Here is a 144,179-nt window from a genome sequence, read left to right on the forward strand (position 1 = left end):
CACAGAGGATCGAAAGTATCATTACAGCGTGCATACGATTTCAACAAATGTATTGGCATCAGAAAAATGGTGACTAGAATGTTGATAAAACGCATCAAGAACTCATTATAAACGTCCTTTAAATTTATGCAAGGAATCACCCATATCAAATGGTGCCCGGACGACAGAATTTAACCAGGAACTCCATGTGCTCTTTTAAGAGTTATAAACGGCTGGGGAACAAAAGTTCGACTAAAATTTTGTCAACCAGTCGCATGTCCCTGTGTGTGCCCTTACTAGAATAAAGAGGCATCCTAGACCCTCTGGCCATATTTGAAGATAATTACGACACCAACAAGTAACCCCTAGCAAGAATGCCTGCGCCCCCACAATTCCGACACGCATGCTTTCTTCGACCACAGCGGCGCCTAACAGGAAAGCACGCTTTCAGTGGCGCAAAAGGGAGGTGTGCGGTACGTCTCGCGCAACGTGACGTCATGTTCCGCCTTTTCTTCTTTTTGAGGCAGAGTTAGCAGCGCCAGAGCTGAAAGCAAGAAACTAATGAAAGCTTCGTGCTGAGGGGTGCATTTATAAGCGCACGCCCCGAACCTTGGGCTTGCCTCTCTTGTCCAGGTCCCCGGATGCGGCGTCAGGCAACTTATACAATCTGGCGGTCGCCGTCTGACCAGCCCCGGTGTTTCAGCAAGCCGTGATGTGATTAGGCAAAGTGCTCGTACCCATGTTTTTGTTTCTTTAACACATAAAAACTTCCCCAAATAAGGCACGTAGTTGAAAGAAATGGTCACTAGCTGATGTTTTTACGCCTTGTTGCGGAGAATGAACCCGTCTTGAGCAAGATAGTGTGTTGAAAGAAAAGGAAATAAATAACATACGTAGAACCATTGCTGTTGTCATGACTCCTCTTTTTTTTTTTTACCCGGTAGTCTGTTTGTAGTTAGAGAACCTATGTGCTGGCGACATATCAGATTCTATTTGATTGATCTAATTTTTGGTGAAGGACACGTAATAAGAAACAGAAATAAAAGTCCTGAAAACAGAAACCTTAGTCTCACTTCCTGATTAGTGAATAATAACTAAAAGAGGCAGCTACAGAACCACGAAAAAAGCAATTTTAAATATGAATTAGAGCAAGGAAAATGTCTCCCCATTCTCATAACAATAGTGAAGTAGCAGTAAAGAATTCGTTTCTCGTACCAAATACAAAAAATACAGTAAGGCTCCAAAAAATGAAGGAAAGTTATGAAGGGACGTAGCCGCCCGGTGGAAGCTATTGTGGCGGAGTGAAAGATGACTGTATGAGTAATTTCTCTAATATATATTTAATGTATACGATACTAATATGCTTTTTTTATTGTATAAGATTTTATTTCACTTGAGGCAATAATATATTTTGAGGCACAGTGCTTGATCAGAAAACAAACAGAATTAACAGTTATAAACGTAACTTGAAGAGAGATATGCAGAATACCGCAGTCTAGAAAGGTCTTTCTTGTTTTTTCGAATTCCACTTTTTTTTCTTTTGGTAAATGAAGCATGAATGAATTGCAAACGACTCTGCAGCGACATTCGAATGAAATCTTTGAGGTTACGTTTGTTACAGAAGGGAAAGCTTTGCCTTTGTCTAATTTTCTTCTGCAGGGGTCAGTTTTAAAATAAAAAGATACATGCGTTTCCTGATTCTTAAGATAAGAACTCATTGAAGAACCACCTTAGAATCATTGTCTGTAATCTGGCGTTGTGATCGTCTGTCCCAATCATTGCCGATAATGACGTGTTATAGGTTATCGAAAAGAAGAAATTACTAAAAATAGAAACACAACTGTGAATAGGTACTTCGAAAAAAGAAATGACGCACTATACGAGAATTTATATTCACAGGTTGCATGCGAAAACAACGACAACCTGTGCGATTCTCTTGGATTCTTAACAATGAGGGGAACAATCTCAAGAAGTTGCTTACCACAGAGGGGACTTCAGATGATACAAGATGTTCGAAACAGCTAATGGCCGCGTTCTAAAATGATGGTGCAGTCTCGATTCTATTTGTGGAAGCATTTGTTTGCTATATCTATTTCGTGTTCAGAATTTCTGTTCCTTCCCTATCATCATCATCAGACTATTATTATGACCACGGTAAGAGCAAGGCCTCTCTTAGTGATTTACAAGTACTAATGTATATCGCAAGGGTACTGATGGAGGTAATGGCCGAACACAGTACCAAGGATACCAACTTATTTCATGATGAGAGAGTGTTCTTGTTGAAGCTTAGTAGGCCTTGCTAGTTTGGTTGCACCTGGATTAGTATAGCCCCACTGGCTCTCGGCGTTCTTTCTTTCTTTGCCGGTGTCAGGCGTCACTTCAAGCCTGAAAAATGTGGTGTACAGGACGAGAATTCATACTTACGACCTTCAGGTTAGAAGCCCTATGTTCCTCCTTAGCTCTACGCCACAACTACCACCATGTACAGTAGTTTTACTTTTTGGAGGGCCAAATCAGAAATTTCAGCCATATAACATACAAGCAGTATACCTCAATCAAACAAATTGTCCACCCTACCTCTGTTTTTCAATGTGTGGACTGTGGAAAGAATGTTATTTTTGAGTTTTGCAGAAAACTTATTTGAGCATTGCAGAAGTACTACTGATCCAATCAATTTATCAACTGAAAAAAGAAACAGACATGTAATTGCGCTAACACTGTCAGTGAACGCGGTATAGTGATAACTTAATGAAACATATCAGAGAACGCTATACTGTTCGGATTGAAGTTAGCGGAGTCATTCTTACTGTCTGTACGTGAAATGGCACCGCAGTTAAGGAGGAGCAAAGGAAAGCAGCGTTAGATGCTAGTGCGAAAATGTACGTTCCTAGTATCAGGAATAACTTTTTTGGCACAAGTTCCTGCTGACAGCCTGTTTCTAGTCGTTGCAGACACCACATCAACACATTTTCGTTAAAAAGGCGTGTCTCACTTTTTCACATTTCAATTTCGCATACTGATTTCAGTTTCTCGATTGCCGTGCTCCATTGAAAATAAAGAATAATAACCCAGGCTGCGCAAGATATTCCTTTCCACATTTTGCAACATTCTACAACTTTTTGCAACTGAAGAAGATTGAATGCTAAATGCAAAAAGATGCGTATTTTAAATTTTTTGATGAGCACATTAGGCGTCATCATTCATAGACGACGCAATCAAGGCAGAGCTCAAAGGAACACTGTTTGTTTTGTTTCGTTTTATTTTTTCGTCGGGCAGACAGCAATTTTTGAGAGTGCGGGTATTTGTTCTCAATCTTCTAGGTTAGGCTTATCACGAAAATACGGTGAGTAAAGGCGCCCCTTAATAAAGAGCGGCAAAAATGTGACATATACTGAAAGTAGGGTTTCTGCCTACATTCATTCGCAGCGCTGGAGGTGGTATAGAAATTAAATTAAGCATTCTACTGCGAAGAATAGATTCATAAACTCCCCAGCGAATAAAGGCCTGAAACATCGAGAATGTCTGGGTAGCCCGAGACATGCCAGGCCTCCTCGAGGTTCTCAAACCGAGGATCTCAGCTTGTCCGAGATTCTGTCTGCCTTCACTCGGAGAGCGTCGTTTTTACTCTTCCTTGATATTTTCTTCCAGAAGGGGTAATTTTGGAGAGGTTTGGGAGAAAATCGCTGGAAGACCCAGCGAAGAAGTGCGTGAGGGACTAGAAGCAGAACCACAAGTAATAAAGACGAACTGACTTACAGCAAAAGCGCAGTTTTATTTTTGCGTAAACAAATAAATATGAAAAAGAAGAACAAGAACGACGATTAAAAAAAAAAAAGCTGTCATCTTTTCGAAAGCCGCCTACGCGGGATCTGCTGAACTCGAAAGCGTCATTTCTAACGTAAATCCCAGTGAAATGCAAAAACCGTAAATTAAGGTCCTCATTGCGTTCTGTGCTTGAATACAGCTTCCGTTTCCACACATCGTTGGTGCGTATTAACATGTTTTTGCTGGGCTTATTAAAAAAAAATCTTTTATTCACCTTAGTGCAGTGCTTTCTGCCACGCTGCATGACCTGTCACAGTGGTTTTGGCGGGTGCTGGTTAGGCCGCCGCCAGGTGTCGTGTTAGTAAACCATCACTAGCCTATGAAATGTGAAGCATTCATATGGCTAACTCCCTGGATGGACTTCATTACCTTCACTTTATGCGTTCTCTCCCTTGGTCTCTAACGCAAACAGCAGGTGATGCATCTAGTTCAGCGTAGATCGCGTGTCGTTTTTTTCGGTCTGATTGCGCTGTGTCGCGCGTTGCACTGTTTTACTACACCGTACTACACCATACTACACAAAGCGCTGGGGAAATTCACGTCACAGTTGCGGATTATATAACCGGAAAAGTAGAAGGTATGCATATCAGATCTGGTCTTGTGCCTCCTAAGCATATCTCAACAGCGGAAGTGTAAAAGACACAAAGCGTCACGTTAAAACGTTGCACCGCATGCGTTGCTTGGGAAATGCTGCGCGTTGACGGAGTTGCGACAATGCATGGGATGATGGTACCTTGTTGATTTGGTTTTCATGCGAAAACACTACTTGTTTATCCCGCTTGAAAACAAGAAATGCGATTACGGGCGAGCCAGCCAGTGCAGTGTTACGGTTTAGGAGGTCCCCATGCACTCGTAGCTGGATCGTGTGCCCCGTTGAATATCGATTATACGTGCCCGCCTAAATGTGCGCTAACATGCACGCACAAGGTAGGAAGTCCCGGAAAATATGCCCTTGAGGAGTGCGAAAAGTAATTTTCGAGCCTGAATCAACTACGGATCGAACAGTGCCAGAAACGAGCCGAATAACATATAATACTTCGTATAATTTTCGAATGGAGAAGTGCCCCATCCTCACAATTAATATAAAAAAATCTTCACGCCTAAGGAGAGTTAGCAAGTTGCAGTCATCGCTGCTATGAAGCACTGTTTGGCAATACGAATGCAGTATATTAGTATGAACTAAACATCTCATTGACATAGTCAAGCCCCATCGGTGAATGCGAATGGTGGTGGTCTAGCCAGAGAAGCATGACTCCCTGTGTGACGTAAAGTGCTGTACTGCATAACTTCTGGTCTTCTATGTCTAACATGTATGACTACCAGGCTTACAGTTATAACACTTCTGCCCCATTTTCATGCTTGATTGGGCGTGGTGGTCATTTAAAATATTCGTAATCTATTCGAAATACATTTGCATTTACGAATATTGTCTTTTCTATTCGAAGTCTAAATCAAATAAAAAATTATTTGATTCGTTATTAAAATGTTTCAAATATTCGCACACCTCTAATCTGCTCAGAATAAGTGAAAGCAATCTAACTGCTTTACTGAAATGTACGCGGATAAATATAACCAAAGGGATCCGCCAGAACTCTTCTCACGATGAATACCGACGTTAGTGCTATTATCATTCGAGCAATGTAGAGACACATCGTCATGCCAACGCCGGAGCGCGTATGCAGCCGGGTTTCCTCTCTCACCTATCCCACTGCACAGGCTGCACCATCCAGCGGCGCCGCCGCAAAGTTCACGCGTAGTGCGGGTTCGATACCGCTGACCACCGAAGGAATTTAAAGGACAGAGACATCGAAGAAAGAAAAGATCCACGCGAGATAGAAAAAAAAAATGTTAGACTGCGATACACGCAACAAAACTTTATCAGAACAAACAGACTAGGTGACTATTTGTCGCAACCCCGATTGAAAGATGATGAAAATAAAAACAATAATTGATCATGACGGTCATAACCGAAACGCGAGAGAAAAGCTAGGCCGCAGCACACGCTTCGCACAGGGCGCGCTTCTCAGCGTTCGCACGCAACAGCGCACCACGCATTTCAGAGGCCACGCGGGTTCTTCGTGACGGCGCCTCTAGATTGAGCAGCGTGTCCATAGAGAAGCGGCGAGAGAGCTGCCCGGTTTAAGTACACGGCTGATACATTAGGCGTTTCCACTGTGCTGCGTGGCTAATAAGCTTCAATGTTAAGCGCATTACCATCTACAGTCATCGTGAGATGGGCTATGCCAAATTCTTTCTTTTTTCTCTGTGACCATCCGGGCATCTAAATGTTAATCCGACGTCATCAATCAAATAAAAATTAGAATGAATCCCATGCTTCGCGAAAGCACCTACCCACGACTCTTGGGTACTTAAAGCGCCGCTGCCCAAGACGTTATCGGTTATCGGTCACTCGGTACGTGCTAATTTATATGCAGCCAGAGAAGGATCGATTGTCCGCGTTAACACAAACAAGCGCCCTACGAATCTCGGAGGCCATGTGTGGTGTTTCGGGCAGCGCCGCTAGGGGGCGCAGTGTGTCCAGAGGGAAGAGCGAAGAGGAGTCCTGCTGCAGCACAGCCTTATGCGAGAGTCATCATGAAATTTGTTCCGCAGGACTTTTTTTTTCTGCCACGTTGCTTTCACGGCGAATAACGCTGCATGCTCCCCAGCATTCCATGCATGAGTGTCCAATGATGTTGGATACGAAGTTCCCTACGGGCGCTTAATGTACCGACATGGAACAAAGAAAGAAACAAGGGGTGCTATAACGTAAAACTATTCCAAACTTTTCTATTCCAATTCTGCTATCAGCCCTCCACGATTGGTCAAAAACTTTTTACGACTACCCCCACTTCACCTGTCTGTCACGCGACGTCACGAAAACCGCGATACCTCCCCATCTGATATGATGTGTACACACTGATTATGCATGATTTGAGAGAAAAAATAAAAACAGTTATTTCTGATTCGACCCCTTTTCGCCATTAGCCCTCGGCTATTGGTAAAAAGTTTTCGGGCTGCACCCACTTCACCTGCCTGCCACGCGACGTCACAAAACCGCAAGAACTCACCGCGTCAAAGTGACGTCTATGCGATAAAGATGCATTAATATGCCGAACAAAACGGATTTTTTTTCGGAATAGCCGCAGGCTGCCCCGTTCCGAAAGGAATAGAAGATAGCTGCCGCCGATCACTCAGACGCTGGCTACTCGCACCTGCCGGAGAGCATGGGTGTATTTGCGCACAATAAAACTTCTTGCGTGGCCGTGTAACGTTTTCGAGCACTTTCGGCACGTTTACCCCCTCATTCTGCCAACTCTTCTTTGCTGAAGGTCCGTTTTAGCGTCACTCGAGCTTTCGTTGCATGCCGGCGCGATTTTGGACCAGCCACCGCAAGTTTTAAGTAAGGGAAAGCCGAACAATCGCAGACGCCGGCACCACCCTCTTCATCTGGTTATCGACTTTCAGCGCAGTGGCTCGGCCCCATCGAATCCCTCTCCACTTGAGCGTTCTCCTCGCCTCTTGTCAGCCAATTAGATACGACAAGCCACTCAGTGTAGGCAATGTTATTCGTTTTTCAAGCAAACAAAAGTTACCTCCCATGAAAAAGGAGAGCGTTTGATTGGTCTGTTCAGACAACCCGGTGGGTGACCGCCCGGTGCTTGCGTTGGTTGTTACGCAAATTTGACGTCAGCAGATTGGAATAGAAACATATTGGAATAGTTTTACGTTATAGGGCCCAAGGTTGAAGCATTTCGTCACGCCGCCAGCCTCCGCAAGCCAACTCTCTGAGAAGCCATCACCTTCAATAGTTTTCGGTTCCCTGCACGTTTTATTAGTTCAGTATTTGCTCTCGTGCTTCGTCTACTCCTCTGTGTGCAGTTTCTCCCTATGTGGTTGCGCAACTCCGGTCGCTTGTTGTTCATGATTACGTTGCTGAGATGTACAGTGGTGAAAAATGTTTAACCATTATCAAATTCAGCGCACCGTAATCATGAACGTACACCAAAAACATCACCTTTCATTGTTGTTGTTGTTGTTGTTGTTGTTGTTGTTGTTTTGATTGCCTCTACTGCACGGCACATACCCACGCGGGCTGTTTGGACAAGGTTCGTAATGAAAATATAATTGTATGCCTTCCTTTCCTGTAACTTAATGGCTTGTATTACCTATATGTAGTATTATTTAAGCGGGGATGGTACCCGCGGACAGACAACTTTAACGTTTTTGGTGAATATCTCGACTTTCACTCGCGACAAACAATTCAAACTTTGCACAGCTACTTAAAAGCGTTTCTGCTTCTTTTATATAAAAATATGGGCGAAAATGTGGAGTAATCTGGAATTTATTAAAACATAAATGAAACACACACTTGTTGCTTTGGTAAGGGAACATATAAAAAATAACGATTCCTTCTAGAGCGACGAAAGTGTTCTCACATCTCTACTACAAAGCAGGTTTTAGTGAACTAAAAGGAATAGATTTCGTAATTGCAGTCCTGAAATACAACTTTCTTAGAATTTACATTCAATCTAGGCGGTTTTTCCGATGAAGAAGCTTGTAAATAAACAAAAGGTATTAATTGAAAAATTTTGTTTTTAGTTCAGTCTCTGCAATGACAACTTAGCAATTATTGGGCAAAATTTCAGAGAGAAAGCGTTCATTCATTGCGAAGAAAATGTTCCTTAAACGAGTGAAAACAGCATTTTCAGAAATATTGTTTTAAGTTTTAGCTGTTCGACCATCCTAGTACGCGTTTGGGGCGTACTCTGCAACATCATGTGCATCAGATTTCTTTACGATGCCTTTTCTGGAACTTGCCGTGGCCTTCCTTCGTTTTTCGAATTGGTGTTGCACTGGGTTATTTATTGTGAAAATTGCAACGTAAGCAACCTCTTTAGAATACACGCCCACTTTCACGAGTGGCTCTGCATCAGAAGCGCACTTATTTTTTAATTGCTCGTGGTGCAGCCACAAGCGCACCACTTGCTAGAAATGTTCTCCGTAAGACAAATTATTTATCGGTCCTACGTCCGAGAAACACTGTTTTGGACAGATTTGGGTACCATCCCACCTTAAAATACAAAAATAACTGTCAACTGATCATGCCCATATTTGAAGCCACTAGAGAGTTAAAAGAAATGAAAAGAAATGTTAGTAATATGAAAAAAAAATGTGCAACAATCTCCCTGTAGAAATAATGCACCCATGTACAATCTGGCATACTTCCTTTCGGGCACGACCAAGAGTACTCGCACCCAAAAGATATACAGCAAGTGCTGAGAGACCAATGCCAATACGCAATAGGGGTCGCTCCAATGATCTCTAATTTTAGGACGTATTTTCGGCCAAGGAGGAGGAAATGGTCCAGTCATTCTAAGTCACAGCGTGACATACAGAAGTTCGATGAGGCGAATCCGCACCTACTCGAATAAAAGGTTGCTTTCGGGATTAGACACCTGTAGCAGGGTAACTGGTACTCAACATTATATGCGCACCGTGGCGCGTAATACGCGTAGCGGTGCGCGTTGTACGCGGATTGTCATTTGTGAAGTGCCTGGAGGTTCTTCCAGGGCTTCGTGCAGCGCTTCACGGACAGCCAGCAGTTCGACCATGAGTACGTCTGGCGGTTCTTCATCACCAAACACGTAACCTTGGGCGCGGATGGTCCCAGTCTAGAAGCGGTGCATTCCAACTGCGGCTCGCGCACCGTCGGGCGTCGTGTGGAAGGCAGCGCCCATGTAAGAGTGGCTGGCACAAGAGCTGGCTGGGCTCTTCATGTGCCGATATGCGGAGTAGTCCCTGCGCTACACGTGGCGGCGCGGGTCCACGCGGCCTGGCAGAGGTCGTGAGTCGAGCGGTCGCGGATGTGTCTCCCTCGGTGGCGTCTGTAGTGTGGGCTCCTAATCCGTGTCCGGGGATCCGCCAAGAGCACCTCCCTGGCGAGTTCAGCAGCGTCGTAGCTGGTGTACGTTGCACCGGCGTTCGATAACTGGTCGTAGTGGTGACAAGCGTGCATAGCATAGCCCGTCGTCCAGCCGTGCGTGGCGCGGCAGGCCATGGTGAAAACGAGGAGTACTTCGTTGTACTGGAACTCCAGCTGCCGGACGTGTTGCTTCGTCATTCTGTACACCAGTGCTCCGAATGTTGCACGGAACGTAAGCGTAGATAGGACAAGCTGGCCGGCTGTCTTGGTTTTTAAGCTTCTACTTGCTCGGCCAAGTCCATCATGGTGGGCGAGGGAATTCGCTGCGAGTCTCTCGTCGTACGGTGGCGTTCTCACGAGTTTCCACCAGGGTTTCTTTGTTTCTCCGGCGTCCTCGATTAACAATATAAGCCAACTTGTTTAGATTCAAATAAACTAAAGCGGATGTGTTGGGTAATGTGTACGCAAAATTAAACTGTGTGCGTTAATGACGCCCTTAACAATAAATTACCTGTGCAAGTGCTCTGGTGCATTATGAGTACGTTTTTCGAGCAGCGCAAAGTTTGGCGAGCTGCCCTGGCGTAACTTCATATGCCCAGCAGGACTATGTTCCGTGAGGGAATATTATCACTAATTTCTGTGCCAAGCAAACGTATGTACATTATGTACTGCCTTTGTCAAATATTCCTTGAACAAATGCTTTAAATGTCACGCTACCGTTTCCAGCTACATTTTAGTATATCTACAGAGAACACTTGCGTTAAATAAAAACACATTTAAAAATGCGTGGCATAATGACTCCTATGACTCTGGGAATTTTTGAGTTCGTAGCATAAGTAGGAGAGTTACAAATAATTAGTGAACCCTCGTTTACTCGACTTTTCTATCCGTGATATGGCGTTCGCCTGGTGTGGTAACAACAACGAATGAGGTAGGACCTTAATGTTCGGTGACAGTAAAGACCAGATAATGGGTCATGTGCATGCAAAGTTGAAAGTAAGTAGGTTAAATGAGGCCTAGGCAATAAATTACGCGCGCAATTGCTTTCGAGCGTTATGAATGGTTCTATTCAGAGGCGCGGAATTTAGCCTATTGCTCTGACAGAACTGCAATTGCTACTCAGATTACATTTAGTAAAAATTCAAGGAATTATATGGTAAACCTCTGTGGGAAGTAAAAGCGGATTAAATAAAGAGTTTGTAAAAGAATCTTTTTATAGTATTAGGAAGTGTCGTGCACCTGCTATTATCAATGCTTTCAAATGTCCGGACGTAACTGCAGGTTCACCGTGTTCATATTTCTCAGAAACGGGCACCAGGCTAAGTGCAAGGTTGTGAGAAAATTTTTCACGTTCATGGTCTACTTAGAAGCATCGCAAATAATTACTGAACCCTCGCTTTGTCCCCTCTATTCCTATGAGATAATGTCACTTTCGTAGTTGGTGTGCCCGGCTCGGTGAACTAAACAAGCTATATGTTGTTTATATTTGCCGGAAATAAGAGGCACGTTGTAGGGAATGCGTAGGCAAAGTTTCAAGTGTGCGGACTAAATACTCCTTCTACAGTAAATTACATATGCATGTCGATAAGGAGCTTCATAAGTGTAATGCTTCACGAACAACGCCGATTTTACGCCGCAGTCGTCGGAGACCTGTGAACGCCACCGCAATCAAACTGAGTAATTATCGAAGCGGGGGGGGGGGGGGGGGGGTTCGCTGGAGGGGCCATATGGCCAACCTTTAGGAAGCAAATTATGTGTGCATGAATTACAGCCTTTCTAAGTATTCCTTAACAGGTGCAGGAAAGCAGTCTTTGTAACGAGAGAGCTCTGGGCGTCGCCATAGGGCTCTCTGCCCTGTGATAATTGCGCGTGAACCCCCGCGCAAGAGCATTGCTGACGATGCCTTGCATGTCTTTGTGCTTCCGCGCCACAGTCCCGAGAGAAGGTTCTCGCCCTCCCGACGAAAACATCTTTACGTACAACATTTCAAGTAAGTTATTTAATTGCTGGCAAGTGCAACCGTTATTGCGCTTGCTCGAAATAAACAGCTTCGCTGAAAATTAGATTACAATTCTGCAAAGTCGCCAAATTCTACACTCATTTTCTTTTGTTTCGGTAACACATGAGCAAACATGGTTGCCATGCACTTTGAACGACAGATCGAGGTAGTAGAATCAATGTCATTCTGCAGTCTTAACTAGCAGTGGATCTGAAAGAGTCCCCCGAACGGGGAATGCTCTATTGCAGTTACTCAGTTTTTTGTATTTGTAACATCTAATAAAGAAGGATTCTGGCAGAAAACGCAGATATAGCTTGTGCAATAAGTGTGGTTCTTAAAAAAAGATTCTCTGTAGCAAACATTATGGTTGCTGGTTCTTAACGTAGCACGCATCATGCGTTACATAGCAGTGTTTATAACTAGACTCTAGAGTGGCGCTTTTAGTAGCGAACTGTTGCATGAAACACCGTTATGAATTTTCCTCGTCCAAAGCCGTGCTTTGCAACGTTTCACGCGTTAGCCGCGTCGCGTCGCATAGCTGCAATTTACTATATACTGGCCGTGCATCCATTCATTCATTCGGGCAATTGGCGACGTTAATGCGATTAGCAAACTACGTGCGACGGATGTGCAATTAGTGACGATATGTTTTATAGGTTATGATGACTAAAATGAAGTGTGGCACACACCAAGTCACACACGTCGCAAATACCTAAAACGAACGGTTAGATCAGGACACAGATATCAGGAATTACATGAAGTCTAAGAATGATAATCTCATTAAAACGCTCGTGCAGCTCAATTTAGTGGCACTTCAAAAGCAGCCCAGGTGGAATACTTTATCCGGATCCCCAAACTATAATGCACCCGTGTGTTAGTTCTCTATGTTAAACCGGCCCGATCTGACTTCCTTTAGGGCGAAGCTTTCCAAGTTTGAGTCACTTCCTTGTACGTATCTGGCCTCTAAAACGCCCAACGCGCTTAACGGGATTGGTGACGCCATTTAAAACAGTGCAGCGAAAAAGCAGTTTTCGAGTTTACCATTTCAAGCATAGAGCTTCATGAAAAAATTATTAGACAGAACAGTGGCGCTAGTGTCTACGGGAGCTGCAAGCAGGGCGATTCAGCTAACATGGGAATAACGGGAAGTACATAGATTTGCCTGTACCTTCAACCTTTTAGCTTCAAATTACTTTCTTACTTTGCGAACTCATCCGTTCCAACAAAGTGCGGCTTTATAAATAATTAAATATACATAGCACACAAGCCTAGCTAATATGGAAACCTTTGCGGCACGGACGCCTGCGTCTACAACCGGTATATAACGGCCTTTCTGTGCGTTGAGACTTTTGGCGTGTTTCCATCTGCAGTTTCACTAGAAGAATCCGACGCATCAGAAACACCACGATTGCAACACGACGCTACGGACACCAATGAGAGTTTAAAGAAATAATATGCATATGATGCACTGCAGGTGACTATGCGTATATAATACTGAGCCTGTCTATAATTTACTGCCAATAAAATTTTTGCCTCGTGTAAACATGCTGGTTTTTAATACTGACATTTATACCTCGAAGGCCCCACTTCATGTGCATAACACGCATGATTCATGGGCAAATCACACAAAGAATGCTTCGCTCTATGGAGATGTCAACTGGAGTTGGGTCTGCCTGCTCTTGATACGCCGGAGCGAAGTTTCAGTTGCGGATAGTACACAAAATCAATCGCTAATTAATTGTTACACTGAGTTGAAATTCTTTCCATTGCTCTTTTCGTCTTACTTGGAATTTGCATACTACAAGATTACTGTGCTTCGACGTTTGGTGGTCAGCTATAGTGGGTTTCGACCATGCAATTAAAACATTGCCTCCTTTGCTTAGATATTTGTTTTCGCTTTCGCTATTTTGTGCCCAAGACCATAATAGATGCGGTTTCACACGCAGTGTCAAACGGGATCCCCGGCGTCTGGCGGGACGTAATGCATAGTGGATACGCTGAAATGGCTAGCGCATTCTAATCCATGTTTCCGGTAAGGACTCATAAAAAGCTGACCCACCAGCCCGGCCCTGCGAAAGTGGATGTCCAGTGAAGCTGCTGTGCAAAACCATCACTAGAATTATTGTGCGGGGGTACGTAATGCTTTATTGGTGGATCGGATGCTTATATTGAGCTTGTTCCTTATTGAAACATATGCTATTCTGTGTGATTTCAATGGTTGATTTCAATGAATGTATGCAATGTTCGCTTAACTTTGCTGAGCGCTGGTAGCCTCTGCCTTACGGGGGTATGAGCCATTGCATTTTTCCTTGCTTACGGGGGTATAAGCCATTGCTGACGATGAAAGATGCTTGTTTGCTTCACCCGGAGCTCTATCCGAGTGGGCTGTGCGGTGTTTGTGCAGCGGGCCCGGTGGACCGATGGCACATCATGTGGGACTGTGCCAGGTTCCCGACGGCAGCTACCTCCAGGACTTACCCGCCCGAACTTCAAGGTGCACTGCAGTCTGCAGACAAGGACTCACAGCTATGGGCCGTCCAGCAGGCCCGGGGTGCGCTCGAAAAGCACAAGCCTCATGACCCACTACAAACGGGCCCACCTGAGCTAGTGCAGAGTAGGGTATAAACCCGGGTCGACGCTTGGCCAGCGTCACGGCGCGTAAAACCGTCGTTTGCCGGCACTTTATTAAAGTTATCCCTATTCTATCCTAAAGATGCTTGTTTTGAGCTTGTTCTTTATTGATACGTAGGCTGTACTGTGCGTTGTACGCGTGATTCCAATGAATACATGTACTGCTCGCTCCACTTTGCTGACTGCTTCTAGCTTCTGCATTACGGCGGGGATGAGACATTGCATTTTTTCTTGTTTAGGGGGCTATCAGACATTGCTGATGATCGTAATTTCTGCTCACGGATGGACACCGAAAATGGCGACCACTGAGAGGCTAACAGCTTCGCTGTAAAAACTGCTTCCCTAAGTATGTTTTGGCCTTCGCACCCAAGGTCCTTGTAGCTGATTTTTGGTTGGAAGTAATTCACGCATTCTAAATCATAAATAAATGCGAGTTTTCAAGTTGAGGAACGCCAGCGTTTCCGAAATCTAACTAAATGCATTGTCATGTCGAAATGTGGCAACGCGTATACGCCAAATCTAGTGACGATGAAGTCTCACCTGGACAGTGACGCGAAGAGAAAAATAAATTTTCAAGAAGTAAACAAAAAGTGTTGTAGAAGTTTGGGCTTGTTAGTACATGATCTACGTATGGAGTATCACAGGGTCAACACAGACGCAAAAAAGGCACGCAAAACACGAAGGGCTAAGCCTTGTGTAGTCGTATGTCTCTCATGTGTATGTGTTCGCTCTGTGCTAGTTCAATATGACAAAAACAAAAACAAGCAGGCACTGCCACATCGATCAATGTTCCATGCCATCGAAAGCAGTGTCCTAGAGTAAAATATTCATAGCAGTGGGTTCTTCACATGTACGATTTTTGCTTGTATTTCAAATCACCTGTATTCGCTCGCTTTAACACGGAGTTCTCGTCGCTTCAGTGTGACATCGCAGGAGGAGATTGTGAATCAGTGGTTTTGGTGGATCTCAGACTCGCATATACTGCCTATACTCTGGGCTACGCCTACCTTAAAACGATCTCTCTTCGAATCGCTTTTATCGCCATAGCAATCACACGCTCCGCATTCGTCCCGTCGGTGACATGTCAAGCTCGCCTGCAGCCCGTTCCGCGCACACTAGATACAGCGTTTGCTTCGCCAAAACAACACGTTAAGCTGAAGCCATCGCACGTGAACGCGGGATGTTTAAGCAGTATATTTTGCAGCATGGGCAACGTTTCACAATATGTCGGCCGCAGCTCATCAGTTGGTATAAGCGGATGTTACCCGATGGTATTTGAAATATAAGCATAGGTGCAGGGAAAGTCAATATATCGGCGTATCTCTCGTCTCGACACACGCCGAGACTGAAGGCTACCTACCGAGCTCACTCTGACGCACGTACATGCGGAACGGCGGCGCTCACACACCCATGCCATTAAGCGAAGCTCACCAGTAAATATTCGAGCGGCTTGCCGTCGCAGATCGACAGGAAAGCTTTTACTTGACTTTCACAATCAACCTCGTATAGTTTCTGCTGAACTTAGGTTGTCTGCAATTTGCACCTCCAGTTGCCTTTCAGTAACATGCAGTCGAATCTGAAGTGACCCCACCAGAACTGCGAAGGGACTCGGACTTAGGACTGCGAAACATTCTAGACCCGCGGCAGAGATCCGCGCGTTACGCGGCACGAAAGCGCCGCTCATGTTCTTGCGGGCCGCAAGCCTTAGCAAAATTATGTAAATATGTCGTTGTGTATTTGTGTCTGGGCTTGTGACTGCATGTTATGTTTATGTGTTTTTCTGATGACAGTCTACACCATCATTATCATGTAGCCTACTTACTAGCATGCCAGGTGATCAGCCAGCGAACATCTCCAGCATATCATTAAAGTTTGCATGTATATCGCTCTGAACATATCATATAGGGATGCCTCAGTATTTTCCTCTCATTAAACCAGAGCCCAAGGCCATACCCAAAAGAACGTCAAACATTTTGCGTCATATAGTTCGTGCTTAGAAGAAATAAGTATGTGATCATTTCGATGTCAACAGGAAGAACTCTAATGTAGAGACGATGCTATTAACATAGCGCTTTAACACTATCTTTCATGACTGACATTTTATTAATGTCCAAAGGCGCAGTACCCCCAAAAGGAGCCTGGAATAATATAACTGTTCTTGCCTCTCTCATTAAGCAGAATTAAATGGTCGACAATGAGGCAAACAGGTAAGCTGGGAAAAAAAATTGTCGGACTCAACTGTAGTTTACACCACACGCAATGCGAAGCATGCATGTTTGTTGAGGATGGCTGTATGAATAATGCAGCTCATATGTAGTGAACGGATGTGTAGATATCATATGCTGTAGTGTATTATATTCATAATAAGTGAGGCAGAATGTCTCTAATGAGAACATATAATATTGAAAACATAATAATATCCAGTGGCCCACACCCGGTGGCACCAGTGCACATACTCAGTCGCACTAGTCTCACGTATCCACTCACCCCTGTTGCGCATAAGTCTAGGCTGCACAATCACCAGGATCGGTCAACGAAAGCGAAGAGATACACAGCCTACCTGCCTAACTGTTTGCAAAAAAAAAGGGGCTGCACCAGAAAAAGATTGCTTCGCAATAAAATGATGTGCACAACCTGAGCGACGCTAGGTGGTTCAGCATACTTCGCGTTCATTTTTAACACGGGAAGAGAGAACAGTGAGAGAAGTGTTGTGCCTTTTGTTTCCCTTTTATCGTAATTTGAGGTGCGCATCTCGCAATCAAAGACCACGTAAGGTGGGCGATAACCGCACAAGCTAATCTATATGCCGCGGAGACGCAACGAGGCTTGACTTCTTGAAACCCCAACGCCATATTGCTGAACCAAATCTCCAATGCCCAAGTCTGACGTGACAAATGTGAACGCCGTAAAGCTCCACCAATTGCTTCTCGCTACCCTCCCTAGTTTCCACGAACTTTCGGTGCACTGGACAATTGGCCGCTGTCCGGGTAGTCATTCCCCTTGGTCGTCAGCCAACGAGGCTGTGCAGGCACCTTTGTGTTTCTTGAAGTTGGCTGGTCTGTTTGAACGCCTTTGACTTTGTGGTTCCCATGAATTTTTCTCCCCCCCCCCCCTCTCTCTGTCTCATTTTTCTAATCAACTTTTTCTGTTCCCCAGCGTTGGGTATCCAGCCTTATTCTTGTTAACACTCTGCCTCCTGACTGTCTTTCCCCCTCCTCCATCTTGGTCCACTACGTAACAGGACAAATGCTCGGTTTTACCCATGTCCAGGTTCTGAATTCATCAGCATTCTGGGGGAAGTCGTGAATCCAGCAGAGTGTCAATCTAGAGAAGAGCTACTATGCAAATGTGCGCCTGTGGTGACGCATGCGCCGCGACAGATTCTGATTCTGGCAGGCACTTAATCAAAGATCCACAAAAAAAAAAGACATGCTTCGCAACTAAAATAATGCGGCGGCATCTAATGAGACAAGAAAAGAAGCATCAGAGGAATTAGATCTGTTGGAAGGGGAACCAGAAAATAGTGTTGCCGATACGTTGTTTTTTTCTTCTTTGCTTTCACGCACTTCAACACCACGAATTCCCGACCCTGTCATGCAGGAACGTCAGGCAGGCCACTGCCAACGCTCGCCCATGCATGCCTTCGCTTTCGCCTGTTCGAGCTGCCCAGAGGGCGCCAGTCAAGCGTGCGGAGAGCGCCATGGCAACCAGCAGCGCATTTCAGCCGCCACCGTTGAAGTTGCGGCACACTGCCTGGTGAATAGAGTGGCGGCTCTCAACGCGGGGCTGAACGAGAAAAAAGCCAACGAGCGAGCAGAATTAAAGCTCAGCTGCAATTCAGCAGCGCGCTCAATTGAAGAAGCTCGAAGGCTTCACCATTCCGAAAAGCTTGTGGCGTATTGATATTCAAGGTTTTTCAAGAATTTTCGTCAATGATCTATAGTAAACGAATAACAGCATCCTCAGCATCGAGCCAACGCTGTGACCAAGAAACTTGTCAGCTCTTCGTCCCCTTCTCGAAACGTTGACTCCATTTCGAGGCTTCCCCTGTTCGGTGTGGGTCGATCGCGCCAAATTATCTTCACGCGAACCAGATTGTTCTAATGACATCAGTAACCAAAACAATTACATTGTGGTAGAAGCTCTATAGAAACAGGCTCTATGGATAACTTCGCTAGGAGGAGTACCTGATAATGCACCCAAAGCATTACACATTTACAAAATATAGGCAAATGACTAATGACATCAGTATAAATTTTAGCCTGATATTAGAAACCAGAGGCCATCGCAAAATAGAGCGTAATATTTAATATAGTTTAAGATACAATCAATATAACGCAAGACTAGTTGACGAATGAAACAGCACACTAAACGGAAACACCCAAAAGTGCGACCTAAATTGTCTAGTGCATGTACAGAATGAATGCAGCAGTACTCTGGCAAGTGCAAACAACACGAACAGTTATATATGGTTGTTTGAAGATGTTTTAGGGATAACTTGTTAGAAAAATATTTATTGAGAGCGTTTTCTAAGAAACGACTCAAGAAGCACCATCCAAGTTGCTAAATTTAAAAGCCACTTAAAATATGGAATCGACTAGATGAAACCGAAGCAGTCAAATATTTTTGAACCCCAAAAATGTTCACCTTGATGTTAAATTTATGCGCAATGCAGAGACCAGGATTAGTTTTCAGTAGCCTCAAAGCTCAAGGCCAAAGTCCTCGTCTCATTTGCTTTAGACGCTAGGCCAACAAGCTTTAACCAACAGACAAATATATATTAAGGGAAATAAAATTTGGAGGAGGCTTAAACTTCACCTTTAAGAGGTGAACCCGGTTGCAATCAAAGATCTCTGACTGATTCTCACGCTTACCGGCAACTACAGCTTATGCAACCGTAATGTTTACCGGGAAACGCTGGTGGCGAACGCTTTGCATGAAGGCAAGCCTTCTGGTAGAAACGCGCCCTCTTGCGTGGCCTGGTCCCGAAGGTAGTGCACAGGCGCGCCAAAAAAATTACATCATTTTCAGGTTTCTGGTATCGTTTCGCAGTTTTATCATTTATGCCTCAGAAGATTTAACATAAAAGCCATGTGCTGTCGGGGTTTTGTTTCAAGATATTTGTTTGTGGGCTGTCATTCTCAAAATTCCGTGGAATAACTTTGTCAAGAATGTAAGACAAGGTATGAGCAACTTTAGAGATGGAATGGTGTGGCAATATAACCTGCATATACAGCATGTCATATACCAAGGCGCGGCATATACATATACCTAAATATATACGGAAATTACATAACCTTTGTGTGCAATGTATATATGAAACATCATCTTATACATGTGACAATTAGTTTATGTGTAACTTTGCCTTTCCGTGGGTCTATGTGGTTATATGCTAGTGAGTGAGGAGTCGGACACTACTTTGAAAACGTGCCATATATGCAATGCTTCATTTTTTGTACATGTTGTGGTCCTGGTGGAGTTGTGGGATGATTGTGACTCAGTGTTCGTATCGTCTCTTCTTGAAATAAATTTTTTGTAAACACGGAATTTCCTCTCACGGACAGTTCCGCCAACGCTGCCGCCGATCACGGATTTTCTGCAATACAAAGGCACGCAGTTCAACCAGGCTATTCATCCTGTCTGACTACCCTTTGCTCAGAGGGATAGTGGCGACAGAAAGGGAAAAAGAAATAAGAGTGACGTGTGATTGATGGCGAAAGAGGTGATAGGCGTGCAGACACGACAACGTTCACTGCGCATTCAAAGGCTATTGCAGCGATGAGGTGTGCAGTGACACTTTGAGAAATTTTGTGCCAGATCATACTCAAAATCTAACTCCTAGATCAAAGACATCTACCTGCGGCCTCAAACGATCTGACCACTCAAACAGACAACTCACACAACAGACGGTAGAAGCGAATACGAAGTGGAAGTAAGAACGATTGGAACTACCAGATAGTGAGATTCGAACGCTGGCAACTTGTGCACCCTGCAACAGGGCCATCGATGATAACATGTAGATGTTTGAAACTGCTACACGTCTGCGCAGATAGTGCCCGATGGTTCACATACCACCTCAACAGTGAGTAGTTCGCCAACTGGATGGCGGTGCCTCTTTTAAAAAAGAAATATCAGTTTTCCTCAGTGCTATTCTGCGATCGCGGTTTTGCTTTTTGCAAGAAAATGCCTGGGAATACCACAATGAGTGTGGATTCCTTTGCGAAAGGTGATTATTGCTAGCGCTGATAACCATATCGGTGTGAAAATTGTTAGATAGGGGCTGTGTTCTAAAGAACAAATGTGAAGACACGCGTGTGTCTTGATTCTGCTTACTGCATTATGCAAAATTGGTTTCTCTGTTCTGAACCAATACGTCAGTGCACTAGATACTAAATGCTAATCACGATATTGCGTCAGTGATTTTTCTTATAAAAGGTTGGGGTAGACCGTAAACACGCTTGCGTATTGAGATATTCGATCACAATAAAAAGCCACAGTAGGTATCGCATTGGTGTCGTAAAGCCGCCTAATTTTAGTAGCAAGTCAACGGAATGTAACGGAATGAAAGCCTTGACAAATACCGGCAAACGAAAGCGCAACTTCATGGTATGATCATGGCGAAGGTTTGAGGTCCCTGGGAAGTTGCGCGTGTGAAAGAACAGTCGGACAGTTGTTTCTGAACACACAGAGGCGTTCTCCCCGCCACACTCAGGCCAATCCCGCATCTCGGGACACTGTCTTGGAACCAATCATGGTAGCTTTGGCGTCACGTTCACGAGAACCCTCATTCCGCCTTGTCCATTAATCTACACGGGCCGTCTAAGGTGATAGAGAGGGCGGGTGCAATCAGTTCCTGCACTGGAACACACGCCCTGAGCAGCGTTCACGCAACGCGAAGCGAAACTTTTGCAGCCTCTCCGAAGACGCCGCTGATTATCGGCGTGGCAGGGTTGCCCGGAAAACGTAGACGAAACTTTATTTCGTATCGTTTCGTATATCGGTGGCTTTGCCTCCCCCGATTTCGTACCTCCGAACAAGCGTTCCAACACAATGCGCGGTGAAAGTACATCGAAAAGTATGAAAAGCGAAAAGGGGCGTCAAGTATTAGCGCGGGTCCCCGATGCTGCTGCGATAAGACTGGCACGATAGATCCCGCCTTTCTCGCAACGAGGCTAAAACCGTGGTTTGTCCCTCTGAAAAAAAAAAAAAGGCTGGCTCCCACATTTCTTTTCTTTTTCACCTGTCTCTCTTTGTTGCAATGCGTTTGGCTCATTTGTGGGGGACAACGGGACTGTTTTCAGAGCAGGCGCGTTCCGGGAGGAACGTTCATTTTGTCCAGATGACCGCGTCAGGGGGAAAATGGTTCCTGTCCAGATCGAAACACGGCTGAGAGCATTTGGGGACGGGCTCCCATTGTTCCTTTTTTTCTCGCAGAGTGAAGAAATGGAAGAAACTGACGAGATAGACGTAAGGATAGATCGCGTGAGGGAAAAAAAAGCGAGGAGGTAATCTCGTCTGATCCCACCGGCAAACTTCCATCAAGCTTTATCAGCAACATTCGCTCCATATAGGGGCGGTGTTCCGGGTACGAAGTGCTCAGCTGAGCCCCTTGCTCTGTATTGTACTCCTGGGTGCTGCCCCAAAGCCACAATGCCCGAAAGCAGCTCTTTTACGTTTCTTTATACTACCCGTGGCTGCATGCTCCACGTGAATGCGCCGCATAAGACAGAAAAGTGTGCACCAAGTAAAAACAAAAGCATGTAACACAAAAAAGGTAAAAGAAAACTGTAGTATAGCTTATGTTCTTTATTACATAATGTTTTTTTTTTTTTTTCTATAAAGAAAGGCTTGTTTTAAAGTAGTAGCATTCTTAGAGTTGGCAACATTTATGTGCTTGGCGAAACAGGCTCGACATGAGGCGTTTGGCTTTAGTTATATTTCTCTAACGAATATAGTGCTTTGCAGCTTTGTACTATGTTTGCGTCATATATTACATTGCGTTATTAAAGTATTCGAAGCTTGTTTATTCACAGCCGATAAGACTTGTTGAGCGAGAACGCCTATAATGAATCAAAACGATTCCTGTTTGTAGAAAATTTGTTTATCAGAACATTGTTTATCGTTGGATTTTTTTAGAACGAGATTTTATTACAGTGACAAGGCGTACAGAGAATGCTACGGCGAGGTCCAACAGAAGTAAAAGTCGTGCGAATTTAGAGCTAAAACACCATAATTTTGGCAGCTGCATTCCTAGTGCACATAAATATATCATTTACTAATTATGATCTGTGGACGTGCGCGCGATTGAAATATTTGAACCTTAAGTGCGCGGGTGCATTAGTACTCTTCCTGTTATTCGCGAACGTTACGTTCAACTATTTCACTCGTTCGCACGGCTGAGATCTGATGACGTCACTGAATGTGACGTCATCATTAGCAGAAGCTTTGTTTACTCGTATGCGCACTTAATACAGGACGGTAACTAAGTAGCACCAGAACAGCAGCTATCAATATTATGCGGATAATGGAACCTTGGTATAGTACATTACAACAATGCTGTTGTTTCACATCCTTGTAAGTACATCAGCCTTGATTGACCATGGGGATCTTGTTTTATAAAACTTGCCATCGCTGGTTTGTTATTCCCGAGAATAACTAGGCCTAGGAAATGTGGTTGTCCTTTCCCACTTTTCAACACATGGGAAAGCACCACACGTATCGGCTTCTCATATGTGCAACTATTTCATTAGGGTCCCTGATGAAAGCTGCGCATATGTAATTTGTGGGTATGTTAAATATGGTACTGTCTGGCAGGTTTACACTTTGCTGAAAACCTACTAAGGTTGGTTCACATTAATGGTCGTGAACTTGCTTCCACATTACTTTAAAATGTGATCCGAGTTCCAAGTACATTATAATTTATTTAAAGGTTGAATTCGTAATTGAATTGGGTCACATTGTTGTGGAGGTAAAATTCCAACAAAATCTGAGGGCAGTACGTGCCAAAACCAAAATCTGATTATGAGGCACGCCGTAACGGGGCATTCCGGATTAATTTTAACCTATTGGGCTTCTTTACCACGTGCTTAAATCTAAGCCCATAAAAGTTTTTTTGCACTTAGACCCCCCTCGAAATGTGGACGCCGTGGCCGGGATCGAACCCGCGACCTCTCACTCAGCAGCGCAACGCCTGAGCCACGAGGCTACCACTGCGGGTTTGAACGTAAGTATGGAAATCGGTCCGTGACTCTGCATCCATACCAGATATCGCAGTCCTGTAAATAGCGTATATTCAGATAGTCGGAAGCGGACAAGTCGTATAGACAAAGATACGTATTACTTGAACTCGCTACAATATCATTACGCAGATCTAACACAAATTTCACAATATATGTGAAGCGATGCTTTCCCGACGCGGTTAGTTAAGTTCTAAAGAACTAAACGTTACATGACGTCGCACACGTGCCACTTGTCTGGAAAGGCTGTTCGACGTAGGCCCGATATAAATATGTGTGATAGAGCTCGGGCTCTTTGTATGCGACATTTATGCTGGACTGGACTTCCTGGCATTCGATTTTCTTTTTTCTTTTTGCGTGAGATGTTCAGGTAGACAGCAGTAGCAAACAGGAGCTACTACTCCATGGTGTTGTAATCGCACCGCTGGCACGAGTTGTTGGAGTCTCGGTGCTGACGCCCGTTATTGCCAATGGGTCGCAAGCCCCAAGGGTAGCGTTGGCCTGGCGGCCTGGGGCACTGGAAGCATCTGAAGGTCCCGGCAAAGCAAGAGAAGACTGGTAACAGAACAACTTGTTTATTCTAACATAGCAAAAGAGCGGCCGGTCAGGTCGACCGAAGTGGAGAGACGGGAGAGCACGCAACTCAACAGTACAAATCGGAGCCTCTCTCCTGGCGTCCGGGGGCAGCTGCTCTTATACCCTCGGCGTCGCGGTCCAAAAGAGAAGGTCACGGGATGAAGGTCACGGGATGAAGGTCACGGGACGGCGGAGCATGACCCCACGACGGCGCGAACTGTCGAGCCGAGAGACCTGCTGAACCGAGTGTAGTGACGCATCGCCAACCTTCACTTGGGGAGCTCCGCTCCCCTGATGCCGCGCTTTGACAAGCGTGGGCACACACACACACACACACACACACGAAGACACGTGGCACTGAAACACGCCTGGACACGCTTGGCGGGTAGGCGTTGCGGCGGCGTCGGACGGGCCAAAATGTCCGCCGCTTTGAACAAAGCCCCGGCGTCCGTTGCATCCGCGCCGGCATTACCGCGCGTTGTAGGCGAAACGTAACAATGGTCAGCAATGTCTGCGACCGGTCACTAAGGAAGCTTCATTTATTAGGCAGCTTTATAATACAGACACGCAAGCTTAGAGTGTCCCTAAATGTGCAGGATCTCGTTACTTCTATTCGCAATTAGGTCGGCAATATATTCGAATAAAACGGAGTTCGAACTAGGGGAAGACCCTCTAAGTATAGCGCCCGATCAATTGTGACGTAGAGTGCGCAAAGCCAAAGCCGTCACGTGTCTCGCATTCAAAGAGTATTATCTCTCGTACATGAGAGCGCGATGACATGTGTGGGAAGAAGCATAATAGATTCCGTATAAAGTCCAAGTGCGATAAGATCACGCCGTGCGCGCCGTTTGCTGTGAGTGAGAGAAAACGCGCGAAGGTGAGCCGAGCAGGATGGTGACGTGATGCGCGCCATCCTCCCGCGTGCCCAGTGTTGGAGGTGACGTGGTTTAGCGCTACGCGTCGATGAGCGCCTGGCAACGTGATCAAACACGCGCTAAGAGGAAGGATGGGGGGGGGGGGGGGTCAGGTGAGCGTGCGGTAACGTGATCAAGCGCGCACTAGATGTGTGTTTGTGAGTGTGTGTGGGGGGTGGGCGCGGGGGGGGGGTGACGTATGTGACCACCTGGGCACGTGACCAAGCGCACGCTGAGGGCTCCTTCCGGCTCGTTTTAAGCCGAATGGGAAAGGAGGTGGCAGGCGTTTCTGCTTCCTCCAGTTCGGTCTCGGCGCCCCATGCGTCTTTTCTCGTCATTTGTACGGCACGCGGCGTGCAATATTACGATAGCTAGCGACGCATCGAACCTTCACCTTTTGGCTCGGGTTCGTCCGAAAAGCAGTCCACGGTATACCGAGAAAGCTAGTTCGAAATCACCGTTGGCCATTTCTTGTGTACGAATTCGCGGGAGCTTTTCTCTGTTCAAGCACATTGGATTTCGCCAGGGTCAACAAATCAGCTCGACTTATCCGTCGTTTCAAATTAAAAAATCAAATTATTGGGGTTTCACTGAATTAGCGTCTCACCGCTGCGCATGGACTTATCCCAAACTTGTTCGTTGAATTTGAATATTGACCTCAGGTTCCCGTAATTTTTGCGTACACAAACATTGCGGTATTTCTTACCTCTTGGTAACTGGTAACACTCGTGACAAACAAAGGCTGACAACTTGACTGCTTCCACTCTTCTCACGCACATCAGAAATATTCAGCCATAGTACACCGCAGTTTTCGCAGTCCTTTGTCGATCGAGAGGCCGTAGGCCTCAAGCGGAATATTGCCAATTTACGTAGCCGAATTTGGATTTCTTTAGCTGAAGACGGCAGCTGCTTTCGATTGCTTCCGATAGGAAAAGCAAGATCACCTATGTTGCAAAGGTCCCAAAGTCAAATTATTTAGTTAAGCTAAACCTAATCGCCGATTATTACTTAAAGAGCCGTAGCGTTAACCCATCGTACCCAAGAAGAGCGACAGGAGGAAATCTTAACTGCAGCAGCATTCGTCTTGTAACCTATTTTGCGTCTGTTATGTTAACACGTTATTGTTTTGGCTCTTAGTTTTGACCTTTAGCCTAGTGTTGCGAACATGTAACACAAGCGCTTATTGCACTAATTTGCGATTTTATTCACGGCTAGTCATCATCAAGCAACTCTTGCTGCGCATGTGTAAGAAACGTAAAACTATAAAAATGTAAAATACACAATATGTACATAAACCAAACTGATTAACTTCTAAGGAACTTAAGTTCCTTATCGCAGAGAGCTATTGAAGGGCCGTTTACGCAAGTGGCTCTTAACTGACGCATTAAAAAGGCCGCAAAGATTTCCCTTCCATCTTATCGCTGCACCTCCTGAACACAGGTGTGTATTCTAGGCGGGGTGAAAAGTCCCCCTTTGCACAGTCAGATTACTACCAACCAGTCTTAGTCTTGACACTCTGCTCATGCTCACGCATACGTTCATTAAAGCACCGTCTGGCTTGGCCCTATGTAAGTGCAGCCGCAGGAGTTGTGAATGGTATAGACTACATTGGTTTTGAAATCTACAGGCTCGGCGGCATGAGGCTTACTACACAGTCCAGGTGTTTTTCGATTCACGTTGACTTTCTTGCACAACCTTACCAAATTGTTAGGTGCGATAAACACCACCTTAACCCTGACCCGGCCCACGGCTTTCTTGATGCGGTGGGGCAGACTCACTCGCCTTCCCTTTCTACATTTCAGCCCTTTGCAAATGGTATCTATTTGCGCATGCTTCATTAAACATCTTGTTGGCAGTCAGTATTGGTCCTGTGTTCTTGTTTGTCCATGTTTCTGGCGCTGTTGAAAATAATTGAGGCCTCTTATTGTAAACACCCTAATACTGAGCTACTATATCAACGGAAAAACCCTAGGTCACGGGCGCGCTGGCCAATAAAGAACACAGATAGAAAAGAATCATTTGCCGTCGGCATACGCACAAGAGTATACGGGTTTCGGCGAGGAACGCGCTCCATGTCCGTCAACGCAGGCGACAAAGAAACGCGTCACCACCGACTTCAGTCTAAGCCTTCAGGCGACACAAGCAAGACATCTCGCTCGATGAGCGCGGAAACTCGCTGTCATAATTCAGGAGTGAGGCATCTTGGCAGAAGCAGGCGAATTGACCTCCATGCATCTCTCGCTTCAATGCGAACGAAACTTCGAAAGCACAGCACACACGAGGCTGCCGGCACTACGCGCACTCTACAATCATTGCAGATCGCTTTGACGATGGGGCCCGCGCGAGCGCGCACGTTGGCCACGTCGCAGATCGCTTTCAAGAGACACGAGTTCTACGGCGTCTACTACGGCATGCGCGATTCACGTGGCCACGCCGTAGTAGACGATGCAGTTGTCTCGACTCTGCACGGAGTGGCAGGTGAGGAGGACATCGAGGCACCGCGTGCGTCTATTTGTCGTACAAAAATCCCTCACGTGACCTGATCCTAGGTGCCTAGGGACAGTATCATTTAGGGATTTTTGAGAAGGCGCGATGCTGGCGCCGAGCGTGTTCGTCCTCGGCGTGATCGTTCTCTGGACCGCGCGTTGTTCAACGTTGCTCATGTAATCGTGCGTGCGTTGCTTGTGTGTTGGTTGTACGTTCTGTGTTACTTGGCGGAAAGCCGTGAATAGTGGCGGTGCGGCAATGCGGCTTTGGCCTCGATGAGCTCTGGCACTACAGAATCTGCGTTGTGTGACCCGTGCTTTCTTGAGAACCCGGCGGTGGTGACAATTGAAATATCGAAGTGGCCTAGCGCCTCGGCAGCGAAGTTCTGCGAACCGCGATGTGGCGTCGCCGTGTCCGACTTTGCTGAACGGACATCGAGGCATGTGCTGCTCGCTGCAAGTCATGTAAATGCAACTGCGTCGACCGCCCACTGTTCAGCGCTGAATGTGTGTTTGGTGTGCTGTGCTTGAAACGATTGATGCAGCCGTGCAGCGGGGGTGGCGGAGGAGCAGAGTGGCTTAGGGTTTGCGCGTTCACAGACATGTGCTCCCGCCTTGGTCTCATTAGCGGCTGTCGCGGGATTGTGGTGCGCTAGCTCCTTGCCTAGTATGAAGTTTACGACGCTAACACACAGCATGTTCACGTTTTTCCGCGCTATATGTCATTTGCATGACGGCCGAGTTCAAAACGAGACATATAGTGTTCTTTGCGTTTGTGTGTTGTAAATTACGTTCTATTGTGGAAGTTCTGGGAGTCTTATTACGCAATGAGTGCGAACGTAAACATAAACACATATATGTGTCTGAAATTTTGAATTACCCATAATACCCTTTACGACTGATAAGTGGACTACACGGCCTCTGTGAATCAGCTACCGTATATTGCGACGCTCTTCCGTGTGGTAGACTGATGCATGGTGCGCGTTTCTTACTGTTGTAAAAACCACTTGTTTATTCACTCAATACAAATGTACGGCTTCTTCGCCGCAGTACATTTTAGTTACGCGGTGAAGCATACTAAATGTGGGAGGGGGCCGCTATCAGCCAGCATAGTATGTCCACTTAGGTGACCTGAGAGGCGGCGGGTGCGCGAGTGTATAATTAAAGAAGTCTTATTATGTCCAGTGACAGTGGCCCCTTTTCACTTTTAGTATGCTTCACTGCAGTACATTGCTTAGGCTTCACCGCGAAATAATAGTGTATTGCGAGAAAGATAATCGTAAAAAGCCTAATTATGCAACATTTCTTTTGTAGCTTGCTACACCGCTATACAGGGGTGTAAATAAGCATCGTGCAGTAAAGCATACTAAGAGTGGAAAAGGCACATAGGTTTACACTGTCTCGTTACTTTCAATTGTGACATAATTTGCAAGTGCATCTGTGCTAGTGGTAAGCTTCATTGACAATTCTTTGTACATTACAAATTAATATTGCAATGAAGCTTACTAAAGCACATTCGCCATTATGGCACGTGTTATTCACCTTCAATGCAGGAGCACATTGCGGATTCTTGCCCCTGCTTTTGGCTGGACTGCACATGCTCTTTGAGAATTGATTCATTGTTCATAAGCGCACTGGTACTTTACTCTAAACTGGAGGGCTCAAGTTGATATGAAAGCACAACTTTTATTAAGGGGACAAGATGTTGCCAAGATGGTTGCAGCACAGCTTTTTTTTTTCTTCCAGGCACCTTTTCTACTTGAAGCTTCCATTGCAGTGTTTCGAACACCATTGAACCAGCACATAGTGTATATAAATATTGGACACTAAGTTCATGCCTATATATAGTAAAAAGTAGTAGCACGACCAGACAAAATAAAAGAAGGGGGTGGGCTGTAGCAATACTAAGTGTTAAATGGTGCTTTATCCTTTCCCTTGAGTTTTCTGTTTTTGTGCTGTTTATGAATCCTCCGCAGTAACCATGCGAGTGCTGAGCTTGAGCTTGTTCGTTTCAAGTCTCATGGTTGTTACTAACAGAACAGTGTGATAAACGAACAAGGGCTTGGAGGCATCCATTCACCTTGCTTGCCTCATGGTGCTGCTTCATAAGCACCGTGAGCATCCAGGCCAATTTGGAAGGGAGGTTTGTTGCAATTGCTTTTGAACTTTATTGCCACCAAACCAACAGTGCTCTCAATGACAGCTTTTGGACAGTAGAATGCTTGCACCCAGCAAAGTCTTAAGAAGGAAGCATTCAGGATGTGCAAAATAGGCTTTTGAAGCTGGCAGCATTACTGAAGGGGCTTTGCCCATCTGCCCTCTTTATGGATACACAAAGATGATTTCCTCTTTAAGAGGGATTGTTTCAGAGGTCGTTACATGGCAACAGTGTTGGGTATTTAGTAGCTTGTCTTTGTCCACTGTTAATAACCTGTTCCTTCTCCAGTGCCCCTGTGAAGTGCCTACTTTTTGGACACAATGTGCTGTCCATGCATTCATGCATTTTTAGCTTGTAAAGACGTCTATTACCCCTTGCCTCAAGCTGGTCTTTGCTGATGTCACCCAAGAAGGCATTGGGGAGTATGGCAATGTACGCTTACAAAACACTGTCGATACCAGTGAAACTAAATTAATGAAGCCGCTGTTCTTTTTTTGTCCACTCCATCCTTGTTAGTTACAATGAGCAATGTCCGAACAGAAGGCATATGTAGTTGGTCGTGCATAGCCTGCGCACTAAGACTTGTTGGCATGTTATGACCTTAGCACATTGTTTATATGTAAAAACCTTCTGATGTGTTGATGACTTCCTTCTCTTTATCATACTTTGCCTGGTGGAGCCAGCAAGTGAGTCAATCAGATGTTCAACAGGCTTCCCACTAGTTTTCCCAGAGTCTCCTTACCAGGGTGCTGCTCATAGATATCTTTTTTCTTGACCTTGCACTGCACTTCAACCATGGCCACACCTGCTAAACCTATAGCATGCGATCAAAAAAGTGCTATACATCATGTTGCTCCAAACTCGTGTAACATGTGCTACAAGGCCTTGAGGAACACCCTCATTTATTTACGCCCTCATCATACTGTATGAAGCTTCGCATGATAAGTGCGACAATTAAGATCTGCTGGTTTTTCAGTGTTATTCCTGTCCAGCTTGCTGAAAGCTATCCTGAGTGTTTCAAAAAGCAAACGACCGCTGCTAGACAAGAAGTGCTTAAAACAAGGGTCGCTATAACCACATATGTCACACGAAATGAAGGCCACTCAGTATACAGGCCGTTTACTTCATATCCGACAAGCTTGGTTCTCCCTTTGCTAGTGAGTGAACTCAACTTGCCCCGAATACATGGCCTGTGACAAACTATGTGCCAGATGCTGTGTCCCCTGCAAAGCTGAAGATGTGTATGAGATCATGACACCCTGCAGCGGCTTCTACACTGGGCAAACAGGCTACTATAAAAACGACTGCCTTTACTAATATGGTAATAACATGAAAACGGGCAGAAATTAGGCTATTTATTGGACCCAACTGCAGGTGCAAGCCACCCTTCCACCAGATGTGTGTTGTTCACAGAAACTGGAGCTATACAAATGCAGATAAAAACAATGATGTTTGAAAGTAGTAGAGCTGCACTATATTCTGCACAAGCAGTGCTATCTGCAGCGCTGGCACCTTATAGCCACAATTCATGGCTGCACCACCATGCAAAGGCACTATTCTTGAATTATTTACTTCTATGATATTTATGGTGGCCATATATTGCAATTACATATCATCCACATTGTGTGCAATATGGTTAAATGTCAATTATGATAGCCATTCCTAATCTGAAATGCAACAAAAGAGCAAATATAGGCAACAAATTGCAATTCGAAGAGACAAAAGGCAACCAGTGCACAGGATAAGTGACAGACTTCCTTTTATTGAAAAACAAACGTGACATGTGTCATGCCACCACCAGTGGGTAGCAATCTTTCAAGCTTAGGTGACAGAGGCAAAACTTAGCAAAATGCTACAATCACGCTGTAAAACGGCCTTGGACACAAAAAAAACGACATCATATTGTACAGAATGAAAGGGCAAGACTTCATCTAAGAACAGTCTATGGCACCACATACTTGAAATGGTGTAAAAAATGTTGACATGCCCTACCCATAAAGAAAAAGCAACAAACACAGAAAACATACCTTAAAATGCAATGTGCAGAGTCTGAAACCAAGAAAAAACAACCCGAAAAAGGTTTCGCTAAGTCTTTCAATGATTAAAATTGTCAAACTGTATCATCACTTCTTAATGAACCTGCACAGCTGAAAAGGAAGGAAGGAAAGCTCAATAGCAGGGCTGCAGAAAATGTCACCGAATAAATATACTTTGCTTACCAACGATACCTGTGGTTTAGTTGTGGTCTGTGTATAAACTAATTGTGTATAAACATTTCTTGTTTAGAATGGCTGACCGGATAGGGAAAAAATGACCATAAGAGCACCAGGTGTATGCATAGTCTACGCACAAAAAGCCACTGCTTTCTTACTTTTTTTTCTCTGTATTACTATTCATGAGTATTTAGGTGCCTTATTAGCACTGCTAACATCCCACTGCAAAACACAAGATTGGGCAAGTTGTGGCATAAAGAAAATTGCAGTTTCACTCATAATGTGAAACAATGATGCAGTAGCTGGTGAAATATGCACAGGAAGCTTACTTCATGCAGTGTTTGCTGAAGTGAACACTTGCCAATGCAAGTCGGTAATCTCCTTAAAAAAGTAAAATAAGTAAGAGTCCTATTTATTTGTGGGAGTTGTGCCTCAGTGTTGAAGTGGAAAGACTTGGCTTTTCTTCCTCCTCTTTCATACCCGGACTTAGCCACTGATCTACACCAAAACAACCCTTTAGCTTCTTACTGCTGAATTCGCTTTGGTTTTCTCAAATCTATATTTGGGCTACGCATTGCTATGTCTCGCGCTTTGCTTGAGGAAAACAAGACACCAACAGCTCCATCCAGTAAATCTGAGAAGCCAAGCACTAGAAGAAGATTAATGAAGCAGATGCACCCAATCATTGTCATCACATGCAAGAAGAAAACTTAACATAGGACTGCCTTCACAAGTGGGAAGGTGATGTGTAAGAACTTGAAGGTGTGGATGCCAGCTTTATATACAGTACGCAGACATTGAGCAGGTGTTAGCCAATCTAGGCACCTGTTGGCTAGATCACGCTCTCCGGGATCAGTATTCACCCCGACTGTACCTTCAGAGTGGCTGAAATGCAGAATTGTGGACTGCCACTCTTTTGATCGTATGTTTGAATCCTCGCAGCACAATGAGAACATTATTTGCAATATTCTAGCAAGAAATTCGGGAATTCCAGTGACAACACCAGTAGACATCAGAACAACCAGGGGAGTTAGCCCATAGCAGCTATTGCTGTAAAAAAGAAGACTGGCATAAGCACAAGAATTGAGATGGGCATACTACATGCCTTTGTTCTGGTAGTGGTCCACTACTTTGGTGCTACAGTTAATGATCTGCACTGTCACTGGACATAATAAGAGTTCTTTAATTATACACTCGCGCACCCGCACCTCTCAGGTCGCCTAAGTGGACATACTATGCTGGCTGATAGCGGCCCCCTCCCACTTTTAGTATGCTTCACCGCGTAACTAAAATGTACTGCGGCGAAGAAGCCGTACATTTGCATTGAGTGAATAAACAAGTGGTTTTTACAACAGTAAGAAACGCGCACCATGCATCAGTCTACCACACGGAAGAGCGTCGCAATATACGGTAGCTGATTCACAGAGGCCGTGTAATCCACTTATCAGTCGTAAAGAGTATTATGGGTAATTCAAAATTTCAGACACACATATGTGTTTATGTTTACGTTCGCACTCATTGCGTAATAAGACTCCCAGAACTTCCACAAATCAACGTAATTTACAACACACAAACGCAAAGAACACTATATGTCTCGTTTTGAACTCGGCCGTCATGCAAATGACATATAGCGCGGAAAAACGTGAACATGCTGTGTGTTAGCGTCGTAAACTTCATACTAGGCAAGGAGCTAGCGCACCACAATCCCGCGACAGCCGCTAATGAGACCAAGGCGGGAGCACATGTCTGAACGCGCAAACCCTAAGCCACTCTGCTCCTCCGCCACCCCCGCTGCACGGCTGCATCAATCGTTTCAAGCACAGCACACCAAACACACATTCAGCGCTGAACAGTGGGCGGTCGACGCAGTTGCATTTACATGACTTGCAGCGAGCAGCACATGCCTCGATGTCCGTTCAGCAAAGTCGGACACGGCGACGCCACATCGCGGTTCGCAGAACTTCGCTGCCGAGGCGCTAGGCCACTTCGATATTTCAATTGTCACCACCGCCGGGTTCTCAAGAAAGCACGGGTCACACAACGCAGATTCTGTAGTGTCAGAGCTCATCGAGGCCAAAGCCGCATTGCCGCACCGCCACTACTCACGGCTTTCCGCCAAGTAACACAGAACCTACAACCAACACACAAGCAACGCACGCACGATTACATGAGCAATGTTGAACAACGCGCGGTCCAGAGAACGATCACGCCGAGGACGAACACGCCACGGCGTCGCTCGGCGCCAGCATCGCGCCTTCTCTAAAGTTCCTAAACGATGCTGTCCTTAGGCACCTAGGATCAGGTCACGTGAGGGATTTTTGTACGACAAATAGACGCACGCCGAGGCACCCTAGCAGCCGCGGAAGAGTAACGCTTCTCCTCCCCCGCCTAACCCCCTGCCTCGCGCGCGACAGGAGAAGGCACGCATCCGGGCCGCGTTCCTCGCTCGCGCACGCGAGATTGAACCGCGTTCGCCGGTTCACCCTCACACGCTTTCACTCATGGAACCTCATGGCGACACCGACGGCAGGAATGCGCCTGGAGTGTCCATATAATTGATATCGCAATAAAAAGAATTAACGCCCACAACCACTTAGAATTACGTGGAAAGTAGGCCGCAAACATTCGAAGCATCGCTCGGAACATGTTCAGACGCCGGTCTACCTCAACATGCCTAAGCATGTTCACTTCGCTTAGTCAGACATCGAAACGAGTGTGGCGGCACGGCAGGAAATTCCGCCTGATTTCATAGCGCGAGCATTCAGAAAATGCGATATCTTGACGATGTTGCATGTTCTTTTCTATTTCTAATGCCTTTCTTCGCGCCGTTCGCGGTCAAGAAAGGCTTTTCATTTTTACATCTGTGGGTTGGTATCTCATAGAGACCGCCGTAGATTCAAATAGGTATGGTATGTAGCCCCATCCGTACTATATCCTGTGACGTCCCGGTAGCCGGCTCTGTTCTCTAAGCAACGGTACCTAAATATCCTCAATGCAGCAAGTATACGCATTGAAGTGCATTATTACTTTATTAAAACGAAGCTTCCTTTGTCTTCTTTACCGGGGTACGTTCTCGCCGAAAAATGTGGGCAGATCATGAATAGTGCAGCAGTAAATTGCGCCCGCCCTGGAAATGGCGTCATAGCAAAGTTGGCCAATCCCGGATATAGCGGTATTCGCGGTCACGTGACGGGTCACACGAGGGCTCTCCGCTTCTTGACATATTGCCTGAGAGCTACTGAATCTCGCTGACTGAAAAACTAAGCACAAATAAATTAAACAAATACGCGTGGAATTGACGGGGGCGAGCGCTAAAACCGACTGCTTATTCTTGTCAACACATTACCGACTTTTAAGGTCGTCGGAGCGCGTGCGTCACGCCACTTCAAGCGAAAGTGGAAAGTCTCACCAGCAAGGAATTATGGCATATGTAAGATGCGATCCTTTAGGAAACAAAGCTTGGCCTTCTGCAGAACAGTAGACGTTATGCAGATAGCTCAATGCTCAGTAATAAATGTTAACAAAATGTTACAGGCCTGCGCGGCACACGCGGCAAAGTCACTGCGTAAGCTGGAGGAGCGGCTCCATACGAGATAGTCGCATTGCTTCGTTTTCACGAGAACGAACTCTCCACCTGGCGTCGACGTTGAGCTGCGGCTTGTGCTGCTGTCTGCGCAGCGGGCTGCTGAGCCCGACGATGCCTGGCTGATGCTGCGCGCGTAGCTCAACGATTCGCTTCTTCAGAAGCGGTTCGTACCTTGCGAGGAGGCGCCATAACGTGTGCCGAAGTGTAAACACAGGTATCCAGACTACGCGCGCACACGTCACATCCCTTGAGACGTGGCACTACACGATACAAGTGCAACATGCCGTGACACCTGATGGAATAAAAAGCAAGTGCAATGCAAAATGTGCATCTATCGACGCTACGCGGCGCGCATGATACATCGCCTAACTCCTTGCATGCTAGGACGCCTGTATAGGGCATATTTCCGCATCAGCTAGCACGAGCTGGCGTGGCGCAGTGGTAGAGTAGCTGAGTCCCGCGCAGAGTACCCGGGTTTGATCCCGGGGGGACATGGTCTTTTTTTTTCTCACCCCTGGTGATAGCTGCGACAGACATCGGTGGCGGCGGGCAACATTGTCAACCGAAACCGCTATTCGATTAAGCCCATGACAATTTACGCTGTGAAACTGTAAAAGAGGCAGACTCCTTTTAAGTTGACATCTACCTGAAGCGAAGCATTCTTCGTGTGAGTGGCTCATGATTCATGTGTGCGTGTATAAGATGATTGGTTTTCCAGGTAGAAAAATTAGTGGTGATTCAATAGTGATCCACTGAAAATTTCCACTTATGTTGTTTCCGATGCGTCGGTGTCTACCAGTGCAACTGTGGAACAAAACATGCCAAGCGCCTCAACCCGCTGGCTTGCCCGCGAGAAGGAGTGTTATATGTCGTTTGTCCACGCATGGCCTCCGTGGCGTAATGGTTTCCATTGCAGTCTTTTGTCTTAGAGATCGTGTGTTCGAATTCTGTTATCGAACAATTATAATAAGGTTTACTTAATTATTTATAACGCCATGCTTTGTTGAAAATGATGAGTTTGCAAAGCCACAAAGCCGTTTGAAGCCACAAGGACGAAGTTTAGGTAAATCCATGCACTAACCATCATAGCCATGCTGTCTAAATCGGCCTGCTTGGAGTTCCCATTACACTAGCACCACAGTTATATCTGGTAATTATTGTGTGAAACCCAATGCTTGAAACTGTAGACTCATAAATTACTTCGCTGCACCGTTTCGAGATGTCAAGGGCACTTAGATATCGCTACTTAGAGGAATGCCAAAGCGTTGCGACGTCTTCCCAATGACGACTCGTTTAACGAAACGCAATGGTATTATTTTCACGTGGCCTTGTATCATTTATCGCATCACGTGCCTCGGCCTCGTTCGTGTCCTCGCGTGGGCGTCCAAAGAAGCCGGGCGCAGCTACGGACCGAGAAGTCGAAATGAAAGGTTCGCCCATTGGAGCGCATGACAGAACTCACCGAAATCACTGCACCGATCGACAGTGGCCAGTGCCTTCGCCGAGGGAGGAGCAGTACGGGAACGCTGGCATGACGTGCGGCATCGGAGCCAGCTGTGAAAGAAGACGACAATGAACGCGTGAGCTGTGGCACGAGCACGTCATTGTTATCACGTAGGTTCTTGTATCACGTCCAGCCACGCCGCCGGTTAATTTTGATCAACTGTGAAGGGCACGTAACCTTAACTGTACGTGAGGCATTTCTAGCGCTTCGGAAGAAACAGAAAAGAATCACCAAATCCGTGCCCTGTTCTCTCGTACTTTCCTTTGTTGTTTCTTTGGAAGCACTGGCAATGCTTCAGTTATCCGACATCCAACTATCCCTGTTTCCTGCCTTAATTATACGATCATCTTTTTTCTCATTTGGCACCTTCGATATGCGTCCACCGCAGCCGGGAGTCTAACCCGAGACCTCGTACTGACCAACAGAGTGTCATAGCTACTGGACTACTGCGGCGGGTTCACTCGTTGCATGATAAGATTAGAGCTAAAGCGAGACAATGACAGCTAAAGAAATGTGAACGGTGACACCGGCAGTTCACGTTTCCTTTGCTGTCATGGTTTTTATTTAGCGGTAAAAATGTCATGCAGTAATAATAAACTAGGTAATGTTCAACTTCTTCGATCACTGCGTCCACAAAATAAGGTCACTGAAGCAAGAAACGCTTCATAGCGCTACAGGGAATTGCGACTGGTTGACTCATTCATTCATTAGTCTACCGTCCCCAAAGCAACATTAGGGACACTGGTAAAGCCGTAGTGGAGGTCTACGGTTAAATTTTAGCCACCTATCTATCTATCTATCTATCTATCTATCTATCTATCTATCTATCTATCTATCTATCTATCTATCTATCTATCTATCTATCTATCTATCTATCTATCTATCTATCTATCTATCTATCTATCTATCTATCTATCTATCTATCTATCTATCTATCTATCTATCTATCTATCTATCTATCTATCTATCTATCTATCTATCTATCTATCTATCTATCTATCTATCTATCTATCTATCTATCTATCTATCTATCTATCTATCTATCTATCTATCTATCTATCTATCTATCTATCTATCTATCTATCTATCTATCTATCTATCTATCTATCTATCTATCTATCTATCTATCTATCTATCTATCTATCTATCTATCTATCTATCTATCTATCTATCTATCTATCTATCTATGCGTGCGTGCGTGCGTGTGTGTGTGTGTGTGTGTGTGTGTGTGTGTGTGTGTGTGTGTGTGTGTGTGTGTGTGTGTGTGTGTGTGTGTGTGTGTGTGTGTGTGTGTGTGCGTGTGTGTGTGTGTGTGTGTGTGTGTGTGTGTGTGTGTGTGTTTACGGAGAGAGAGAGAGATTTTTACATAAATTGTCACGTTGCACTGAGGGTGAAGAACCACAGTGGCACTACTGCAAGTCACGGAATTAAATGTTTATTCGGCGTACTTGGGCCCGGAAAAACAATTATCATGGAATCGCTGATGTAAGAAGCTCAGTATAACGCTGGCGAAGTTTTTTTTTTATGGATGGTTGCGCTCTACCACCGCCTTCGAATGCACAGTCAACACGCACATCACGTGCCCACGTGCCCACGTGCCTACGCACGTGCCCACGCACAACACATGCCCACGCGCACATCACCTTTTTAGTTCGCATTTCAGTTTGTCACGTGCCTGTCAGCAAGCCGGGCGCCACCTTATTATGCCTTCCCTGCATTTCCTTCTTTCTCTGCTTCTCTCTTAGCAGGCCCCACACGCACAGGCATATCCGACTTACATCAAGGGTTACTTTGGCGTGATTCCAAAGATTCGATGCCCGTGCACACCACATCTTATTTAACGTGATTCTTCTTTTGCACACTTACGAAACTCTTAATGTACCGGCTGCCGAAGCACTCCAGTAAACATTTGTGAACTTACCTGCTCGACGGCGTACCGAGCAACTAGAGGAACGTTAAAGAACCTGCGATTCAGTGAATGCCTTCGAGAAAACGGCACTGATTGGAACACGTGTCAAGACCTTAGGCGCTGAAAGCAAAGTGGAAGAAATACCCCAATTCCGTTTCCGCGGGGTCTTAGACGCCTCCTTCGCGATGATATGGACAGGGCCACACCCTCCTAGACGTCGCTTTTCGTGTATTATTTTTTTTTCATAGCCAATGACCACGTAGCGTGGCAAAGGCCGATCCCTTATGCATAGTACACACACCTTCAACCCGCACCGCTCCTGTCATTTAGGGCATACGCACTCATATCCACGATACTCCCCTTCTCGGCATCAATCGCACGGCCCTGGGAAGGTTTTTTTTCTCTTTTTTTTACCCTGCAGTCGGCAAGGAACGTCGTCCTCTGCCACAGTGCGTTTTTTTCTATGCGGCGCTGACAAATGGTTATCTAAGGGTGTGGACCATTTCTTGCAGAATGACGGCGACTGCGGAGCACTGAAAGAGCGCCACATTTGATGGCCTGTCGCATTACCGGTGATACTGTCACGCACTACGACCAGGCCGCAGCCGGTTGACATTCTGCTGTCAAAAGCCAGTCACGCGTGCCCTTTCTACTTAGCCGAGCGCAACATTTACACGATGTTCGGCTAGAGAGGGCCGGGCGTGTGGCAAGTTTTCGTTATTGCGAACACTGTTCATTCGTGTTTTTCTCTTAGAAGCTTTCCATTGAGGTAATAAAAAACTTACGGTTTTGACCATCACCAAGACTCACTGCTGTGGTTCGTTTTTAGATAATTGGGCTTTCCATTCACGATATAAGGTTGATTCGAACGAAGGAGACTGGAATATCAGTGATGGTGCTAGTTGCTAGTAGATATCAGGAAAGAATCGACATGAGAATCAAGCTCACAGTTTAAAGCGCTGGGCATTCGTTCGTAATGGAGAATGCTCTGTAATGGCATTTCTGAAGAAAACAAATGTTGCTGCTAATCGACTGACAGTAGCGCACATTCAACGATGTCTCAGACACTACACTCTAAAATCATGAGCACCCTTATTCGCTTTTAAAAGCGTAAATTTTTTGACAGCGTACTGAAAGTATAGCCTCAATATTCCGCGCAATTGCAGCGTGTATCTTTATCAGCCATTATATGGAGGTGTAATATATGTCCCGCAAAGCCTTCTTTAACGTCGGTGTTAGTATAAGCACGAAATGCCTGTTAACACAAATGTTAGATGTTACGAAGAAGGGATACAAAGGGCAACAACGCGCGTTTGGATTGCAATAAGCTTTCAAGGCTGACGTGCCTGTGGAATAAATTTTTGAAGAGTCACATTACAAGTATAGAAACCTTCTGGCGATCGGAAACGTGCACTTCCCCCTTCCAAAGACGTGGCTTGTCTTATGTATTACGTGTAGTTTTGTCACTTTGGGATTCCACGCAAACCTTGTGCAGACGCATTGAACGTTCAGCTAATCGGTACAAACGGATCCCGTGCGAACAGCCCAAGAAAACCCTACACACCGCCTTGCCTTGTTCTTTAATTGCCGTGTTCGCTGTTTTTGCGCTGTTAAGCCACAATGACTTCTTTGAACAGGTGCGGCATTTTCAAATGCCAGCATTTCGCGATAAATTTTGACGCGCAATTTATTTTTCTGAATTATGTCGGCAGCATAATAAGAAAGCAAACGCACTTACAATGAGTTCTGCTTTCAGAAAAAAGCTAAAACACAACGCAAACCCCCCTGTGAAATTGTTGACAACGTTTTATTGATCACTGATGAATAAACTAATGACTAGACTAAAAGCTAAACATTAAGACTAATGGCTTTTATTCATGAGTCATCGATGGTTCTAGAGTAATCGCTGGCGCCCGCGTGTCTTCCAGAAAGTACTGCACAATTCACGTGGCGCATACAATCACATTGCAACAAGGTTCGTTGACAACAGGCAACAGATGAAACCATCGGTAACGTTCAGCCACCGTGGTTGCTCAGTGGCCATGTGTTGGGCTGCTGAGCACCAAGTCGTGGGATCGAATCCCGGCCACCGCGGCCGCATTTCGATGGGGGCGAAATGCGAAAGCACCTGTGTACTTCGATTTAGGCGCACGTTAAAGAACCCAACGCGGTCGAAGTTTCCAGAGTCCTTCACTACGGAGTGCCTCATAATCACAAAGTGGTTTTGGCACGTAAAAGCCCATAATTTAATTTTATCGGTAACATTCGAGAAACATAGACAGATGCAGGCGCTTCTTACGCCGAGCGATAATGTTTAACATTTGTTAGGCGGTGAAAAGTGGTCTCCAGAGGAAGATAAACGAGTACACGCCTCCATGCCTCCCCCCCACCCCCCAATCTATAGAAGCGTCGTCCCGATGCTACAAACAGGAGAGCGAAAAACAAAAACTCACTTAATAAAGAAACAAGTAGCACAGAAATAAAGTTCCAACGTTCGTTAGCTCTCGTATTATGGCTTAAGGCGCACAACATGGACTATTATTTCAGGTCGTGAGTGGAGCCGCTATGATTGCGAAATGCCGTTTCGCCTTACCTCATAGTCCAGTGCGCCAATGCGTCGGATGATCTTGCAGGGTGTGAAATATAGGCGCAAAAAGCTTTTCACTAAGTCCTCGTCGGCGTATCAGCGTGCAAACCCAAACACAGTCGCCAGGCTGGTATTCCACGTAGCGTCGTCGACGATTCTTGTGCCGGCTCACAGTCCTCTGCTGATCCTTGATGTGCAGGTGGGCGAGCAGTCGCGCTTGTTCAGCGCGCTGGAGATAAGCCGCGACATCGCGGTTCTTTTCTTCGGTGACGTAGGGTAGCATGGCGTTGATAGTCGTCGCTGGCTTCATTCCGCAAACCTACTTGCATGGCGTGATCTGCGTTGTTTCTCGCACTGCCGTGTGGTAACAAAATTCACATACGGAATGACGACATGCCATGTCTTGTGTTCGACGTCGACGTACATCGCTAACATGTCGGCGAGCGTCTTGCTCAGACGTTCTGTTAGGCCTTTCGTCTGCGGGTGGTAGGCGGTGGTACTACGGTGACTTGTCTGGCTATACTGCAGGGTGGCTTCAGTATGCTCAGTAGTGAAAGCCGTTCCTCTGTCAGTAATGAGGATTTCTGGCGCACCATGACGCTGCAGGATGTTCTCGACGAAAAAATTTCCATACTTCCGCCGCACAACCTTTTGGTAGGGCTTTCGTTTCTGCGCAGCGGGTAAGGTATAGTCGGTGGCCACAATGATTCACTTGTTTTCATATATTGACGTCGAAAAGGGTCCCCCCCCCCCCCTCCTTCCTAAAAAAAATCCATCCCGATCTACTGAAACCGTCGGCGAAGAGGCCGCTGGTAGTCTCGGCATGTCCTGACGTAATCGGCGACGTCGATGGTCAAACGCGGCCAATATTACTTCTCTTGTATTCTTGCGAGCGTACTGGAAAACACGAGGTGCCCTGGATGTTTAATAAAATTTGACAAAATACAGATTTTACCGCTGAATATACCATATCTACATCTCATATGTTTGTTAGAACTACGTTGTCGCCAAAGGTTGTTTTTATAACACATGTCTACAAACGTGCCCCTCAGCTCGGTTGCCCGTGAGCCTGCACCTTGTTCACTGTACAGAACAGGTGCTCACAAAATGTTGTGAGATCCCAGGAACAAAAAAATATGTAAGCAATTATTTTTTCAAGAAGCACGACAGTTATTGCATATCATGTACGGCTTCTCGTAGCATTGTTACTGTAATAATAAATCAAGCACAATTCACCTGGCCTAGGGAAATGTGAACATTTTTAATAAATTTAGGGAACTCTTTATTGGCGCGTAAGCAGACTACGCTTCGGTTCCATAGCTTTCCCTGCACTGCGATGAAAATTTGTCCCATCGTATATCTAACGCAGTTACACGTGTGCAGAAGCTCTTCCCCTCCAGGTTTCCCTTCATTGCTACAGAAAGTTGTTCGCTAGCTTATCACAATACACGTCGCCGTCCGGTCGACAGCACACTTGGCAGTATGCCAGGAGTGCTGTCGCCTGTGCACTCTAAAAACATCTTGAAGGGGCAGCGCAATAAGACGGCCTTCTGTCCGTCTTATTGCGCTGCCCCTTCAAGTTGTTCAACCAGTTCCAACTCACCCCCCCCCCCCCCCCCCCAAATGTCGATCCTTCTACTCTAAAAACAATTTGCGCACTTGATGGTATATATTTGCCACACAACAATAATCGTCATCTGTCTTGCTTACGTTTCCTTTCTTGAAAACGCTGCGCTTGTTACTTTCCTGTCGAGAATGCTCCGTCATGCTGATAACGCAGAAGCCATTCGGGACCTGGAAGTACCGGGCTCGCAGCGTTAAAGAAAGGAAATGCGGGCATGACAGATGACTATTACTGTTGCGTGGCAAAAATAACACCCCAAAGGGTGCGACTGTTTTCGGACTGTAGGTGCCGGAGCACTAAAAGACATGCTCTGATAGTGAGAATGATCTCATAGTGCTTGGAATCAATGTTCACATATCTAGAGAAAAGCTAAATTTAACAAAACCGCACATTCACCTTGAGCACCAGTTATGGCTGGAAAAGATATCGTACGTGGGATGCAAGCGTGCTGCGGTTTCCACAGGCGAAGTTCCATGGGCATAAAAACAATTGTACCCTTGGGGATGCATACTTGTCACACAACGATAATCGCCATCTGTCTTGATTGCGTTTTATTGCTATAGCAATTATATGGGCACTCCAGGCGGTTTCTGCCGTCGCCGTCACCGTGACGTTCCGTATTAGGGAAAGCGTGTGCGCAGCCCGGATCCGCGCCCTCATCTGAGGCGCGCGAGTCAGGGGGGTGAGGCAAGGGAGGAGGGGCGTTCTTCCCCGGCGGCTGCTGCGGTGCCTCGATGTCCTCCTCGCCCGCCGCTCCGTACAACATGGACACAAACGCGGCGTCTACTACGGCGTTCGCCACTCGAATCGTGGACGCCTTAGTAGATGCTGTCGGGACGCGTTGCCCGTGCTCGTGTGTCTTGAAAGCGGTCTGCGACGTGGCTGAAATGCCCACCTGCGCGGGCCTCATCTTCAAAGCGATGTGCGATGTTTGCGAGTGCGCGTAGTGCCGGTGCAGTCGTATGCACTGTGCTTTCAGCCTTTCGTACGCGTTGAAGCGACACATGCCCGGAGGTCAATTGGCTCGCGGCTGCTGCCGCGATTCCTAACTCCGGCGTTTTTACAGACAGTTTCCGCTGTCATCGAGCGGTGTGTGTTCATGTTTACCTGTGCGCACGTGACACCATGCTGGTTAATTTAGTTCAAACACGTTGACGAGCTAGTTTGGTTTGTATCCATGAAATAATGCGTAAGCGCGACTAAACAAGGACGTAGAAAGAAGCAGACACACAAAGACAGCGCTCTCTCCATGTGTCTATTTCTTTCTACATCATCTTTGAATCACGCTTACGCATTCGATCATTGGTAATTTAGTTAGTAAGGGAATGTTTGGACGTTTATACGGCGGATAAAACTACTATGCTTACTACGTACGGTTATCTACTAATTTGCTATCGCAATGAGTGCTTCGCCTTTCCGGCGGAACTGTGAATTTTCATTTCTTGAAAACGCTGCGCTGTTTAGTTTCCTATCAAGAATGTTCTGCCGTGCTGATAACGCGCATGTCGTTCGTGACTTGGAAGTACCGGGCTCGTAGCGTTAAAGAAAGGAAATGTGGGCATGACAGATGACGATTATTGTTGTGTGGCAAATATAACACCCCAAAAGGGTGCAACTGTTTTTAGAGTGTAGGTGCCGGAGCACTAAAAGGCATGCCGCAAACAGAGAATTTTGTGATAGGGCTTCGAGTCCTTAATGTTCACCTATCTAGAGAAAAACTAAGTTTAACAAAACCGAGCATATACCTTGAGCCACAGTTGTGGCTGGGAAAGACACCGTACGGGAGTTACAAGCCATGCTGCGACTCCAAAGACGAAGCGCTGTAAGTGAATGAATGCGAGTTGTATATTTGCCACACAACAATAATTGTCATATTGGAAAACAGAACTTGTTCTGACCTACAAGTAATCGCCATGTGTATTGGTTGCGTTTCCTTTCTTGGAAACGCTGCGCTCTTTGCTGTCGAGAATGCTCGGTCGTACTGATAACGCGCATGCCGTTCGTGACTTGGAAGTACAGGGCTCGCAGCGTTAAAGAAAGGATATGTGGGCATGAGAGATGACCATTATTCTGGTGTGGCAAATATAACACCCCAAAGGGTGCAACTGTTTTTAGAGTGTAGCTGTGGTACACGTATTTATTGTATGCATATTGCGTGATTTTTACGGGCAAGCATAACGGGCCAGCTGGTCAAATCGGTGGTGTTTGTCTGAAGCCGCGAAGCACTCGAACGAAGACGGCGCCTGGGCCTCCGTGCTGGCTCCAGTTTGTCTGCAAATTTCTTCTGCACATTTAATTAGCACTATGGGCAACGACAACGGATAAATTTGAGGATAAAATTTGATAAACCTCCTTCATCCTCTTTAAACTAACACTTTGAACACAAAGTCTGACACGCGTATGCCTGAAACTGCGCTGCTAAAATGCACTATTAATGGATAACGAAAAGAATTATGAACCAACCACGCTTATTATTCAGCAATACATGGCGCATGCACTGGGAGGTGGCTGTTTACGGCACTATATTTCACTCTGTTATGGGGGCACTCCTCTTTACCACCGAGCCTTACCCGTACGCGGAAGCCAGCGGGTACTTCGAGCGCCACTTCCTCAAGCAACACGTTCGCAACCCCCTGCAGCGTAAGCCACCGCCTCTGACCGCAGATGCTGCGACCAGAGGCGCAGGGAAGAATACGAGAATGGATGGATGAATGGATGGATGGATGGATGGATGGATGGATATGTATGTATGTATGTATGTATGTATGTATGTATGTATGTATGTATGTATGTATGTATGTATGTATGTATGTATGTATGTATGTATGTATGTATGTATGTATGTATGTATGTATGTATGTATGTATGTATGTATGTATGTAAAGAGGCCAGTGGTGTATGTATAAAGAGGCCAGTGGTGCCTAAATCGACTGCTGGATAGACGTCTTCACATTCTAATAAAACATGCTCTATAGTTTCCCTAGCTTTACCGCAGCAAGCACATGCTTCTTCTTTCTTCATATATCTCGCTTTATAGGTGCGTGTTCTAAGCCATCCCGATCTCACTTCAAAAGTAATGAGCTTCTTTTTTAGTTATCAGAAATTTTTTCTTTCCTGATTTCGTTTTTTTCTCTTAAGTAGGTACTCAAAGCAGGTTTCTTTTCCATTGCCGCCACCCATGAAATTATTTCAGCCTCTCTGATTGTCCACTTGACGTTCTTTGTTGTTGTGTTGCGCACCCTACAAGCCGCATACTTGCTGGTAAGCTCCCTAGTTCTCTTCCTCCACTGTGAATCAATGTTTTTCCTGTACAGATACCTCAACACTCTCCCAGCCCATTCACTTTCTTCCATATTCCTCAGTCATTTTCATAATCAATTTTGCTGCGAGCTTCCCTCAATTCAAAACTAGTCCAGCCCATATCACCCTGCACAGCTTCATTTGTAGTCTTCCCGCGAGCGCCCAGTGCGACGCGCCCCACTAGCCTTTGGTTCCCATCGAGCCCTGATTGTATCCCTGATTTAAAGCAAACAATCGCATTTCCAAACGTAAGTCCTGGAACCATTACACCTTTCCACATACCCCGGAGCACCTTGTACTTATTGTATCCCCATAGCGCTCTGTGCTTCATTATGGCTGCATTTCTCTTCCCCTTCACTGTTGTTTTTCCCTGTGTTTCCATATATCTATTGTCTTCGTTTATCCATATACCAAGGTATTATATTCTCTTACCCGAGGTATTTCCTCGCCCTGTATTGCCACTGTCTGTTCACAGTTTTCATTGACTACCGTAACACCTAATTTTCTAACACTAAATTTCAAACCTAAATGTGCGCCTTCCTGTCAACAGATATTAGCCAGGCATTGCAAATCACTTTGCTTGTTAGCTAGCGACACGATGTCGACCGCATAAAATAAACCTGGAAGCTGCTGCTCTACTACTGTACCTGCCTGTTCGTATGAGAGATTAAGCCCGATATTACTTCCTTCTGGCGCCCTCTCTATCCTCACCATGTACATCATAAACAGCAGTGGGGATAACGGGCACCCCTGCCTCAGTGCCTCAGTCCCTTGTTGATATCAACTTTCTCCTCGCTCCTCATCCCTTCCCATTCAACGCAGACGGTATTTTCTAGGTAAATCTCTCTCAAAAGCTGTAGACAATCGTCACCCGAGCCTTCCCCTTCCAGAATGAGACGCTTGGTCCACAGATAACCATACGCATACTGCTCGGTATCTTACACCGGTTAGACAAAATTTTCCGGAGAGGTTGCGCTCAAGCGAACGCGTTGCAATCCGTCGAGTCCCCGCAGTGATGGCGGCGAGCGACAATGCATTGTTTCTTTTTCTCGACTGCTAGCCACAAAGTGTCCAAATCTCTGCCAGACGAAAATCCACTCGACCAGAGAAAAGCGAACGCCCATAGAAGTGTGCCGCGCGGTGGTCGGGGCAACAGGAGAAAAACACATGCGCTCCGGCTGGTTCCGGTAGGCCGCGGGTAGCGAGAAGAAAGAAATGAAAAGGCTCAATGTGTCGTCGCGTTTAAAATTCAAAGCATAAAATAAATGAGAACGTAGTTACCTTTGGGGGTTCTAGTGCCTCGACATGAATGCCTCGGCGCCGGGGAAAAAGAATGTTGATATTCTTTTCTGTGGCCTGACAGCACAAATGAACCACGACAACGCTTCGGCTCATCGGACCTCACTGCGTGCTTTGTCAACTTGTCTGATAGTGTGTTGATTTGGCCAGTCTCGTTGTATGGTCCGATGTACGACTTTAGAAAAGTCAGTGGACATGTGGCATCAAATAGTTATGACAACATTAAACCCGCGAAGTTCCGGAATTGAAAATCTAAAGCACGACTTTGGAAATGTCAATGCGCCTTTCGCATCAAAATTTTACGAGAACTTTATACCCATAAAGTGTCAGAATTGAAATCCACGCGCTCCTAGATTCCGCGGCCTCCACGAGACACCGCGATGAGCCCGCTCGCTACCAAAACGCCCTTGAAACTTCGAGCTCGGATGGGGCTCCTTGCTTTACGATATGCGACTCCCGGTGCATTGGCATTGGCGCGAAATCCAGCACAATTTCGCAATGTACGCGCTGAAATGTCTCTTAGAGCATTTAAAAGGGCATTCTAGACAAACTGCAGCATGGTTTCCGGCGTCGGGGGTTGTTTTGGTCGGCGGCACATGACAGCACGAAAAAATTTCGAGGGGGGGGGGAGGGGCTGAAGCCCCATAAGCCCACCCCACCTGGCTATGCCCATGATATACAACACTTGTGCGTCGTTCATGGGAGATTGTGAACTGATGATAAATAGGCGTTTCTTTCTTATACAAAAAACTAATTAGTATCTTATTTGTACGCACATGCCGTTTTTTATATAGACTGTGTGGCTAGGCATACATTAGCCGCAATAAGCCACAGCAATTTAGACACTTACCTAGACAGTGCTCATCGACTTTCTTAATCACTGACATTAGGACATGTGATAATCCCTACCCGCCGTGGTTGCTCAGTGGCTATGGTGTTGGGCTGCTGAGCACGAGGTCGTGGGATCGAATCCCGGTCATGGCGGCCGCATTTCGATGGGGGCGAAATGCGAAAACACCCGTGTACTTAGATTTAGGTGCACGTTAAAGATCCCCAGGTGGTCGAAATTTCCGGAGTCCTCCACTACGGCGTGCCTCATAATCAGAAAGTGGTTTTGGCACGTAAAACCCCATAACTTAATTTAAATGATCCCTAACTGAAGGCGAAGAGTAGTGAATTCATATCTCATTAGCAGAAGGCGTGTGAAAAGCAGCATTTGCAAAATATTCGACGTCAAAATGTGTTATCAAATACATTGGCGTTTCATTTAACATTCATGGCGATGGCGGACACAGGTGGCCATAAGTTGCACTGACTAACACTTCCCTGATCCAGTCTTGTACACACGCATAAATACGCTAGAGCGCGGATGTTAGAAAAGCCGCCACAGTAGCTCGATAAGTAGAAAAACTTACGCATAATGCAAACGGCGTGGTTTAGGTCCCCGCCGGCGTCAAGTTGTTCTTGCGTCCACTTTCATTTATTGTTACCTTATAATTTCTGCACTTCAATTAAAACCGACAAAGATTTACGCGTATCACTACTTTGGCTTCAATAAATGTGAACTTCAGGTGGTCGTTATTAAATAAAATCTTGCCTTTCTGTTCCCCTTCTTCTCGTTTATGCCAGTGGGCACCATATGTGCGTTCTTCAGCTCAACTCTGAGAAATCGCGCTCACGTGAAAAAAACAATCACTCACTCGTTCTGCTTACATTCTCATTATGCTTATTAGGAGTCATTATGACTCACATGCTTACGGTGATTCATGATACTTACATTTCAGCCAGGACGACAAAGCCGTCTTGCAGGGTAGTTCGGCTTTGTCGCGGTTTGGCACATTACGACTGGTAGTCGAGAGACATTACCGAATTCCAATCAATTACGAAATTTTGAAACAAAAGGCTTTCGGTTATCGAACCAATTAACAAACATTTTATTGTTCTTTTTTCTAAAGAAAGTAAACGACAAACTTTTGCTGAGGCTTCGTACGGTAATAAAGAAGATGAGTACTAACGCTATAGCGCTAAGGGCACCATGTCGTAAAGAATCCGATGTCGGCGTCGGATGTCGCTTGGCGAAAAATAATCCCGAACCACATACCACCCAAGCACTCCCCGTGGTGCGCATGCGTTCCTGAACTAATTGAACTCCTCAAAGTGAAATATGTCAAAAACATTCTAAAGTACGACCTAAGCACAACCTACAGACATGATAGCGTTGGAGTTTAATTTGAATATAACACACAACATAATTCTGTTACGCAAAAACTGAAATAGAGTGGCGCGGCGCGCTCGGTTCTTTGCAACAAAATCATTGCGCTCGCCTCCACGTAACCGCAAGAAAGCTTCGGGTGCCGGGAAGCGTGACAAGCATTCAGGGATCTTTCAAATCTATCTGCCACTCCTAAAGGCGAAGCTTAAGCATCGTCGCAGTTTTTTACGTCTTTTGATGAATCGAGGAAATGCTGAGAACAACGATACGTCCTCTCAGCTGAGGAACTTGTAAAGACAAACTGCTTTCAGTTGTCCTGTTTCACCGCCGCATTACAGAAATGAAACCGACCGTAGAACTTCCCCTAATGCACGTAGTCTTGTGTTCGTTTTTGGGTAATTCTGCAACACCACATAAGGTTTTAAATTGATGCGAACACGTTGAGACAGCAAACAGTTCTTTTGCTTTGCCTAAATGAAAATAACAAGTGTGTATGCTGCCTAAGGCGAGGTGTATTCTTATTAAATGACGGAGCAGAGGTCGTCTGTTGGAGCGTGCCCCTACAAGCGGGGTGCCTCCTCGGAAGAACAGCAATTGTCCTGGAGCAGAATAGTTAAGAACAGTGACGAATTCTATCTGTACTTATTGCCCGAGCCTCCAATAAGGGCTGCTATTGCGTATGTTCGAACGAAAACGAACGTTTGGTGTTTCCGAATAGCGAAACGTCGCATCGAATACGAATCAACCAACCAAGTCTATTCGAACGAAGCTTCAAATATTGGCACACTCGAATACTTCTCAGTCCTAATCATATAATAAGCCAGATGAATCACGCATTATCAAGGACACTGCCTATGAACGAAACGGTAGCTATTCTTGTGGAGTAAAATTTACTCTTCTTCGATAATACCTCTCTAAGAAACCATACTTTGCCTGAGAAAAGACCCAGGGCAGCGTTCTCCATATCAATTGCGGCTAACCGGCACTCTTTGTCTTTGAGGCACTCACCCGCAACAAGAACGCCATCCCCTATGTGGTGCTTGAAGAAGCCTCCTGTGTACCTTGCTGTTCCAGGAATAGTGAAGAAAGCTAGCCTGACTACCGCGGCTCTCAAGCAGATCACATTGGAACTTCTGCATTGTTCATACGCTAACCGAATTCATGTTTACACGGATGGTTCCGTTTCGAAAAATTCTACGGGCGCCGTTGTTCTACCATCTCAATCGGTCGTCATCAAGTTTAAGACATCACACGTAACGACATCTACAGGCTCTGAACTGGCCGCTCTTCGCGCTGCTGTCGAATACATTGAAAAAGAACCGCCCAACAAATGGGCAATATTTTGTGACTCGAAAGCAGCCCTCCAGAGCTTGAGAAGTTTACGACGTGGCAATTATGAACAGCTGGTGTCACAAATCAACGAAACCTGCCATTGCGCTTCTGAAAGAGGACATGATATCATATTTCAGTGGCTGCCGGGACATTGTGGCATCGTTGGTAATCACCTCGCCGATGACGCTGCCCGACGTGCCCAGGCTGGCTCACCGACACTCCTTATGCCTTTATCCAGAGTCGACGCTGCAAGAGAGCTTCGCAGTCTCGCTCCTACAATCACGTTAGGTTGCTGGCATACAACTCAGAACTCTAAGTGTCGTTTACACAGCCTCGACCCATCACTGAAACTTACATTACCAGCGAACCTTCCACGACGTGACGCAACACTGCTCTGTCGGCTGTGGGTAGGAGTAGCATTCACCAACTCCTACAGCTATCGTATTGGAATGGCGGATTCACCAATGTGCGCTAAGTGCAAGTGTGAAGAGACCATCAGTCACCTTCTGTGCCACTGTTCTCGCTTCGATAATCAACGCGAGACTCTCCAGTGTGCCTTAAATAGACTGGATGACAGGCCATTTACGGAAGCGAAGATCTTGGGAGCCTGGCCTCACAGTTCATTGGCCCAGAAAGCAGTTCGAGCGCTTTTTCGCTACGTCAGGGCAACAGACTTGAGTGCCCGACTATAGACATCCTACATCTAAGTTCTCTCTCTCCCTCTTTCACTCCTCATTCCCCTCCCCACGTGTAGGGTAGCAAACTGGACTCAGTCTGGTTAACCTTCCTGCCTTTCCGTCTTTCCTTCTCTCTCTCTCTCATACTTTGCCATTTCAGTGGTTTTTCTGGCTGTTTTGGCGGCACGCATTACTGCTTGAGTTCAATGAACGAGAATCGACCTGCTTTTCGCCTTACTTCTACGTTAAAAAATACCACGTACTTCCGCAGTCATTTACAAAACGAGTCGTTTACTGGCAGCCCAAGCAGTTTCCTTCCATCTCGCCCGCTTCTTTGCACGCAAGTAGCGCTTAAGCTCAGCGAAAGCGTTTGATTATGCGCATTGGGAGACGGGTGCCTCGGAGCCGCCCTGCGCAAACAGCGGACTGCCGATGTCGCCTCGCTACAGCGGCATCCTGTCCCTCCGCATTTTGTCCTGCCCGAGAGCGCGCTCATATATCAACGCTGCCGGCGTGGATGCTTACTTGCCAAGAAAAAACGCGAGCGTCTCCCTATTCAAAGGAACCGCGATCGAATTGTCCCCACCTGTCTCATTAGTCACGGCGAACGCAAATAATGACCGGCCGAACTAAATGACGCGTGGTTTCCGCACGTGCCCGGTCGTACCGGTCGCGGGATTTCCGACTAGACGTGCGATAACGGAGCCGCCCTTCTATTCTGGGAGCTATATGTGCCGGGCGCTGGCCTTACCAGCCGTTCGGCTAGGAACCGTCGCTTCGACTTTATAAATCTAATGATCATTTCGACCGTCGTTTTGGAAGACATAGGAAGGGTGCAGATCGATTTTGAAGGAGCGGATGGGCGGGGGGGATATGATTAAGTGGCCGAAACCGTTTCAGGGCGCGCACCGAATGCAACGGAAGCGCTTGTATAAATGCCCATCAAAATATAAGAAAAAAGAAACGCGTATCGTGGGGTGGTCCACGGTCGGCGTGTGTGTTCCCTCGACTGCAGGAAAGGCAAGCGATATTTTTTTTTTGTATTGTTTAGCGGTCGCAGTGCTGTAATAGATTACGACTGAGAATGAACTCTGCCTGCGTGATAGGGGCTACTCCGTTGTAGAGACGCAGTGGCTTCGAGAAACTCTTCTAGTGCATGCTTTGCCGCGTCGAACCGTCCATTCTTGTTGTTGGGGGTGCGGCTGTGGGCAGGATAACATTATTCATAAAAAAGATGACATAGCTTCAATAGTACGTGACTTATGGAATAGAGTCAACTGAACTTGCGTCTCCGACTAGCTCTGGGAACTTTTCTAATCGATGAAAGTGATTGTACTGACTCTGCGGACAATCGATATTAATGCGCTAGCGTGGTACCTGTGAAAATTGGGCAGTCGGCTTGGTACGCGAGTGTTCAGAGAGGCCCAAACCCGGAGGAAATATTAGAAGCGCGGCTGGTCAGGTTTTCTTGACTGAGCACAACATCTGATTTTGCAAGGGGTGTAATACGGCAGCATCATGCAGGCACACGTTAAATAGGCCTATACAGACCAGCCCTGCCTGTACGTCCCGGGCAGCAAAGGCATTTAAATCTTGGTGAGCGACACTGGTCTGAATTAGGTACATTATATTTGAATGTAGCATGCACTGGTGTCTTTTGTGTATGCTGGATGTATGTGATGTGCACTGGGCTTGTCATTTCAGTTTTCAACGTTCCGACCTTGAGTAGCATGCTGCGTGTGCCACCAGGCAGACCTCTTATGGAATTCATTAAACAGCTCCCGGCGACTTTCACCGCTTACGCTTGGGCGTCGCATTCACGAATGCATATACGTTTTTGATTCGGATGGCTGATAGCGCCGACTGCAATGCCTGCGGTGTCGAGAAAACTATAGAACATCTACTGTGCTACTGCCGATCTTTTGAAAACGAAAGACATGACCTCTGCACCGCTCTCAATCAGCTAGATAGAACACCGTTCACCTTGAACAAGATCTTGGGACCGTGGCCTCGCATATCGTAGCTACAGAAAGCCACAAAAGCATTGCTACGATTTTTGAAAGCTACCGGATTGAGTCACCGCCTGTGATCCGGACTAATCTTTCCGTCCCCTTTTCCCTTTCCCCATTGTAAGGTAGCCAAGCGGGCTCAGTCCTGGTTAACCTCCCTACCTTTACGTTATCATTTGCTCTCTCTCTCTTTCATTAAACAGCTGCTCTCTCTCTCTCTCTCTCATCACACAGATGCATACATCCACACTAATTAGACAGCAGCAGTCGATCATAATGTCAAAGTAATTCACAGACATTTATGACGGAAGAGAAGCTACGCGGATCTAGATGGATATTCATTTAAGTATACATCGTCTCATAACGATCACGTCAGAGTCACTGCATTAATATGTCCCAATTTATTCGCTACATTTATTCAGAGGTGATGATGAAATTATCGTCCTTGTCAGTAGACGTAGCAATCAAGTCAGATTCTGGTATTCTTTTTCTTACGTAAAAAGCCTTTGGGCAATGTTGATGTTAATGCGGGATTTCGTTAACTTACGAAGGAACCAAATCGTTGGCCTTTCCACTCCGTGAAGATGGATAAGCGAAGCTTGTCCCTTTGTATACCTAACCGACCTCTTTGCGATAAACTTTTTGTTTACTTGAATGTGCCGTTGTGATTAAAGACGTACATTATGTGGATACTGGTGACATAAATGAAGGCAAGTGTTCAGTAAACACATGTTTGTTAAGCATCGGAAACTTCACAGCTCAGTTTTTCGCAAGTGAGCAGAGTAGCCTCGTGATCACTGCGGTGTACTGCAAGTGGTTCAGTCACCTCGATGTCGCACATGTCGTTTGCAAATGTCAAATCTACACACGCACGTCTTACATGCACCTACAACACCCTAATGAGAACCATCGTTGAGATATCAATGTAATCGGCCACTGTCGTTCTCGTTGGGAATTGTCGACGTTAAAGTCTTGTAGCCTCTTTTTTACGGGCGTATGAGCCATTACATTTTTTGCTCGCTTACGGGAGTATCAGCCATTGGGGCTTTCGCGAACAGAGATACACAGACGTTCAGGCTAGACATAGACAAGCTTCGCTTTTAAAAGTATGTTTGCAAGCTTCTATCATGACACTGTACGCTGTTCAGTGCGTTTGTGAACTCACGCGTCGAACATGGTGTAACACAATACAAGCGGGTCGCACGTTTCTTGCGATAGGATTGTATTGTCAGCTATGGTTGGCATAGTTGATCTTACTTTTCTTGCATAGCACTTTTGCATAGCACATATAACTTGATTATAAGAAGAAATGCAGCCCTCGTATTTCCATGTACTATATTCAGCAACAACACCAAGACTCGGCAAACTTAGATTTGCATGGCACGCGTATATATATAAAATATTATCGTCCATTTATAATCACCAGCAGCTTTAAACGTAGAAGGATATTAGAAACTGTCAGATATTGAACTTGTGATAAGGAAATCGATCGACTTCTTTCAGCAAGCAATGAGGGTCAACATTAACCGAAAAAAAGCACTAATATAAAGCTCAAACATAAAAACAAAAGAAAAGAAAAAGAAAATCCAGAAAACTAACCCACGAATGCCAGTGTAGCAGCTATGCTTATTTGCACAGATCGCACAATACCAAAATTGAAGCTTCGTTGCTCGTATGGCCACCTGGTTCATAACGATCAATGGAAATTCAATTTCGAACGTCAATTTCGCTGTAGTCTAGTCAGGGACAATATATATAGTTGCATTAGTATGGTGTTAGCTGGCCAGACGATTTGCCGTCAGACCCTTGGCTACACCTACGAATCCCGTGTCTTCTCTTTGTATGCGGCTAGCTTGTGCGCAGAAAACGTGTTTCACCAATAGTATTCCACATCGCACACTATTTTGCATCTTCCTATGGTCAAATATGTAAATATGGACAATGGCTGCCAATTTAGGGCAAGCGCTAGTCTTGACGTGCAACCGAATTTCACCAAAGAATAGTGCAGAATAATCCACAAGAGAAAAACTAAAACAATGAGGACCCCTTCTTTTCGATCCAAGTCATCAAAGAAAGCAACGAAGAGAAAGAGCGAACAGGCGGGGGATCGGAGTGGAAGTTGCAAAAGTCGAAAGATTCCGGCACAAAAGCCCCTCCACTGCCAGGAGAAAGGCGGCCCCAAAGTTCAGGTTGGCTGAACGCGCTCGCCCTGTTCGTTGGACGGTATCATTGCGATATACACAAATTAAGAAAAAAAAAAGCCCAGAAAAGAGCCTTGGTACAACTCACACTGCACGACCATTGTACCCTGTCGTCAGAGCGCGTCTATTCTGGGCAAACCAACAGGCACTTGCCTATTGCACGTATACGTTTTTCTGTAGTTTCTGTCCTTGCGACTGCAGGCTTCTTCGGCAGCTTCCTGCGAGCAGAGTTATTTTTGGCAGCTGTTGTCTGCGAGGAAGGAGATAAAACTTCCATTAAAAGGACGGCGAAGGAAAGCTCCGGTGCCTATAGAGGCGCCGTTTATGTGAAAATCCCGGCAAAAGAATTGTGAACAGCGTAATTGTATCGCGGATCCCCTGTGTTTGGCCTGCACGTGTTGTACACCGGCTCACGGTTACTGTTGAGCTTTGCAGGCAAGTGCGCGGTTTGCGAAATGCATTCGCGCGGACGTGTTGGAACGACGAAGGGAGCAAATTGCGCGGATTTGACGCAAGTGCCATTGTTTCCGTATGTCATTTTGTTATTATTTTATTCCTTTGTGACCAGATCCACTATACTGGGAGAACGGTGCTGCTCTTCATGTTGAGATGTGGCTGTCGTTCTCTTGGGCAATGTGATTTACTAGAAACGGCGTTTCATCGTAGTACATGGTGGGGTGGTGCTAGGGGGCGCGATACGAAGAGCCAGAGTGGCTCGTCTTCTTTTATTTCTCTTCGCTTGGCGTTGACGGTACCGGAATGGCCGTCATTTTGTCGCCTTGACACTTTGACTGGTGCTTTGTGACCGAAATTCAAGACGATGGTGAGTTTTCTTGCTTTTTCAACAACCAAGGGTGCTATAACATAAAACTATTCCAAACTTTTCTATTCCAATTCTGCAATCAGCCCACCGTGATTGGTCCAAAACTTTTTTGGAGCACTCCCACTTCACCTGTCTGCCACGCGGCGTCGCGAAAACCGCGATAGCACCCCATCTGATATGACGTGTACAGATTGATTATGCATAATTTGACCGAACAAAACAAAAATAGTTATTTCTGATTCGACGCCTTTTCACCATTAGCCCTCGGCTATCGGTCAAAAGTTTTCGGGCTGCAACCACTTCACCTGCCTCTAACGCGACGTCACAAAACCTCAACTTACCACGTCAAAGTGACGTGTACGCGTTAAAGATGCATTAATATGCTGAACAAAAGTGATTTTTCTCCTGGGGCCCTATAACGTAAACCTATTCCAATACGCTTCTGTTCCAATCTCCTGACCTCAAATTTGCGTAACCACCGATGCAAGCACCGGGCGGTCACCCGCAGGGTTGTCTGAACAGACCAATCAAACGCTCTCCTCGTTCATATTAGGTCACTTTTGTTTGGTTGAAAAACGAATAACATAGCCTACACTGAGCGGCTTGTCGTATCTAATTGGCTGACAAGAGGCGAGGAGAACGCTCAAGTGGAGAGGGATTCACTGGGGCAGAGCCAGTGTACTGAAAATCGATAACCGGATGAAGAGGGCGGTGCCGGTGTCTGCGATTGGTCGGCTTTCCCTTATTTAGCTTGTGGTGGCTGGTCGAAAATCACGGCGGCATGCAACGGAAGCTTAAAAATGACGCTAAAACTGACCCTCAAAAAAGAAGAGTTGGCAGAATTAGGTGGTAAACGTGCCGAAAGGGCTCGAAAACGTTACACGGCCACGCAAGAAGCTTTATTATACGCAAATACACCCATGCTCTCCGACAGGTGCGAGTAGCCAGCGTCTCAGCGATCGGCGGCAGCCATCTTTTATTCCTTTCGGAACGCAATTTATGCAATAGTGGCATTATCTGCCGCTGCCTGCCGATATAACTAAAATTATGTTGTTTTTTTTATTTCTCCACTCTGCCATCACGGCATCTGTGACTCATTTTGGTTCGGTCGCGACGCTATACTGAGTTATTAATTGGCCAATGGGACTGCCTTTCTCAACTTTATATGACCGCGTATGCCCCGAAGAGCCTGAATTTACGAACAAACTGCTTAGTTAATATTTTCTAATGCTCCATTTGTGATTTTAATAAAGCATGCTTTATGAGGTGCGCTGTAATGGCAGAAACGTTATAATATCCTACCCATATGCTAAAATTATTTGATAATAAAGGTGAGAGGTCTGAACGTTATTCGCAAACTATTTAAAAATATGTTCAATATTCGATATGATTCGATTAGCTTGGCGCACTACTCTATTCGTATTGTATTCTGATTCAAGAACTATTCGCACACCCCTACTTAAATGCCTTATCGAGAAGCTACATCTACTGGTTATATTGACGCCTACTGGCGACGACGCCCACTAACGCCCACTGTCATGAAAACGACAAATGAATAATTTTTATACAGGAAACGTCACCGAGATTAAAATTCAGTTGCAATGTCGTGTCATCTGTCATTGGTTCCGCGCACGAAAAAGAAAGGCGTAGTTAAACGGAGTTTCCAGAATGAACTTTAGCTGCACGCCAAAGAACACAATTTAAATGCACGTGCTTTGTGTACACGAAAGCCTCGTTGGTCCATCGCGGCATGTCTTCCCCATCGACGATTGAATAGCCTTCCAGAGCCAACTTCGAATCCCACAGTGAAGCATATCAGTGGCCTCAAGAGACGGCATATCGCATCGCGCTTGATATTTAGAGGCTTTATTGACGGAGCTTTAGAATGACATACTTTTTTGTTTTCCTGGTGCAGAAAAAGGAAACAAAACAAAAAGCAGCATGGCTTTCGGAAACTTCTCTATCAAAGTAAGCAGGCAAATGGAGTTCTTGCCTGCTTACTCCGTATCCGACACCATCAGATACGGAGAAACAAGCACTTCACTTGTATAGGAAACTCTGGAATGATGCAAAATTTTGGTCTCAAAATGGAAACTGACAGAAAGCTCACGCTGGCAAATCTCTGACGCAAGAAAAAGAAAAGGAACAACAAGACGTTATCAAAAGAAAATGTAACTTCTCTGCCGTATACAGTGCGCGTTATTTCCAGGCTAAAACGGTACAAAGCAAAACCGTTTTAGCCTGGTTACTTACGCAGGCAATCAGATAAAGCTACAAATAAAGTCTTGCTGTACAGCTGAAACCTCTTCCACGCCAGGTTTCGTATGAGTCCGATAATAGCAACCCGGTAGGCATACCACCTGGCTTTAAGTGGTAAAACGAAAATAACGAGAAATGTGTGCACTGAAAGAGCAGGAAAATTCTGCTCCTCAATGGGTCATCTTTGTATTGCCGTTTTTGCCTGCAGCGCCTGTTTAAAAGCACCGGGTTAACAGAAAACCATCACTTTTTGTTCTCTTACTTGGTGCAGCCATCCATTTCTTTCACCTGCAAGAACGACTAATAAATATACACCAATGACAGGAAAGGAATAACTTTTTAAAGTGTAAATAAAATCAGAAACGTCGCTACAGTCTTCTAGCGTGTACTCTCAGTCTACTCGTGCGAAAAAAAAAAAAAAAAACCTATACTACTGCGACAAAATTAGGCTTAAAGAAGGAAAAATAAAAACAAAGGACTTTCCAGTCATTATTTCCATTCTCGCTTTACGAAGTGATTTGCCTTTTTTGCTGTTCTTTTTGATAACCCGCAGTATTTTTATACAAAATTTATGCCGTCCGCCTCACCATCGCTCAATTAACGAGTTCATTAGCCACCAACGGCAAAGAATATCTTAATTAGACAACGTGCACGCTACTGCGGCATTCGCTCTGATTGGCAATTACGCAATTTTTATTCGAGACAGAGATACATACAGTCTTTATTCAGCGCTTATTAATTTTAAGTAAATTGGCTTGCCGTTCGAACGAGAGGTCATTAATGGGGATATGGCTCGATATCGATGTACTTTCGTGCATATTGTTTTGAAACTGCGGGTTATTACAACGTTTTTCACTTAGGCGCCCTGTCCTTGCTTTGTCACGGAAATTTAAATTACTGCGCAAAGCCACAACCACTAAGCTTCCGCGTGGAGCTAAATGAAAATTTTGTTTTCTTATATGTCGACTTAGAATATTTTATATAAAACGTTATTTTTTTTTCCTTTTAGATTAGGATTGCTGCAAATTAAAAAAAAAAAAAAAACATGGAGCCAATTAAAGGTTGCTATCGGTGCTGCATTGGTTTCAGTGTGGATGTAGCAGAAAATATTACTATAACTTTTCGCCCATGCGACATCGCTTCTTTCAATAAACATATTTTTTTTTTTGCCATTTATGGTTGCCGTTACAAGGCAGGTTACAACATTTTGTGTTAGTGCACCATTACAAAGGACGTTTTGTCGGCAATCTCTCGTTCATAACTAATCAGAACGAAGCATTCAAACAAAGCGTTGATCCAGCAAATTCACTTAATCAAGCCACTCACCTTGTTTCCCAAGGTGTCGGTCTGTTTACTTTCAGCACCTTCGCTTGAAAGTGCTAGAACTATCGAACGCATTTTGGTAACCTAATGTACAGGCGCCGACAAAAGTGGTATACTCCACGCAGCGGGAGCCGGAGCAGCGGCAAACTGCATCGCGACGCCATCTACAGGCAGCAGCTGGCATCGAGACAGCCAATGGGTGCCGTTTATTGTCTGCAAGCATGTCGCTTGACTCGTGTCAATGTTTCCTGCTTCAGCTCGCCAAAATGCCGAGCGACGCCGCTGCAGTAGCAATCTGCGTGGACTATACCACTTTTGTCGGCGCCTGTACATTAGGGTGTCGATTAGTTGAAATAAATAATATTTATTTTTATATAACAAATCTACCGCCACGTGAAACAAATAAATAACAAAACTAATACACCTCTTCTGTTGTTCAGTGTATAGAAAAATGCAGAATGAATTTCTCTTAGTGAAATATAAGTGGGTATGTCTTTAATACCATGACTCGTGAAAGCATACGTAAAAGGAGTAAAATGTTCTGCACGAATAGGTGTAACTTTGCAAGCTTCAGCCAGCAAAGGGCCGCTATTTATCAACGCAACTCTCGGTTGTTCTATATTATATGTGTATCTTTTTTTTTCCTTTCTTTATACTGCTTCTGGCGGATACCGAAATTCTACATCTTGAGGTAAATTTGTGAATGAAAAGGCATTACTTGCACGTGAATTCGCGTAAGGATACCAGGAACAATGCACTAATTTAAATTTTATGGGCCTACCACGATCCTGTAGATCGACTCGGGCGAGCGAGTAGTCGCGTTCGTCTACCAAAACACTCAGAAATTAGCGCTAGCTATGGTAAATCCTCCCATTACTAGCCCATTACTCCCCTGTATTGATTATGAAGGAGGGGGGGGATAAAAGCTGCAGGAACAGCTTCACTGCGGCACGCGGAAATACTTTTCAGCGGCGTTCAAGACAAAAAGGCAAGACGTCGACACGGCCGCTCAGCGCCATTTTGGCGTTTACGAAAAAAAAAGTGTGCGATATTTGTGCACACAAAAATAAAAATAAAAAGTGTGCGTTGCACGCATACACATGGACGTCGTGCAGTGCGCTATCCTCAGTTTGAAGCCGCATTTGCGGACTTTGTGCGCAAATGTAGCGATGACTATGCCGTTGTGAAAATAAATGCGTTTCGGTGACTCTTCTTTTTTTCTTTTTCATGTGTTCTCCACTGCAAGGTACGCGGTCGACCTATATTCCCACTCGACCTATATTCCGGTTTAGACGGATACTTATAAAAACAGTCATATCAGTTACCTATTTGACTGCGACGTCGTGCCCAACTACACACACTGGTGAAACTTCTACTTGACCATAAAGCCACCAGTACGACGCCGCCAAGGTTTTGCAACCTAAACTGGGATAGGTGATTTTAGATACTATATCCATGGATGGGCTTTAGTGAGCGCCTAATAAAATAAATTGGCGAAATGCCTATGCGTCAATGGAGCTAATACTTATATATTTCTTGCAGAGCATTTCGACAGAACGATTTCGCAGTTGAATGAACTGTACGATCACAACGACTGCCGGTCGCTCTGATATCTGCAAATGATGAATTGTTCATGCTTATCTATTTTTGGTATTCTAGTTTTGAATGTCATTGCCTCTTAGGCGGAGATGTATCTGCACTATTCTGCGGCATTGGTTTTATGTTTCTAAAGGCGACTGTGCACTTATGAAGTACGGACTTCGTACGTATTACTTTTTTTTTTTTTTACACAAACACACACAAGAAAAAGAAAGATGGGCTTGATCTGGGACAACGCATTTGGTTGCTGTGCAAAATGCACCAGCTTTTTTTTCTTTCTCTACTTTGCAAGCTGGTGGATTTTGTCACGTTTGATGGGCGCAAACAGAAAAAAATTGCGTGTATTGTGATTTTCCTCGGCGAGCTTTCTTGCTCCGTCCCGACGTGCTCTAAGTTTAGCGGTACACTGTGATTTTGGAGGGGATCACAGTCACTGACCAAGTCTGATGTATAATCCGATATTTCGGAACCGCGTACGGGTTCCTTGTTCACGGAGTTGGACAGGAAATCGTCGTCACTTACGTAGCCAGCACGTGACCTAACGAACGTGCGCAAATGCATAGTCCCTGGTGTCCGGTTCATCGTAGCTGGCGTCGATTGAATGATTAGCGATTCTAGCAGCCGCCGGGATGGCATGTTCTTTTCTTTGGCAACAACAGTGGCATTGTCCCAATCATTCTCGTGACTATGTTCCTGCGCATGCTCGGAAATGGCGTTCATCGTGTGGCTATTATTTTTAGGTCACGTTTACGGTCCTTGAGGCGTCTGGAAAACTTCCCTCTTTCAACAATATATACTTTGTGGCAATCAGCGCATGGTGTCTTATACACGACTCCTGGGAATAATTCAACAGGTAACCTGTCTTTCGCATTCATTAACTGGTTCCGGAGCTTGTTGGTCGCGATGTGGGCAACGCGCAAGTCGTATTTTCAAAATACGCGCGATAGTGCCTCACTGAATCCTTAAACGTAAGGGATGGTTGCACGTGCACAGATTGTCGCGTTGTTCTCGGAGCTTGGCTGTAATATCCGGCCTGCCATTTACGCACGTTCGTTACTTCACGTGCTGGCTACATAAGTGACGACGATTTCCTGTGCAACTTAGTGAACAAGGAACCCGTACGCGGTTCCGAAACGTCGGATTGTACATCAGACTTGCTCGATGACCGTGATACCCTTCATTTCGATGCCTGACCAGATGAACTTTCGTCGACCCCTTGATTATGTGTGATTTCGTGCGATGCGATTTTTCATATAGTGCTTTCTCCTCTCCTCCCCTCACTTTTGTGCTTTTCTTCTGATTGCTATCAGAAATGGGAAACGGTAGAAAAAGCTAATTCTCTCTGACCTGCCATTTCTGAAGGACCAGGGGAGAGAGGGAATGATTGGGGAAAAGAAGAGGCACTATTCTTGACAGTCCATTAGGGAGCTCAACTTAGCGCCTTGGGGAAGGAGACGGGGGCATAAAAAGGAAAGAATAGAGAGAAGGTCTTCACTGTCACAAGGGTCCAACGAAACTCGCGTAGAATGCTTGAGAGAGGGTAAAGGGTAAATGGCACATATATAAATGGCTGCGTAATAGGAAGCTAATGCGGCCACACAAGGCGAAGACTAGCCCACGCGGTCGCCTGTCGGATCTCCGGCATGCTATTTTCAGGCGCCGTGCGCTTTAAAAAGGTAAATGACGACCTTGATTATGAGGGAGGGTAATAAGGTACATAAAGTATATTTGCGACATAAGTACGCTGGCGTAGATAAATGGCAGAGATGTCAGGATGAAAGTCTCGTAACGGCAGTTTGACTGGTTCCACGTCTTCGTGAAACTGGTCAGCAAACATGGTGACAGTTATTCTACGCACTTGTGGCAATGGAAAAAAAAAAACAGTTATATTGCAACTTTGACCGGTCTTAACACTAAAATTTACAAGAAAGTTGGCAGCAATGTTTTTGTATATACATGACGTACGTTGTGGTTTGCTAGTTTGTGCCTTTCGAGTGTTCTGGGAAGGTTGTATGAGTGTTTAAGGAGGTCGTATATGTATGCGGGCACGGAACTGCCGAATTTTCAGTGTATCGGTTCATGTGACAAACAAGTTTCTGGGTCAAGTTAATCTTTCTTAGATGAATACTATTTTTATTTTCCTACATTTAAAGGATCATGAAAGTTGATATTGCTAGAGCAAAATAAATGGCTTGCGGGTGACACACAGCTAGCAAAGAAAAATCTTCGGAGACAGTGATACGAGCTCTACATTTCCACAGCAGCAGTACTGAAACAGTAAATATTATAATGGAGTTGTGCTTCGGCCACACCAGAGTACGGGCCATGCTGAGGAAGCTGCGTAATACATGGGGTGGGATACTGTATCGTTTCTAATTTCGAGCGCCTCCAATGTAAGCTTCACCGAAAAGTCAGTTATTAAAAATATGTAATGATATCCATAGAAACACATTGAAAGTATCAGTCAGAAAAAAAGTACATCCAGAATGGAGTGCTACGCATGCAACCTATATTTCTATGAGCTTTTTTCCTTTTATTTCACAAGCGTTTTTTTCATTTGTCGTTTATAAACTCCAGTCGCCATCGCTCACAGCATTTCACTATAAGAGATGTTCTTAGACCCGTGAGCCAGCCTATGGGTTTTCGCAGAAGAGAGTCCGTGCACTGCAGCTCGCACTAGATCGTTGTTGGCGTGACATACCACTGCAGTATTATTTTCTTACAAAGTCTGGTCGTCTGGCCGCCCAAAGCTACCATTTTCTTTCTACTTTGTTGAACCTCCTTTACTTTTCGGCTACGTGTTTCCTTGTCCGTCTGTAAGCCTGTAAGCCTGTAAGCATGTAAGCCTGTCGTCTGTAAGCCGGCATGCCAAACACGTGTGTTGTATGTGAAGCGACTATCGCTTCCCGGTTATCTCAAAGAAAGGCGCAAGTTACCTCTGGTTCAGCAAGTGGCAGTTTTTGAGCTTACGAAAATTTCGGTTCGTTCTTCAAGAAATCTTCAAAACAGAGTCAACGCGAACGTTTAGCAAATAACCAACAATTATGTTATCTATTACTCAGAAGGATGTCCTAACGTACTTTCACGCTCAGTCCTTTTACTCATACCTTGAGTCATTTTTTTTATACTGTCAGCCTTTGAGTTGAACAAGCGCACTTGTAAATTAATTTTCTATTTTTATGCCCCTGCCAAAAAGGAAGTTGTGGGAAACGCAGTGTACATGGAATCATCACAAGTTTTATATCAAGTGGCTTCCACACAGGGCACAGACTTGGCAGCTCTCTCTTCTATAACAATTCGAAAGTGTATCAAGGAGGCATATTAACTTCTTCCCCCTGCGCCTGCATCATGTGGGTTCCGGGACATTAGGGACTCGAGGCGAATGAAGCGGCAGGCAGCGCAGCCCACGCAAGTGTCGACCGGGCCACCCCACGCAATATCCTAGACACGTCCCACCCACCCACATAGACAAATGAACAGAAGCCATACCATTTACTTACCAAGCACTACTGCAACACTATCGGCTTCGACGCTGTGTATACCCTCCCTTCCTTCCAAAAATAACAAGAGACGAAGGCACTGACTCAAGGCGACTCCATAGTAATACTTTCACACATAGCATCTGATTAAATCATATCGAACAGGTGCTATGCAGCTACACCTGTCCACATTGTAAAGTTCTACTGCAATACAAGCACACCCGAACAAACATCACAGTGACACAACAAGCAGCAGCAGACGCAGACCCAAACCTTCTCAATGAAACATGGGAATCTGCAACCTCCAAGACGGACCTAGTGGACCAGCGTCGACAGGTCGCCCGGGCCCGGCGTGCGCTGCAGGCCAGAGGGTTTTTGGAATGAGAGCGAGAGAGAGAGAGATTGAGAGAGAGAGAAGATTTATTTGGAAAATCGAGGTCGTTGCTCTTGAGGTCGAGTGGGTGGTGCCCTTATTACAGGACTCTACTGGCCACAGCTGCTCGACGTACTTGCTGGACGAGAGCTTCTTGTCCCGCCAGGCCATCCCCGGCCAGCTGTACCTCCCACCGCTCAAATGACGTGCTAGGCGTATTTAAGTGTTGAGGTTTGCCCCCGCACCCCCACGAGATGTGAAAGAGTGTAGGGCACGTGTCGACGCCCCAGGGGCACATGCCACGATATGTTTGTGGGTACATTTTGCTGTATCTGTGTAGGTTTGGGAATGTGTTAGTCTGAATAAGTCAGAGCTGCTGCCGCTTCAGTGCTGAGCTTTCTGTGAGGGGTAGGATAAATCCTGCGCTTGAGTCGGTGGGTCTCGAGTCGGACCCTCCCACTTCGAATGACTAGTAACTGCTTCAATTAAAGTTCATTTATTCATTCAGTGAACTGCAACAAAACGCGAGAACGACAGTAAAGTAGCTAAACAAGATATCAGTTCAGAAGATTCATTGCAAGGTCCGCGCGCCACTATAGATGATAACATACGCCGGCTACTCAAAGTTTGTTTTCAAGAAGCGAGAAGCTTAGGAATAAGGGTTATATGTCCCCGTATACCGTCACCGTCACCGTATCCGTGGTATACACCACGTGCCCTCCCTGTGACCCCACATTTTGGTTCATTTCACTTGTCGTTCATTTCGGCGCCTATTTGTAGTACTATGACATTGAATCCCCTAGACGATCCTTTCCGTTCTTTTGACACTCGAAATCATCGTTCCAACTCACAGCGAAAAGACTTCTCGCGCCGAAACCCCGATAATGAGATGGCCGCTCATCAACAGCCGCCCAATTTCCAAAACTTACCCACAAAGACGTGCAGTCGTGAATAGAATTTTACTGCACACGACAAGGATGTCTGAACAGCAAATCGCGTCAGAACGAACGCCCTTTATCTGCATTGATCGTTCGACTTCCGCCGTCGCCACCGCGATGAAGAGCCAATTCATTGAGGGGAATGAGCGCTGAGGAGGCCCCAATTTCAAGTCACGCTAATTAGCGTCCGACGGTAATTTTACTCTTAAGTAATCGATGTAAAAGAATAGGAACGTTCGCCCTCGACCTCCCTCTACGATTGTGGGCATTTGAAGGGAAGAGAGACAGAAGCGTGTTGGACAACTCAAAGTTTACAGACAGCACGAAAACATGAGTGCCATGCTTAAAGAAACGCGTACTGTTGTACAGTTCACATTAAAAACAGGACGAAAATCAAAACTACTGTTCGGCCCACTTGAGCAACCGCCGCTAAGCTCCAGAGCTCGCTTCATCTCTAATGGGTGTTTTTCCGGCAAAGCATTCGCAAAAATCTTCTCGCATCCTTCGTTGTCTTTAACATGCGATTACTATTGCTGCACGGCATCACATGTACACAGGGTTGGCGTGGCCTGATCGACTTCCTCCAATATTTACAGATAAAGAAAACGTGTGCTCGTGTATAGGGGGCAATGAAAGCCACCGCCTCCCTCTCTTCGTCAAGGTTCTCCGAAGGTGATAGCAAAGAAACGCTTCTCGCAATTCATTCACACCCCCCCCCCCCCCCCCCCCCCACGTTTATGGACACAATTGTGTCACTTCAAATATTGGTTTCAACGTATACAAGAATGTAGTGAGCATCTGAGAGAACACACAAATTTCGCACGTGTAGAACAAACATTCATTGGCTTGATAATCAACAACGACAACGACAGCAACAACAAAGTTACCACTGCGCCTTTCTATACTCACAAAAAAATCCGCACTTGTGTCGCACTTCCGTCAGTGCTAAACTGTTTTTTACTTCATGTCAAAACCACTTAAATCACGCTTTAACCACCGTAATTATCAAGACATTTTATTCAAACTGACAACGATAGCGCGGATGTTGCTCAGGCGCGCTGAGACAAACTGGGATTAGAATACAGCTTGCCTTTTCTGTGATTACACGTGCGATTTAGCGCACTCAATGCAAGTGGTCTGATAACACTGTCTGTTGAAATATACAGTTTTTTTAAAGCTGGCCTCTAAGTGTCTCATTATGTCCCTAATTTTATTTCTTATTATTCATCCAAGTCTATCAGCATTTTTATGCGATTTTCAAGACTCATGGTGCCCCAGATTAGAGAAAGCATGAGGCGAACAAATCACACTGCTCAAAGCTCTCCGCCACACTTCCCAGCTGGATCTGATCTAACCTGCAGACTGATGGCAGTACAATACTATCACAAGCTTGTATATATAATCGAGATAAGCGACAAATATCACGGGGATTTTTAGTGATAGGCAAATACCATGCTAACTCAACGGAAACAACAAAAGTATGCCATTCTTTTGTTGAACGACGAATGATTATTGGTGATGATTGGTGAACGACGAATGATTATTGCCCTAAAATACTAAGTTTAGGCCAATGGCACATAAATACTGTGTCACATATCTCAAGGGCTATTCTGGTTTATTTGCCACACTCTCGAATTATTTGCTCCAGATTCATTTTCCGCTGACGATACACAAGCAATTTGGCGCTACCATATAACCGGGACTTCTTTTGGAATTTTATACTGCAGTCAACTTGTCAATCATGCTCCCCTTACTTGCAACAGCTCTTCTACGAGCACAGTTGCAGAAAATTTGCCTGCTCCGCAGCACGTATTGTAGTTTGCTGCCAATATATCAATATGCCCTTTCTAAAGACTGCAAATGTGTAGAGATGGGAGAAGGAAGAAATGCGAATACAAAGGCCTATTTCAAGCAGGTTTTGCCATGTAGCCAAGCCACGCTTCTTTATTAAGACGTGAAATCTGTGGCAGAAACAGTCCAAAATAAAACTATAGAATACGCATTTGTGGATAGTATAAGTACGATGGAAAATTGACAATACGGGAGACGCACATAATGTTCTGTGCTACATTATTCATCAAGGAGAAAAACGTCACCTGGGAAAATCGCTGTGAAGCTTTCGTTGATCATCGCCCATTAAGATTGTTCAAGGCGCACGTCCACCCAGGACTTCGACGTTTCACGTGAGGCATGCTGTGATCCCGCAGTGAAGGGCAATCGACTACAGGTTTTCTTTGAGACAAGGCTTTAGCGTACGTAGTACGACTCCCATGTTCGAGTTTTCTTTTTTCTTCAAGCCTACGCAGTTGCCTTGAGCAAGAGCATGCACATTGATCTGCTGACAAGGTTCGCCATGAAATCAGCTTTGCCACAATGTGTGTCAATACGCGTTATTGGAGTGCTTTAGCCTGTAGTTAACTCGTACCACCCTTGTAAATTATCGTCCAACTTAGCCGAAAGCCGCCATTTGATTTGCGACATTCCGTTATGTTGCGTTAGAAACGTGTAAGGTTAAAACAAAGGGTACTTTACGAAAAGAGCATCTGTGGTCGCTCTCAGATAAACTCGTTGCAGAAACCAATTCGCACGGTCAAGTTAGTACAAGATTTCTTTTGCACTTCAATTAGCACAGCCTTCACCAGAAACCGCTGATCGTGTTCCGCACTTCCCTCACCTTTCGGTGAAAACAGCACTGCTATCTGCGTACAACAAGTAAGCATTGAGCGGAACCCCTCTCTTAATGCGCCGGTTCAGCATGATTTCCACCGATGCGAAGTACTACTGTACAAAGCCCAGACTGTTGCAAACCACGCTTGTCCACTTGTTCGCATCCACTTAGTGACAATAGCGGCACTAGAAAGTTCGGAAAGAAGACGCGTTGCAGGCTATAGGGACGCCTATGGCAAAAAGAAGCAGCAGCTGCGGACTCGAAACACGCCGAGCGTGTCCCAACGTGGGATGCAACTGCGGTTTCTCGCACGCTCGCTGCATTGGCCCAGACGTGCCACCGAGATTGGCGCAGATTGGGCACGGTGACGGATGCCCCCGGGTTTCGTGATGAATGAATGGGCCCTCGCTGAGTGGCCAGTCTGGCTCCGCGAGTGCGTGCTAATCAGAGATGGCTCGCGGAAGACAAGTATAACCGTGGCGCGAAAGGGCTGAGGAATCGATAGGGTGGCGGTACAAGAGTTCCCGAGTTAGCGTTCGAAGCACGGACAACACTAATGATGCAGAATTCGTGACAAGTGTGTGAAGTACGGCTAGAGACGCACTCGCGCTGCCACCGGCAACCTAGGTTCAGTGTTCGAGGCTACGCAGTGGTGCCTTCCGCATGCCGCGTGACTTAGCGGGCCTGATTTTAGTCGAGCACCAACATTCCGAAGCCTACTGTTGACCCACACGCAAATGTAAAATAGAACTCTATAAGTATTTGTTTCACACAAACAAACAAATAAATAAATAAATAAATAAATAAATACAACAATATTCGTAATAAAGGTAATAATGACGCAATGGAGAGTACAGTAAAAATTGGGGCTAGCTTCTATTCGTTTTTCTTGTAGTGTGCGGACTACAATTGAGTAAAACCACTAGCCACAACGTGGTACGCCAGACAAGGACGGCGGAGCGGAAACTATCAATTTGTTAAATCTCAATGTAATGCTGACCATTTGTTAGTGGCGGTTAAGAGAACATATGCAGATGGCCTAAGGGTAGACAGACGACAGTAAGCGAAGCTGGAGAAAAAAATAGAAATAACATGATGATAAACCAGTGGTTGGAGAGTGTGGTTCTACCTTATATCCACTTGCAGGCGGAAAGGAATACTATGCGGGCCAAACGGTACGCTGCCTCAACGAAACATTAAAAGAGCACAAATCCGCTTGTCAGCAACTGGGTGTATCGAACAATCTATCGCTGCGCACTGCAGGTTGTGTTGCTGAGTACCACATTTCGAAAGAACTGCTTTTGACCGCTCTAATGAAACGTCATCTAGAATATATCACTGAAGTTCTGAGCACTGGTGAGGAAAAGAATATATGCGTAAGCGCACCCTGCATCTTGCTCGCAGCACTCGATGTCAGTAGAGATAAATAAATAAATAAATAAATAAATAAATAAATAAATAACCTTAATTATTTACAAATAAGCTTAATTACAGACAGGATATTAGATTTCATCTCGCAGTTGTCTATAGGGTCCATAGATTAAGAAGAAATGTATTAAGATATTGCTACCAACCACAAAAATCAGCTGCTCAAGTAAAATCGTAATTATAAACAAAACATACTCTGAAGTACGTGTAACGGAAGACAGCAAATAAACAATAAGAATAAACGCTCTAATACTCTGGTAAGTTCATAACAAGACACATTAAGCAATTAGAAAAGCGTTCGCAAAATATTAGGATATTACAAATGACCACACAAGGCAGGTTCAGAAATAAAACAGCAAAAGGGTTTAACAGCTAAAGCTATAACATTATCGAGTTGCAAAAAGGCACTTATTGCAATGAGGAAAATATGAATCGGTAGTTGCAGAAAAAATACACATGGTTGCCAATGCTTTGAGGATTACCGGGATTCAAGTTCGAATTCACGAAGAGTTAGAATGCGTGAAACGATATCGAACTGATACTTTAGGATATACACTGAATTTTTCATTCATGCTGTGGCAGCAGTGCATACATGACCCCAGAAAACTTCAGGCCATGCTTTTCTGACAGTCAAGCTTGCGAAGAAAAAGGGAGTATTTTGTCGCATATTATACTGTAGGCACATATTCTTGATGTGTTCAGATTTAAAGAACGCGCGCCAAGCGTCGAGCTCGTATATGGGCTTTTTTGTTGCACTTAACAATAACATTCACTTATCGAACACTTCAACTCTGCAGCGGAACTGGTGCCGGCTGGACAGTTCTGTAAATTTATAGGCTGTTGTAACCTGTGCTGTTCCAGAAGGCTTAAACGGAAGACTTCTGTGAAGTCTATTTGTAAGCACGAAAAGGGTCTGTACCATAGTTTCGGTGCAGCAAATGAAAATAAAATTAACCTATAATTCGCTGGCGCCACTACAGAATAAGTTGAAATAGATCGCGTTTGATATGTAGCTTAGGGAACTTTACCGAAGAGCAATCTATACGATGAAGAAGCCTGTAGGTTAGAAATAAGGCTTGAAATTCAATGCATGCCTTGATGGACTAAATATTTAACGGTGATTTTGCAAATGACAACAAAGCTAGTTCTTTAAAAAAAAAAGGGGGGGGGGATTCCACGCTAACTTTGTGCCACTTATAGTTGATGTAATGTTGTAGGATAGATTGGTCCATAAACTGTGACGGCGTAGGTGATATGGATGTGCAATAAAGAGTGATATAATAACAACAGTTTTTAGTGAAAATATACGCCTGAGCTATAAAGAAGGGGAATTGTCTTGAACATTTCTAGTGTAATTTCAAACGTATGTGCGTGCCATGGCACCTTTTAGTCAAGGTGGACGCCAAGCAGTTTAGTCTCAGTTACTCTTTATAACACGTTAGCATTAAATAGTACATATTGTTAAACAGTCTTGTGTTTTTAGGGGCAACCACTAGCTAATTTGCCTTTTCTATCTTTGCCAGACGTTTATTGACCTCTAACCAGATCGAGAGCTTCTTCAGAGTAATATTGGTCATATGGCATAGTTTTGTGTTATGCTTTATTGTTGCCAAAATTTTGGAATTATCCGCATAAAAAGTACACTCTTCAGCTATGTGAAAAGGAAAGTCGTTAATGTAACTTAGAAATAGAAACGCACCAGGGTAGAGCCTTACTGTACTCCATTGTTTGCTATTAGCCACGTAGATATAGTTTCATTGACGAAGACATCTTGTTCACTATTAGTGACATCTCTATTATCTCCAGCAGAGTTCCTTGAATTCCATAGCCCTCAAGTATTGTTAAGAAGACGTTGTGGTTCTGCAAGTCGAACACTTTCGTTAAATTTTCGAAAAGGCCTATTGCCAGAGTCTTCTTCTCTGTGCTATGTTTTGTCTTTCCCACACTGTTAATCAAAGCGAGCTCAGTCGATTTTTTATTTACACAGCCGTAACAATCTTTGGCGTATAACTCGTGTTTATTAAAGAATTAGTCTAAGTGGTGGTAGAGAGCTTAGACGATTAATTTAATAAACTCAGGATATACGCAAGAGAGCGTATATCCTGAGAATTCTCACGCAAGAATTCTCACGTAAACTGGAGCCATGCACCAGGTAAAGGCTAATCATATCCTGCATCCACTCTTTTGTGATCGTGTTCATACTTTTCCGCGGCTTCTCAATTTGCCGCCATTAACCTAGGCGTCAGCACGTGCTTTCTTGACGATAGCCCATATTATACGGGCAGCGTTAAATTGACAATAAACCAGTTGGAAGGCCGTGCTTTGTCGTTCTCGTCCAATGTGTGCTATCATGGTTATTATTTTTACTCAGATGTACTCAGTGCATTACAAGACAAGTGCAATGGAAGGGTCACTAATCATCTAATGTCAGTGTGAGCGGTTACTAATTGTTTGCACATATCCTTGTCTGTAATCGTTTGTAGGATAATCCTCCATCTATTTAGCTTTTACATGTCAACACACATCTCAGTTCAACTTTAATCCTCAGCACAAAGCATAAGTATGCCACGGGATAGGTAACTGTACAGAACCACTTACCAACAATGCTGATCTAAACATGTGTCTACTCAAAAGAACATGTTCTCCTTTTGCTGCCAGAAACTCGCTTACACTGGTCTAAATAATTCTTGTACTGCAAGAGGGACGTTTGCCCAGAAGTATTTAGTGTACTGAGAAAGGACTCGGAAAGCATTCTTCATTTCATGGCCACAGCAGTACTCAGGAGAAGTGGAACGACGTATCCCATACAGAAAATTACTTGCACGTGCGACTTTCATTCGTATTCGGTGAATTATTGTCCCTGCGTGTCGCAGAAGTTTGCTTCTGTGTTGGATTATTAATGAGAACCAATTTCGCACAGCAATGAGTGTTTAGTCATATGGCCGTCCAACCACTTCTCCATAGCAAAGTGGGAAGACAATTGGATAATATGCGAACATACAATTTAGCAGAGGGAATGTACAAGGAGCTGTTATCCAGCCTGTTATCCAGCGTGTTATCCATCCATGTTATCCAGCCATGTTATCTTAAGAGACTGGGAACTCATTGAAATACTTTAATGTGGTCCGTGAAGATGCAACGTTCATTCATGACTTCTTTATTGCTGAAAACCAATTCTCTTTCTTTTTAAAGCTGTCCATCTATTCATGATGACTTGAAGCGCTAATTTGCTATTTGTACAAATGGCCCACTGCCTTCCTTTTCTTGTTTCGCAGAAAAAGAAGTTTCCTGCATTGAAAATTGCATGGAGCTACGCGGTCTTTTGCGTTTATGGATGTAATGGTTTATGCATTCGCTTTTTTCACCACTTTCCGAGATGAGAAAACGAGACTGTGGAGATTCGAAATCTGCCGTATGCACATATTCGTATTCTTCAACTGTGTCTATTGTATACTACATGCCAAAGCACAATTTGTACGATCACAAGAGGCACCATATTAACTTTCGTGTGCTTTCCATCTGTAGCGAAAATATCGATAAATGATGGCTATGTCCAAGGTGGCTTTCATATGCCTGTGGTTGACCCATTGGCACTGCTGCTGTGAATGTTCACTAGCTATATTGAAGGCAAGTGGCAGTTAGTCGCATTAACGCCAGAAGGACGCTGATTATCGTGCTATGTGAAGATTCCTAAGGGTTGCTTGGAGGTTTTCATTGCTCCCATACTATATCGCCAAAAGCGGTTGTCGAACTTCTCGGTATGACAAGTCATTCGAAGTCGATTGCGCTACCCTTAAGCGTGTATGCAGACTTCCTACCACGAGCAAGTCAAGCCTTCTTTCAATGCAAGCTCGGAGGCAATGAAGCAAATAAAAAGCACTGTAGACTTGCATGACCTGACAGGATCGCTGCCTACTTTGCAGCGGAGCTGTTTTTAATATGAAGTTGCATTATGAATTTCAGTTGCCTGTAATTGACAGCACAAATCAAAACCGCACAGGTTTCGTGCGTTGCCCGCATAAAATGGCTTCGAACACTTGATTAATTATTTTAGAAAACTGCGACAACTTCACTAGGGCGAATTTGACACCGTGTGCACAGAAGCTCTATCTCATATTTTATCTCGCACGGCTGCTACAGTTCTTCCATTACAACTAGGCCCTAAATTCTACTCCATGCCTAAATCACATTTCTAGCGTTATAGAGCGCTTGCATGAGTAATTTACTTCAAAGGCCGTAATTACTGCACGAACTTCGAACCTTGCCAACGCATCCCCCATAACTTACCCCCTATATGGGGAACCAGCGCTGCTGAGGTGACGCGCGTGAAAAAGGACCCTCAGCGCCATCTGCTAAGAAAGCGCCGTAAATTTTAGTAGCACAAGAAAACGCGGAGCTGCTGAAAACACGTTGTTTTGGTGCTTTACGGAGTCACAATTTCTGGTTCATTTCGCACGCTTTTCCTTTCCTCTTCACTCACTTCATTGTGGGTGCGCGTAGATGTCATAAACATCCAGGAGGTTACGATCATGAGGAAGGATTTACTTGGTAATAACGCCCTAGAAGGGCCTTTGTGCAGACAAATAATCTGGAGGCACCAGTAGCCGCAAGCGCACCGCCGCTAGTGTTCTTTACTCTTTCAAAAGGATACACACGCGGGAAGGGTTCTTTGGTGCAAAATAATCTCGAGAAGGAGCGAATGTTGCATATAACCCTCCACGGAAGCCCAGTACCTATGGCGTCACATTGCTGAGCTCGAGGTCACGGGTTCGATCCCGGACCCAGCAACCACATTTCGATGGGTGCGAAATACAAAAACGCTCGTGTGCTAAGATGTGGGGGCACGTTGAAGAGCCCCAGGTGATCAAAGTTAATCCATAATTCCAAACTACAGCGTGCTTCATAATCAGGTTGTGGTTCTTGTACGTAAAATCACAGGTTTTAAATTATTAACGTTGCACGCAATAAATTACGTTTTCGACGGTGAATCGGCGCGATCCATGACAGCGGCAGTTCAAAGTTGCAGCGAAGTGTAACTGACGCGTAAAGAATCTCTAAACGCAGTCAGAGTTCAGGTAAGTTGCCTGTTACTCTTCTGCATTTTCTAGACGCAAGGACAGTTCCTTCGTAATCAAAGTGACGTAGAATCCTTTGGAGCCACTTAAGATATTCACGACGCCAAAATTTGTACACTGGCGCTAAAATGAGGCCTGTGAACGATTGTTTAGATTGTATTCAGGTGTGTGTCCTCCCTTTCTGTATTGTCGCACGCATTTTTGTGCCTGGTTCGCTGTTTCTGCAGTAAAAGGAAGCGTTCACCGTTTGTGTTAGCTGTGAGATCGTCGGATAAGTGAAGTTCATTCCCATATTTTTTTCTCGTCACCGGAGGCTGTTTAACAGGCACCATATTGTACTGTTTTAGTGAAAATGAAAAAGACAGTAGCAAAAGCTCTTTATCAGGAAACTAACTTTTTAATGGGCGAACCTGTGCCCAAAAAAACAAGTTACACTCAAAGCAGAACGATAGCGGCGAGCACAGTTGGCGCTCGTCAAACATCTGATCTGCGGCTCAGACGCGTTGGCTATTTATACTTGGCTATAGTCTTATGTTCCAGCTTAATTGGCGACGCTCGCACAAGTTGTAGAATGCACAACACTACTCCGGTCGCGCATGCAACAGGATTACAATAGCTGCGGCGACAACACAGAGAACAGATTTAATCGCCTACAAGAATTGAGAATATTCTTATACGTGCAGGCGCGTTATGTGCCGAGCGACAACGTTTAAAATTTGTTAGCCGGTTAACACTAGTCACCGGAACACAATATCACGCTGGAAAACAGTGAACGACACCAAGGGAAACCTATGGGCGAGATTTTTACAGCGAAGCTGCTATGCTAGCCTTTGGCTGGTCGGAATTTCTCGCAAGCTGCCGTGGCGACGGCAGCTTGCGACGTGGGAAGTGACGTCACTAGCCTTTCATATATAAAATCGCCAGTCTAGCAACTGATTTCATTGTCGTTGCAGCCCCACTATGGGTAGGCAACGCATAGCTAGGACTCCTGAAGAGCAGCGTGAATACGAGGAGCGGCAAAGGGAAAAGAAACGGCGATACGACAAGCGGTGACGTGCTGCTGCTGGTCGCATTGCCTTGGAATTCCAGGCAAGGGCAAGTCCGCACGTACACATTCTCCTGTGGTTGCAACCACAGGAGATAATGGATAATGTTCCGAAATAAGAACTGAGAAATAAAGCGTTGCATACCCCCTCAGAAGTTGTAGTGGTGGTTTTCAACGCTTCTCTGGACATACACTTTCGCAGGGCCGGGACGGCGAGTCAATTTTTTGATAATCACGAGAATATAAAGCCAACAGAGAGTGAAGCCAACGAAAGCTTAGGGGAAATTAGCTGTGGTTGAAAGCGAAATGCAGAAAGTAACGAAGTAAATGTGAAATGAAAGCGGACAAAACGATAACTTGCCGCCTGCGGGAGACGAAAACGCAATCTTCGCATTGCGCGTGCGATGAAGTGAAAAACATAATAAGATGATGTGATAAAACATATTTTTTAGCAGTGTCACGCTCCTATTACGTGCCTAAATCCCATTATAATTTCCTCGTCAACATTCAATGTTGTTGCAGGCATCAAAATTTGTGGGATTATTCATTGTAACTTTTTGTCTTAACGCCTTCATAATTGTAGTTATTCGTTATTCGTTTATGAACATTAATTATAATATTTGCAAATAATTACAAATTTTCAGGGCACTTGTAGACGTTTGTGGGAAAAATAGTGATCAGTGCTCGAGTCATGTCCACTTAGTAGAAAACGATCGACTGGCGGCACACTCGAAATAAACATACCCAAACTTGAGCGCGATACAGCCAAGCGTTCCATTACATGCTAAGAAAGCCTTTTTCATGCAGGGCAGCTATATGAATATGAATGCTTTTCTTGCGAGATTTATTTACGGACCTTCTAGCGGTCTGTGAATTTTCACTATAGGACATTTTTTCAGCCCTGAGCGGCTTCAAGCCCGTATGTGCGCTTGTGTGTGTGCGTGCGTGTCAAGCTTTTGCTAGGCCAACTTCTCCGATTGCCATTTAGCGTTCGGCCTCCACGTGCTTCCGGGGCTGTTCATGTTTCAAATCCCTCTTCGAGTTAGACGTGTGATAACTGAAATCAGGACATCTTTTTTACTCTTCCTCGCTGCCACTAATGTCATCTACCGCGTCCAGCCATTAAGCTTTTTCGCAGATTTGTCGAATCAAGCCACCTGTCAATAACAGAGACATTGACATTATGCTTACAACGGCAACAACCACATTCCTCCTATTTTGTTTTTTCTCTCTAACCGTTAACAGTCTACATCACAGTGCAAATCTGATTTCCTCCGCCTAAGTGCTCCAACGTGTTCTAGAGGTATGAACATAAATCATGGATATGCTGCCCGCATTACCTCAATATTGCCGTTTCGAACAATACACCTGCTGCTGACTGCTACTTTGTGCTAAATTAAGTCCTTGCCACGCATGCCGCACTGTGGTTCCTTCGGGTCAGCAGCAGCAGCAAATATCTCAGTTCGGCACGCGACTGCGGCACGAATCGATCGAGTAAAACGACGGAGGAGGCTCGTCGTTCAGGGCGAGTGCCAAAGAAAAAGAACTAAGTGGAGACTGCACGAAAGAGACGGACGACTGCTCGGTTTAATTAAAGCCGCTCTGCTTCAATTTCTATTAAGTTGCAGCTCATTCTAGCTTGCGTTTTTATGCCTTCGACTCTTGTGATGCATTGGCAGACCAAGGTTTATATGCGTTGTGCTTCTACGTCGAAGAGGCGCGCTGCTTGGAGGGAGGAGTCACTGGTTTCTGTAGTTTACTTTTGAGTACGCCCGCCGCAAGTCTACAGGAATCATTCAGTTGGAAACTTTATAAACGTTGATGCAACGTTGATGCACTGGAATATCTACATTACAGATAACCGTTTTGCACATAAGGAGTACACTTGCTAATAGAATAACGAAGAAAGCAGAAGTACTGGTGGAAAGACATAAAGGCAAGATGTGGGCAGCAAATTGGGAAGTGGAATTGTTAGCCACACTTCTTGTCTAGCTTTACTTTCGTATATATATAGTGCATAATGCATCGGGCGCATTTTCTCTTCACCCAGGATGAGACCACGTATTTTGTGAGGCATTTTTTGTAGCCTCCCTGAAGAATCAGGAATTCTTATAGCCATGGATTCAGTGATACTAGATATAGATAGGCTATTTTACTCGTAAATAATTTATCCGCTACGTTTTCTAATCGTCCAAAAGAACATTCCATCACGTGGAGTTTCCATTTGGCGAATATTGGCACAGGGGAAGGGAGCGGGCATAAACATGTTAACCTGTTACAAAATTTTACTGTCCGTGGCTTGCTTATCAGCCTCCCAAATTTTCAATCAACCTTCTTTTCTCCCGTTTTATTTATTTATAACATGTTTGTAGTAGCTTTCCCTAATGTGTTTAGTTTTCTAAGCAATTGTTATTGTTTAAATTTTGTGTAAATAGGGGGGCATGTTATGGGCGATGTGCAGTCAAAGTTTGAAGTATGCGTTTAAATTACAGCCTTCGTAGTAAACTTTGGCTTCCTAGAGCTTTAAAAGTTTCTTTTCAAATATCGTAGAATTTATCTAGCTGCCATAATAGCCACCAGAGAAGCCACCATAAATAAATTTGGTCCTAATGAATTCATGGAAAGCGTTATATGCTGAGAACTTTTCGAACGGGTGAGAAGACGTTTGTAGGCAACGTTTCAAACAGCGTGGTTTATTCGCCAGCCGGTGAAATTTCTAATAAAATTTGTTTGAAACACCTCTGCTAGAAATTGGGCTGTGATTCTGCAAGATCACACGAGTATGCCGTCTTGATCGTAACCCTCCTTCTCGCATACACCGAATATTGAGCGAACGGGAACCCTCAGCCCGCAAGCTACGCATGGGCTGTCATTAAAAACACAGCATGGTGACGGCGGCGAATGGACGAGTCTCGAGTGTCCGACCAGTTGCTACACCAATTAAATTATATTGACAGCAAATTATCGCTTTTTCGTTGATCTGCTCGCCCATTATTTTCCTGAATGATTCGAGCGCTGTGGATATCGTCGCAATGAAGTGTCAAGACGACCAATATTTCCCCTAATAACACTGAAAGCTTTCATCAATTGCCGTTGCTCTCTACAGTACAGCCTCCATTGCTATTAAAATTTATTGCAATAGAGGGCGCATTGATCCGCGAGAGACAAGGATTGGCAAGAGCTGCCACCATTATATGCAACATGCTTGGGCAAATTGGTGTTTCAGTGAGCATTTTTTACTTGTCTCACCTGCTCCTGATGTTAAATTTGAGTGCGGTGAAATTGTCACGCCATTTTATGCTAAACTGACATTTGGAAGTCACGACAACCGAGTGCACGTACTGAATCATGGCTTACACTGGTTGTATAAAGTCGAAAGTGCCGCCGAACGCGAACGTTCGACTATTCGCTTGAGTTGATAACAATCTTTCGTGGTTACTGCACAATTTCTTATTTCCATTAAAATAAAGCGCTGCGACAGAACCCACCTCACGATCACTGTCGACAGTTATGCGTTAGAACTGAATCAATATAGCGACACAACGTACCGCCACCGTAGAAACGAGGTATGTATGATGCGTCTACTGCAGCGGGACTCCTCTTTCGAGCTTTGTGCCATGTAGCATCGCCGCTGCGGAGCCTGCGCGTGGCCTCCGAGATGCATGGCGTGCCGGCGCATGGGAACGCTGATAAACGCTCCGTGCGGCAAACGGTCTCCACTCTCTTGCTTCTTTCTTTACGTGCTGCGCCGTCTAGTGGCACTGCCATGAAGTCCGTGCGTGGCCTCGATGACGAGAAGTCTGGCGCGCCGGTGCTTGCGAAAGCGGAGAATAGTTTCCTCGCTTGCTGCAAACTCAGTGGCACAAATTGGCACAAGTTGGCGACACGTTCATTGAAGAGCAGCACATACCTAGTGCATTCAAGGCGCAGCTCGCTAAAGCGTTGGCATGAAAGCGATTGAGAGAAAAGCTGCACATACGCAACATTTGTGGCACAGCCTTCTATTGCATGGGGTTGCTGTCCTTGAGGATCGCTTGTGAGGTGGGTTCGATCCTGCTCAGCATAGGATAAATTGAAGGTATCTTTTTCATCCTTGTAGAACGACACATTCCCAGTGTGACGTATCTATTTGCACAAATTGACGTCATAGACGTTCATTGAAGAGTGGCGGGCACCTGCTGGCACTAATCGAGTAGCCAAAGCCAGCGTCTAATAGGTTCATTGGAGAATAGCAGAGAATGAGTGGCACATCCTCGGTACCTCAAGTCAACGTCGAAAAGTTTCTTTGAACAGTACTACCTGCCCAGTCTCGCGTCAACAATGACGCATGTCGGCATGAATGAAGTGCGTTGACGAGCAGCGCATTTGTGCACATTCCCATATACTTAGTGACCTTGGTTGGTCCGATGGTTGACTTCGAACCTTGTTACCACAGCACAGCAGAGAGAGAGAGAGAGAGAGGGGGCTCTTTATTGGAAAAACAGAGAATTTTGCCGGCGCGTATATAACTGCTGGCATGCTACTCTGTATAGGGATGGGGAATGGGATTAAAAGATTCCAGAAAAGAGTTGGAGAAAAAAAGGATAAAAGTAAATATGAAATGTCCGAGTGGACCTTATACTAATATTTACAGGTGACATGGCGGGTAAATTTAAGCTTTTGTATAGGAAGGATGCAATTTTTAAAGCTTTCCTATTTGACCAATTTCTGTCAGCTAATTGAACAATAAATCCAAAACCCGTCGCTGTTTTGAAGGGCCGGGCATTGGACCTAAGATGCTTGGTAACGTTAACGGTTCGTGGCAAATCATGTCCATTTGGTGCTCAAAAAATTGTCTCTCGTCGCGGTACGCGGGGCATTCTAGTAATATGTGCTCAATTGTCTCTAAGTTGCGACAGTTATCACAGTATGGGTTAGTGGTAAGTCCTATGCGGTACAGATAATTGTTCGTGTATGCCACGTTCAGTCGAAGACGATGGTACAATGTCTCTAAGTGTCGAGGAAGTGGTCGTGGAATTTTCGGTCTCATTTCTGGGTCAATGTAACGTAGGAAGTTATCTTGGTGAAGCGGCAGATTCAAGACGCGGTCTTTGTCTTGATAGGCATATTTTTTTGCCATGTTTGAAGCATCGGCTTTTGTAAAATATGTTCTTTTGAACTTGCGGTATTGGAGTCCATTTCTGGCGGCTTCGTCCGCTCTTTCATTTCCCGAAATGCCGGCATGGCCAGGTATCCACTGGAACTTTATGCAATGCCCAGCAATCTTAGCCCTGTGGTGAATGCTGCTGTCAGATGCTGCTGGTTGATTATTGCAACGCTTGTGCCTGTTCCAGATACTTTGTAGGGCTGCTTTTGAGTCTGTGAAAATCACCCATGTCTTTGGCGGCTGCTGTCGAAGTACATACACAAGGGCCTCCTTAATGCCATATAGCTCCGCTGAAGTAGATGATCTCGCTCGCTCAAGACGAAACGAGAATCGTTGCCCTGTAGAGGTTACAAAAAGTCCGCATGATGAACGATGTGGAGTTGTAGAGCCATCTGTGAAAATGTGCGTTGCGGCTGCGTATTCTTTGTGCATATATTCTAAAGCTATCTGATAAGTCGCTGCCTGGGGCATTTTCTTTTTCGCACTGATACCAGGTATATATGGCACGATTTCCAGTGGGGACAGTGTCCATGGTGAAATGTTTCGCGGCATAATTTGTGACGCCTGAGCAGGAATCGAAATAGATATGCTTCCGACGGCCTGCCCAAAGCTAGATGTAGCACGGGTTCTGGAAATATCCTTTAAAAAGTGAGTCTTCGTATGAATGACGTGGCGGAGGTGTATCCGAAGTGTCTCCTGCGAACATAGCACTTCCAGAGGCAGGCATCCAGCTTCTGCTACAGTCCCTGACCGGGACGACCCCTTCGGAAGGCCAAGGCATACGCGAAGGCAGTTGTTTCGTGCTGCCTCGATTTTTCTCTTGCTTGTGGGCGATAGTTTGTGCAGGATCGGGAGGTAATATCGTAGTGTTCCGTCGACGTAGGCCTTATGGAGGAGCATCATTGATCTACAGTTGCTGCCCCACTGTGATCCGGCTAAAAATCGGAATACGTGCGACGCCGAGGAAATCTTCTCACTCAGTTTTTTCACTTGGGGCGACCATGTGAGGTTCCTATCGATCGTCACTCCAACAAACCTTTGCGTCTTGACGTATGGAAGGGCACGACCACCCAATACTAGTGGGTATTTTTCCATACACCTCCGCGTGAAAGCCATGGCAACGCTTTTGTCGGGGGACAATTTCAGACCCCTTGGATTTAGGTAGGCCGAGATATTTGCTAGCGCTCTCTGGAGGCGTTGTTGGGTGGTACTGCGGGAACGCGCCGCACTCCAAATGCAGATGTCGTCCGCATACAGTGTGATTTTGACGCCAGGGGGTAGGTTTCTTTTCAGATGGATGAGGACTAAATTAAATAATACCGGGCTTAACACAGCTCCTTGTGGCACTCCCTTCTCGACGGCATAAAGCGCCGTGGGGCCATCCGGGGTACACATGAAAAGTTGGCGTCCTTGAAGATAGTCTTCAATCCATGCGTAGAGCCGTCCTCCAAGACCAAGGGTTTCCAAAGCGTCAAGTATTGCTTTATGATAGACCGAATCATATGCTGCCTTAATGTCTAAAAATAATGCAGTAGGTATGTTTCCAGAGACCAATTCCTCTTCAATTGATGAGACCAAGGCAATGACATTATCAATTGCGGATCTATTTTGCCGGAAGCCATTCATTTCCTCCGGGTAAACTTTTGCAGTTTCCAAGAACCAATTTAGTCGTTTGTAGATCATTTTTTCGAATAGCTTCCCTACGCAGCTAAGCAGAGATATGGGTCTGAAGGAGGCGTAATTTGTTGGCTGCTTCGCTGGTTTCAATATAGGAATGACTTTCGCAAGCTTCCATTCCGTAGGAACCTCTCCAGTTATCCATGAGGCGTTGTAGTACTCCAGAAGGCGTAGGCGAGATGTGTGGCATAGATTTGCGAGCGCTTCATAACTCACGCCGTCATGGCCAGGTGATGATCGCTTGTTTACGTCGCCGATTGCTGCCGTGAGCTCTTCGATGGTGAATGGTAATTCTAAGTCAGGAAGGGTAGCTCGAGGTGGACTAGGCTGACGACTTGCAATTTGCCGCAAAGGTTGTGCCCCGTTGGAAAGGAGCCTGCAGTACTGCTCTGCCACCTCTTTCAGGGATGCGCGCTCATGTAATGAGAGGGCGATAAAAGGATACAGCTGTTGCGGCTCTTTGCGAATGCCTCTGACGACTCGCCAGATTTTGCTCAGCGGTTGTCGTATGTCCAGGGTCCCACAAAAGTCCCTCCACCTTTTTCGGTCCAGTTTGGTGAGGTAACGTCGTATATGTCTTTGTGCCCGTCGACAAGTTCTGAGGTCTTCGATATCCTTCGTACGTAGAGCCTTCCTTTCGGCACGCCTTCGAATGGCACATAACCTTTCAAATTCCTCGTCGTTTGTTGGTACATTACAATGCTTAGTGGCAGAGCGGGTACTTTGTTTGAGGCAATGAGCTATTGTCGGTATTATTTCTGTATTCGTAGTTGAGGCTGTGATTCCTTTGTCTACGGCTGCTGTGTAAGCTTCCCAGTCTACCGACTTCATTTTCACTTTTCTGGGCGACGTCCGAAAATGGAGGGCAGAGATGAGGATCGGGTAGTGATCACTACCTCGAGTCTCGAAATCTGTACACCATCCGAACATAGGGGCCACTTGACTTGATACGAATGTGAGGTCAATGCAGCTAACAGTCGTCGGATTTTTCAGGTATGTTATGCTGCCATCGTTCAAGGGCTCTATATTCTATTTTGCAAAAAGCTTCGCCAGCTTGGCACCTCGAACACATGTATGTGAACTGCCCCAGATCTCGTTATGTGCGTTGAAATCGCCACAAATAATATGTGGAGACTGAGTGTTTGTCAACAAGTTTTCCAATCTTGTCACGTCGAAAGGTGATCCTGGTTCCAAGTAGACGCCGATCAGGGTAAACACTTTAGATGCAATCACTGTCGTTGCGCAAATATATTCGTTCTTGTCATGTGGTGCTAAGTCAATCGCAGAGGCAGGTATGTCGTTGCGAAATCCAACGAGCAGTCGGCTAATTCCATTTTGTCGCCTTGAATGATGGAAATAATACCCCTTTATCCTAAAGTGCTCGTCGACGCGAGACTCGGAAATGACTAAAAAAGGGAATCGGTACACTCGCGTAAGATGCTTAAAGTCTGCTAACTTCGAGCGCAAGCCGCGAGCGTTCCACTGGAATATAGTACATGTGCGGAAGTGTTTGTTGGTGGACACCGCTTGTGAGACGATTGTTGGCGAAGCCATCGTTGCTACTGCGAAGAATCACGGCTTTGCGCCGTGAAAGAAGACGGCACTAGTGGTTCCAAAGCCAGGACGGCCTCTATTTCAGGGATGCTTTTAAACGATGGGCTGGCACGCAGAATAGCCTTGATTGCGGCGAACATCATGGGAATCAGCATACTTGGTATCTCACTTGCAGTGCTACCATCTAACAACTTTGCTTGGTTCTTCCTGTTCTTCTGCTGCGACCTTGAGGACACTTGTTGCTGTCGTGGGCTTGAGGTTATATCACTTGAGGGCTTTGATGGATTCGTTGCAGTTGAAGGCCTTTGCTGGTTTTCTTTCACGACTGAGGCGTAGGACTTTTTCAAAGCCGTGTCGCTGCGCTGCACCGTGTCGTGTTGCTTTTGGTTTGTAGACGTATACATCACATCCGGATTCGGTGGTGGTTCTCGTCGTTTCCGCACTTTTCCTTGGATTTGCTCCATCGTCCGTGCAAGAGTGGCTGATTTCTTCTTAGGACACCCTCCGTATGACGCAGCATGCTCAGCTCCACAGTTTGCGCACCGAGGCTGGGAACGGGACGTACACTCCTTATGCGTATGTGGACCAGCGCATATCTTGCAGCGGATGGGGCCTTTACAATATTTCGCTATATGTCCATGTCTTTGACATCTGAAACATTGAGTAGCAGACCCCATGTATTCCGTCACAGGATAACTGCAGAATCCAAGCGACACTCGGTTTGGTAAAGGGGCGTCCTTAGAGAATTCCAGGATGACCGAGCGTCTTCGGGTTTCCGTTACTACGCCATCTTCGTTAGGGACGTAGAAAACTTGCCTTTTAGCAGATATGACTCCTTGTTCGCTCAAATACTCCTTGAGGTCGTCATCTGAGTACTCAACAGGAACGTCCTGTATCCTCCCGTACGTGGCAGAGTAGGAGTATGGAACTCGAGCTTCTACAGGAATACCCGATAGATCTGTCACTGTGAGGAGACGATTGGCTGCAGGAAGTGTAGACACTGTCACCATGAGGCTGCCGTCCTTGTTGAGACGGTGGCTGAGTATCTTTTCTTAGGCTGTTGTCACGACCGCAGAAGCCAGAAGATTTGGGTTTACTTTCCATAAGCTGCTGTCAGGCTGAGTTGGCTTGAATATAACAGGAACACCTGCGGCTCTTTTCTTTTTGTAAGAGACAACAGTGAAGGCTGTCTGGTCCATCTCTTCGTTGTCTCCTGCAGATTGCCTTGCGTCGATGTCATCTTCACGTAGCCTTTTCCTTGCTTGCTCATCTTCTCTGTGGTCTACAGGAGCAACGTGCTGACCTGATTGCTGATTGCTTGCGACGGATGCCATCATAGCATCACGAAGGGCGGCCGACGGCGGAGGCTCGCCGCGCTGCTTCGGTCCGGTGCGCTTCGGGAGCCGCTTGCTGTGCTTCTCTCGCAGGACGGTGACCCCCAGGCCGGCGTTCGGTGAAAGAGAGGCACAAAGAGTAAAAAGGCGCTCTACACTTGCTAAAAAAGACTTAAAATTACAGACGGGCGTTCGGAAGCGAGCCTATCGCTCGTCGTCTGTGTGTGCTCGTCGTGTGCTGCCCATTCCACCATAGACTACCCAGTGATCCAGCTAGGCGGCATAATGATTAGATATGGACAAACCTAGACAGATACGTGGTTAGATATATACATGGATAGAAACATACATACATACGTAGATAGCCCCGGAAAGTGTGTGAAATACCGTAAAAATGCTAACACATTAAAAAAACTCACCCAAACATCCCTAATCTAATGCTGCAAGCTTTTATCAGTTGTCGTCATTTTTTGAACGATGAATTTTATATGCAAGCTATGGTAACGCGCTAGATGAATTTTGGTGTCATGACTCGCAATTTGAATTTTAACATTATTTATTTATTTATTTATTTATATTATACTCAAAGTACACAGTACATTTCAGAGCGGAAACGCAATTCACAACAATAAAAAAGAACGCGAAGCAAGTTTCATACAAGAACACAAAAACAATTCAGAAAAAAAAGATTACAAATCCTAACAATTCTGCTGCAACTTTATAAAACAATTGATGAACAATATTTTTAGGCGGGGAACCGAAACAAGATACTAATGTCAGTTAATGGACAAAGCACAAAAGCGCTAATTAGGTAATCAGCGTTGTAAGGAAATTTTTCAATTGAATGGAATCAGTGATGCTTGTCAGGGATGCGGGTAGGGAATTCCATTCTTTACAAGTTCTTGGAAAATATGATTGTACACATGTACGGTGCTGTATGGGGCACTGAAACTTTTTGTAACCTGCGATTTCGGCGATGAGAAACTAAGGGTGGGTGCTGGTTGAATTTATCGGGAGCGAAGATTAGAGTTATGGTAGAAAATCATATGGAACAAACAAATGCGGGTGTGCTTTCGGGAGGTAGCTAGTCGGATGAGGTTTAAAGAAGTTTTCATTTGGGTGACATTAGTCTAACGATGTTAGTTAGCCAAGATAAAATGAACTGCATGATTCTGCACAGTTTCGAACATGAGTGCTAGTGTGACCTTTCCAGAGTCCCATACAGATGAAGCATATTGCATTTGTGGGCGCGCATTGGTGCTGTATAATAATATTTTTAGTGATGATGGAGCAAGAAAAAAGTGGCTTTGAAGATAACCCACAGTTTTGTTTGCTTTTGATGCTATATGTTCTGTATGTAATTTTTAGAACAGAGTGTTACATGGACGCCGAGATATCTGTAGGATGTTACGCTTTCAAGGGGATGACTGACGAATATAAGTTTGACAAGCTGTATATGAATTAAAAACCCTCATAGACGGAAACTTTTGAATGTTTAGTTCCATTTTCCAAATATGACACCAATCAGGCATGATATTGAGATTGACTTGGAGCGAGTGGATATTGGAATCGTTATTTTACAGTAAATCACACAGTCATCAGCAAATAAATAAATTCTGGAGGTAACAGGAGTAGGTAAGTCACTTACATAAATTAGGAATAGTAGGGGGCCAAGTACAGATCCTTGAGGAACCCCCGAGGCAAGGGCTACAGTAAGAAAATTAGCGTCATTAGCGCTGACGACTTGAACCCGATAAGGAACAAATGCAAGAAGCCAGTAAAGAACTGCAGGGTCAAATTTTGGAACACTTAGTTTATACAAAAGCGGTGAGTGGTTAACTTTATCGAACGCTTTAGCAAAGTCAAGAAATAGGCAGTCAGTTGAAAAAAGCACTGTCCAAATAGAAGGGCAAATCATTAGCGAAGGAAAATAGCTGAGTATCAGAAAAGACAAACTTCCGGAAGTCATGTTGATTTAAAGAGAAGAAACTGTTATGCCCTAGAAAATTGACAAGATGAGTAAATAACATATGTTCTATTATTTTGCATGGCACTAATGTTAAAGATATGCGTCGATAGTTAGATGGATTGTGTTGGATGGATGTACCTAACGCAATGCTCTTTTGACACTTCAGCTCAGCAACTAACCGACGAGACTATAATGAAATGGACGCAGTGATGTACCAATTCACCCACTCATGTAAACTTTAAATGATGATGAGTTTTTCTCAATTCTCATCACTCTGTGAACAACACACACTTCGTGGTCTTTTATGCCAGCCATGAAAATGCGCTAGGTGAACAAAGGAGTCAGGACTCACAAGTGACATTTAAGCTTAGTGTAACGTAAATTTTTCGCCCAACTCCACATCCACACAAAACAACTAGATTAGACGATATAATAGAATCTTTGTGACGTGTTCCATAATACATGTGGTGAAGCTACCTGAAAAGAATATCAGTTTTTAATGTAAATAATAATTTAATAATGTATGCAGCATAGTTTAGGCCTACGTAAAGCAGTAATGAAGACATTCAAAACTTAGGTTATGTTTTTTATGTCAATACACTGAGTTCGCAGGGTCTGGTAGTCCGATATCGCTCCCATTCGTTCTGTTTTCGTGCCGCAAAAATTATCAAATTACTAGGTTGACTTATTACTGAGAGTCTTGATAGACTGAGTCCTTCCTTAACAGCAATGAATTAGCTAGAGCTAAGCAGAGGATGTCAAAATCCAAGACATCCCGTCCAAACGGTGCAGTAAGGTCAGCGCGTTGTTTCCACGTGTCTTAGACTAGCGAGTAGAGAGACGCGGAGGAAGGGGAGGGAAAAACGCTAATACATTGAGGTTAGTCCGTAAATGTAAGGTTTCTTAGGCGGTGTGGAAGAAAAGAGAACAGCGAAACATTAATAGTTCAGGTAGGAAGAAAGAGCTCCAAAATGATTGGTCAATAGTCCTTCGCGGAAAATTGTCGGGTTCCGCAAGACAAATGTAAAACCACGCATCATGAAACAGCCAAACCGCTGCGTCCTTTCTCAAGAGCGGGATCGGAACACATCTGTTGCTGTCGTAGGTAAGAGGGCCTGATTCGTAGGTGTGACTGTTTTCATTGAAGCTACAGCACGCCGGCAGCCATTGATAAAGTGCGTCATGTCCCTTGTATACTGCTCGATGGTGTAGCCATTGAGACTCCGATATATGTTTATGCAATTCGGGCCAATTTATCTTTAGATAGCTTGGGGGGGAGGGGGGGGGCACACGTTTGGAGGCCGCAAAGAAATGAAAAGGTCGACCGCCAACAAAGTGACTTTTGGAGAACAAATACGAGTGCCACTGCAACTTGCCAGAGATGATGTCCTGAGCTTGACTTTAAGAGTCTTCGCCGCAGTGATAGTTGCACCTAAAGAACGGCAGGATGCGCGCTTAACTGCCAAGACAAACGTAGTCTCGAGTTTCGTGCACCATATATCTGATTGGTGCATACAGCGAAATAAAACATGACGGTGTTCTTCCAGCAGGCGGACATTTTTATAGATGCCAGACATGGTGCTAGCAATGGCGGGGTGCAAGTTAGCTCGTTATCGACGCGGCTTCCGCCTTATTGCAGTTTATTTTAATGTGTTGCATACACCCGTACGAGCCTTAACAAGGAGTTGGAACCCCTGTAGTAAGCTCTCTTTCTCGGCACAACCCCACTATCCAAGCTAATGATCCCACATAAGCGGAACCTTATAGCGTAAACAGTGCCTGCAGCCAATCATACTCTGACGCTGTGTTTTCTGCTCACAAAGAATGAACACGCCGTTTTCATTATGCTGGCTGTATAATGCAGTCAGTATTGTCATGCACGGTGTACTTTTCACTTTCCTCAATTAGGTACGCGAGCGCCGAGGAGTTCCCATCTTAACAAAAAGAGGGGCCGTTTTTTAGTGATTTTCTTCATCTTGCGTTGGCGCTTTATTCTGTATATAGAGCAAAATCGCAAACAGGAGAACGAACGCACGAAATGGGCTGAAATTAAGGGGGGTGCATCTGGCTGCCGTCAGGGCTAGCACGCAACGCGGAGAGCGGCGGTAGCAATTCATTATATTCCGTGCTCTATATGCATAGGAATATGATAATACCAAGGCGCACACATATGCTGGTGGACCAAATTATGATATATCAGTCCAATGAATGCTCTCTAAAAAGAGCTTGGTAAAGACTTTCTTACGCCTCCTCTTTTATTGCTTTTTTTCCTTTTCTTTCTTTGCTGCAGCGTTTACTGTTTAGAGCAGTGACTAAATAGCCCTCCCCCTCTCCGCCCAAAACGCACAAGAAAAAAAAAAAACGAGAAGGCAGAGGAGCGGTAATTCAAATGCGAAGTAAACACAACGAGAGTTCTTTTTTTTTTTCTTTTCTTCCAAGTATACCAACGAATAGAAATAAGCGAACAAAAATGCTGCTCTTCTGAAATGTCGAGAAACAGAAATATATTGAAAACTCACACTTCTATGCACACGTAGTGCACCAGGAAATGGAAGAATCCGGAAATTAAAAGACCCGGCGCGGCTTTGTGGCGCTTCCGCCGAGTACGGCGCAGATTCCTGCGATGCGAGATGTTTTCACGGAGACAGTCAGTCATCGCCGGGCCTATTTACATACGCGTCAGCGCAGCGAAGCTTCTTCATGCAGCTCCCCGCTGCTGGAATGTGTGCGGCCGCATAATCGGTGAACGCCTTGGCCAGTCATGGGTGTGCTTTATGGCGGCAATATGAGAAATGAAGGGAGCTCGGTTCAGAGACCCCGCAAGCCGCCCGCTGAGCAAATGCAAATAGTGCTGCGGCATTGTTGGCCCGCATGCGTAAGCGGCCGTCAAGCGTGCAACTTGATTTCATCGGAAGGATTTCACAGGGGAATGCGAGAAAGGGAACGCTCTGGATTTCCGTAAGTGTCTGGATTTTCAGAGAGGCACGCTGGCGCAGTAACTAAAGCAATAGAGGATATATGTACCATGAAATATTGCATAACTATCTCATTTCTTTTGCAGAGGTTTGCAGGGCCTCGGAGAAGACCATTTGAAATTCAGAGAATATAATGTCGTTTACCTAAAGTTATAGTTTACGCTGATCTTATGGTCACATGGGTGATTATACAGGAAACCATTCTGGCATCCTGAGTATATGGAACCGCCAAGAATATGTTGCCGATAACAAAAATATCTGCAGCAAGAGCAGTAGGGAAAAAAATGTCGGAATCTATCATATGCATCCAGGACCCTCATTGCTCGTCATCATACCAAGTTTCTGCCGCACAATAACGACTGTCACTTCAACTTTGTAATATCTGGTGTCTCATACTTGTGGTGTCCTTAATTTTTTTACAGCGAAGCTATATATGGGTGGGGTTGCGCGCATTTTTGTTATCCGTGAATAAAAACTATCATCATCAATGGCTGATACCCCCGTAAGCATTCATACTCCCGTTCATACAGAGTATTTCGCCGGGCCCGTAAGGCAGACGCTACATGCACTCAGCAAAGTGAAGCGAACAGTGCTTATTTTTCTTTCTAATTACGCATACAACATACAGAACAGTATGTCGAAAACAGTCATCATCAATGGCTGATACCCCCGTAAGCAAGCAAAATATGCAATGACTAATAGTCCCGTTTCACGGCTACTCACTTTGCGTGACTTAGCTGCGGTGACACTACCCCTGCTGTCGTTATCGATGATTACAATGTGGATGTGTCGGCACCATAGAAGGAGCGGTTTACGCGTTCCGTGTTGCAGACATATCCCTTGCGATGCTTCACCAATCCGACCCAAACGATCACCCTGCGGGGCACGTGCATCGATTTGACATTATCAAAAACTCTGATTGCAGTTGCGAGGTAAATGATGACCGCCGATCAAGACAATAAATTAGTCCGCGCGCCTTTCGTGACGATGACCATCCATCAAGACAATAAGCGAGTTCGTACCTTCGTAGAAAATAATGTGTCACCTCCGTGTCATGTGCTAAACAGCTTCGCTGGTCAACCCCCTTCACAGAGTGGAATGACTCATGATTTATTTTTGTTTCCTGACGTAGCATCTCAGAGCATATAACATGATGATGATGATGATGGTCTTTTCCCGTGTGTTTCATAGGAGAGACCCATTTTACGCGCTTCAGTGACGCCTTTCTGCATAACGCATTCATGTCTCTTTGATCTGATACTTTGTAACCTTCCTCTTTGGGGCGAAAGTCACGACTGACCTCCCACCTACTAGTGAGTTAACGAGGCACTGTGCAGTTATTCTATTACAAAGAGAAATTATTCCTTCAAGGTATGAGCTAGTTTACAGGGATTTATAAATCAAGAATGGGCGGTGGGGGGGAGGGGTAGAAGGAGAAGTGAAGCTGGCAATAATCACAATCTTTGACAGGCCGATAGTTGGGATACCATGGCATTTCACAAAAGAACGTCAGTGGAAGCCTCTAGCGCGCAGCATCGTTAAGCGGGCGACAGCAATGGAGAAACGTAATGGAAGCGGAGCTGGCGCGTCCATAAAAGCCCGAGCCTTTGTTTTCAATTTCTAAGCTGGGCGCATTCTCTAGGTATGCTAGCGACATCTACGTTCAAACGAGCGAATTCCTTGCTCAGAGACAGCGGCCACCGCCGAGAGAGGGCTCGAGTTCTGATGCGAATGGTAGAATAGAGGAGCAGTGGCATCCCATAACTCAGAGATTATTAACTATCCTTTGGATCTGTATCGGCGGCGAACAACACTTTAATCATTCCCGCGTCTACGCTGCTCTGTTAGTATAAAAGATCAAAGCCAAATTATTGGAACATAACACGCGCGGTTACGATTCAACCATTATATTGCCGCGGGAGTTCTATGTATACAGAGCGCAGACATTGTTTGCTGGGGCTGGTCTTCCTAGTTCGAACACATTACAGAACATGTGGTATTGAAAAATACATTTCGTATAATATATCGGACAGTGGCTAGAAACGTGCGTTGTAAAGTAAGAATGAGGAAAAGAAGGTAAGGTATCACAGGAATGCGCCGATAACAAAAAGACTGTTGCCTTTTCTAAACCAAAAAACTTCCTGATGCAGAATAAAGGCGAATTTGTTTCACTTGGTGTGAACATATTGATACTGACAATCTTAAATAAATTTCTAGACGACCGTAATTCTTTCATGAATTTAGTCTTTTGTGGCGCAAGCCAATTATTTCCAAAGAGCGCCAAGCTAGTGCTAATAAGCCCGAAATACATTGATGAATTACGAGAGTTTGATGTCACGTGACTGTAAATTGGCCTTAGACACTGTCTCTGTAAAGGGCGCGAAATGTATACGCAATAACATAATGGCAATGACTACGGAAGCGTACTATGAGCACAGAAGAGACGTTGTGGAAGGAGGATATTATCTACTAAAATATGCCATAGGAGCACTACAGCCTTGACAGAGAACTTGCTACCCAAAGTCCTGGAAGCATGTGCTATACAAAACACTATTATCGCAGCAGCATCCTCTGGTGAGAGGGTGTGCACCGAATTTCTTGGGCTAATAACATGTAAGCCGTGCGGATTCTGCGACCCGTCTGGCGACCTCTCCATCGTCACTGCCTCAACTCTTTCACCTAGATGATGCCACCCTCCTTTTAACAAGAAAGGAGCACCTCCGGCGCCGCACACGTGCTCTCATACCTCCGTGTGCGGTAAACCTCCCCCGCGGTCTTACCCGTGCAGAGGAGATTGCGCTTCGGAGGATCCAGGTCGGGGTAGCCCTCACTCCTGCCGTGACTAGGAAGTGGCCGCACTTTCGCCCGCTATATCCTCGTCCTGAGTGTCCACTCTGCAAGTCGCGAAATGTTGAAGCTGACATCCACCACCTGCTGTGGGTTTGCCCTGCACTGAAACCGACGAGGCTCCGGTACCTCGCAGCAGCGGGACTCTCGCCGCACAATCTGAGCCATTACACTGCTTGGACGCAGGGACCGCATTATCGATCCCTCTTGGACTTCATTAAGTCAGCAAATCTTTTTTCATTCATTTAATTATCCTTATTCACCCCCATCACATACCCTTGTATGCCCTGAGGCATTTATCCTCGCATTAAAAAAAAAAAAGAATTCAAGAAACTTAGAAATGCTTTGGTGTTAAAGAAACATTACTGAGCCAACAAGAGAAGAAGGATAACCGAGGGACTCGATTTTGTTAATCATGACGATACAAAGCCAACAGACAATGAAGCCAAGGAAAGCATCGTGGAAATTAGTTCTAGTTGAAACTGAAATGTTTCAATTTCCCATTTCAATTTCAATTTCAACTACAGCTAATTTTCCCTATGCTTTATTAGCTAATTTCCCAGCTAATTTTGCCAATCTAGCAGGCTTGATGTCATTAGGTATAGCAGGCGAGGGTTTATTAGCCACGTGGCCACTCTCCTAAGAGCACATGTTACGGCACGTCATCGGGTAAAACGGATGTTCCACATCCGCCCACCCTGGATCTGAGTGGTGCTGGCTAATACTCCGAGGGCTAGATCTAGCAAACATAAATACCCAAGTTAGTGAACGGTTCGATAGCCGTCGCCGCGGCGCAATTAGTACTTCAACGCACGCGTAATGCGGCGGTTGTGGGTGCGGCGCCCACGGGTGACACGTTATCTTTTGCCCACTTTCATTTCCCGTTCTTTATTATCCTCTACATTTCATTTTCAACTACGGCTCATTTCCCCGATGCTTTCCTTGGCTTCATCTGTTGGCTTTATGTGGTCATTACTGCAGCAAGAAACATTACCGGATGGAGAGGTAAATGTTGGCGGTGTACTAGAGGAAAGCGTTTCTTTCTCTCAGCTTCTGCTTCCCGACACTCCAGGAGGACGTGGAGGACGGTAGGCCTCTCACTACATCTACCACACGTTACAGGTTCATCACCACTCAGCAGAAAGTTGTTCATGGATCAGAGGAGTTTCATGTAGCGATCCGGGGCCAATCATCGAAACTTGACGAGAGATTGCTCGCCTATACTGCAAGAAGCACCAATGCTAGCGAATTGCAAGAGTAGCATGAAAACCTGTCGGCTTTTTTAGATTGATGTGTTTAGCACCCATCGAAGTAGGGCTTCGCCACAGTAAAGGTCAGTGAACGCTGTGCACAGCAGTATATGGGAGAAAGGTCTAACAGCGTCCGGCACCTTGTAATAATAAACCTGAGAAACAAACGTCACAAAGAAGTTTAAGCATTATGCATATCCAAAGCACATATTGGAATTCCTGCAACGTGAAGCTATCATGAACGGATTAATAAAATGCTATAAATTTGCCCATTTCATTCCGGCATCTTTAGCGTAAGGGGAACTGGCGCACGCGTATGTGCTCTCGCGCACTCTTCCTACGCAATGCGACAACTCTTGTATTTGCTTGTATTTCTGCATTTCTTATTTATGTTAAATGTACCGGCCGCTTATTTGGTGATTCCTCGTTATGAGTATGTGCCACAGAATGGAAAGCGTAATCATGATCTACACGCGGCAATCAGCACTATGAGCTAGTTGGCGTTAGCATGATATGAATACCGTCAACTGCTTTGGCTAAAAAAAAAAGAAATCCTAGTGCGTCACCAAGTGCAACATTTCCTACACGCCATGTCTACTCAGTGCCGGGCCATTCTACTTCCCCTTGAGTGTGATATTAGACACCTTCAACCTTTTTCACCACCACCAACAACAACACGGGACTCGATTTCACGCTGCCGCACAAAACGTACTATGAAGAGCCCGTACACCGGAGCGAGCGCTTACGGCAGTAGTGGGCCCAACGTATTCATCCTCATATTCTTATACAATCGTTCCAACCGCTACGAACACTGAAACGCAGGCCATCGCAGACGGCATCTGCTAACCCGCACATAACACGGACACAACTACTGTACGATCCGACAGCCAGGACGCTCTCCGAAATCTCACTAATTTTTCTTGCCCGTCATCTTCGTGTTCACTTAAAGACACACATGCCATCGCATCCAAATTTCTGGGTCCTCTGGGAGTGGATTGCTGGTCAAAAGCGTGGATGACATGGATCAGAGTCGTCATGCAATGAAGTGTTCCTCCCTGGCCAATCCACCTTGTGAAGTGTGGCAAAGTTTGGCAATAATCATCATAATCAAACATGGCATTCATCTGAAATAGGTTGTTGGCGTTGACACGATGGGACTGCGCGTGCGATTGTGGCGCGGCCAATGAGTACGAGTCTGGTTGCAAATATTTGATTGTAAAAGCGTTTCACCTGTAAAACCATCTCAATGAAATTTGACTGCGAAGCTACAATTAGTTCTGCATTCCGGCCGAGCATGCGAGTTTTTCATAGACTGCGCAACGCCGTAAGTAGCAGCTGATCAAAAGACGCATCTTCACATTTATGTGACATAAGATGTCCTATGGTATGGAGACTTACATCAAGATGTTTTTTAAATGTCGTCTGGAGCACGTTCCCAAGTAACATGGTGGTCATGCAGCTAATAAAAGTGTTCTCTAGTAACTGGTACATCAAAGCAACGACAGTTATTCCAAGGTACAAAAGTGCCTTTCCAAATTAATTACGCTTTTCCAGGCAGCGCTTCAGCATTCACCTTGAATTAGAAAGTGCCAGCGTTTGGAAAAATAGTCATTTACAGACTCGTGGAAGCATATCATGTCCACGTTGATGAAGTATATCCTTTTGCCTGTGTTTTAGATAGCTGTTTACGGTAATAACGTGACTGTGAAGTGTTCGCTGTCTTCGCTGCTATGTCTCTAACTTATGCACTTATGTTTTATATTTCTAATAAATGCCATCATAGAGAGAAAGAAAGGCGATTGTGGCCTAATAGTAGGAGTATCGGGCTGTTGTGCTGGAGGGCCGAGGTTCAAATCCCGCGATGGAGTGCCTTTTCTAATTTATTTTTCTGTTTTAGAGTGAGGAGGAATCTACTCGCCAAGAAGCTGACCACCCGCCGACCGACCCAGGTGCAACGGCGGAGTGGTAGGCAAAGAAAGCTTCGCCTAAATCTTTTACTGTGTGAATGACGTCACAAAGCTGTGTGTGACGTCATCAGAAAATGTCATCAGTTTTAGCCAGCACAGAGGGCTAAAAGAGACGATGCAGTGACGGGCTTCAAATTTATTCGGACTACCTGGTTTTAAATCATTACCATGCGCGCGCAGCACGATGCATAAGGATTTTTCGCACTCCGCCCTGGTACGAATGGGACAGCTACGGTCGGGATTCGAGGCCGCTTCGCAGCTACCAACATAGCGAACGTAGCCAGAAGGCATAGTCGTTTAACTACCGCGGAAGGTCCAAAAAAGTCCATATTCATATTGTCGCTTGTGTAGTTAATCAAACGACTTCTGGGGAGCGCATATCGTAGAGCTTTGTCTAGGTCCTACCTGCATTCTCCACTTTATTTGTTCCTTACAAGCGTGGAGAATCTACAAGACTATCTGCCGCTACAGCAACTCCCGCCATCAATATCAAACCAAGCTTGCTCAGACCACTTGACAAAAGTGCTAGTTCATGCAGCAATGCGTGCGGTAAGTGACACTCCGTGTTCTATACCTTTAAAAAAAGAAACGGTCCAATGAAAACGACAGCAGATGGCATGGACGTTTCCCGAAGGAATGTTGTGACCCAAGCTTTTACGCAATTGTCACCTTCCCACGAAGCGTTTAACTATGTAGGTTAGTTTCCGGTTCCGGGCCAAAAGCGTGAAGTGCGGTAATTGCCTCGTAGCCGTGGGCCACAATTACGTATTAATCGTGCTGCCCGCTGAAGTGCGTTGGTTTTACAAGAACAATAATGATCCACACAGATCCCCGCGTGTCTGCTTTCTACCTTATATATATATATATATATACATACATATATATATATATATATATATATATATATATATATATACATATATATATATTGTGCAATGAAAACATCACTTGGATCACATGGCGCAGTTCGACTTGTCGAGGTGGATTACCTGAGAAAGCGGACGTTACTTGCACAATGAATCGCGATGTCCTGATCCAACATTATAGATACTCGCTAAGAAAATTTTCATTATTAGCGTTAGGCAGATGTTCCAATTTCCCAACTGCAATTCGATGGTGAAGTTGTGCTGGCTTAGCGGAAATCTTAAGAGTAGTGCAATTTTCGAAATATTCGTTTGCAAGATCTGCGATCTGCATTGGCGCTACCTTTATCATCATGTTTAATTGTTTCACGCATGCTTTTTGGAAACTGTTATCTGGAATTTCTACGTCTCTCGTAGCGTACTCTAAGACCATGACAATTTTTCCTGAGTTGAGTTGAGTTGAGTTGAGTGGTTGTAGGCTACTGGTGGGATTAGCCTTGCAGTAGCTGCCGGCAATTGCTCCACCGTAGCGACACTTAAAATACATAAATCATATAAATCAGACACAGACCTCACAACTACACTACACATAGTCACACCTAAGGTCACCATGTGGAGGCCAAATCCGTGTCCTGCAGGTAATTTAAAAGAAGGCGAGAAACCTCCTTCCTATCTAACCGGTTCCCGCGCGGGAAAACAATGTCCTGTATAGAACTGTGGGGAATTCCTGTCCTCTTGAGGGACCCGAATAACACGCTCCTTTCCGCGTCATACAGAGTACAGCACATAAGGTAATGTTCTATGTCACCGCACACACCACACGTTGAACATAATGGTGACAACGCCAGGCCAGTCTTACACATCCACGCAGGGGTACGAGCAGAGCCCGTGCGAATGCGGAGCAGTAAAGTGGCTTGGTTTCTTTTGAGACCCTTAGTCACACATGGCTTGTGAGGTGAGCTCCACAAAGAGTGGAAGTGGCACGACACCGCTTCTCTGAAGAGTCTCTTGTCCTCTTGAGGCACTTTTCTCAAAGGATTCCCAGACAGCGCTCTATGGGCAAGGCTGTCCGCCATCTCGTTGCCTATGATACCTATGTGCGAGGGCACCCATTGGAATCGTATGGAGAAGCCTTTGATAAGGAGAGTGTGCACCGAGCGTAGGGAGCTTAGACATAAAGCATCAGTAGGGAACCCATACTCTAACCTTTGAAGGGCGGATTTCGAATCTGTAAGAATGACTACGGGTTGAGGCGTACAAAGCCGTAGCTTTTTTAGGGCTGCCTCAATGGCAACGCTTTCGGCCGTTGTGGAGGACACGACTGTAGTGAAGCGAACCGACCAATCATACTTTAAAGCGGGAATATGAAAAGCAGCTGCACTAGATCCTCTGACCTTGTCCACAGAGCCATCAGTAAAAATTTGAAGATGACGTGCATATTCAGTTTCAAGATGTTCCAGCACGAGCGAACGTGTTGCCGCCAAAGGAGAACTCCGCTTAGCACGAACGTGAGGAATTGTCAACGAACAATCGAGGCTCGCGAAAGACCAAGGTGGATTCAACCTCTTAGTTCGACCTCTAGCGTCAAGACCCAGGTAACCAATAGTATTAAGGGCCAAGTACGCTCGGGACTCGGATCTCTTTCGAAGGCTCTGTAGAAGGGCTCGACCGGCTATCGTCTGTTTGAGGCGGCCAATTTGCATCAATAGCCTTTGTGAAGCGACTAGGCTAAGAGGTCTCGATAGAGACTCATAAAGTACTGCATTATTAGGAGCAGACTGCGGAACGCCAAGAGCCCTCCTTAGGCCCTTTCTGTGCAAAACCTCAAGTCGTTCCAGCTGTGATAGTGAGGGGGAAATTAAAGGGAGCTGGTACATTATTCGACTCGTCACTAGTGCATCGTGCAGCCTGATCATTGAAGAAGGGTGATTTCCCCATTGCTCACTTGCAACTCTACGGATCACATTGAGACGCGGAGATAGTGATGTCACAATAGAGTCCACAGCTCGTCGCCACTGTAGACGGTAGTCAATAATTACGCCCAAAAAGCGTTTGTACTTCAATTGACGAAGGCAAGATTGATCAATGTCTATCTTCAGCCGCGCATACCGTCTTCCTCTACCTGGAAACATGATGAAGCCAGATTTTTCCACCGAGAGAGTCAACCCTACACCTTGAAGGTAATTTTGAACTGAAAGTAAGGCCTGTCGAGCTATCAGAGCTAAACGCTTGTGTTGATATCCGCTTAACCAAATACAAATGTCGTCCGCGTATATCGACATATGGATATGCCTGCAATGTTTTTGCACTTCAGCGGGAAGACCAGCCATTACAACATTAAACAGCGTCGGGGAAAGAACACTTCCCTGAGGTACACCTCGCGATACCGCCCTTTCGGTGCTTATGGTACTTCCTAACCGCACTTGGATTTTACGATCACTGATAAGTGAGTGAATGAAGCGCAGAAGATAGCCCTGTACGCCTATGTCCATCAAGCTATTTAGTACTGAACTTTGAAGTACGTTATCATAAGCCTTTGATACGTCTAGGAAAATAGCTAGTGTTGAGAGGCCGAAAGCTCTTTGATGTTCAATGTGGCTTATCAAGTCCAAGACGCTATCTTGCGCGCTTAGACCTGTGCGGAATCCAGTCATGCATGTTGGCAGAGCCCTTCTATCTTCAAGCCACCATGATAAACGCTTACTTGCCAGCTTCTCCATGAGCTTAGCCACACACGACGTTAATGATACAGGTCGATACGAGGCCAAGTCTGTCATTTCTTTGCCGGGTTTCAGCACTGGGACAACACAAGCCACCTTCCATGAAGGAGGGACGTCGCCAGTCTCCCATACTCGATTGAGAAAGCTTAGGAGCATCTTCCGGTGTTCTAGAGGTAGGTTCTGCATCATCTGGTTGGTAATGTCGTCAGGACCTGGTGCACATCGACGCCGCAGGCTGCTGAGTGCTGTCTGTAGCTCTCGAAGTGTGAACGGGGCGTCCATAACAGACGTAGATGTTGCAGGCCGAGCGCACTGATGAATTCCTGAGCTTGCACGTACAAATGCATCTGCAAATTCCTCTGCCAAGCAAGCGAGAGGTTTCTGCTTTAGCAGTGCAAGCGCTTCGAAAGGCTTACGAGGACGAGAATCACCAGCAAGGCTGCCAATGACTCGCCAAATTCTCGTCATTGGTGAAAAAACAGACAAGCTGGCGCAGAAGGACGCCCACTGCGACCTACAGAGCTTGTTCGTATGGCGACGAATGGCAGAGTTAAGCCTGTTATAGGTCGTCTTCAAGGATCTGTCGTCCTTCTTCCGCATCATTTGTCGCTCCGCCCTTCTGCGCGCTGCGCAAAGGTTCCTGAGTTTTAAATCTGGAGTCGGAAAATGATTAGGCAACTTGACCGCCGTGGTAGCTGCCATCTTGCCATAAATCATTTTTTCTATCACATCTCCAGAAACACGTGCAAGTTGCTCCCTGTATTTGTCCCAATTAACAACGTGGCTTCTTTTAGTGCCGCGCGTATTGAAGTCGGCAGTAAACACAAAAATTGGGTAGTGATCACTTCCCATGCGGTCAGGTGCAGTTGACCACTTCACACGAATGTCAGGTGAATGCAGAGTGAGGTCTATAGATGTGGCTGAGGCGGGAGGCCGGAAGAAAGTGGGACTTCCGTCATTGGCCACGCACAGGTCCAAACTGTCGATAACTTCTACCAGTTCGCGTCCGCGGGAGTCTGTGTTCCTGTCACCCCAGACCGAGTGATGGGCGTTGAAGTCACCGCAGATAATTCGGGGCGCTGGGCAACGGTCACAAAGCTGCTGGAGAAACAAATCCATTGCTACCTTCTTCCGCGGAGACACGTATACGGATGCAACTGAAAGAGTTCGAAAGCCGAGCCGTATCTTCACAGCCGCTACCTCAATGCTATCGGTGCAAAGATCGGTAACGTTCACAGCCACATGAGGAATCTCTCTTCGTACGTAAAGGGCGGCACTTCCTGTGGGAAATGACTTTATGCTGCAATTCTTGTGCGCAACATATCCAGTCAAAGATCTCCCCCTTGGTAGGCCAGCCTCCGAGAGCGCCAATACTGGAACACAAGTTTCTTTCAAAAATAATTTCAGTTCTGCTAATCGACTTAGAATCCCAGCGCAGTTCCATTGCATAATAAACGGCACTTTTCGGTGATTTTTGGTTGCACGAGGTTGAAGAAAACTAGCCATATTATAAGGCAAAGTTCGCTGCGAAGGCGGTAATCATGGACTCAAACGAAAGAACGAGCTGTAGAAAGGTCTTCAGGGTGCCAGCCTGCATCGCTTGAACATAGGAGCGGAGGACTTCAAACAGAACTCGCAGAAGGTCGGACAGATCCCGATTTTTGAGCTCCTTATTTTGTTGAACGCACTGCCTCACCACTTCAACAAAAGATGCGGACTGGGACTCACTCTTCGTCGCTGCAGCTGGTTTCTTCGTCTCTTTTGAGGCAAGGGAATGTCCTCCTTGTCTTCGAGTCTGGTTGTGATCTGGTCGCTGAGGAACTTGGACAGTTTTGGTTGAAGCAGATCGAACAACCGACTCACTCACAGAGGACTTTGCCGTCTTGCTAGGGTCAGGTCGCTCACTGACGTCGCTTGTTACCAAGCCACGAACTTCCGACTCTAACGCAGGGAACTCAACTTCCGACTCTAACGCAGGGAACTTGTCACTTCCAGGTGTCGGCTTCTCAGTAGGTCGTGGTTTGGGACCACTAATGAAGGACACTCGACGGTGTAAGGCGCTTACACGGAAGGGGCAGCCACCGAAACTCGCTGGATGGTCGCCCCCACAATTAGCGCAAGCAAAATCTGCCTTGCAGGCTTTGTAATCGTGGGCGCCACCACATCGTTTGCAACGTTGATCTTTGATGCAAACTTTGGCTACATGCCCAAAGCGTTGGCACTTAAAGCATCGGGGAGGAGTTTCAACGAATTCTTTGACTGCATGCTTGGTGAAACCGAGGTTAATTTTCTCTGGGCGCTCGGTGTTGGGAGCAAACGTTAGCACAACAGAGGTAGTAGGCTTCGCTGCCCATTCTTTTTCTTGAGTTTCCACCCGGCGCATCATACGTTTCACGTGCAATACACCTTGCGGTTTCAAGTAGTCAAGAAGGTCGCTTTCTGAATACCACACTGGTACTCCCCTAATAACACATGTGTTCGTCATGTAGGAGTGGGGCAACCGGGCTTTAACTCTTATGTCACAAAGCTGAGAGCACCGGAGAAGAACGTCAACTTGCTCTTCCGTTGCGATATCTAGATGAAGAGCACCTTGCGTAGTGAAGCGACTGCGAATCGGAGCAGATCCCAGCAGCACTTTAATGGCTTCGAAGAGCCTGATAGGGTTCTGCTCTCTAAAATCAGCACCTTTCTCTGTTGGTAAAACTATCACTGGGATTCCGACCGTTCTTTGCTTCCGATGACTCACCACCTTGAAGCCGTCGCTGTCCACTTCCGCCATATCAGCCACTTCCTCGTCAGGGTCGACGATAGTGGAGTCGTCCCCACTGAGCGATAATGACGTACTGGACTGCTGATCGTCCCTGATGACTGGCAGCTCCACGCCTTGCGAGGCCATGGCCGCCTCCGCCACGCTGGCTTCCTTCGGATGGCGCTGTCCCTTTAAAGATGTCGGCGCCGGAGCAGCCGTACCCTTTCCATAGGGACAGTACCGCCTTAAAGATGCGGCCGTCTTCCCAGGATATAAATAACTCACTCAATGAATAGCAAAACTTAGGGAAAATTACAGAGCTGAGGTGACAACAGATCGAACAGCGTCGTCGTCTTCTTTTTCCTAAGCACTCACTCTTGCTACACTTTCATTTCGCAATTGCAACACCTGCCTTAGAGCGAAAATTTCGGTAGTTATCTCTGAATACTTTATTCAGCCGGGGTAGTTATACCGGGGTAGTTGGAGAAGTATGGGAGAGGCCTTTGCCCTGCAGTGGGCATGACCAGGCTGATGATGATGATGATGATGATGATGACTTTATTCAGCTATCTGTACATTGCAATTTGTCGCGAAAGTAACGCGCGCCACTTCCAGAAATAAACCTGAAATGGCAGCACAGCGCCATATCCGTCACTGGCGATATTTCAAAAATGTTTTCGAAGAGACAGGAGAGTATGTGTAGTTTGGTAGGGTGGATGAAGAAAAACCGAACCCAAAGGAAGTGAAGGATACATGAACTATGAGGCGATGTTATGCAAGTAGAATAAAGAGAAACGCCTACTTATGTGGTTCCTCCATCTTTAGAGGTCTCTACAGGTACGGCAGCCCCTGTCATCCAGCCGAGTAACTGACGTAAGACCAATGACATTTCGTGTATTAGTTTCGCCTTACTCTCTATGCGTTTTTTACTTGCTTTTGGTTTGCTTTATCTTGGGGTGCTATATAACATAAAGCTATCCCAAACTTTTCTATTCCAATTCTGCTATTCCCTCCGCGATTGGACAAAAACATTTTTGAACCACCCCCACTTCGCCTGTCTGTCACGCGACGTCACGAAAACCGCGATAGCTCCCCATCTGATATGACGCGTACATACTGATTAGGCATGATTTGACCGAACAAAAGTAAAATAGGTATTTCTGATTCGATGCCTATTCGCCATTAGCCCTCGGCCATTGGTCAAAAGTTTTCGGGCTGCCCCCACTTCACCTGCCTGTCACGCGACGTCACGAAACCGCAAAAACTCACCGCGTCAAAGTGGCGTGTACACGTTAAAAATACTTTAATATGCTGAACAAAGATTTTTTTTCTGGATAGCCGCAGGCCGCCCCGTTCGAGAGAAATAAAAGATGGCTGCCACTGATCACTCAGGCACTCGCTACTCGCACCTGCCGGAGAACATGGGTGTATTTGCGTGCAATAAAACTTTTTGCGTGGCCGGGAAACGTTATGTAGCACTTTCGGCAGGTTTATGACCTCGTTCTGCCAACTCCTCTTCGCTGAGGATCCGATCTAGTGGCATTTTTAACCTTTCGTTGCATGCCGCCATGATTTTCGACCAGTCACCTCAAGGCATGTAAGGGAAAGCAGACCAATCACAGATGCCGGCGCCACACTCTTCATGCAGTTATCAATTTTAAGTGCACTGCCTCGACCCCATCGAATTCCTTTCTACTTGAGCGTACTCCTCGTCCCTTTTCAGCCAATTAACTAAGACAAGCCACTCACTGTAGGCAATGCCAATCGTTTTTAAAGCAAACATAAGTGACCTCCTATAGACGAGGAGAGCGTTTGATTGGTCTGTTCGGATAACCCTGCGGCTCACCACCCGCTGCTTGCGTCGAAAGTTACGCAAATTTGACGTCAGGAGATTGGAATAAAATAACTGTAGGAATAGTTTTACGATATAGGCCCTTGGGGTGCTACAACGTTAAGCTATTCCCAACTTCTATATTCCTATTCTGCAATCAGCCCTCCATGAATGGTAAAAACATATTTCAGGCCAGTCCCACTTTACTTTTCTCTCACGCGACGACACGAAAGCCGCGAAAACATCTCATCTGATATGATGCATGCACACTGATTGTGCGTGATTAGACCGAACAAAAGAAAAATAATTATTTCTGATATGACGCATTTTTCAATGTAATACTCTGCCATTGATCAAACGTTTTCTGGCTGCGCCCACTTCGCCTGTCTGTCATGCGACGTCACAAAACCGCGAAAACTTGCCGCGTCAAAGTCACGTGAACACGTTAAAGACGCAGTAATATGCCGAACATAATTGATGTTTCTTTCCTTTTTTCTGAATAGCCGGAGACTGCCGCGTTCTGAAAGGCATAGAGAGAGAGAGAAACATTTATTTTCTTAAACGATTTACGTGCAGTGGTCGGAGCCCTTTTAGTCCAAGGCCCTGCTGGCCTCGGCCGCCCGCTTGACCTATCTTATGAAGGATTGTTGTGCCGCCAGGTCTGAGCTGGTTAGCTGTGCCTCCCATTGTTCCATTGTATGGTGTGTTTTATCAAACGGGTGTGATTCACAGTCCCAAGTAATGTGCTGTAGTGTTGGTATGCCACCGCACCAGGGACAGTCGGGCCTGCAGCGAGTGGGGAACATGGCATTCTGTAATTTAAGGTGGGGGAATACCCCGGTCTGAATTTTGCGCCAGCTGGCGGCTTCCTCTCCACTAAGTTATGGGTGGGGGGGAGGGTATTTTTTTCTGGTTGCACGCTGATGAGCGAGGATATCCCGGGCATTCGTTGGATTGGGGTCATTACAGTGGCTACCTGGAATCATCCCAGTCGAGTCGGCCTGGTTAATAATACCTCTGGCTAGCGAATCGGGCAGTTCATTCCCCTCAAGGCCTGTATGACCTGGACACCATGGGATCCGGTGATGATGGGCGAATTTCGTCGGTATTATTGAGTGACCTGTTTTGGTCACGTGGCCCCTGAGAAAAAGGCGACATGCTTGAGAGTCTGTTATTATGGTGACGCTCTTTTGCGTGCGTTCCGCGTGAGCGAGGGCCGTTGCCACGGCGAAAGTTTTGGCAGCCGCGGGAGTACCTGCCCTAACGGAAGCCGTAAATTGTTGCTGTGTTTTTGCGTCGACGATTGCCACTGCGTACCTCCTGACGTTCTTTTTGGCATTACTGGCGTTCGAGTGTACGTTCGAATACGCGGCTGCGTCCTTATATATTGTGTTGTACGTGGGATTATTTTCATACATTGTTCTAATTTGTTGCGCGCGTGCTTTTCGCCTTGCTTTATTGTATTCAGGGTGCATGTTTTTGGGCATGGGGGCCACTGTTATTCGAGCTCATGTTGAGGTCGGTAGTGGCAATACATGTTCGCTTATAAATTGTGGGTGTGGGGAAATACGTGCCCTTGTTAGTAGGGCCCGTCCTGCGTGAGTGTAGCTCAAGCGTTCCCTCTGGGAGATAAGTGTGCGTTGTTTTAGTTCTTCGAATGTGTTGTGTACTCCTAAGGCTAGCAGGCGATCTGTGGACGTCCCTTTGGGTATTCCGAGGGCCGCTTTGTATGGAGATCTTCTTATGATGTCGACCTGCCTCTCCTCCTCGCGACTAAGGAAGTGGTAGGGCAGACCGTACGTGACTCGGCTTATCACTATAGTGCTTGGGCGACCCTCAGCGTGTCGTGTTCTTGCATGCCCGCTTTCCTATAAGTTACGCGACGGATCATTTGCGCAATGTTATTTGCGGTGGTTTTCAATGTTTTGATGGTGAGGGATGCTTTCCCGCTACTTTAGAGCCAGAAACCCATGACCCGCATCGCCTTAACTTCTTGGACCGTGTGTCCTTCCACAACGATGTTGATAGGTCCATTGGATATGTAGCCCCTCGAATGTACCCTAATGACCTGCGATTTTTCGGGGGCACATTTGAGGCCACTGCTGCTCGAGAATTTGTCTACGGCCTCGGCTGCTTGTTGTAGCGCTTGTTCTTTGTGTCCCAGAGGGCCCCTTGCTGCCCACAGCGTTATGTCGTCCGCGTACAGTGTATAACCCAAATCGGAGATTTGGTCCAGCTGTCGCGCCAGGCGACACATCGCTATATTGAACAGCAAAGGTGAGATTATTGCCCCTTGGGGTGTTCTACTGGGCATGTTGAACTTTTGGGAAGCGATTTTACCGATTCCTATTGTAGCAGTGCGGTTGCTGGGAAAAGCCCGCAAGTAGTTGTACGTTCGTTCTCCGCATCCCGTCAATTCGAGTTCCTGCAATATTGTTTTGTATGAAACGTTATCAAATGCTCCCTTGAGGTCTAGTGCGAGGACTAGTATTTGCTCTCCTTTGGCGATGTTAGCTACAACCTCTCTGATCAGTAAGAATGCGTCTTGACAGGATAGCCCCGTACGGAACACTATGATGGTGTTTGGAAACCATCTTATTTCTTCAAGGTATCGCTGCAGTCTTATTTGTACTACTCGTTCGTACAGTTTACCCAGGCAGGACGTAAGAGAAATGGGCCTCAGAGCGCCTATTGAGGAGGTCTTTTTATGTTTGGGGATCATGATAATTTTAGCGTGTTTCCATTCCGGGGGCAATTGGCCTTTGAGCCAGCTCTCGCCATTGAACAGTTCTGTGATTTTAGTCGGGACTCTAGCGTCCAGGTTCCGAAGCATCGCGTTCGTGATGGCATCAGGGCAAGGAGCTGAGTTTTTGGCGGCTGCTTGAGCTACCTCAAAGACTTCTGCATATGTGAAAGGTTCATCTAATTTGGAATTCGCCTTTCCAAGGTACGGTCGCGTCTCTTTTGGGGCGTCTGTGTTTACTGGTGGTCTTATGTATCGTTCTTTCAGTTTCTCTACTAGTTCCGCGTATGTGCCTGGGAAACTGTCCGATATGATTTGGAGTCGTTTGTTGTTTTCCGTGCGTGTGCTATCCGGGTCAAGCATACCACGAAGGATGCGCCACGTGCCCGCCGTTCCCAAGGTTCCCGAGAGGGACCCGCAGAACGTAGCCCACTCGTTTTTCGCTAATTCGTCTGCGTGTCGTTGCGCCTCCTCCGCCAGAAGTGTTATGCGGGCACGTAGCTGTTTGTTGAGGCGCTGCTTTTTGCAATGCTTAACTAATCTGTGTCTTTCGTCCCACAAGTTTACTAAGTGGGAATCTACCAAGGGCGCCTCCGACGTGCGCTCTATGGTTTTGGTAGTGTCTTTGTGTGATGAATGGATGAGTTTGTTCATTCTTGTATGTTGTCGGGAGTCATTGCTGTGCCGAGGTTCCGTTGGAGCTCCCTGTATTTTGACCAGTCGGTTAATTTCGTTGCGCCAATCGTTCTGCGTAATTTCGGGGTCGAGAGAGAAGTACGAATCAGATCATGATCCCTCCCCAAGTTTTCGTTTAGCGATGCCCATTGTGCGTCTTCTATGTTTAGCGTGTACGCGCGGTCGGGTGTTGTGTCCCTGCTCACACTGTTACCTGCGTGTGTGGGCGTTCCTATGTGGTTTGCTCTCTGCATGCCGAGGTTCTCAACCGATTGCTCAAGCAGGGCTCCTTTAGGGGATGTGGACGCGTAGCCCCACATTGTATGTGGCGCGTAGAAATCACCCAATATCACCATCCGGTCTTTGGTGCCCGCTGTGGTCTTAGCGTCCGATAAAATTTGGGGTAGGTCCAGACCTTTCCTTTTGGGAGGGCTGTAAATGTTTGTTATGATGCTGTGGGCTTTGACTCTTTTCCGCGGTAGTACGCTGATCGTTACGGAATTGGTTTCCCCGGCACGTTGGGGGAGGAATATCATTTGTGCCTTAGTTGTCTTGCTCACCAGCGTGGCAATTAAGGATTTAGGGGGCCACTCAGAACATAATAGCCCTGCAGTTGGGCTGATTTGGGCCCAACCTCCTGGAGGCATATTATGTCCGGAGCTCCCTGAGAGCTATTAACAAATTGCTGGAGGGCTGCCGCCTTTCTAGCGAAGGATCGGTAGTTCCATTGCCAGATCTCTAATTGTTCCGGGTTGTTTGGTTTTGTTTTCTTTTTAAGTGCAGTAGCCATGGTTCCAAGTCGTTATTTATGCTTTTGACATCGCGGTGTCTGAGCCGTCCGTATCAATTATGCGGTGGGCTGTCTTGGTCTTGGCCGATCCGGCGCCGGCTGCTATGGCGCGTTTCTTAGTCGTTGTGGTTTTGGCTGCGATCTTTAGCTGCTCCGTCACTTGTTGTTTGTGCTTCTCGAATTCTACCAGCATTTGTGATTGGAAATCGAGGAGTTTCGGATTCACGAGGGTTATCATCTCGTGCATTAGTGACTTGGAGTTTTCTGCCAATAATAGTTGGATTTCAGCCATTGCGGGTGGCGCTTCCGTATTTGGTATTTGCGGTGTTGGTGTTGGTGATTTTGGTTCACTAGGTGTGAGAGTGTTGGTATGTGAGGTGATTTGTGCCGGTTCTGCGGCCGGTTGTCTACGAACTGATTCGAGCTGTTGTATTTTTCGTGTGAGGCGTTCCTCTAGCTCGTTAATTTTTTCGTCGGATCGCTGTCGTTTGCGTTCCTCGTCTCGAAGTTGTGCGCATAGCTGCGCGTTTTCCTGTTTAGGTATTTCATAACCGGGACCTCGCTGTGTGTTTGCTGTGTGTTGCGGAGCATTGGGAGATACAACCGTTGCCCAGCTCACCTGAGGCTTTCGTGACTGTTGGTGCTGCGGGGGCACCGGCGCTCGTGCGGCCGTGGACGGCTCCCTGGATGGGCTCCTACTTCTTTTGCCTTTAGGAGATGAGAATTTGTGGCGATGGCTGTCTTCATCCTCTGAGCTGAACCATCGCAGTTTCTTCCGGCCCACTCACTCTCGTGAGCGGGGCTGACCATTGGTGTTCTTGGAACGAATGTTCTTTAGTTTCTGTGGGCATTGGTTGCTGCCAGTTTCATGGCCTGCCGCCCCGCACACGGCGCATTTGATCACACACTCGTGTCCAAGGGCGGGGGGATCCTTCAGGCCGCATTTTTTGCAGATGTTGATCGGGTGGGGGCACACATCCGGTCGGTGTCCCGCTTGGAAGCATTCCGTGAATATTTGGACAGTGGGCTTGTATGGATGGAGTCGTATCTCTCCTCCCATGTAATAAATATTGTCACGTGGAAGTGACGTTAAAGAACACAGTAGCAATACTGTGAAACACAAAAGTAGCTTTTATTAGGCGAACCTGTGCCCACAAAAACAGGCTACACTTATAGCACAACGATAGCTACGAACACGGTCGGCGATCGTCGGAAATCTGATCAGCGGGTCAAGCGCGTCGGCTTTTATAGAGCAGTCGTCGAATGTTCCAGACTAATCGTTCGGACCCGCGTGCCTTCCACAAAGTTCTACACCATTCGCGTCAGTTGATGAAATGAGATAACATAAGGTTCGGCGACAACAGACAGCGGATAGAAGCATCGATAACTATTCAGAAACTTCGGATACATGCAGGCGCGTCCCACGCTGTGCGATTACATTTGTTAGGCGGCGAAACGTGGTTGCCAGATAAAGATAAGTACACGTGTCAATACCCCCTCTTAAAGAGCATCGTCCCGATGCTACAAATATAAGAGAGCGAAACACAAAAAGGACACTTATTAAACATAAGTAACGAAACAACGAAAAGTAACGAAGTCCAAAGGTCAGTTACGCGAAGCCCAAAAGTTCATTAACGATGGTAGTACGGCTTGAGTGGCACAACGTGGACTGTTTCAGGTCGTGAGCGGCGCCGCTGTGATAGCGAAATGCCGTCTGGCACGACCTCATAGTCCAGTGCGCCAATACGTCGGATGGTCTCGTACGGTCCGAAATAGCGACCCAAAAGCTTCTCGCTCAGGCCTCGTCGGCGTATAGGGGTCCAAACCCAAACACGGTCACCCGGCTGGTACTCGACGAAGCGTCGTCGGAAGTTGTAGTGTCGGCTGTCGGTCCTCTGCTGGTTCTTGATTCGCAGGCGGGCGAGCTGTCGGGCTTCTTCGGCGCGCTGGAGATAGGTAGCGACGTCAAGATTTTCCTCGTCAGTGACGTGCGGCAGCATGGCGTCGAGCGTCGTCGTCGTGTTCCTGCCGTAAACCAGCTTAAATGGCCTGATTTGTGTTGTTTCTTGCACCGCCGTGTTGTAAGCGAATGTTACGTACGGCAGGACCACATCCCACGTCTTGTGCTCGACGTCGACGTAGATTGCTAGCATGCCGGCGAGGGTGTTGTTCAGGCGCTCCGCGAGACCATTCGTCTGCGGATGGTAGGCAGTTGTCCTCTTGTGACTTGTCTGGCTGTATTGCAGAAAGGCTTGCTGAGCTCTGCTGTAAAAGCCGTTCCTCTGTCGGTGATGAGGACTTCTGGAGCACCATGTCGCAGCAGGATGTTCTCGACGAAAAATTTCGCCACTTCGGCTGCGCGGCCTTTCGGTAGAACTTTAGTTTCAGCCGGGTGAGATAGTCCGTCACCACGACGATCCACTTATTTCCGGATGTTGATGTCGGAAATGGTCCTAACAAGTCCATCCCGATCTGCTGAAAAGGTCGGTAAGGAGGCTTGATCGGCTGTAGTAATCCCGCTGGCCCTGTCGGTGGTGTCTTGCGTCGCTGACAGTCTCGGCATGTCTTGACGTAACGGGCGAGATCGGTGGTTAGGTGCGGCCAGTAATACCTTTCTTGTATCCGCGATAGCGTCCGGGAGAAACCGAGGTGCCCAGTGGTCGGATCGTCATGTAGTGCGTGCAGTACTTCTGGACGCAGCGCCGACGGAACAACAAGAAGGTAGTTGGCGCGGACTGGTGAGTTCTTCACGAGTAGGTTGTTTTGAAGCGCCAAATGTCCGTCTTCCTCGCATAGCTGCGCTTCGCGACGGGTGGGCGTGCTGGCGGGGGCGGCGGTGGACGACGGAATTGCGGCGTTACAGGGCCCTGGCGTTGTCGCGGAGGGGGACCTTGACGGCGGGCGACGGCGGCGTAGGTCATCGCTTCCGGCTGAGGTTGCGGTGATCGTGGTTGCACCTCAGGGACTCCAAGCGATCGCTGAACCTCTTCTTTGACGATTTCAGCGATTGGATCCACTTGGGACTGCGTCCTTGGGAAGAACTTCTGCAGCTCCTCCCGTACGACCGCTCTGATAGTCTCGCGTAGATCGTCGGTAGCCAGTGATTGAACCCCGGCATAGTTTGTAGAGTTCGTGCGGCGATCGAATTGCCAGTTTCGGATCTCAAGTGTCTTCTCAATGTTCGTCGCCTCACGAAGAAACTTTTCGACGGTGTTCGGTGGGCTTCTTACCATTCCGGCGAAAAGTTCCTTTACACCACGCATCAGTAGGCGGGCTTTTTTCTCCTCGGCCATATCCGGGTCGGCGTGGCGGAACAAACGGCTCATTTCTTCCTTAAAGATGGCAACGTTCTCGTTTGGTAGCTGCACTCGGGCGTCCAGCATAGCTTCGGCCCTTTCCTTGCGCACGACGCTTGTAAAGGTACGCAGGAAACCGCTACGGAACAGGTCCCACGTTATCAAGGTCGACTCCCTGTTGTCAAACCACGTTCTGGCGGCGTCTTCTAAGGCGAAGTAGACATGCCGCAGCTTGTCGTCGGAGTCCCAGTTGTTGAATGTCGCGATTCGTTCGTAGGTCTCCAGCCATGATTCCGGGTCTTCAGTCGCTGCTCCATGGAAAGTTGGTGGTTCCCGAGGTTGTTGTAGTATAACGGGGGACGCTGGGGCAGCCATTGGGGATGTCTTGACCACGATATTCTTTGTCGTCTCAGGTAGAAGTCGGTATTCTGGAGGCAGTCCTTGCAGTCTACGGCTAGCACGCTGGTCTTGGGCGATGTTGGTTCTGTCCTCGGGCTTCGCGTTTGGATCGCGGCTTTGCGGGGGCGTTCGGTACATGAACGCACAAGCACCTCCACCAGATGTCACGTGGAAGTGACGTTAAAGAACACAGTAGCAATACTGTGAAACACAAAAGTAGCTTTTATTAGGCGAACCTGTGCCCACAAAAACAGGCTACACTTACAGCACAACGATAGCGGCGAACACGGTCGGCGATCGTCGGAAATCTGATCAGCGGGTCAAGCGCGTCGGCTTTTATAGAGCAGTCGTCGAATGTTCCAGACTAATCGTTCGGACCCGCGTGCCTTCCACAAAGTTCTACACCATTCGCGTCAGGTGATGAAATCAGATAACATAAGGTTCGGCGACAACAGACAGCGGATAGAAGCATCGATAACTTTCCAGAAACTTCGGATACATGCAGGTGCGTCCCACGCTGTGCGATTACATTTGTTAGGCGGCGAAACGTGGTTGCCCGATAAAGATAAGTACACGTGTCAATACATTTGGGAAGGGAGCCACCGGTGAACATGATGAGCGCCGTGGATGACTTTCCTAGCATCCGAGCTCGTTCGATTTGAACTCCGTGTGTCCGTACTCGCATGTTGGCTAATAAATGTTCCATGGGTGTGTCCGCTGGAACGCCGTGAACCACACCTCGATAGTAGTTGTCGGGGTCAGCTACGTATGTATTGAATTCGTGCACACGTCCGTTCAATTCAAGTTGCGTGATGCGGCGGAGTACGTTGGCCGCTTCCGTGCTGCTCACCGATAAAATTATAATGTTCGATCCGGGGCGAGTGCGGAGGATGAAATCCACGCCGGTTATTCTCTCTCGCTTCACGGGTTCATATTGAGTTTGACTGATATGGTCTTGGATTTGTGGCTTGCCTTGAGAATGGCATTCGCCAAGGTTGGTATTAGTATGTCTTTGATTGTTAATCCCTTTGTGGGACGCATGATGATTTTTACATCATCCTTTGGTAGTGCTGGCAGAGGTTTGGGCTTTGGATGGTGGAAGCGATTTCCTTGGTTGTCAGCCACACCATATGGATGGTTGCCACGTTCCCCTTTCGCGAAGTTTGCCTGACTTGGTGAGCCGCGTTGCTTCGGAGATTAGGCTTCCTTGCCTTTTTCGTTCTTCTTACGTTGTTTCTTAGCTCTTTGTGATTCAACAATGTGCCAACTACCGCCAGTGCGGTCGGCCTTTGTCGGATCAGTTTCGATTAGGTCCTTGTCGAACTCGTGTTCCATCTCGGTGGATGAAGATTGTTCGTTATAATTGTTCGGTGAGTGCCCTGAGGTGGAGCACATTGGTGCCGATGTTGTACCGGTAGCCGTTGTTGGCTTTTGAGAGGCCTTCTGAGACATCTTCTGTATCGTTGAGGCGGCAGCGGTCTCAGAGACCACGCCTAGGCGTAGCGAACGCCATGCGTTTCTGTGAGCGTTCTTGCCGCGTTTGTTACCCGACGCAGCTGCGCCCGCTTGGAATCTTCAAACTTCAATATTGAGGTAAAAAATTCGCCTACCGGTTTGAACATGATGTCCAGGTGTAGATCTCGTTGAGTATAGTCCAATGGATATCTTAGCTGTTGACCTACTGTCATTGGAACGCGCGTAAATCGGGTTTTGGTGGAGCCGATGTGAGGCACGTCTGCTCCGTCTGGCCCTCTCAGAACGTTGGCGAAATGAATAGAAGGCTGGCCGTCGATTGCTCTGGCACTATACTCTGTTCCATAGATAGAGACTTCTTTCAGTGGCGTCGTTCGCACTTGATATAGTTCGATGTTTTTAACCGCAATTGTGCGCAACTGTTTTAAAGCGAAAGCTTTACTTGCCGCGAACTTCCGATTTCGCCGTGGCGGTGCTCCGAGGAGGAATATGACGTCACAACGCGCGCTTCGCCGCGGATAATAAAGCGATAGCTTTACTGGCCGCGAACTTGCGATTTCGCCGTGGCGGTGCTCCGAGGAGGCACATGACGTCACAACGCGCACATCGCCGCGGATATTGAAGCGATAGCTTTACTGGCCGCGAACTTGCGATTTCGCCGTGGCCGTGCACCGAGGAGGCACATGACGTCACACCGCGTTCCTCGTCGTTTCGCTCGCCTCCGTTCGCTTCGCCAGCTGCGTCGCATGAATGATAACATGTCGGAGGATTGAAAAGGAGAGCTCGCGTGCGCCGCAACACAGTTGAGGCGGCAGTATGGACGTTGACAATTCTGATAAGCAGGAGGAGGCCTGGAATCGACATCGGAACGAGATGAAGAGGAAATGAATCACCCAGGAAACAGACGAACAGCGCGCCAAACGACTGGCTAAACGCCGCAAGATAGCTAGACAACCAGACTAACCTGGACTTGCAATCAAGATTAACCAAGCCTAACCACGTTATGCCTTAGCTTTCGCTACGTATATCCTGACATAGCCGTGCTAAGCCACTGCCAATTTTTTAATGTAGGCTCAGTATTGAATGAAACAAGATTTAATCCTTAGAAAGCAACACAGTATGGTATACGGCTGCAAATTCGTTGTTTTAGATCATTTTTATTTTTGTTGTCCTTTTCGTTTTTTTTTATTTGCAATACGTCGCGAGGAGCCTCCCATGCATGCTTGGGCGAGCGAACGCTGCTGGCGCACAGTGATGCATGGACGGAAGGCGCGAAATGATCACGTTTCTTGAGCGAACTTCTTGCTCCACTGCGTTGACTGCTATGTATGGAACGAAGTATAGCTACTCGTAGCGGCCGGGAGCATTGATTTATTTGTGTATAATAGACATTTTTCCGTGGGAGTATAATGTCATCGAGCGCTTTCGGCACATATACGACATCGCTTTGCCAACTCCTCTTTGCTGAGGATCTCTTCTGGCGGCCTCTTTAACGTTCCAAGCACACCGCTGCGATTTTCGACCAGCCACTGCAAGCTAAATAAGGAGAAGCGGATCAATCGCAGACGCCGGCGCCACCCTATTCATCCGGTTATCTACTTTCGCTGTACTGGCTCGGCCCCATCCAAACACTCTCCACTTGAGCGTGCTCCTCGCCTGTTGTCAGCCAATTCGATAAGAAAATCTGCTCAATGTAGGCATGCTATTAGCTTCATATAAGTGACCTCATATAAATGAGAAGGGCGTTTGATTGGGCTTTTCAAGCAACGCTGCTGGTTACGGCCCTATGCTTGCGTAGGTGGTTACGTAAATTTGACGTCAAGAGATTAGAATAAAAACCGGTTGGAATAGTTTTACGTTATAGTGCCCATGAACCGGTCTCAGGGGCAGTGTAGTTAGCTCTGCACCACTTTTTATGAAAGTGGAGAAAGGCATTTGACGTAAAAATAGACGTTTTCAGAGATGCTTTGGCGCCAAAAGTACTTCAATGCGTTCAGCCGAACGAAAAGATACTGCATGCCATTTTCTTTGTGCCGGGTCACACCGGAATAGAGGGTAACCAGAGGGCCGACAGTCTAGCTCGCCAGCTCACATACCGAGTGGGACAGTCAATGGACCCGGATACCACTATGACGGTGGAACCAACGTACGCGGAAATACTAAACCATCACCGAGGCGAAAGGATAATATATCCACCACTCCACCCATCTTTAACACAACACGAAGCAGTCGGCTGGCGAAGGCTGCAGACAGGAACATTCTCCAATCTACACATCCTACATAAAATGTTTCCCAGTCAATACAGGGACTCATGCCCATGGTGTGGGGCCATCCCAACACTATATCACATCACATGGAAGTGCAGAAATAACTTCTCTTTCCACAAAGAAAAAAAAGCCAGTGCGGAAAAGCGAGAGGGCCTGCTCACCAGCGGCGTGCTCACAGTCCAAAAAGGATTGGTGCAACACGCTCTCAAAGTGGTCGGGCTCAGCGGTGCTCTGGATTAGGGGCGCCGACCACTCAAGACGACGGAGACTTCAGTAAAAGATGAAGAACTCTGTTAGCCGCTGAAAGCTGTAAACAGAGCATTAAAGTTTTTCCTTCCAGCAGAAGCGGAGTTATTGGCAATCAAACACGGCCTCCGCTAAGCTCGCGCTCTTTCTTCAATGCTTTGCACTGCGAAAGCTACGGTAGAGTGGGGCGTGCCTACAACGCTCAGCCCTTCTAGATGTCACGGTGGTGGGCAGTTCAAATTTCATGTTAGATGTTAACGTAGACACCACGACTTCCGCCTTTGGTGCCTACGACGAGCTAAACATACGCCAAGCGCGGTTGTCCTCAGCGAGCATGTCAGCGAGCCACAGTGCGCTTAGCCAGTGGACTCGTGGCAACGACGCCCTGCGCGGCCGCGACATCCAGACAGCTGCGGATGAGCCATCACTCGGTCCTAGGGACGCCCTAGGGACGCCTTGATAGCGACCCTAGGGACGCCTGATAGCGACCCTAGGGACGCCTGATAGCGACCCTAGGGACGCCTGATAGCGACCCTAGGGACGCCTTGATAGCCGCCCTCGCGGCTGCACTCCGTGCCCACCTTGTCCAGTGCCCAGCGATCGACGGCAACGTACGTCAAATGTGTGACGCGGCTCTCGCCGCGCAGGAAGCACTGCTTCATCATGACTCGGCGCATCACCGTGCCACATGAGCGAAGGTCACGAACTTGCCCGCGCACGCCGTTTTGGCCTCCGCCGCCGCGTTTCTTTCACTCTTCTTTCAGTTCCCTCTCCCTCTTGTGCAGCGCGGTTGAGGTGTCCTCATCTGAGAGACAGCTACTGCGCTGCACTTTACCCCATGTTCTTTCCTTCCCAAATCAAGAATCTCTCTCCTCCGCGGCAGCTGCGGTATCTACACCATGTAGCCGACCGCAGCACGATGTAAGGTATCGGTCAATAGCAGCCATTCAAGGAAATGGCTAGATAAAGCGTCCGATAACGAAATAAAGCGTCCAGAAGAGAGTGAGGACAGAGCCTACTGTTGAAAAGAGAGCGTTTGAGAGAAAGGTGACTTCGCGATCCGCTTGCGAGCTCCTCGCGCCGCGTACGACAGCAAAACTTGATTGAGATGTTCACAGAAGCGCATGCTACCGGTGGAATATGTTATTTCGCAAGCCCGAGGGGTGGTTCAGGGCCTCTTTAAAGGCATGGATGGGCCGGCCCTGGTACCTGTGCAGGGTAGGTGTCCTTGCGAAGGTCCTCACGTGATACTAGAATGCAGAACTAAGCTTGGCCTACGGTCGGGGTAAGAGCGACACAGTGATAAAGGATAGCTAGATGATTTGTCTGTCGTGGAGAGGTTCGCGGCCGGCAGAAAGGCGGTGGTTTGCACAATGGTCCAGTGGCATAGCAATCCTCTCGACCGCGCACCTGCCTCCGTGTGAAGGTGGCTGTAACAAAGTGATGGCTCAGAAGCATTCCGAGAGGCAACCCCAGAAGTATTCTAAACGCGTTTTCCTAAAATTACACGGAGTCCTTGATGTTACGCAACTAAAAAGAGCGCCGGCAGAATGAAATCGGTTGCTGGTGCTTGAAGATGTGATGTTGATATTGTATGATAGCAGATATATTTTGACAGAAACATGGGTTATCTTTGTACAATTATCGCGGTTGTAAAAGATGCAGCACATAGAAGGCACGTTAAACTGCGTCTCGGAAGCGGTGTATGTAGATCATCAAGCAGTCAATATTTCATCTAGGATTGGTAAAATATCGCAAGTTTTCAGAAAATGAAACCATATTTCTCTATGATGAAACTATGAAGTATACAACGATAACTCAGCAATGAAAAATGATATCACTATTCTATGAACTGCATTTAATGGTACATCTAAAGCGAACAAAATTGATATGTTACACATGAATCTCAAGAAGTCTAGTAATATAGAAATATCTAGGATATAAATCGAATTTGTCCGCTTTGAATGATCTAAGGTATGCCGTTTACACAACATGCTCCTATTTTTTTTTTCAAACTTTAAAAAAATTCAGACTCTAAATAGAAATTCCGCTTGCAACACTCACTAGCATTTACCCTTATATGTCTAATGCAACACATTTCAATCAACTCGGTCTAGATGTTATCTCAGAAAAGTGCTTCTGAATACTACATGTATTTGAATAGGCCGCGTCGGAGTTGGTTTTGGTCGCTCATTCGCGCCATGAACGAAGCACGCGGCGGTGCGAGCGCGTCAACTGTTCGCCGCAAGCGCCAGGATGAGTCTGAGCACCCTGCCGATATAGCTCGCCGGAAAGAAGCACTGAAGAACCGTGTCTAACCATGTTTAACAGAGCTTTCGCTCGTATAACTAGGTTCATGCCACGTTAAACCCGAGCCAATTTTTTACCGGGAATTCCTAGCGTTCTTCCGTTGGAACAGCTTTGTTTTGCACTCCATATGCGCGGCCACCTAGAGACTATACAAGCTAGGAAAGCGCACTCAAAGTTATCGGCTGCATGGTACTTTATTTCTCCGTGCCGCAGAGCGCTATACGTACGCGAAGGAGCAGGGCGTGAACTTTCACTTTTTATCGCAAAGATGTGAAACTACTCAACTCATGGCTGATAACGCTTCAAATAGGCAAGGTACCCAGCTCCAACGTACATACGTGTTTGCAACAAGCACTTCCGCGAAGAAGACCTTGTGTGCGGACTACGAGCGCAAATGTTCGGTGAGTAGCAGACAACGTGAGACGATCGCTCACGTTACAGCGTTCAGTGACGATGAGCAAAACGTGAATAAGGTGAAAGCAGGAGCGAACGTTTCGACACGTGAACTTGTCTTCTTCTCTTCTTCTTTAGAAGACAAGTCCAACTGTCGAAACGTTGACTCCTGCTTTCACCGTGTTCTCGTTTTACCCATCGTCTTGAATTTCCATCTCCTGCCTGCCCCATCTTTTCCCCAGTGTTCAGTGAGTGATACGCAATAGTTGCACCGCGGAATGGTCGGTGCTGTTTACGCCGCTGGTGAACAGTAGGTGATCGACTAGGGCCCGGATGCAGTCACACTGCCTCACAAGGACTCTCGCTTTTATGCGATGCAGAAATGCATCAGCTCGGCGTCCCCAGCGCCCACCGGTGGCGCAAGAAGTGCCGGCAGACACGCGCTCCAATAGAAAGGCGTTTCAATTGCTGAGCCCTGTTAGTTGGCTGCAAAGCGCCGGCATAACATTTGCTTCTTTCGCGGCAGGGTGGAAAAAGCGCTGCCTTGCGCCCGGAGCAGTTCCGTAGAGGAATTCACCGGTGCCCCCTTCTGGATTGTCTGCCTATACTGAGCGTCGCCGTATCCGGAAGCAACAGAGTGGCAGCATGCTAGTGGATTCAAATGCGCGGAGTAATACGGCGGTGTGTCACACGGTGCATTTTCGATCGCGAGCGAGCCCGATCGGGACCATATTGCTCGATCACGATTGGCGCCGCTGTGCAAGCTGCAGAAGAGGGTCAATGATCGAAAAAATCGATCCCGATGGGGCTCGACCGCGATCGAAAATGCGATTCTTCAAAACTAGCTGAGTTGCAACAGCGCTCCCGTGGTCCCACATATCCTGAAAGACGGTTTCAGAACGCAGGCGTGCCATAGCCTTGCAAAGAGCCTCTGCAGCTTCTTTCACACATGCATCAAGAAACGTTGCTAGTTCCTCACACGGACCAAACAGAGCTAAAAATTATGGGCTTTTACGTGCCAAAACCACTTTCTTATTATGAGGCACGCCATAGTGGAGGACTCCGGAAATTTCGACCACCTCGGGTTCTTTAACGTGCACCTAAGTCTAAGTACACGGGTGTTTTCGCATTTCGCCCCCATCGAAATGCGGCCGCCGTGGCCGGGATTCGATCCCGCGACCTCGTGCTCTGCAGCCCAACACCATAGCCACTGAGCAACCACGGCGGGTATCGAGTGAGATTTGTTCATGTTTACCTGTGCATGCGTGACACCTTGCTTGTTAATTTAGTTAAAACACGTTGGCGCGCTAGTTCATTGAATCCATGACAGAATATGTAAGCACGGCTGAAAAAGGACGTAGAAAGACGCAGACACACAAAGACAGTGCTGTTTCTGTGTGTCTGTTTCTTCCTACGCCCTCGGTCAGTCAAGCTTACGCATTCTATCATTGTTAATTTATTTAGTAAGCGAATGTTTACAAGTTTATACGGCCGCTAAAAGCACTATGCTTGCTTCGTACAGCTATCCAATAATTTTTTATCGTAATAAGTGCTTCGCCTTTCGAGCGAAACTATTACTCCTGCCGCCTACTACCGCTACTACTACTACTACCGCCCTGATGAAATTGCTCGGTTTTCATGTAATACTGCCTTAAAAGCAAACCAAAGAGCGGGGCACTTGATGTGTGTAAGCATGTCGTGTGCTTTTGCTAGTGCAATTCCTGTTAGATTGTCTTACCTCTTTCGTTTACACTGAGTCTGCAGCTGAGGTTAAAACGTGTGCAGAGAACAAGTGTTCTTTCTTTGTTTATATTTTGTGCTATATTATATTAGTGTAGTTTTTGTTTTGTTTACACGCGCTTTGAAAGAGAACTTGCCGCATGAACACTCGTGAGAAAAAAGAATGTGCAAATCTGGAGTGTAACAAATGTTACTCGCTGAAAATTCAGCTTTAGATGTTTCTTGTTTTTCTTGTGTGTGTGCATATTTCCTAAATTTACCAGATGGAGCGTGCAGAAAATCAGCGTTTATATAAGCTTTATAGAGCAATTAGCTGCAGTAGCCATGCAGGATAAGCGCGTCACAGCACAAGAGATGTACGGCAACAGGATATTCCATGAACAGAATAAGCGTAAGATCACATGCTTTTACAAATACAATACAGAAAGCCTAATATGTTTCCTTTTTTATTTCAGCAAAAAAAGAAAACACAATATACTAAACGCTGCCGTTTCCTCCCCTGCCCTGTCCATGTGTACTACGTAATAAGTAATTACATAAGCATTAAAACTGTCCGAAGACAGGATTCGAACACAGTACGAATAGCACGCCCGACATTGAAATCATTACGCCACGGACAATGTTTTTTTTTTTAATTCCAGCTTGACTACAAGCCTCAAAGGAGCTTGTGATTACAGATCACACTCGTTTTATATCTGTTAAAGTATCCAACATTGGCACCACATCTTCATCATAGTCAATCATCTTGCAGACGTCAAGTACTTTAACAACCATTTCCACAAAATATTCATACACAGATCGGCCTTTAACATCGCAGTGTCTATATGCTAACAGACTACGCCAGGCTGCGTGCAGCCCGAGTAAAAAGATAACGTCCATCAATTACGCCACGAACGCATGTATCGACAAGCGGTACAGAACGGCCTTATAAATTTCTCGCGGGCAAGCCAGCGCGTTGAGACACTTGGTGCGTTTTGATTTTGCCACCTCGACTGGCAGAACCGCTGCAATTAGTGGCGATCGTGCGTGTTAACAGTCGCTTCTGCACACAGAAAAGTGGGTCGGTCCGGTATTGCACTATATTCGGGATCGGCGACGTATGGCGAGTGCTGAACGCCTGCTTTACCTCCGCCGCGGGTGGGCCCAGCATTGCGCTATCTCCGGAAACCGCCCAAGTATGGGGAGTGCTTATCGTCTGCTTTACCTCCGCTGCGGGTCGGCCCGACAGTGCACAACTTCGGGATCGGCCCACGTATGTGGACTGCTTACGTCTGCGTCATCTCCGTGGCAGGGGGCTCGGTGTTACAGTACCTTTGGGATCGGCCCACGTATGGGGAGTTTTGTGTCTACCCAGGGACACGATCCTGGCGGTATTAGATTCGTCGGACGATCCTACCGCTGTCGACCAGATGTAGGAGTCGTCGGACTATCTCGCCGCTGCCACCATTTGAAGGAGATGAAGGTCGTAGACAGGAACTCGGTGAACAGGATTTATTTACATATTAACAGTTTAAGCAGGATATATTGGCAGACTAGCGCGACTCCCATATGGAGCCCGCAAAACTAACATACAGCAGACAGTTTACCAGCCCACAGCTCACTAGTACATTTCTAGTATGACAGAGCACTCAGCTCCCGACAACGAGCACGACACGAGCACTCCCTAGCAGCCGGCAAACGCTGCTTATAAGCCCTTGCTCGACGTCATAGTTCGACGTCATTCAAGATGACCCGCCTTTTTGGAGGATGAGGTGTGTCGGAGCAGGAATGGTCGGGAAGGTTCGTCCAAGCATTGTAAACTCGCCGCCGCGCCCGCACTATGGCTCACACACACAAAGGCACACACATTCGAGCCCATACACACAAAGGCTCCGGAGTCGACGACCGAGGGCTTCGTAGAACTGTGCTCCCTCTCGGGTGGCGCGGCGGAGTACCACATTCCTGAGCTGACCGCGCGCCACGTGGCTGCCGGTCATCCGCAGTTCTCGGTACCGCCCAGCTTTCAGTGCCGACGTCAGAGGGCTTCGTAGAACTGCTTTGTCCCGGGTGGCTCGGCCAAGTACCGATTTCCGGAGTTGATAGCGCGCCACCTGGCTGCCGGCCGTCCGCAGTTCTCGGAAGGGCGCCCCGACTGGTGGGCTTGGAACACGTACAGCGGGCTGAAAGCTGGCACGTTGCCACCCCGTACGGCCATTCTTAACAACGGGAACTAGCCCTCAACAGCTTCGCTGTAAAATTCGATACGTCTTTGTGTTTCTTAACTAATTATTAATTGATAATGACGACGACCAACGCAGGAGCAGTGGCACGAGCGAGTTCGTGCGGTAGCGCCGAGACGCGCCAACGAGCCAGCTGTGGAAGAAGACGAAGATGCTGGAGCCAATCTTGATGTAGTTTTGTGCCTACACATGTACACGATCCTGGGGAACTAGCCCTTAACAGGTTCGTTGCAAAACTGGCTCTGCCGCAATCGAGAGTAGGTGCAAGCTTGAAATGGCAACTGGAAAAGCAGATTGGTTGGAGATGATGCTAGCCACAATCTTAAAATGGGTGTGGTGCATCCCACCACCCCACACTGCACCAAGCCATACTGTGCACTTGTCCATATGAACGCTGCCCAGCTAAAACAAGGATACTGGCAGAAGGCGGCACGACAGGCAGCGAAATAGACCAGAGAGAACAAGCGCACTGCCCAGATATAGAAGTGCCTAGAGGAGGCGCCACCAGACAGCAAATCTCAATCCTTGCTCCGTGACTTCCACGCAAGAGGTCACGTGTTGGGCCACCACTGAGCAAAGGGCTGACTTACGGAGCGTTCGCTTGCCAAGGCTGGCTGCGTGACTAAATGCTCTTTCATAACTTTTTCCTTCCTCCACGAAGGCAAAGCAGCGCATCAGACGCTTCCGCCGCCACGCCACACAGCAGCTGCGTGAATGCAGTAGTAGATCAACATCAAATTCCATTCCCCGGAATTGAAGTGTAGTAGTGCCCTGTATCGGCCTTTTGAATATCGTTATTGCAAATTACAAATAAAACGTCAGCGTACTATAAGTCACATCTTGAGTAATATGAAGGGAGATGACGATTACTTTCTGAATGGCACGAGCGTCGTGCGCACTGCCAATAGCGTTCCTGCTTGCAGCCGTTTGCATATTAGAGTATCTTATGCTGTAGTGACCCAGTATTGTAGGTCAGTCGACTTATGCTGCATTCGGGCTGGTCTGTACTCCGCTCTGACTGGGATTGCATCAGTGCAGAACCCACACTTGATAGGAGCCTGAAAAAGTCGCAGTTGCGCAGAAAGACGAAGCACCGATTGCGACAGCAAATTAGTAGATAGCTGTCCGAAGTAAGTATAGCAGTTTTATTGGCCGTGTAAACTTGTAAACGTTCGCTCACTAACTAAATTAACAACGATAGAATGTGTAAGCGTGACTGAATGAGGACGTAGAAAGAAACAGAGACACAGAGAGAGCACTGTCTTTGTCTGTCTGCTTCTCTCTACGTCCTTGTTCAGTCGCGCCTACGCATTCAATCATGGATTCCAACCACCTAGCCCGCCAACGTGTTTTAATTAAATTGACAAGCGTGGTGTCACGTGCGCCCAGGTAAACATGAACACAACTCGCTCGATGAGCGCGGAAACTCGTCAAAATGCTGGAGTGAGAGATCGCGGCACAGCAAGCGAAGTGCGTTCGTGCATCTCTCGCTTCCACGCGAACGAAACGCAGAAAGCACAGCGCATAGGAAGCTACCGGCACTACGCGCGCTATGCAAACATCGCCGATCGCCTTGAAGATGAGGCCCGCGCGGGCGCCCACTTTGGCCACGTCGCCGATCGAAGGCGGAAGACGACGATATGCCGAAAGCGTCAGAAGAAAAGCGTAGTGCCTTGCAAGACGGGCTCTGTGACGACGACTTCTACGAGACGGCGCCAGAGTAGGGCGTCGTCGTCTGTTCACGGATAGCATGCGGAGAGTCCGTCGACCAATAACCTATACAGAAACAAAGCGCTACATGAGCGGGCGTTGGTCTAAGGCGACTGCTGTGAAGCGCGCCCACGCTTAAACCCCCCGCTGCCTCGCGCAATCTCCCGATTAACGAAGCAGTAGTGCCACACGTTGCTCCGTTTGGAATGGGTCACACGAAACAGATTGTGCATACCAACCAATAGAAATGAAGACGCGTATAGATTTCGCATTAGGGAGTATCGTAATCGTCGGCGAATGTTTTTATTCCAGAAGGAAACGATACAACCTGGGCCGAACCCGCAGCTCTAAAATATCTCGCGGCATCTTCGCAGCGTTCAGCTACGCGGAACGGACTAGGGAATGAGAGACTAACCCAAATGCGGGGGTGCAGTTAACACAGTGTCCCAAAGCCTTGGCTGCCACGAGAGGAGACTAGAACAAACTGATAAGTTCCCGGTCGTGACGCAAGGAAGAAAGTCATTAATTCTGGCGGCCGAATGGAAGCTAGAGCGCGCACAAGTGCTTTAGCTCGTGCTAAGTGGGACGCGACGTAATACAGTCGAACGCCTTTATCACGGAGTGCTTGGGACGTCCGAAATGCTTCTTTATACAGGTCACTTCGTTGTAAGGTCGCGCAGCGCACAGCTCGCACAAGAACAAACAGGTCGTTCTGTTCTATAAAGCGGTGGTCGACTGTAATTGGCGTCGGCATGAGAGGAGCATGCGTACGGCTTGAAGTTCGTGCTTCTTTGTCTGTTGCTTCAGCGTTTCGATTCCACCGTCCATGAGCAGTGTGTTTAGAAAACGTTTATTTCTACAAGAGACGATACGAACACGGAGTCACAATTCCACCAGGAAGATAACATATACAAAAAACGAAGCATTACACGTACGGCACGTTTTCAAAGTAGTGTCCGAGTCAGGCACGTTCCCAGGATATTTTTTTTAGGGGGGGGGGGGGGGAACTCAAAGTAACTTCTATGGAAATGAGGGGGGGGGGTACTTTTACTAGTACAAATGTGAATAACGTCCACCATTCGCCATAAGAACGCGTAAACTCACAAAAGAGAAATGAAATAAGGCGTATTTTACCAGTACGCCTGTGCGATACACCTCTTCTCTACTTGGCAAACAAGGAACTACGCCAGATGGACTTGCGCAGGAAAGAAGTGCAGGAAGAACACTGCAAAGAACACGAAGCCTAAAGCGTAAAATAAAGATTACTTTAGCAGAATACAACTAAAAAAGAAACAGCAGTTGGCAACCAAGGCACACAACCCGCGCGGAGTTGTGTTACTTCGCCAGCCAGTCACAGATGCAAACAAAATCGTCATCATGCGCCTTTTTCAAAATGGCGTCGTACTTGATATCTCCGGAGCGTCTGCTGTTCTTGAATAGTCTTTTCATCTGCGGACGCAATGAGGCGTGCAACAGGCATGGACAAAGTGTACGGATTCTGAGCATTTCCCCCTACAAATGTCTGCGGTGCCGTTCATTTGACTTCTGTATCCTTTTTACTCAAGAAACTTCAGTGCGAACTGAAGTGAAACTTGCGGGGTATTCGGGTCTCACAGGAGTACCGACCACCGCGGGTTCGAGCTTAGCGAGCCACAGGGCAGCGTCAGACGTCAGCCTCTAGCGCCGCTGCGCGCGCAAGCTCAGGCCACAAGGGGCTACCGAGCGACGCGCGCAAGAACACAGTATTGCCCTAAGTAGACGGAAACCGTTTATTGTCTCCAACGGCGCCCGACACTGCACAAACGCCCGGTCCCGGGACGGCGGGGAACCAAAGGGGTCCCGCACCAAAGGCGAAAATACAGTCAGGGGCGCCTGTAGCCCGTCGATGCGAGAGCAAAGGCTCAAGCTGGGACACGCCGCTAGGAAAAGTCCCGGTGGCTATGCTACTTGCTCTCGCGATAACCGATGGGCCAACTCGCGAGAGCTCGGGCAATCTCCCTCGGCTTGGGCCTCCGGTAAGTGCGGCTCGGCATGGTACGACCTCGCGCGAGCACTAGGCACCCGTTCTTCGGCTTAGCGTCGGGATAGGATCAACACGAGGTACGCGCTCCCCGCATGGGCAAAGGCGCCGTGCGTGAGCTCAGTCCTAGTCACAAAGGTGTCGGCGGACGAGAGGAAGCATGTACGTACCGGGCGCCGTCACGGCGCCCGTCAAAGGAGAAAGAGAGCCGCTACCGTCATGACAGTAGCCACCAGGGGCCGCTCCGTGACGTCACTAGGTCCGCCCTCACCGCGAACCACCGTGAGTGGAGCGCCACCGCTGAATACTGGTTCGGAGCGAGGACGATGTGGCTTAAGGATTGCAGAACGTGGGTGAAATGCGCCGCGCAATGGCGCGTCGAATTCCCCAAATCCCCACAAACTTGACCATAAATAGTTGCAGTAAAGCAACCGTGTTATTTCAGCTCAATAAAGAATTAGGCTTTTGCCACTCCAATATAATAGGCGAGGGAAAAGGAATAAAATTGTGCACTAATAGTTGTATTTTTGTGATTACCGCCTTATTTGGGTAACAGGAAAAGTGTGAAGTACGAATTATTTGCAGCCTCGCGGAGGAACAGTGGCTAGCGGGTATGAAGGCGTGGGCGGGGCTTCACTGCAGACTTAATTTGTATCCTACTATAGTAACGTTTTTTGAATTAGCTCTGGAAGAATTATGCAGAAATATATATTTGTGGAACAATCACAGTTCTTTTGGATCCCTCGTTTATGCCCTAGCAAGTGCCACAACCGACTCGTATTATTATTAGCGAAGTTGCCTAATGATGCGTGGCTGCCAATCCCGTACAACCGCGTAGGGCGCAGGACGCTGCGATTCTAGACGTACTACGCCCACTGCGGAAGGTTAGAAAGACACCTACATAAGCAGAGCAGAGAAGTGGCTACGTCAGGCGGCTCGAATGATAACTGTAGAAGCGTCATTCAAAACACACGGAATTGTTCCCCACTTCATTTTTCTGTTCTACTTCCTTTTTAAATAAAAAGATGTTGATCCATAAATATTTTCATAAACAACGGTTAAATTTGATAGTTTTCGCTTTTACTTCCTGTTTGGTTGTTGCCTTGGCTCTCTCCCTAAGTAGATCGCCTAATTTCTCAACTCCTTGCGACTCATGTTTCCAGTTGGCAATTTTGCACGAGAAGAGCTCTACAATTAGGGAAAAAACCCGACGAGTTAAGGGGTGACAGTCATATTGCCTATGAGCTTAAGTTTTATTGCAGTGTTTTATGATGGGCGCTGTCTCGCATTATTTTATTTCCACCTTATCTAACCCATATCACGGGTAATGGTTACACTCGAGGAAATAATGAAGCAAAAGGAAAAGTTAAACGCAATTGGCGTTTTCTCTGGCAGCAACTCGTTCCACATGCATAAAGACCAGCTGACCAACGAACCGAATCCATTTCCTGGTCCCTAGGTCAGTCTAAACAAATAAGGTTGAACTAAGGAAGCAACAGCTATGCGCGCGACCGTCGAAAAGACGGTGACAACTGAATGCATTTCAAGTTAATCGCGCGGACACCGAATCTATGAGAAACTGGCCTTCATACCCCAGGAGATGCGGATATAACTACCGCCATCTAAAAGGAGTGAAAAAGGCAGCGAAATGTTGACCGCCGAATAGCTGTCAAGTTTCAAAATTGATTTGGCGGCGCTTTAGGAATGTGCGTGAGAAGTGGTGGCGTGGGTGGGGGGGGGGGGAAGGTATGTGTCTCAAATTGGGGGGGGGGGGCCGAGCGCCCCCTTGGGTACGTGCCTGGCCCGAGTCCCCCTTCACTAATCTATAACCAAACAGGCCCACGGAAAGGAACAGTTACACATAAAATAATTGTCACATGCATAAAATGATGTTCAAGGTATACAGGGTACACAATGGTTATATACAATGATAATGTGACAGAGACACTCTACATAATTTTATAGTGACGCTATGAGATCTGTATATACAGAAATGATCATGTATACGAGAGGATGCTCACACAGATATCACGGGCACGGGCACCTACATTCTATGCACGTTCAATGAATACTTTGGAGGCCTGGCTACTAGAACAAGGCTAGCTGGTCGAAAATTAAGCTATACGCGTCCATCAGCCACTGACAGGAAATGGCATGACCACTGTCGAAGGAACGAGGAACTCTTCTTCCCCAAGGAAGAACAACTCTTCTTACAGAAACGACAGTAGCTCAAAGTAGAGTATCCCCAGAAGTGGAAGCAGCGCGCGGCGACGATGTTCCGTGGCAACTGCCTCGCACCGGTTACGTCATAGACAAGACCCCGCAGCAATTAAAGGTTGCGTGAAGCGGCCACGTGAGCATCGACCAGATATATTAGAGCGGCTAACTCCAAGGCAACGGAAACCAGTATGCACGGCCCTCCAGAGCACACTGGCAACGACACATTGCCGCAGCACATGTTTATTCGATTCTTGAAGGGGCAAGTGCGACACAGCGAAGGTGGGACTATGGCCCACCGCTCTAGCCTGTCACGCGTTGGAAGCACTTGCCACCTTAGACGCCACATGAAGTCGCGTAGGTGGCCAGGCAGAAAGGACGCCATTATTGCATCCCACGACACATTATTGGAACGCAGGTGGCACGCTGGGGAAGCTAAACGAAGCAGTAAGGCTGCCCTATCTACAACACGGTTTTTGAGACCGTCTACATCAGGACATACCTGTTGTATCTGGCGATAAAATGCCACGTCTGCAGAGTGAAATGCTAGTGCGTTTAGCACTTGTGGTCCACGATTTAGGTGCACGTCCGGTAACATGTAACGAATTTTTGTGCCAAGGAAATAGCAGAGGAGTTCACGCGCAGGGCACTGATCACGCTGTAACAGGTGGAGCAGAAATTGCAGAACACGCAGCTGGCAGCGGACAGACACGGATAGGAACGCGAACCCACCGCGAGAGCGTGGTTGCCCAAGCGCCGCCCGACCAGAAGTATCCAAGAAGGGACTGCAAGGTCCTAGCAAGCCGCAATGGTGACTGTACAACGTCACAAACGTACCACACTCGGCCGCAAAATACAGACTGTGCTAAGTACCTTCTTTCTAATTGGGGTAAATGAAACCCTTGAACATCCTGAATATTTCGCCTTACATTTTCAAGAATTCAGAGCCACACAGAATCTGGTGTGCCACCATATCCTCCTCCTCCTTCTTAACCATAGGTGTAATCAAGGCCTAAAATACGAAGGGACCGTTCTTTTGAAGACGGAAAAGGGGACTTAGGCGTGTCTGGGGTGAACTAATGAACAAATAATAACATCTTGAAAAATTTAGCGCAGCACCTGAAATATTTCCGTACTCAATGAAAATTCGAAGGCTACGCGATAAGCTATTTTCAGCCCTGAGATACAATGTGATGTCATCGGCGCAGGCTGCCACGTCACAACATCGCTACCAGGCAGGGAGAGACCGCATAGGTAAGGGTATCTCAGTACTGAGCGCAGAAACGGCTAAAGGCTGAGCACAAAGAGCACTGGGGATAGAGGGCACCCTTGACGAACACCACGAATAACGAAAAATGGTGCACTTCCACAACTGTCAATAAACAATGCACTTCGGATATTTGAATAGGCCATGCTAATCAGTTCAACGAAGTCAGCAATGCAAGCGACGTACCGACATTGGAGCCAAATTAGGCGCGCACAGGCCTATATGTTATCACTCATTACCATAGCAGTGACTCAAGCAATGGTTCTAGTCTTCTCACAACTACTTCGTCTTTGTACAAATAAAGAGAAAACTAGATCAGTGCTCGCGCAGCGCTTCGGTAGCAGCGAAGGCTTCTTAACTCATTATCTACCATGCGAAGCGTTAACAAACACAAACGCAATGTTATAGGACTTATTTGGCAATAACGGGCTTCTTGAGAGTCGAAAAAAAAAGAAAGCGTCAACGCAGACCCTCATTTGCAAGAAAAATCTCATTGCGTGAACATCACCGGGCCGGTGTGATATTGTGATACTTGCAATAACCCAAGTTGGCGTAAAAAAAAGGTTAATTGAAGAGCGGCAGATTCCCGTTGGCTCCTGGGGCCCATACCCAGCGGCCGCATGATACATACCCAAAGGTATAAACGAGAAGAAAGGGGGTTAACCGAAGGGGCCGATTTTTAATAATCATCAGGAGAAGCCAACAAATACACCAAGGACAACATAGGGCAAATCACTTGCACTTACTAATTGAATTAAAGAAATGCTGAATGAATGGCAATGAAAGTGGATGAAAAAACAACTTGCCGTAGGTGGGAAACGATCTCACGTCTTCGCATTAGGCGTCCGATGCTCCAAGCAACTGAACTACGGCGGAGCCGTATTCCCATCCACTTTCTTGCCTGTTGTGCCCGGCGGCCGTCCAGAGGGGGGATGTCCCCCCTGCGACATGCAGATGTCACGCTTCACGCTACGATTCTTCACACCTGTCAGCAGCCCGAAGCAGCCTGACCACGGCGGAATGAAAGGCCGCACAAGGCTACGCTTCTTGTCACCTGTCAGCCGCACAAACTGGCGCGACCACGCCGGGGATCGGAGTCAGTGTGCGTTCCCCCTACTTTCCCTGATTTGTCCACTGATGTGCGTACGTTTACGACCCCGGCGCACCGAAAGGGGCAACCAGCTCACCGACGCCGGGATTGGTCTCCTGACGCCATCTGTCTCCTGACGCCAGATTGGTGGAAACCATGAACAATGACGATGCAGGCATGAAAAGCGGATCGGGACGGCTGAGGAGGAGGACTCTCGGAAACAGTGTGACTCGGACATGCTAAGACGCTACCATAGTATGCTCTGATAGTTCGAGCCGTTTTGTAATCTCAGCCATGTAGCTTTTTGAATATATTCCTTTCCCTTAAACGTTTATCGGAACCCTTTCTCCCGTCACCTGGCACGGCACCATCAATGGAAACTTCGTTGGCTGCACGGACTCCCGACTTCGCAACAGTGGTAGTCAGCGATGAGATTGACCTCACGAAACTTGGGACGTGCTGACCCTCGCAACAGTATTTATGTGTTACTACTAGAACTAACCTTGGTAGTGTTAGCCAGCGCCACCGCTCACAAACCTTGGCGGCAGATGTGGAACATCCTTTGTGCCGCATGCGTCACGAGTACGTGATCTTCTGGTCAATAAACCCGCACATCCTACCTGAAGGCATCAATGTTGCCGGATGCGACACCCTCGTTATGTAAGAACGAGAAGAAAGGGGATTAACCGAGAGACCTGATTTTATTAATTATATCATGAGAAGCCAACGAAGACACCAAGGACAACATAGGGAAAATTGCTTGAACTTACTAACTGAATTAAAGAAATGATAAATGAATGGCAATGAAAGTGAATTAAAAAGCTACTTGCCGCAGGTGGGGGACGATCCCACGTGCTCGCTTTACGCGTGCATACCCAATGGTATGTGCAACGCGGGCATACCGTGCGTATCAGGCACGTACCCAAGGGGAGGCCCGGGGGGACCCTGCCCCCCACCCAAAATTAGGACGCATACACCCCCCCCCCCCTCCCTGCCCACGCCACCACTTCAGACACACATTCCTAAAGTGCCGCCAAATCAATATTGAGACTTGACAGCTGTTCGGTGGTCGACATTTTGCTGCCTTTTAAAGCGAAAAATTTAAGCAGGAGACACACGGTACGATTCGGCGTCCGATACTACGTGCGACGCTTCATGCTCCGGCATGCGTCATACGACGATTCGGGCCACACGGTACGTGCATCCGAACGAGCGAGCCGTAAGCTCCACTCAGATCCAGCGCCCCAGCTTGCACACTCAGAAGACTTCATATTTACGTCGAGAAACGCAATATAAACAACTCTGCAGAACACTGCTTTACTTTACCCGAGCACTGTCAATAAAATTATGCCCCTGCGAGTGACAGAACACTCCACCACGGCGCGTTGTCCACTGATGGCTCCGCTGATAGCCAGCGATGGGGCCGGTAGGCCCACCTAGGCGGACGCCGCGGCCGACGGCGCTTGCGATCCAGCCTGAGCTCGTTGAAGAGCGCTTATCTTTGCCAAAATGATTAACACCGTACACTTATGTCGCCCGTAATTAAATACAATTGGTTTACTCAACGCAGTCGTTGTGAAAGGCAAACGTGCAAGCGAAGCGAGCAGCTCAGACGGTCGGTGTGGGCTGTCTGCCTGCGAAATGCCTTCGCATCGCGGCTCCCGATCTCGCCAGTAGCTTAGTACTAGTGTACTAGGCCCTACTTTACAGAACAAGCACACTTTCGAGATAATTTTAATGAACTGGTAACTACTTCGTGCCGAAAACAAACTGTAGCCGGCAAGAAAATATAAATTGGAGGACGCTTAAGCTTCGCCTTCAAAAGTGGAACGCGATAGCGTTATCGCACCCCGTTGTTACCGCCCACTCATTCGCTCGGCATGCTCTTGAGTCACACAAAACGAAACGTGCTCCTGAGCAAGCGGAACGAACCAAAGAACTCGGTGTCTCGGATGGAGAAACGACCTACGCGAGCCAAACGTCGTGATCGGCACGGACAGGCGGGCCGCGACGCGCCATGAAGGCGGACGCGATCATGGGGCTGACGCCTCGATAGGATCGTCCTCTATCTTGCTTGGGAGCACCACGCAGAGGCATGACTTCTCACCAGCAGCACGGCACACATCGCAGGGGACGCTTTCCCACCAGACGCGCTACGGCGCAGCGATCACATCAGACGCGTCCCGCATCGGACGCTGCACCTAGGAATCGCGCTGTGAGCGGAAAGAGGAGCGGCGTCGCCTAAACACGAGGGTTCGAGTGACGCACGATGAAAGTTAGAAGGGGAGTAAGCGAGAAAACTAATTAAACGCAAGGGTATTGGGGCATCCTCGCACCGGTCCCCGCACGGCCCCAATGCGCTCAAACGAGACGAAGGGGAGAAGCGGGCGAGTGGCGCGCCACCTGTCGGGGCAACGCCGTACATTGCAAGGAGGGGGTCTTCTGTGTTTGCCGCAAGATGGCTCTGCGTGTGCGTCTAGAGCAGAAGAAATGCAGCGGAAACGTAATTCGCTACTCCTTTAACTGCGACTTCTGCAATTTACATGCTCATAATTACCGATATACACCGGAGTATAACTTTCTCCGGCACGTTTCTAAGGCAACACCGCATTCACTAGAGGCGCTTTTGTCTCGCACTGAACCATCCAACTCATGGCTGAGGGATAGCGCCTCCATCCCATAATCCGGCGACCCTGGTTCGATTCCCACCCAGCCCATCTTGCAAGATGTTTATATTTATAATAATAATAATAATAAGGAGAAGAATAACTTCTTTATTTCCATCAGTGATGGAAATAAATGATGACTTGCCTTCCAGAATTTTTCGCTCACGGCCAACGCCGCAGGCACCGGCTTTTCTGCGACACGAGCTCCTTAATGATGTCACGTTAAATTACGGCGAGAAACCGGTCCTCAGGCCCGCCTCCGTGGAGGAAACATCAGAGAACGTCACATGCCAGCCGAGCTGTCATTGGCTGCGGCCAAACGACGGTGCAGTCAGTGCGGTTGTCGGACGCATCGGACGATGAAATTCTGCCCGGTTTGTCGCACGCCGGACGTCCGATCCGGCGCTTCGGCACGGCAAAACACCTCGATCCCGGCTGCGGTTCCGGCGCGTTGGACGCCAGATCGTAAACCGAATCGGCCCATGTGTCTCGCGCTTTACTGGCCGCGAACTTGCGCTGTGATGATGCTCCGAGGTCACAAAGCGCGCATCGCCGCGGACATTTCTCTCTCTCTCACTCCCTAGTCACTACTGCGCATGCGGCACTAATAGCATCGAGCCACAGGTGTTCCGCCGCTGCGCAGCGCCGCGCCTTGCCGTCGCCGCCGTTTGGTATGAGGTGACACGCATTCCTCGTCGTTGCGCTCGCCTCCGCTCTCATCGCCAGCTGCGTCGCATGCCTGATAACATGTCAGAGGATTGAAAAGGAGAGCTCGCGTGCGCCGCAACCACAGTTGAGGCGGCAATATGGACGGCGACAATTTTGATAAGCAGGAGGAGGCCTGGAATCGACATCGAAACGAGATGAAGAGGAAACGAATCGCCCAGGAAACTGACGAACAGCGCGCAGAACAGCTGGCTAAACGCCGCAACATAGTTATACAACAAGACTAACCTGGATTCGCAATCACAATTAACGAAGCCTAACCATGCTAAGGCATAGGCGTTAGCTTTCGCTACGTGTATCCTGGCATAGCCGAGCTAAGCCACTAGCAATTTTCCCCTCCGTTTGGATGGAGGTAGTTATCGGCGTCTCCTGGGATGTGGAGGCCGGTTTCCTCATCGATTCGGTGCCCGCGCGATTAATTCGAGATGCATTCAGTTTTCACCGTCTATTCAAGGGTCACGCGCATCGTTGTTGCTTCATTAGTTCAGCCTTCTTCGTTTAGAATGATCCGGGGACCAGGAAAGGGTTTCAGTTCGTGGACAGCTGGTATGTATGTACGTGGAACGGGTTGCGGCCAGAGAAAATGCCAATTGCGTTTAACTTTTCTTTTTGTTTCATTATTTCCTCGAGTGATGGCTGGCCGCGACTCCGGCAGATCCTCGGAACCATATACCCTTGATATGGGTTAGATAAGGTAGAAAATAAAGTAATGCAAGACAGCGTCCATCATCAAACTCTGCAATAACCCTTAAATCCAAAAGCAATATGACTGTAACCCGTTAACTCGTCTCGTTTTTCCCTAAGTGTACAGCTCTTTCGTGCAAAATTGCCAAGTGGAAACTAGAGCCTCAAGGATTTGAGAAATTAAGCGATCTACTAAGGGAAAGAGCCAAGGCAACAACCAAACAGGAAATAAAAGCGAAAATGAACAATTTCAACAATTTGTATGAAAATATTTATGGATCAATATCATTTTTTTCAACAAGGAAGTAGAGAGAATGCCGTTGGAAGGGAAGGAGAATTCCGTGTGTTCTGAATGACGCTTCTACAGTTATCATTTGAGCCGCCTAACGTAGCCACCTCTCTGCTGTGCTTATGTAGGTGTTTTTCTAACCGTCCTTGGTGGGCGCAGTACGTCTAGAATTGCACCGTGCTGCGCCCTACGCGGTTGTACGGGACTGGCAGCCACACATCATTACGTAACTTCCCAAATAACAGTACTAGTCGGTCGCGGCACTTAGCTTGGTAGAGCATAAACGAGGGATCCAAAAGAACCTATGATGGTTCGGCAAATATATGTTTCTCTATAATTCCTCCAGAGCTAATTAAAAAAAAACGCTACTATAGACGGATACAAATTAAGTCTGCTGTGAAGTCCCGCCCGCGCCCTCATAACCGCCAGCCACTGTTCCTCCGCTACGCTGCAAATAATTCACACTTCCAACTTATCCTGTTACCCGAATGAGGTGGTAACTACAAAAATAAAATTATTATCGCGTAATTTTATATCTTTTCCCACGCGTCTTACAGTTAAATGGCTAATGCATAATTCTTTATTGAACTGAAATAACATGCTTGCTTCGCTACAACTATTTGTTGTGAAGTTTCACTTCAGTTGGGACTGAAGTTCCGTGAGTAAAACGGTTGCAGCAGTGAAATGAACTGCACCGCAGACTTTTGAAAACTCCATACATTTTGTCTATGTCTGTTGCACACACCCATTGCTCCCGCCAATGAAAAGACTCTTCAAGAACATCAGACATTCCGGAGGTATCAAGTACGACGCGATTTTCAAAAGACCGCATGACGACGATTTTGTTTGCTTCTGTGATTGGCCGGCGCAGTAGCCTAACTAAGCGCGGTCTGTGTGCCTTGTTGCGAACTGCTGTTCTTTTAAGTTCTATTCTACTAAAGCAATCTTTATTTTAGACTTTCGCTTCTTTACTTGTTCTTGGCAGTGTTCTTTCTGCGCTTCTTTTCTGCGCGAGTCCTTTTGACGTGGTTCTTCGTTTGCCAAGTAAAGAAGATGTGCATCGCACTGGCGTACCTGTAAAATACACCTTATTTCATTTCTCTTTTGTGGTTTTACGCGTATTTATGGCGAATGGTGGGTGTTATTCACATTTGTACCAGTAAAGGTACCCCCCCCCCTCTCATTTGTATAGAAAGGTTACCTTGGGTTGGGCCCCACCCGAAAAAAAATCCTGGGTACGTGCCTGGTGCGTAACCAATGGTATGAATTTAGCTATATTTTTGCATCGTCGGTGTTTTTTGTGCTCTTCCCCTATTTACATGGTTAAGTACGGGACAATGTTAACCTGCACAGCAAAATAACATCTCGAACACAAGCACTGGAGCTCCACGTCTTAGCGCGCCGAGCTCCGTTGGCGTTTTTTCCACTAGTTTTCTACTTTATAGTGCTTGGTGCCGTGAATGTGGCCTGTTTCGTACAAGTGGTGACCTTTCTCAAAAGCAGACATACATACATACAAAAACACACATATGTACACAAGTTGATATGGTTACCAAACACTATCAGAGGCGCACGCCACATCGGTAGGCGAAAGAACCAGCAGTAAAAGACTGGAAGAACATATGCATGGCAATAATTATAAATTGATTGAAAACAGGCTACAATGGGGTTGACCTAGGTCCAAAAGCGCGAACTGCTGAACGCGTAATGCCGCCGATGGTTAACTGCCTCACCTGTCACAATATTTCTTAATAAGCTTCAGAAATTTCCTGCGTTTTGCATGCACTATTTTTTACAAGCTTTTATTACTGGTCTATTGACCAACCGATGTGTCATGTGCCTCTGATACAGTGTGTGATAACCTTATTACCGTGTGTACATGTCTCTGTGCTCTTGACCAATGAATTCAGCTGGTAGTAAGCGCTCGTGTTTCTCCTTCTCTCGCTAACCTTTCGGTATTTTCTTTTCACACTTCAGTGCTTCGCGCTCCAAATCACGCCATGAATCAACAAAGCCACTTCCGCTAGTTTTAGCACGCTTGCATATTCCTCCGGACGGCATTCTCCAGAGGCGTACTACTTTGAAACCGTAGACGGCTTTCATTTCATGTACGAAATATTCTTTTACCCAGCATATAGCTTAAAGCCTTTCAAAACCTTGTAATGCATGGTACCAAAAAAAAAAAAGGAGTGCATGTTTTTAAATAAAAATCAAACAATAGTGGTCGGTAAGCAGGTGTTCACTTTCCCGGATTTTTCGTTCCGAAGCAAGCGTTGGCCTTGAGGGCTAAATATATATATGTATATATATATATATATATATATATATATATATATATATAGATATCCGAGGGCGAATCAGAAAGCCTCTGCTCCCGTTTTTTCTTTATTTATTTCTTTATTTGTACATACTGCAGTCTATCCAGACCAAGCAGGTGGGCGTATTTCCGCAAACACTCATGTAGGACAAGAATAATATCAGCCGAAATAAAGTACATACACCTAATTACAGATATATGAACTATTCTCCGTGCCATACACTATTTTTCCGCATAGTCCCCCCACCGGTTTAGACATTTGTCCCGTCGCAGCACTACATTTGAGAGGCGCCTGTGCCGTGTTGTCGTCAACCAGCGACGCACGTGGCCTGCCCCAAGGCTCATGGCCATGCAAGTCTTCACGGCCCTTCTGCGAACGTGCAACACCACCACCTTGCACTTCTCAAGTCGAGACACTTTGCCCCACATGTGGGCTGTATTTACCCGTGCACTTCAATTGGTGTTCGTCCCTTGCTTCACAGAAAACGAATCACACTTCGTTGCTCGTACGCCGTGGACGCGTAAGGCACAACCGCCACCTTCAACAACTGACAGCAGTGCGGTGTCGCGGTGCTACCAGCAGATAAGACCGGGCAGGTCCAAGATAGGTCCACCGCTGGGAATGGATATGTTGACCGCGCATTTACAGCCGTAATTTTGCTTGACAATTAGGGGCAAGGACGTCCTAGTTCGCCCTCGCGCATGCATGTTGTCACGGCTCACTTGAGACAAGAGCAGCGAGCGGTATTTAATCTAGACAATTAGAACAAGCGTTCAGTTTAGGCTTCTTCTTCTCTAGCACCCTCGCTTGCAGACACGAGGTCGTCGTCTTCGTCGTCAGCGTGGTTGGACACATGGCGTCGCGGCATTTGCCCCCCCCCCCCCTTCAGAAGGAGCATCGTCCCGATGCTCGGCGGGTAGCTCCCCGTGTCCAGCCGACCAGCGGGTGTATGTCATTCAGCAAAATAAGGTTTCATGCGCACCACGTGCACAGTCTCAGGCAGGTCCTGACGGCGCCTCGAGCAGGATTGGCTGTAAGGAACGACTTCATAGTTGACGTCGCTAAGGCGTCGTAGAACCTTGTACGGTCCGAAGTATCAGCGCAGAAGTTTCTGCGCGATGCCTCGGCCGCGTACTGGAGCCCAAACCCAGACTCTTTGGCCGGGCTTGTAGACGACGCATCGATGGCATTGATTGTAACGTCGCGCATCACGGTCTTGCTGGCTAGTTATGCGAACGCGCGCGACCTGTCTTGCTTCTTCGGCGCGCTCTGTAAAATCTGCGGCGTCAGTGTCGGAATCGCTGGAATCATGAGGACGCATAACATCCAGCATTGTAGTCACTTCTCGACCGTGGAGGAGACAGAATGGCGTCATTCTTGTTGTTTCTTGCCGAGCCGTATTATAAGCGAACATTACGTAGGATAATATTTGGTCCCAGTTCTTGTGTTCCACATCGACATACATGCACAGCATGTCTTCGAGAGTCTTGTTGAGGCGCTCCGTAAGTCCATTGCTTTGCGGGTGATAAGCTGTCATCCTTCTGTGTGCCCTGCCACTGAGCGTGAGTACTGTTCGCAAAAGTGCAGCCGTGAACGCGGTTCCCCTGTCGGTTACGATGACCGCTGGAGCACCGTGCCTCAGGACGACGTTTTCGATGAAGAACTGTGCGGCTTCGGCTGCTGTGCTGCTCGGAAGTACCTTGGTTTCTGCATAACGCGTAAGGTAATCTGTCGCAACTATGACCCACTTATTTCCGGCAGTTGATATTGGGAATGGGCCCAAAAGGTCCATCCTAATTTGTGCAAGCGGCGTTTCCGGCACTTGAACGGGATGTAATAGTCCGGCAGGTTTCGTAGGTGGCACTTTTCGTCGCTGACAGTCAAGGCAAGTTCGAACGTAGTGCTTCACCTGCGTTGCGAGCCGTGGCCAGTAGTACTTCTCTTTGATCCGTGCTAATGTTCTTGTGTAGCCTAGGTGGCCCGAGGTAGCTTCATCGTGACAGGCCTGCAAGATTTCACTGCGGAGAGTTTTAGGGACGACCAGTGGATATCTCTTCCCTGTTGAAGAGACGTTCCTCCTAAAAAGAACACTGCTGCGCATGCAGAATGATGACAAGTTCCTTAAGAACAATCTGCGCTTGTTTATGGTGCGGCCTTCTAAGAAATCAATTAGTGAAGCGAGCTCCTGCTCCTCTTGCTGTTGTTGAGAGATGGTGGCAGCACCAACAACTCCTAAAAAGCCTGCGGATTCGTCATCATCTCGGCCTGACGACTCGATCGGCGATCTGGAAACGCAGTCAGCGTCTAAGTGCTTCCTTCCCGATTTGTAGACCACTGTCATGTCGTACTCTTGAAGCCGTAGGCAGCAGCGTGCCAAACGTGCAGATGGATCTTTCGTGTTGGTCAACCAACAGAGAGAATGGTGGTCACTTATGACTTGAAATGGGCGCCCATATATGTACGGGCGGAACTTGGTAACGGCCCATACTACATCCAAGCATGCATTCCTTCTCTGTGGTGGAGTAGTTCGACTCGGCACGTGAGAGTGTTCTACTCGCGTAAGCGATGACTCGCTCAGCGCCATCTTGCCGCTGAACAAGGACGGCTTCTAGACCCACGTTGATGACGTCGGTGTGGATCATTGTCGGCGCATCCACGTCAAAGTGGGCAAGAACAGGCGGAGTTTGTAGACGGTGCCGCAACTCGTTAAATGCCGCCTCCTGCTCCTCGCCACACACAAACGTGACATCTTCTCTGGTTAGGCAGGTGAGTGGTGAGGCGATGCGTGCGAAACCCGCAATAAATCGCCGGTAATATGCGCATAGGCCCAGGAAATGTCTGACTGCCTTCTAGTGCGTAGGCCTTGAAAACATTGCGATGGCTGCGATTCTCTCAGGATCAGGTCTGACACCTGTGTGGCTTACAACGTGGCCCAAGAACTGCAGTTCTTCATAGCCAAAGTGGCACTTTTCAGGTTTTAAGGTAAGCCCAGCGGATCGTAAGGCTTGAAGAACTGACTGTAGTCGACTGAGATGTTCATCAAATGTGGCAGAATAAACAATCACATCTTCTAGGTACACTAAGCAAATCTTCCACTTAAGGTCTGAAAGAACAGTGTCCATTAGCCTTTGGAACGTGGCTGGGGCGGAGCACAAACCAAAAGGGAGAACCTTGAATTCATAGAGCCCATCAGGCGTCACAAACGCAGTCTTTTTGCGATCCCGCTCATCGACCTATATTTGCCAGTATCAACTTCTTTATGTCCATCGATGAAAAGTAACGTGCATGCCGTAGCCTGTCGAGGGAATCGTCGATGCGTGGTAAGGGATACACATCTTTTTTCGTAACCCGATTGAGCTTGCGATAATTGATACAAAACCTGAGGCTACCATCCTTCTTCTTAACGAGTACCACGGGCGATGCCCAAGGGCTTTTCGACGGCTGGATGACATCATCTTCTAGCATTTTCTTGACTTGCTGCTGCATTGCTTCACGCTCTTTCTCAGCCACGCGATACGGATGCTGTCGGATGGGTATTGCTGTTTCCTCCGTAATGATGCGGTGTTTCGTCAGTGGTGTTTCACCCACTCGGGACGTTGTAGAGAAGCAGTCCTAAAAATGGTCAATCAGTTGTCTGAGCCTTTGTTTCTGTTGCGGTGCTAAACCTAGGTCAACGTCGACGACGGGTGTAGGTGGCATTGTATCGGTGGTTGATTCCTCTTTTACAGCAAAGCAGTGTTGGACGTGGTCAGTTTCGTCAAAGTATGCCACAGCGGTGCCTTTACTGATGTGCCGGCGTTCCGGATGTGCCTTTTGATGTGCCGGGTAGTACCTCTGCGCGACCGCCGATTAGGCTGACGATACCCCGAGCGATGGCAACACCTTGATAGAACAGAAGTGCAGTTAGTTGTTCGGCTACACCGTCCTTGTTAAACTGTTCTCCGCAACTTACGGAGAAAAGACTGCATGATAGTGGTGGTATGCCGACGTCGTCAATGGCGAGACGTAACGGTGTACGTCGGCGCTCTTCGTCTTGGCTAGTGTTTGTACTAGTTGACAAGGTTATCTCACCGTCCCGTATGTTAACCACGGCGGCGTACTCCCGCAAGAAGTCCATTCCAAGGATGAGTGATCTACAGCACTCTTCTAAAATAATAAAAGTGGCGACAAAAGCTGTATTTCCTATCTGGAGCCGTGCAGTACACTTTCCTGTAGGTGTCATTATCTGGCCCCCAGCATTTCGAATATAAGGGCCCGTCCATTGCATTTTGACTTTCTTAAGCAGGTCTACCAACTGCTCACTCATTATCAAAAAGTCTGCGCCAGTATCAACTAAAGCTGTCACGTCGTGCCTATCAATCGTTAAGAGTAGGTCGGCACTTACAAATTCGTCGGCGTTCCGTTTCTCCTGGTTACTCTGCTCGTTTCTCTGTAAAAATGGGGGGATTTTCGGCGGTTAGACGACTTGCAACCTTCCCCCCGGAGGTCGCTGATTTCAGTTTCCCCGCCGCGGGGTTGGAGAGCGGCCTCGTACGAATAACGTAATGGAGACGGCGAGCGCGACCG

This window comes from Dermacentor andersoni, chromosome 5, assembly GCF_023375885.2.
Source record: "Dermacentor andersoni chromosome 5, qqDerAnde1_hic_scaffold, whole genome shotgun sequence".
NCBI classification, from domain to species: Eukaryota; Metazoa; Arthropoda; class Arachnida; order Ixodida; family Ixodidae; genus Dermacentor; species Dermacentor andersoni.